The sequence below is a fragment of the Myxocyprinus asiaticus genome, chromosome 49 (assembly GCF_019703515.2).
Source record: "Myxocyprinus asiaticus isolate MX2 ecotype Aquarium Trade chromosome 49, UBuf_Myxa_2, whole genome shotgun sequence".
NCBI classification, from domain to species: Eukaryota; Metazoa; Chordata; class Actinopteri; order Cypriniformes; family Catostomidae; genus Myxocyprinus; species Myxocyprinus asiaticus.
In genome coordinates, this window is record NC_059392.1 from 8,701,927 (window position 1) to 8,834,194 (window position 132,268).

At 37.8% G+C, this 132,268-nt stretch overlaps 7 protein-coding genes across 12 annotated transcripts; 4 read left to right on the forward strand and 3 right to left on the reverse strand.

Annotated features, from left to right (window-relative positions):
• Positions 1-3,212: 3,212 nt before the first annotated feature.
• On the reverse strand, positions 3,213-9,722 carry cts12 (cathepsin 12). Its single transcript, XM_051693352.1, has 8 exons — positions 9,716-9,722; positions 9,246-9,484; positions 7,383-7,505; positions 7,055-7,219; positions 6,644-6,865; positions 4,322-4,490; positions 3,466-3,571; positions 3,213-3,348 (listed from the first exon to the last, which is right to left on the reverse strand). The coding sequence occupies exons 1-8, from the start codon at positions 9,720-9,722 to the stop codon at positions 3,249-3,251; spliced, it is 1,131 nt and encodes a 376-aa protein (XP_051549312.1). The 3' UTR covers positions 3,213-3,248.
• Positions 9,723-13,129: 3,407 nt separating this feature from the next.
• Positions 13,130-26,019, forward strand: ankrd29 (ankyrin repeat domain 29). Of its 3 annotated transcripts, none has more exons than XM_051694279.1 (10): positions 13,130-13,325; positions 15,505-15,615; positions 15,866-15,964; positions 18,530-18,628; positions 18,801-18,899; positions 20,852-20,950; positions 21,975-22,073; positions 22,353-22,448; positions 24,921-25,019; positions 25,245-26,019. In XM_051694279.1, exons 1-10 carry the CDS (start codon positions 13,314-13,316, stop codon positions 25,326-25,328), a joined length of 897 nt encoding a protein of 298 aa, XP_051550239.1. In that variant the 5' UTR covers positions 13,130-13,313; the 3' UTR covers positions 25,329-26,019. The 3 variants fall into 3 exon arrangements, with proteins under 3 accessions (XP_051550239.1, XP_051550241.1, XP_051550240.1); XM_051694281.1 differs by lacking the exon at positions 13,130-13,325 and adding an exon at positions 16,067-16,115 and having other exon boundaries at positions 15,506-15,615; XM_051694280.1 differs by lacking the exons at positions 13,130-13,325; positions 15,505-15,615 and adding an exon at positions 15,701-15,721 and having other exon boundaries at positions 15,863-15,964.
• Positions 26,020-27,768: 1,749 nt separating this feature from the next.
• LOC127438487 (vacuolar protein sorting-associated protein 4B-like) lies at positions 27,769-36,134 on the forward strand. Its single transcript, XM_051694112.1, has 11 exons — positions 27,769-27,983; positions 28,562-28,673; positions 29,511-29,661; positions 29,760-29,815; positions 29,934-30,053; positions 30,149-30,305; positions 31,526-31,674; positions 32,193-32,274; positions 32,366-32,585; positions 33,951-34,091; positions 35,442-36,134. Exons 1-11 carry the CDS (start codon positions 27,963-27,965, stop codon positions 35,541-35,543), a joined length of 1,311 nt encoding a protein of 436 aa, XP_051550072.1. The 5' UTR covers positions 27,769-27,962; the 3' UTR covers positions 35,544-36,134.
• A 3,790-nt stretch (positions 36,135-39,924) lies between these two features.
• plekhb2 (pleckstrin homology domain containing, family B (evectins) member 2) lies at positions 39,925-45,896 on the reverse strand. Of its 2 annotated transcripts, none has more exons than XM_051693646.1 (7): positions 45,308-45,896; positions 44,947-45,003; positions 43,355-43,507; positions 42,872-42,974; positions 42,748-42,787; positions 40,512-40,612; positions 39,925-40,352 (listed from the first exon to the last, which is right to left on the reverse strand). In XM_051693646.1, the coding sequence occupies exons 2-7, from the start codon at positions 44,981-44,983 to the stop codon at positions 40,331-40,333; spliced, it is 456 nt and encodes a 151-aa protein (XP_051549606.1). In that variant the 5' UTR covers positions 44,984-45,003; positions 45,308-45,896; the 3' UTR covers positions 39,925-40,330. The 2 variants fall into 2 exon arrangements, with proteins under 2 accessions (XP_051549606.1, XP_051549605.1); XM_051693645.1 differs by having other exon boundaries at positions 40,512-40,629; positions 45,308-45,888.
• Positions 45,897-47,893: 1,997 nt separating this feature from the next.
• si:dkey-121a11.3 (uncharacterized protein KIAA1614) lies at positions 47,894-73,936 on the forward strand. Of its 2 annotated transcripts, none has more exons than XM_051694230.1 (10): positions 47,894-48,083; positions 54,450-55,442; positions 56,529-56,598; positions 57,245-57,385; positions 59,972-61,221; positions 62,841-62,988; positions 64,474-64,720; positions 65,547-65,668; positions 72,010-72,182; positions 72,591-73,936. In XM_051694230.1, exons 2-10 carry the CDS (start codon positions 54,482-54,484, stop codon positions 72,782-72,784), a joined length of 3,306 nt encoding a protein of 1,101 aa, XP_051550190.1. In that variant the 5' UTR covers positions 47,894-48,083; positions 54,450-54,481; the 3' UTR covers positions 72,785-73,936. The 2 variants fall into 2 exon arrangements, with proteins under 2 accessions (XP_051550190.1, XP_051550189.1); XM_051694229.1 differs by lacking the exon at positions 47,894-48,083 and adding an exon at positions 51,017-51,380.
• Positions 73,937-79,153: 5,217 nt separating this feature from the next.
• Positions 79,154-88,422, reverse strand: stx6 (syntaxin 6). 2 transcript variants are annotated; one of them, XM_051694030.1, is made up of 8 exons: positions 88,223-88,422; positions 87,493-87,662; positions 85,796-85,890; positions 85,643-85,705; positions 85,407-85,535; positions 85,092-85,198; positions 84,889-84,983; positions 79,154-83,543 (listed from the first exon to the last, which is right to left on the reverse strand). In XM_051694030.1, the coding sequence occupies exons 1-8, from the start codon at positions 88,255-88,257 to the stop codon at positions 83,467-83,469; spliced, it is 771 nt and encodes a 256-aa protein (XP_051549990.1). In that variant the 5' UTR covers positions 88,258-88,422; the 3' UTR covers positions 79,154-83,466. The 2 variants fall into 2 exon arrangements, with proteins under 2 accessions (XP_051549990.1, XP_051549991.1); XM_051694031.1 differs by lacking the exon at positions 84,889-84,983.
• A 4,261-nt stretch (positions 88,423-92,683) lies between these two features.
• ier5 (immediate early response 5) lies at positions 92,684-94,496 on the forward strand. The gene is made up of 2 exons (XM_051694105.1): positions 92,684-92,719; positions 92,992-94,496. Exon 2 carries the CDS (start codon positions 93,093-93,095, stop codon positions 93,933-93,935), a length of 843 nt encoding a protein of 280 aa, XP_051550065.1. The 5' UTR covers positions 92,684-92,719; positions 92,992-93,092; the 3' UTR covers positions 93,936-94,496.
• Positions 94,497-132,268: the final 37,772 nt, after the last annotated feature.

A 132,268-nucleotide genomic window follows, 5' to 3' on the forward strand; every position in this document is an offset into this window, starting at 1 on the left:
CTCAGTGTCTTGGCCTGGATCTAGGTCTCGTTACTCAGTGTCTTGATCTGGATCTAGGACTCGTTACTCAGTGTCTTGGTCTGGATCTAGGTCTCGTTACTCAGTGTCTTGGTATGGATCTAGGTCTCATTACTCAGTGTTTTGGTCTGGATCTAGGTCTCGTTACTCAGTGTCTTGGTCTGGATCTAGGACTCGTTACTCAGTGTCTTGGTCTGGATCTGGGTCTCATTACTCAGTGTCTTGGTCTGGATCTAGGTCTCGTTACTCAGTGTCTTGGTCTGGATCTGGGTCTCATTACTCAGAGTCTTGGTCTGGATCTGGGTCTCGTTACTCAGTGTCTTGGTCTGGATCTAGGTCTCATTACTCAGTGTCTTGGTCTGGATCTAGGTCTCGTTACTCAGTGTCTTGGTCTGGATCTAGGTCTCGCTACTCATTGTCTTGTCTGGATCTAGGTCTTGGCTTATGGTCTTAGTCAAGACTGCAGTGTATTACCAGAGCACTAAATGTGATAATTATTTCAACCACTAGTTGGCGTGGCATCTTCGCCATTACTGAGAATTTGCAAGGACTTCTGCCTCTGTGTCATCATGCATGCTTTGACAAGCACTGTCTCACTCATCATGTAGATGTAAGTGCAAGAACTATGGTCTAACAACACAAAGCAATCATTAGTGATGTATGATTATATAGGGACTAAAAACGGTTCAAGGAACGAAAACGAAATTTTTTTTTGGCAGAACGTAACCAAAAATGGGAACAAAGTGATTTTCAATTGTTCCGGAGTGAAAATTTTAGTTTTAAATGCTGATGACTGGTAATAACAGGTTAATTTTGTTCCGATAATTTTTTTCATGCCAAAGGGTTTATCACAGTTATTTTTTGGAACTACACCACTTCATGTTGCCTGAAAAAATTAAACGTGCTTTGATCCAGAAGGAAAGTTCTGCATCACATATTCCTTTGTATAACTGCCCGTTGTGGATGTCGCATTCTGTGGATGAAGACCTTTTTTAACAACTATGTATAATTACCACATATACTGTACATGTACGGCTAATCCAGATACATAGGAAAACATTAAAAGTACATAAAAAGTAAATTTCTCAGTTGTTTCCAAGTATTCACTGAATTATTGTTAGATATGATGCATTAATACAGATTTGATGCTGCTGGGTTTTGACTGAGAAGCAGATCTGTAATTAAAAGTATACTTAAATGATAATTAACTGTGTGGTTGTTATGATTTCTATGCTGATAATCCACCACACAGGAAAAAAATGTATTGCTTATTTTCACTTATTTTGTTGAGGCAAGTGGCTTATTTTGAGCTTGTTTTTCCATACCAGGTTGCTTGTTTCTTCTGCGAAATCTGGTATTTCACCCACCACTTAGCGCAGAGTACTGTCATTTTAAAAAGAACGTTATTAACCGTTCTTTTATTACGTTCTAACTAGTTACCATTAGGAAGTGAGGTTGTGGAACTTCTGAACTGGAACAAAAAAGTACTGTTTTTGCTCAGAACGAACTGAAATGAGAAACATTTCGTTTTTAGTCCATGGTTATAATTGCTGTGTAGAGGCCATGAAGACTTTACTCGTGGTAGCTGCCGGACCCAATAAGCTTGTTACATTGCGGGAGTTGTAAACGGGAGTGACTGGTATTCTTATGAGTTGTTGGCGGGAGTAAGTCTGCACGATTATGACTAAAATCATAATTGAAGATTATTTCTCTTGATATTGTAATCGCTATTAATAATATTGATAAATATAAATGTATTTCATGCCATATTATTTATGTTGCTACACATCCCAAACAAGCTGAGAACTGTGTTCCTGAATTAGTTCATTGCTGTGCATCAGTAAATAAAGACGGTGACTAAATGGTCAACTTCACATTGTTCCTCTTAGCAGCATGAAAAACAACTGTGATTCAAGTTGTGATTATATTATATACAGAAAGTGGGCAAAGAACATTCCCTTTCTAATCACTGAAGCTGTCAATCACTTCAGTTCAGCATGAACTCACTGTCTGAGTTCTGCACTCTTGCAAAAACTCACGATATAATCAATGAGGCTGTCTACACTGCACAATAAATTTAAATTGTTTCTACACCTTGCTGTTTATAATGAGATCATTCGCGAAAGTGCAGCAGCAGAACTCAGAACCGGTGCATCTGCAGTTTAAACTTAAACGCCTCTGATTGGCTGTTGCATTCATGCGCTCAACAGACATGTCTGTGATTTTGAAATATAAACATTGTTATTTTGTTATATTAATAATGCATATGAAACACAATTCTCAGTTACCCATGGTTTTAGGAAGTCCGGTGAATCAGTTCTTTCAAACTGTTCTTTTCAGTTATTGCCAATTTTTTACATCAACATTTGTCTTTCTTTATTTCGATCAGAGATGGTCAGTGTTATTGTCAGTGAAGAACATTCTGTTTATGCATAGTTGTTTTAATAGTTTAATTTTCCAACAATAGATTTCAATTAAGTTTCCATCTCTCGGTTTAACTTTGATTAGCAAAGATTAATTTGACTTTTAATGTTAACATGTGAAGCAGCCATCTGTGTTTTGAGTGTTCATTTATGATTGGGCAGTGGTGGCTCAGTGGTTAAGACTCTGGGTTACTGGTCAGGAGTTCAAGCCCCAGTACTGCCAAGATGCCACTGTTGGGCCTTTGAGCAAGGCCCTTGACCCTATCTGCACCAGGGGTGCTGTATCATGCACTCTGACCCCAATTTAGCTGGGATATGTGAAAAAAAAAGTATTTCACTGTATATGTGCAAAATGTATAATGTGTGATAAATAAATAAAATTATTATGATGCATAAAAATCTTGAAGGAATATTTCATAAATTTGAACAAATCCTAAAGGAATCAAATAAGTATTCACTAAGAATACTTTAAGATCTTATTGGATAAACAACTGAAATTGGATTATTTCATTAACAATCTATTAGCATTCCTTTAGGATTGCCATATATGACACTTTTAGAAGAATAAACTGCTTTGTGACACCAGGGGCATTTGAGTTACGAAGGCATCTTGTAATACTGAACTGTTTTCTCTATATAGCTGTCTGGAAAATGTCAGAGCCTGCGGTGGTCAAATTTGCATTTGAAAACTTTAAGGAAGATTCTTCAGATATTAATTCAGCATGCAATGCTCTGTAATACTAAATGAAAGGATTTTTGACAAAGTTGTGGCTTCATTTGTCTTTATTGGTAAATTTCTAGTTCTTCTCATACAATGGGATAGAGAGCATAGCTGGCTATCCCGCAGGTGTTTTTGCCATTTCGGATCATTCGCATGTAGCCTCCTTCACCCCATCCTGTTCCCCAACTGAGGAAAGAAAGGGGGGGGAAAAAAGGGTAAAAATGTGATACATCAAACGAGAACAATACCTTTATATGAGGTGTTAATGTTTTCATAAACTCTTTATGATGAGTGTTTTCTCACCTGTTTTTGATTATCCAGTAATCTTTGCCACCCTCTGAACCATAACCAACCAAAAGCACAGCATGGTTGAGGTTGTTAGGGTTACAGCTAGACTCCTTGTAGATCCCTGTTGGAATGATTAGTTATGTTCATCTAAATTCTAACATATGTTATTCAATTCACAATTATTATTTTAGAGTGGAGATTAAAATATCTTATATACTATATTCTCTCACTGAGCACTATACCGACGTGTTCTTCTGCTGTTGTAGCCCATCCGCCTCAAGGTTCGACATGTTGTGCATTCTGAGATGCTATTCTGCTCACTACAATTGTACAGAGTGGTTACCTGAGTTACTGTAGCCTTTCTGTCAACTCAAACCAGTCTGGCCATTCTCTGTTGACCTCTCTCATCAACAAGATGTTTCCCTCCGCAGAACTGCCGCTCACTGGATGTTTTTTTTTGTTTTTTGGCACCATTCTGAGTAATCTCTAGAGACTGTTGTGTGTGAAAATCCCAGGAAGTCAGCAGTTACAGAAATACTCAAACCAGTTCGTCTGGCAACAACAATCATGCCACGGTCAAAATCACTGAGGTCACATTTTTTCCCTATTCTGATGGTTGATGTGAACATTAACTGAAGCTCCATACCCACATCTGCATGATTTTATGCATTGCACTGCTGCCACACGATTGGCTGATTAGATAATCGCATGAATAAGTAGGTGTACAGGTGTTCCTAATAAAGTGCTCAGTGAGAGTATATTATATATGATTTATATTGTGAGATTATACAGTATATAAATCAAAATAATAGATTTGCCACCATATGAATTACTGTAGATTCTATGATATTCGAAAGAAATAAAATCTTACCCGAGCTGTAAAAGAGGAAACTTGGGTTGTCAGCATCTATGGCAACAGTGATTGGACCGACAGTTGCCACGGCATCAGCCAGTGCCTGTTCATCTCCAGCTGGGATGAATCTGTAGTCACTGATTCTGGCGACAACCAGGCTGCTGTCATAAAAACAGGGCTGAGTATCCTGACAAACCAATAAACATAAAGAAGTTAAACAGTGCAACCTTCCATATATGGAATAGGAAAGTCTGAACAATACTAAGAAATCAATAGTAATCCATAATAAAATCAATACAGAAAAGAAATACACTACCAGTCAAATGTTTGGACACACCTACTCATTTTTTATTACTACTATTTTTACTTACTATTTTCCACATATTAGAATAATAGTGAAGTCATCAAAATGGTTAAATAACACAAATGGAATTAATTAGCTGCTCTTCCTTAGCTAGATATTTCAACTAATCCATTTTAAAATAGTAAAAAATAATTGTTAACAAAAGAACTTCAAGCATTTAACCATGAGCAAAGATAGTGAAAAACACGATGTTAGGGATTAGGCCAACTAAATTAATGTTGATTAATTTTTTTGTTTAATTAGTCTACAAAAGGACTCTCAAGTGCCAATTTACTCATGTGCCTTCTGCACCCAAAAGCCATTCACAAATCTGCCCAAAATAAAATATGCCTCTCTTATCTTTTGTCTGTATTCTGCCCACTAACACTCTTTTATACACCAGTATTTGCAGTAGTATCAGTGTCATCATAAATTACAATAACAGAGTGTAACCGGTGCATATTATGGCCGTGTATAGCATGTCAGCGCATAAGTGCCACGAATGCAGAATATAAACAAGACAAATTACACATTATCTACTGCATATATATTACTTTAAATCACTGAATGGTTAAAACCGCTTCTCTTACTGATCTAGTGTGAATTCTACTCTTAAGGCCAATTCACACTGCCCCAACACACTCTAACAAACACCAACATTATAAAGTTGGCAGTTGGATTTTGAATGTTGAGAAGCATAAACGTCATTGTCAAACTGCCCCAACAAACACCAACAGAGTGAACACACTGATCCAACAAAACCCAACAGAGTGAACACACTGATCCAACAAAACCCAACAGAGTGAACACACTGACCCAACAAAACCCAACAGAGTGAACACACTGATCCAACAAAACCCAACAGAGTGAACACACTGACCCAACAAAACCCAACAGAGTGAACACACTGACCCAACAAAACCCAACAGAGTGAACACACTGATCCAACAAAACCCAACAGAGTGAACACACTGACCCAACAAAACCCAACAGAGTGAACACACTGACCCAACAAAACCCAACAAACGTGTTTGTTTGAGTTTGTTGGGGCAGTGTGAATTGGCCTTTAAAATTAGGCATGAAGTCATTGATAAATAATTTTAATGTCACATTAGTTGATGTTTTACATGTAGTCTTTAGCATCCGCATACTGAAATGCACCTTCAAATGCCTCCCACAGTGGTGTAGGTGTCTGAATGTTCTCAAACAGTATACCGTTGCTCAGCTGTTTCAAACTTCTTTTTGGCTTTGAGCAAAGAATGAAGAAGAACTTTGTTGTGAGTATACTGGGGCTTTAATAATAAACTGTATAGTCACATTCCTGAGAATGAGAGCTTTCATTTGATATATGACTTGTTAATTTAAGTGCTATGGAAAAGACTTTTATATTCATATTTCTACCACATTACCTCTAGGTGGTGCTTATTTGCAACGCGGATGTTTTCAGCTCTTATTTTATTATTTTATGTAATATAAATGCAAAAGTAATTGTTTTCTATGAAAATTCTAAGCTTCCAAATGATACCACATATGCCTGACTTATGTATCCAGGGACTTGAACATTTTAAGCGTAAACTTATTTTGTGATATAGTGCCCCCTATTGGACCATAGAGTTTAAAGGGTTAAAGGGACTTTGCTATAATCCCAATTTGTAGTGTAGCAAACTACTTTTTTTTTAAATGTTGCTTGACTGTAGTTTAACTACTTTAAGTAATGAGTAGCAAGTTTCAAAGTAGCTTCCCCAACACTGGAGGAATATAAATTCTGTCAAGTGTACAAACTTTTGACTGGAAGTGTTTGACTGGAACAGTCATTCAAAGAACTCTTTCAGTTCAGTGTGGCAGAAGTGTTGTTTTTAAGCCATCTCGCACAATAACACATCATTTTGACAAAGAACATTTTATTTTGACACCAAACTAACTAAAGTGATAAGTTTAAAACAAAAGGCACTGATTTAAGGTTTACTTCTCTAATTCATATGACCATAATCACTCACCACTGATGTATAGGGGTAGGTGTCGGAGCTCTCCAACCCTCTGTTGACCACATAATCATAGGCATTTGCCATCCAGGCTCCACTGCAGCCATATGTGCCATAAGACCTGGAGCAGTCCACCAGATTCTGCTCGCTCAGGGACACCAACCGCCCCGTCCTCTTGAACATTTGTCCCTCAATGGCACCTGTAGTACTGAAAGCCCAACACGACCCACAGAATCCCTGGACAAAGACAACGAATCAGTTCATTTTGCAACTTAAATTATGCTTAATTTAACATTTAACATCTGGCAACTTTGCTTTTATTGGTATTAATGACATAAAACCAACACTTCAATAAGGAAACTTGTGGAATAATGGAAACGGGTAATAAAAGGGAAAAGGCAACGTGAAAATGAAGAAAAGACTCACCTGGTCTTTAACTTCAGTAACATATCCCATCGCTCTGTAGTCCACAGTGGTTAATCCCAGTCTCTTGGCACTGGAACGGAGCACCTGAGCAGATGCAATCTTTCCTCTTCTATTTATCCGACCATTAATTGTGGCGCCCAGTAAACTTTTATACTCCAACTGGGTCTGCAGTTTCCAAAAAAAAAAAAAAAAAAGAAGATACAAACAAAGATAAGACATCCCTGATAGCACAAGTGCATCAGCCAGATGTCCATTTGATGTGTGTGTAGAGTGAGTTCAGAGAAACTGGCTCCTAGAAAGAGAAATGTGTGTGACCTGTTTTACTTACAAGGTCACCATATTTGTTCATTGCCATGGTAAACGATGAAATTCCAAAACGAAAGTTTTCGTTGTTTTTGTCAATCATCCTCATGTTGCTCTCCCAGATGACCCTCCTCTGAGCATCATCACTCTACAGTTATAAAGACAAAAAGGACAGAATGAATAAACAGATTAGAACTCAGAAGAATTCATTACATATTAACATCTGAAGAACCCAAAATTGCAAAATTAAAATTCTAAGCTATGCAGTAGTAGCCTATTTTATTTTAAATAGTAGCCTTTTTTTCATCATATGAAAATTCCTCATTCCTCATATCCTCATTCAGATATCCAAAGTGACTTTTAGGGGCCGTTCTGACCGAACGCATTCTTGCGCAAGACAATAGAAGCTACACACAATGCAGGTGTCTGGAGACGCATTTTTAAAAGTTCTTTTGAGGGGCCGTTCACAACGTGCACATTTGTTTTGTGTCCGTCCGTGCTGTTTTTTTAATTGTTCTCTCATGTAAACATGAGCTAGACAGACATCTTTGACCGTTGCGCCCCGTCTTGGGTAGGAATGCTGCGTTTTTTAATCATCGCGTTAAGTTCAAATAGAACCTTAAATGCATACATCGGGTCTTTAGAGACCCGGGACATCATTCCACCCTCTGTACCTCATCCATTTTTTGGAGTTATGCCCACACCTCTTTAGTAATCCTCAACCTTTGTCTTCTGAAAAGTGTAACAACAACAACAAAAATGGCAAAATTGCAACAAAAAAAAAAATATATATATATATATAATTAAATCTAAAAAACTGCTTGATTACCAAAAAAGACCCCAGATATGTAATAGTGTTGTTGTTGTTTTTTTTTGTTTGTTTTTTTTTGCCACTTTCATAAATCATATTTTTATGATGATTTTATATCTATATAAGTTTACTATCACATGACATATATTTCTTTGTTTATCACAAGACAAATGAGTACTATATTCATACAAATGACGTTGATTTTCTGTGAGACAGTGGTGAATTATCAATATTCCATATGTTGTTTGCTATCTATTTGATGAAGAAACAATGGGGAAGTAAACTATAGCAAGTGTAACACATGAACAGTATGATATGACTATTGTCATTTGGGTGTACTACTGAAATTACGTAACTTGTGCGTCAATTTAGACTCAAAAAGTGCCTGAGAAAATACATATGTGTAGCTTATATGAATCTTGTGTTATGTGTAGCTCAATATGTGTTTGACAGCCAGTCGCATCTCAAGAAATTTCATTGTGGAAGTAATGAATCCTGTTCTATATCTGTTGCATTATCTCTTTGATATATGTAAAATAGAACATCAACATATATCAGAATATATTCTATTCTAATATTTTCTAATTGTTTTGAAAATATTTTGAAGATTTTACACTATCTGGGCATTTCGTAGATCCCTCTGTGATAGATATAAATGCCGGGTCTCTAAAGACCCGGGTGTGTAATAATGTTTGGCAAAACACCCTTGCATTTAAAGGTTAATAACACGTCTCGAGACACATGCGTTCGGCTCTATTCGCGGCACTGCTTCTAGCTTATTTTAGTGCAAGAACACATTCTGTGTAAACGGCCTCTAACTTGAAATGGTGAAAATGCTGAAACATCACAGCGGTCAAAGATGTCCATCTAGCGCATGCTCACATAGAAAAATGATTGAAAAACAGTGCAGACGGATGTGAAAACGGATTTGGTGTGAACGGCCCCTTACTTTTTTCCTTTACTTTATGTGCCATGCTCAAAGACACAATGTGAGTAAGTTCACAAACTCAACTCACAACCTGCCTAGCTTTTAATAAATAAGCCACACAAATGACCATAACTGTGCCTCCAACCAACCTCTTCATCATAAGACACTTCATTGCGCTTTTTCCACAGCTTCCACTCTGAGACAACCTCTTCTTCTGAATCTGATGCCACTTGCAGAGGTGCCCACACCAGGAGGGCAAACAGTGCTGCTCTATCAAACAGTGCCACCCTGTGTGCTTGATACAGATTTCGAAAAAAAGATAAAGGAAAGAAGACAAAAAATGTGACCTGAAAATATCTTTTTTTTTTCTTATTCTTAGAATGACTGACTTTTACACCAAAAACAAAATAAGCACAATTCACAGAAGGTCAAAATATTTCGACTTTGTAAACAGACAGTATTTAAAGTTTTCATACTTTCAGCTTTTTAAATTTTACATGTATTATAAAGTAACCTCTCATCAATCCACATTGCAAAAAAATAGCACTTTAAAAATTTTTATTTGTTTATTATATTTATACAAAGTCCACAGCAAACTTATGGTTCTTTCTGAACTTACCAAACATGTTGATGCAAAAACTCTGCAGAAAGTTGATGGCTGGTTAGTTTCAGTGTCTTTTGCATTATATACTGTGCCATAATTTGGAAGGTGTGTCCATATGTTATGACTTCATATACCACATTATCACAAAAGAGGAAGGCACTAATTAACAAGACTTAAATAATCCTAACCCCAATCAACAACTCCACCAAAAACACAGACATACGTTGCTGTCATACATAAAACATTTCCAAAAGATCCTAAACTGTTATCCCTGGAAAACAAGTCTGATTAAAGGTTTGTGATTCAAATTATTTATTTTCTTTTGTTGTTAAATATTTCACACTAGACTGAGTCAGCAATGTTCAGAAGTCTGATGTATGTGTTTTTGTGTGATGGCCTCATGTTTTGAATATAATGAACGTGAAGTAGTGAAGACACCATATCCACAAAGTATAGTTCATTCACACCAAGGCCTTTATTATGAGGGTGACTGCTGAGTAATCTGTCTCTCTTTTTCTGCATACAATCAAACTGTGTGTTCTTCAATGGTGTCATAATTTACCCCCGTTATTACATTTCATCCCATGATTGCCTGTGCAGGCCTGTGTTAAAGGGGAGGTAATACAGGCTAAAATGTTTCTTTTCCTTTATCAAAATACATAACATAATTTTTTGTATTGTGACTTTACCATATGAAACTTTTAAAATATGCAAATTAGGCATCTTATTATTAAATATGCACAATTTGCTTATTAGGCATATATTAAAAGTGATATACAGGTGCATCTCAATAAATTAGAATGTCGTGGAAAAGTTTCATTTATTTCAGTAATTCAACTCAAATTGTGAAACTCGTGTATTAAATAAATTCAATGCACACAGACTGAAGTAGTTTAAGTCTTTGGTTCTTTTAATTGTGATGATTTTGGCTCACATGTAACAAAAACCCACCAATTCACTATCTCAAAAAATTAGAATACATCATAAGACCAATAAAAAAAAAACATTTTTAGTGAATTGTTGGCCTTCTGGAAAGTATGTTCATTTACTGTATATGTACTCAATACTTGGTAGGGGCTCCTTTTGCTTTAATTACTGCCTCAATTCGGCGTGGCATGGAGATGATCAGTTTGTGGCACTGCTGAGGTGGTATGGAAGCCCAGGTTTCTTTGACAGTGGCCTTCAGCTCATCTGCATTTTTTGGTCTCTTGTTTCTCATTTTCCTCTTGACAATACCCCATAGATTCTCTATGGGGTTCAGGTCTGGTGAGTTTGCTGGCCAGTCAAGCACACCAACACCATGGTCATTTAACCAACTTTTGGTGCTTTTGGCAGTGTGGGCAGGTGCCAAATCCTGCTGGAAAATGAAATCAGCATCTTTAAAAAGCTGGTCAGCAGAAGGAAGCCTGAAGTGCTCCAAAATTTCTTGGTAAACGGGTGCAGTGACGTTGGTTTTCAAAAAACACAATGGACCAACACCAGCAGATGACATTGCACCTCAAATCATCACAGACTGTGGAAACTTAACACTGGACTTCAAGCAACTTGGGCTATGAGCTTTTCCACCCTTCCTCCAGACTCTAGGACCTTGGTTTCCAAATGAAATACAAAACTTGCTCTCATCTGAAAAGAGGACTTTGGACCACTGGGCAATAGTCCAGTTCTTCTTCTCCTTAGCCCAGGTAAGACGCCTCTGACGTTGTCTGTGATTCAGGAGTGGCTTAACAAGAGGAATACGACAACTGTAGCCAAATTCCTTGACACGTCTGTGTGTGGTGGCTCTTGATGCCTTGACCCCAGCCTCAGTCCATTCCTTGTGAAGTTCACCCAAATTCTTGAATCGATTTTGCTTGACAATCATAAGGCTGCGGTTCTCTCGGTTGGTTGTGCATCTTTTTCTTCCACACTTTTTCCTTCCACTCAACTTTCTGTTAACATGCTTGGATACAGCACTCTGTGAACAGTCAGCTTCTTTGGCAATGAATGTTTGTGGCTTACCCTCCTTGTGAAGGGTGTCAATGATTGTCTTCTGGACAACTGTCAGATCAGCAGTCTTCCCCATGATTGTGTAGCCTAGTGAACCAAACTGAGAGACCATTTTGAAGGCTCAGGAAACCTTTGCAGGTGTTTTGAGTTGATTAGCTGATTGGCATGTCACCATATTCTAATTTTTTGAGATAGTGAATTGGTGGGTTTTTGTTAAATGTGGCCAAAATCATCACAATTAAAAGAACCAAAGACTTAAACTACTTCAGTCTGTGTGTATTGAATTTATTTAATACACGAGTTTCACAATTTGAGTTGAATTACTGAAATAAATGAACTTTCCCATGACATTCTAATTTATTGAGATGCACCTGTAGACCACACAGAAAATTAAAAATATATATATTTTTGTTTCATACTCAACTCATTGGTTGGTAATTTTTAGACCATTTTGTTACAATTTTTGTTATTAAAGGGTTATTAAAGGGATAGTTCACCCAAAAAATGAAAATTCTCTCATCATTTACACACTTTCATGCCATCCCAGATGTGTATGTCTTTCTTTCTTCTGCAGAACACAAACGAAGATTTTTAGAATAATATTTCAGCTCTGTAGGTCCTCACAATGCAAGTGAATGGTGACCAAAATTGTGAACGTTTCAAAAAGCACAGAAAGGCAGCATAAAACTAATCCATACGACTCTAATGGTTAAATTCATGTCCCCAGAATTGATCTGATAGGTGTAGATGAGAAACAGATAAATATTAAGTCCTTTTTTTTTACTATAAATCTCCACTTTCACTTTCACATTCTTCTTCTTTTGTTTTTGGCGATTCACATTCTGCGTGCATATCGCCACCTACTGTGCAGGGAGGAGAATTTATAGTAAAAAAGCACTTAAATATTTATCTGTTTCTCACCCACACCTATCATATTACTTCTGAAGACATGGACTTAACCACTGGAGTCGAATGGATTACTTTTATGCTGCCTTCATGTGCTTTTTAGAGCTTCAAAGTTCTCGCCAACATTCACTTGCATTGTGAGGACCTACAGAGTTGAAATATTCTTCTAAAAATCTTAACTGTATGTTGAGCGAGTAACTGATGAGAGAATTTTCATTTTTGGGTTAACTATCCCTTCAGTTTTCTTTCTTGTTTATTAAAGAAGCACAAAACAAATCGTATTAATATTTCCAGTATACCCTTCCATGGTTATAAAGGATATCAGAATATAGAGGATAGCAGAACGTTAGGGGAACGTTCTATTTCTGTAAAAAAAAAAAAAAAAAAAAACATTCCTAAACAAAAAACGAATGTTCGTGGAACGTTCTAGGAACAAAAAAGCTTGTTATCTGGGAGCCTACTGATATCTCTTTCCCTCTCTCCCTGTGTGAGAGATTGAAACAGAGAGAGGCGGGGGGATCAAAAGGAATTCGCTATTGATGCAAAAGCTCGTTCATGCTCGTGAGTTCAACACTCACTGCGGTAAACAGGGCAGTAAAACATTTCATTCACATCTTCAGACCGGCAGAAAGAAACCTGCATTGTGAATGAATGGGCGCTGGCGACAATGCAAAAGAGACTGCACGAACAAGCAACATAAAGCTCGAATGAAGATCCTAGGATGTCTTTCAAGGTAAACACATGCATATTGGAAACCATAAAACATATAATTAAATCTAAATATGCGTTAAAAAGACTGGACATCAGCGTGCCACCAAATGATGAATTGTGAGGTTATTGAAAAGCATTTCCAGCATATGTAATGGACATGTGCGCGTCTTTATGGCCTTATAACGGTGTGTCCGCCCTCCCCGCCCTTCCACAAAATTACCATGCTGACCACACTTTAATAGCCTTTAGTTAGGGGCCGTTCACACCGAACGTGTCCTTGCGCTAAAAACAAGCTTGTCGCAACGCCTCGATGGCATGTGTTTCGATACACGTTTTAACAGTTGAAGTTCTTTTAAACTTGATGCGGCGTCTAAAAAACGCGGCGCTATTGCGCGAGAAGCTGAAAAATAGCGAGACGCAGCGCAAATGTCAAATACGTCCGTCTCGCGCATCTTTACTAATAAAAACAATCGCAAAACATCGCCACCTTTGACGGTAATGACAACGAGGCTATGGGTGGGACAGTTGTTTTTGTATCGTTCCACACTGAAAATATATTTTCCCAAGAAATTTCAGTAGACAAAAAACTCCAGACATTAGATGTGATCTAGGAGCAAGACATACATCTTACAGCAAACAACGTAAAATAGAAGTCTTTCAGATGTAAACACACACATCAAATAGACGTCTGGGCCTTGTGTGTGCTATCAGGGAATTGAGTATTACCCAAGTCTTTCTAGCAAGTCAGTCCACTGTCGTCCATATTTGGAATGCTCCCTGGAGGCTATTTCCAGTCATGCCTGGAAGCTCCTATCTACTTGAATGGGGGAAGACCAAAATCTCAAAAATGGTTGGTCAAAATTACGATCAAAGAACATATTTCAAATCAGCAGTAAAATCTTAAATGGTGCTTCTTTACCTGATTACACTAAAAAACTTGGGGGTCCTGGGTAGCTCAGCAAGCAAAGATGCTGACTACCACCCCTGGAGTCACAAGTTCAAATCCAGGGCGTGCTGAGTGACTCCAGCCAGGTCTCTTAAGCAACCAAATTGGCCCTGTGGCTAGGGAGGGTAGAGTCATGTTGGGTTAACCTCCTCATGGTCGCTATAATGTGGTTCTTTTTCTCCCCAATTTGGAATGCCCAATTCCCACAACTTAGTAGGACCTCACCTCAATCCGGGTGGCGGAGGACAATTCTCAGTTGCCTCCGCTTCTGAGACCGTCAATCTGCGCATCTTATCACGTGGCTCATTGAGAGCGAGAACCACTAATCGTGACCACGAGGAGGTTACCCCATGTGACTCTACCCTCCCTAGCAACTGGGCCAATTTGGTTGCTTAGGAGACCTGGCTGGAGTCACTCAGCACACCCTGGATTCGAACTCATGACTCTAGGGGTGGTAGTCAGCATCAATACTAGCTGAGCTACCCAGGTCCCCACCCCCTAGACATTCTTTATTCCTTGTATACTGTCTTTACGTTAATAAATTCATATAATTGAAATTACCTTTCATGTGTGACTCCCCTTGTGTATGGAGGCTTCATGCTATTCTCCGTGGCATCCATCCACAACTCACCATGCGCCCCACCGAGGGCGAACCGCATTGTTGCGGTTGGGAATGAGCTATCCCACTTCTGACACCATGTTACGGCCAGCTTGTTCCCGACCGCAACATAACTGCAAACTTAGCTTCACAGTTAAAATCCTCAACTAAAACTGAATTATTACCAATAGCAATTTGCTTGATCCTTGATTCGACACAGTAGGGGTTAGAAGAAAATCCAGAGTTTACCACTCGCAATAACGACATTGTAGTGCCGTTCATGTGCGTTCAACTCGTAAATACGATAATTCTGACATGACTTGAACGCACCAGCTCTATTGCTATTACTGGAAAAATCATATCGGATCACTTTTCAACAGTCTATCTGTGACTGTTTAAAAGAGAAGTATTCAGCCAAGGTTATTGGCCTTCAGTGTGTTGACTAAGAGCTAAAAAGAGAATGTATGCTGCTGTTGATTCAGCGGTTCTTTTAAATAAATAAACTCTTCCTGTATGTGCAGCCCTCTTACATCTTTCACATTGGGCTGTTATTGTACACATACAGTTTCATGGATCTTCCATATGTGTTTGTCCTTTTTGGTTAGCCTATGTGTGATTGTACGCCACCGACCATGTGCTTGTTTATGTGCCTGACAGAAGGAGACGCCTCTTGCCAACGCTGTGTTTTGGGCAGCAAGGAAAGGAAATTTGGCCTTGCTTCAGCTGTTGTTGAACAGCGGCCGAGTGGATGTAGACTGCAAAGATGGTGTAAGCAAACCTCTTCTCTCATGCATGCTTCACTCACAGTGGGCTAGCCTTTCAGTATGTGAAAATCTCAATCAATAGGAAAAAATAATGGAGCCAAATAATGCATGTAAGTATATGCACTTCTATCCAAAGCGATTTCCAGTGCATTCATGATATTTCCTCCTGCCATGACCTTGTACAATGTTCCACCAGTTGAGCTGCAATCACTGTTGCTTGTGAAGTAATAATAATTTATGATGTGTTCAAGCAGTACGGCACCTCAGCGTTAATGGTGGCATCCTACAGTGGTCATTATGATTGTGTCCGGGAGCTCATTATGCAAGGTGCAGATATCAACCTGCAGAGAGAGGTATGAATGCTCTGTGTTTGTGTGTGTATATCTAAAATATTATTATTATTATTAAAAGAACAGATTTCAATTTCTTTTTCTTTTTTTTTTTTTTATATGAAGGTCATTAAAACCGACATGTGAACTTTTTACCAGGACTTCATCATTTTTGGTACTGTTTAAATGCTTTTTATGTACAAATTTTTAATTTTAGCCTTGTCCCAGACTGAGACTTTCTATATTCACCTATGAAAATCTTATAAAAATTGTAATTATTACATGTTCAAAACTATGATAATCTAAACAAAGAGTGAAATAAACATAAACCATTTCAATATTTATTGTGTTCAAATTATTTCTATAATTTTTTTTTTAAATTACGACCACCACACCAAATAATTTCGCACCCTAAAAAAGTTTTCAAAAGTTAGTGTACTTGTTTACCAAAGTTGGCAAAATTGTCACTGAAGAGCATGCTTGAGATGAAATATGAGACGTGTTATGTGTGAAGAAAACAAAGAAAGATCAAGGTAAATATTACTTATGAGCAGAATATTTTTATTGGCCTTCATTTCCAATCAAGATTTTATTTTGCGAAATTATGCAAAAAGTGTGAAAATATTATTTAATATTTTATTTCAGAAACGTTAACAATGTTATTTCCATCACTGTCATTTCTACCACAGAATACATAGATTTGCTGGAAATGACACTTTGGTGGGAATTTTCATGACTTTCAGAAAATATTATGTTCAAAATGACACAATATCCTGTGGTCTTAGATAGCACCTATATTTCCGACTTAAACTGGTACCTTATTATTAAGGTGCACATCTCCACAATGCTTCTTTATCTACAGATAAATCTTTCCAAAAATCATACATAAAATTTAACACATTAATTCGGTGCAATTGATTATACAAAACATTATCCCAATTAATCATGTCCCTGGACCGTAATAAGGAATATTTCTTATTTCTGAGCAATTTAAGCATGGAGTACCACCTCACCTGCTTTCTCCAGGAGGCAGTAAGCAAAACTCGCTGTAAAGGCAACGTGCAGCTTATACAGAGAACAAACCACACTTACTGAGAGCAGACAACACAAGATGAGAACACGTTCTTGTGGACAAACACAGCTTGATGGAGTGCAAATCAAAAGGCAGGGATCTCAAGACGTGTTTTTCTAAGTTTCAAACTTCGTTTAACTTGACACAGCAACCTAAAAACAGTATGTTTATGACACAACGTAACCGAGACGCTCCAAAAGTGTCCGTCTTTAAACAAGCCTTTATAATAAATCTTGAACTGATTGACGAATTCAATTGCAAAATGGATTGCAGACCAATGATAGGCTTATGTTCATTAATATGGAAATAACGATATATTGCATTCTAAAGCCAATTTTTATATTAGTCTTTTTTTAATGCTTTACTTGTGTGCCAAAATAATGTAATGCATTTTAATTATCTGTATTATAATTTTTTTTTATAATTTATTTTATTTATAATTTAAATATAACTATTTATAATTATTTAATCATTATATATTGAATTATTGTTTTTTTACTGGCTTTTCAAGCAAATTTTTATGTGTGTGGTTAATTGTGATTAATTCAATTAAAATTTGTAATCAACTGACAGCCCTAATTATATTATATTATATTATACTATATTACATTTAGGCTGTGAATCGATTAAAAATTTAAACACAGTTTTCGGTGTTTATGTTTATTTATTTTTAATAATAGGATCAAATGGTCAGATTAAATTAATATCAAGCTTTATTGGCAAGATAAAATGAAGCGTACAATGCCAATGCATTATTAGATACTATACATACAGATATAAAACAAATTGAATGTTGAAGTTTAATTTGCTGAAATTTAAATCTGAAAACTATTATTTTCTCTTGCTGCTAAGTCTCTGTCGCGCACACGCTGGGTCTCTCTTGTGCAGTTTCGCTTTTGACACTGGTTCAAATGACAGCGAATGAGCATTTTCGGGCGATGTGAAGAGATACAGCAGCTTGCCCGTATCTCTCCCACACCTGGCTCTCCTCTTGCGGGTGAAGTCTCCATTCTCTGTACAGTAAATCCACTCCCATGTTTATTAGACCTGGGAGATGCGTTGCGAGTAATAAATAAGCGTGCATTGCTCCACACAATCAATTTCTGTGCTAGGATGTGCAGTCGAGTCGAGCGTGTACCTCCTGGAAATTTATATATGCCAATTTTAGCCACAGGAAGTGGGGGAAAACATTAGAGAAGTTTCAGGTGGTGAAAAAGACGGATATTGAATTGTGTTCAATCGTCAACTCTTAATCTCAGAAAATAACGTGTTATATTTCCCAGCCCTAATTATATTCAGTATAATATACTACACAACATTTTACTTACTGACATTTCTGTTGACACAGCTTTGCTCATCTCCTGTTTTGCTATAGGCTGCACTGAAGGTTGTTTCTGTCTGTCCTAAATATATAAAGAGTGAAAGGATGCTAATCAAACAGGTTGTGGTATTAGTACTCCTCGTATTGGTGTGTATGTATAAGTAATAATATCTTTAGTGTTTGTGTGTTTGTCCAGACAGGTTCCACTGCCCTCTTCTTTGCTTCACAACAGGGACATAATGAAATTGTCAAGCTGCTGTTTGAATTTGGAGCATCTACTGAATTTCAGACAAAGGTATGCTGTGTTACAGCCTCTAAAGAGGACATTCATAATGATAAAAAAAACAACTAAAATATCTTTTAATAAACATAATTATTGACCCATTTATTTCTAGTGAATCTTCCCTAGATCATTGTGTTTTTGTCACATAGGTATAATGTCAATACCTCTTGTTTTCATGCCATAGGATGGTGGCACGGCACTTTCTGCGTCCTGTCAGTATGGTCACTCTAAAGTGGTCGACACCCTGCTGAAGAACGGAGCAAACGTCCACGACCAGCTCAATGTTAGTCAACACCACACAGAAATGTTACTCTTTAACCCTTGTGTTCTGTTCGTTTCGGGTGCATTCTCATACTGTTTGGGGTCAAATTTGACCCCAGACATTAATGTGTAATTTTGTACCCTACTCATATAATTTTTTCAAACAAATGCAATATCACTCACTTTATTAATTTATTAACTATGAAGTTGTGCAGTTTTGGGGGGGAATTTATGGTATTTCTGACCTTATTTGCCTAAAAATTACTAAACTACACCATTCATTTTCATATAAAATAAGAACATTTTTATGTTACATTCACTTCAGGGAAGATCTACATTACTCAATTTCATTCATGTAGAAAATGTTTTATATTTGTCATGCTTTAGGGCTAGATTGCTGCCATCTGCTGGAAAACATTTTTTTTTTTTTTTTAGTAAAATTACATGAAATTACAACTATAACCAGTAGATGGCTGCAGAGGTCCACTCATTTGCCTGGTTGTAGCAAACTGATTTTTTTAGACTTTATCACAAGTTATGCATTTGGATATATATTTGGACATTCAAAAATCACTATTTTTGTCAGTTTAGCTTTTTTTAAATTTTTTTTAGGTTTTTTGAAGTGTCAATTTTTGCAATGATACCATATTATGATTACTGACCATGGTGTTACATAGAGAAGACTTAGAATATGATTTTTGTTACCTATCATTTTTTTCAAACATCCCAATTCAACTCAATAACTCAAAAAGAGTAAATTACTAAAAAAATGTCAATAAAACCAACAGCAATGAACAGGAGTGAACAGTGATAATTCGTTTTGTGTACAAACGATTCTTTTTGCAATGGCAAACTTGGCATTTTTTCAAGCATGAAAATTCTGAAAATTCAATGAACTGAACAGCAATAACGAGCAGCAACAATTAAATTATTCATAAAAACAACCAATAAAGGGTAAAGAACAGTATAAAACAGTGAAGAATAATACTAAGTATCATCATAAACTTGTTTATGAATCCATGCACACATGGCAGAAGGTTGTGAAAATGCGTGTGTGTGTGTGTGTCTGTTCTCCATTGTGGATGTGTTGTGGTCTCACCACTTCATTTCTGAGTGTGTTCTGCATTGTGGCTGATTTTATTTGACAAACTCTATAAAAAAGTCTCTCTGTTATAGTGTCACCTATTCATTCCTGCGTGTGATTGTGTGTGTGTGTGTGAGTGTGAGAGAGCATGTGCGTTCTGCATTGTGGATGTGTTATAGTATCACCGCTTCATTTATATGTGTGTGTGTGTTCTGCATTGTGGCTGATTTATTGAGGTTTTATCATCTCCCCCATTCATTTCCTTTGTGGGGTCAAAGTTGACCCCGAACATGAAGAGTGTAAGTATTTTTGTCACACCACCAGATTCCAGCACAATTTTTTTTTTTTTTGTGTGTGTGTGTGTGTGTTTATAGAGAGCAAATGTAGGAAAAGTCACCAAATTTCATGCCACTGAGTTGAAAGAAACCATGTTTTTTAAAGCAGCAAAGTTCAAAAGGGGTCAAAATTGACCCCAACTGTACATAAGGGTTAAAAGCCGCAGCTGCCAGTGTGATGCATGTTTGTGCCAGCTCATCTAAGGTTTCAGCTGATTCAGTGTTTAGTGTGTGCTCTTAGGAATGGGACCTGTTCATTTCTAGATCATAGCCCAAACACTTCCCTGAGAGGAGTTGACATGGAAATAATTTGCCCAGTAAGTTATTATGTCATAAAGCTGATGTAAGCTGTTTTCTATGTAATAAAATATTAAGGGCACAATATTTCATTCAAATGCTATTTTATTAAGCATATTTTAGAAGATTTAGTCCTAGTAACTCATCATAGCTGTTACCATGTATTTTAGCACAGATGTGATGCTCTATTGACCAATGAGCATCCAGGACCGGAACTATGTGTTTTATTAGGCATTTTCTTGGATTACATTGTTTCAGGATGGTGCAACACCTTTATTCTTGGCTTCCCAGGAGGGTCATGTGACCGTCATACGTCAGCTTTTGTCATCTGGGGCTAAAGTCAATCAACCTCGTGAGGTGACTGAGCAGCCTTTAGTTTTTAATTTTTTTTTTTTTTATCTTTAAAGGTGCTGTAGGCGATTTTAGCCATTCTAGAATTTCCATAAAATGAGCCGTTGGATTAGCCACGCCCCCTTTTTCCAAAACCCCGCACTCCAAAGATACCAAACGAGCTTTATCAAAGTCTTTCTAGCAAGTCATTCCACTTTCAGCCATCTTTGGAACGCTCTCGTGAAAGTGCATCTTCTATCTACTTGAATGGGGAAACACTGAAATCTCATAAACGGTTGGTCAAGATTACGATCAAAGAACATATTTAAAATCAGCAATAAAATCTGACAACACTGGAATCATAATATGTGCTTCATCACCTCAGATAATGTTAAAAAACAAATTTTTCCTGGTTTGAATAGCTAATGCACATGCGCGTTCTCAAGTTGATTGACAGGCGATATCTGTATCTAAAAGGTGATTGGCTCTTTTACCTGTAAGGCGGGACTTCCTTTCTACATCTGTTGACCATTGGGTGTTCCAGTTTCTCCCATTCATTTGAATAGAAGTGGCCAGTTTTCTGCTAAATTGTCTCTGGCTTTATTGAGACCAACACGAGCAAAAACGGTTGTCAAAAACAACAGCAGCAAAATAGCGCCCTCAACTGACAACTTTTATGAACAACATGGCATAAAAATGGCAGTAAGCCTCAATAATTTGCTGCAACTACAATACTAGGTGAATGCACAAAATGATTGACAGGCAGAAAGTGTCATTGTCCGCAGTCACATTTTTGTTTGCTGTCACAGAGTCCGGTGAGATATCACAGGACGCTTATTTCATAAATATCTTTCAGGGAGAAGTAAAATGTTTTACATAACTTTCCATGTCGCTTACAGCACCTTTAACGTTATGTGTCAGGTATTGCTACCAAATTGGCATCTACATTGTTTTGTCATTAAAAGTTGTCAACTTCTTGACAAGAGATTATCTGGGAGATTTCTCATTTTTGTATTCCATGTTGATTTTTTTATTTTTGGCTCGGAGTCAGGATGGTACGGCTCCACTCTGGATGGCAGCCCAGATGGGACATTTTGAGGTGGTGAAAGTTCTGCTTCTACGAGGTGCAGACCGCGATGCAGATAGGAAAGTATGTTTACAACTCTGGCTCATCTATTCTTTTTTTTTAATTTTTTCTACCTTTGTCCAAATGCATGTAGCAGAGCGGTATTTTTCCTACAGTATGTTTTTACGTAGATTTCCTGAAAATTTGCTCTGTTTCTCTACTCAGCTTTGAATCAAACTGTCCAGCCAGGTGGAAAAAAAGCTAATTAAAAATGCATGAAATGTTTGGCAAATTAGTAACTGAGTCTATTATCTCCCTGCTTGAGTCTTTTATGGCTGTGTTGGATTGTGTTTCTGTTTGAAGGACGGCTCCACAGCTCTGTTCAAGGCTGCACATAAAGGACACTGTAATGTTATTGAGGAACTCCTCAAGTTCTCACCTTCTCTCGGTCTTCTGAAGGTATTTTTACAGTCGTTCACAGAAATCTGAAAGAATACTGTAATGTTTTGGGATGCACCGCCATCGACATTTATTGGCCAATTATTGAACAATTAATCGGTCAGATACATGAAAACGCAGATATGAAAAACCGCTGTTTTCTAATTGCGTAAATGTATTGCATTTATTGTGTTTAACTTTTTTCTATGTGTGTAATATAAAGATATGCCTACCAAAATAAATAAAGCATGTCGAATACATAATATGAATTTGTAACGTTCTATTATAATATGTAAAATGTGAGAACTGCAAAAAATTTAAAAATAAAAAATTATGCAAGTGAATCGATAATTAATTGTATTAATCGCACAGTTTTCTGTGATTAATCGCGATTAATCATGGTACATGGTACATATAACATTTTAAATCATAATTATATTTACTTTATACTTTGTCTTAAACAACTTGCAAAAAAGTGGTTAGTCATCATTTATTTTAATTGTTTCAATATGTTCATGTTAAAATATTCTATTTTTTAGAATGGAGTTCATTAGTAGGGCTATCGATCAAAATTTTAATCAAATGAATTGCATATTATTCCAGTTAATTAATTTATTGTAATTAATCGTGTATACAAATATTTTCTGAGAAAGCCCCTCATATAAAAATGATTCAATATATAATGATGTCCGGGAACATGATTAATTGCGTTAATTTTTTAACGCGTTATTTTTTAATATAATTAATCGTTCAGAATTAACGTATTAAGTTGTCATCTCTATAAATTAGACATATTTGTACTGGTATAAATAATATTTCGGTTTCAGGGGCGGCCATTGCCACGGTTTCAATCAACAAGAACTCTTGAATTATTTTTATTCCATCCTGTTTATATAGTTTATATAGTAGTTAAATAAAATCAATAGTTGTTCAGTTAAGTCATAATCAGTTGAGAACATGAAACATGAGGTAAAACATGAGATAAACGAATGATAAAGTAAAAATGGCATTTGTGTTTGTTGATTTGTGTATGTCTGTGATCTGCTTACAAGAGAACCTGAGAACCTACTTACCATAATCATGTATTATTTGTTGTTATTTATTATTTCATTAGAATTGAGTAAAATACTTTGTGTATGTTTTATGACTAGCATAGAATTCATGACACCCACTGAGTTTTTTTTTTTGTTAATTTCATTTTGCACTTTATTTTGCCTGGCAAACCAACTCGTGCACTCACAAGCTCCCAAGCGCTGGCTTTTTAAAAATCTCTACGATCATTTTTAGGCATAATATAACCTGGGAAATTCATTTTCCATGTTTTCAGCAGTCTGCTATGAGCTCAGTAAAGTGTTGTATGATTGGTTGGGAATAAAGCATTTTAATTATTGGCTAAGCCAGACATAGCTGCCGCAGCCACTCACGGCGCCTGCCGCGAAGGGCTGTGCACACGAAAGCGGCAGGATTTTGGGTGTACGAGTACCGCTTGCGCACCACCTGTGCACCGCTAGCAAAACCACCTGCGATTTGCGGCTTTCCGCATGCCTCTCATTGAAAATAAACTAGACACTTGCGCTTGCCACATCCTGTGTGTAAAGTCCTTAAATCTTGGATGAAAGTACATGTTTACGTGCCATAAATGTTGGACAAAATTTTTATTTTAATAATAGGATCAAATGGGCAGATTTAATTCATATCAAGCTTTATTGGCAAGATAAAATGAAGTGTAAATTGCCAATGCATTATTAGATACTATACGTACAGATAAAACAAACTGAATGCTGAAGTTTAATTTGCTGAAGGTTAAAATCTCAAAACTAGTATTTTCTCTTGCTGCTAAGTCTCTATCAAGCACCCGCTGGGTCTCTCACGTGCGGTTTCGTTTTTGACACTGGTTCAGATGACAGTGAATGAGCATTTTCAGGCGATGCGATACGGCAGCTTTCCCATATCTTTCCCACACCTGGCTCGCCACTTGCAGGTGAAGTCTCCATTCTCTGTACAGTAAATTCACTCCCGTGTTTATTATGCCTGGGACATGCGTTGCGCGTAATGAATAAGCACACGCTGCAATCAGTTTCTGTGCTAGGATGTGCAGTCGAGTCGAGCTTGTACTTCCTGGAAGTGAAAAAAACTGATTCTTCATTAATTGCGTACATTTTTTTTTACGCGTTAAACAGCCAACTATTGATTACAGATATTAACATGTTAAATTTCCCAGCCGCAATTTTTTATCTTTTTTATCTTTCATTGTGGTTTTCCTAATATTTCAACAGATCCAATACATGTTCAATGGAAATTATTTATCGTCTGAAAAGAGAAAAATAGCTTTTTTTAAAGCAAAACGGTGATCAGTGACAGAAATGTTCATATCGGTTCATCCCTAGTAATGTTCTTTTTCTTTGTTGGCTCATTCTCGGTTATATTGCAGTAAAAGTCGCATATTTCCACATATTCCTACATATCTGTGTTGTATTTTAATGTGACATCTAGAATGGTTCTACTGCTCTTCATGCAGCCGTCATGGGCGGGAATCCAAAAACAGTTGCACTTTTGCTGAAGGCAAATGCTGATCCAGCTCTACCCAACAAGGTCTGTTAATGTTTTTTAGGAAATGAGACTATAAGTGCCTGTTGTTATAACGGTTCATAGCTAGCACTGCCATCTACTGGCTTGTATGTTACAGTATGTAGTTGCATGAATGCAAAGACTGTTTAAAGACTAGTAGATAATAAAATACATCCGCAAAGGTTTTGTGTTGTGTTTCAATGGCTCTGTTGTCCCAGATGTAGTCGTTATATCACTTTTTCTCTACAGAATAACGAACTGCCAGAAGATCTTACAAAGAATGAGCGCATCCTTAGAATCCTGCGACAGCCCATTCTGAATGGAAGGAGTTGATGACTGCTGTGTTTGGTCGTAGCTCTTTGCAATGTTTGTTTTTAGGTCCATGAAAAATAAATGCACTACATCCTCCCAAGAGAGGTGAATGTTACAGCTTTCCAGTCTCATAACAGCAGTTTTAATGGTGCTTGCTTGCAGCTTCTGAATTCAGATCAACAATACAAATGCACTGACAGTATTCAGCTTATTCTGTATCCTGGAAATGTTACTTTTTTCTTTTCTTTTTTTCTTTTAATTAAAAATACAGTCTATAAAATTGGCAGGTGTAGGATGCTGCTGCTTATGTTTAGTTCATTTATTGTGTTTTAAACTTGATAATGATACAGTGTCTTTTTGTCATGTCAATATATTTTAATTAAACTGTCCAAAATTGTGCTATATAATTATGGTCCTGAATCAGCTTTTGTGTCAAACGTTCTCCTAGGACAAAGAAAAACAATATCCAGCTGCATTTAAATCCCAAAAGTTCAATACATGCTGGTTAATTGTTGAGGTTTTTTTTTTTTTGCCGTATTTATTTTCAACTGAAATGCAGTTTAGACTTTATACATATTTGTTTTCACACCCAAACTTGAATTAGGTGTTTCAATATATTTGCTTCTTAACATTGATTTTGTTTATCATTTTGTCTTTGTGTAAAGTGTGGTGAACTGTATGTTTGTAAACAATAAATGTACAAAATAATGCAGATTTTTTCCCCCAGATTTATTATTGCATATTAACAAGAAACGACAAGAGATTACTCCATTCATTGTCTATGGTGAACAATGTTATCAGGTTTACACGGTTAAAATTATGCAAACAACAAAAAGCTAAAATGTGAAAAAGGTGCCAGAAAATAAAACAAAGGTGTCGCTTATCTTAATGTAATACTATTACAGGCTCTAATACTTTTACATTTATACAAGATACCACAATATTGCTTGATATTTATAGATTATAAAAAATATTTTTGGTTATTTAAAAAAAAATTACATAAAAAAATGTATCCCCTTTTCTCCCCAATTTTGGAATGCCCAATTCCCACTACTTACTAGGTCCTCGTGGTGGCGCGGTTACTCACCTCAATCCGGGTGGCGGAGGACAAGTCTCAGTTGCTTCCGCTTCTGAAACAATCAATCCACGCATCTTATCACGTGGCTCGTTGTGCATGACCGTGGAGACTCACAGCATGTGGAGGCTCATGCTACTCTCTGCGATCCATGTACAACTTACCACGCTTCCCAATGAGAGCAAGAACCAGTAATTGAGACCATGAGGAGGTTACCCCATGTGACTCTACCCTCCCTAGCAACCAGGCCAATTTGGTTGCTTAGGAGACCTGGCTGGAGTCACTCAGCACACCCTGGATTCGAACTCGCGACTCCAGGGGTGGTAGTCAGCGTTGATACTTGCTGAGCTACCCAGGTCCATTTTTGGTTATTTTTAATGAATATTTCTATATCAGTCCAAAACATCTTTGCATAGAGCCTGTTTACAATGAAAAGTATACTTTTTTTTGCTACATATTTTAGTACTGTACTGTCTTATATAAAAACTATATAAACAAAAAACAGTGAGCACTTTATTTATTAAATACAGGAAAAGGAACAAATGAAAGAAAAAAATATTTATAATATGTAAAAAATAAATAAATCAAATAAAAGTATTTTAAAAAAAAAACAATTATTACAAAAATGCGCAATCAGAAAGAAAAATGCCATATTTTACAATTAATTTTATTTGATTTGATTATTATTTATTGCAAAACAGATATCCACAAATGGGTTACAGTGAAAAAAAAAGACAGTAATTAAAATACTTATCCTTCAATTATATTAAACTCTTTTGCCAATTAAATAGGATATTTAGATGTGTTATTATTATTACATTTAAGAGACTCAATAAACAAAAGGATATCAGTTAAAAAAAATTAAAACATTGTTTAAATTAACTAATTTTGCTATAGTTTTTAGTTATTATGGTACTGTACTGTTTTAAATAAAAACTATATAAACAAAGAACTGTGAGTGATGCATTAAATAAATACAGGAAAGTAAGAAATAAAAAGGCCAAAGTATAAAAAAAGAAAAAAAGAAAATCATTTATAATATGTCAAAACATTTATAAATAAAATAAAACCATTAAACAAAATTAAAAAAAAGCGCAATCAGAAAGAAAAATAAGGTCATATTTTACTTTTTTGAAATTTTTATTATTGTTTTATTATTTTTTATTTTTGCTGAACACCACATAAAGAGTAAGGGTTACGGTGGGAGGGGGGTGGGGGGGGGACAGCAATTCAAATAATTATCCTTCAATTATATTCAACTCTTTTACAAATTAAATAGTATATTTAGATTTGTTATTATTATTACATTTAAGAAACTCAATAAACAAAAGGAAATCAGTTTTAAAAAAAAAATGCGCGAGAGAGGTGTGGCCAAACGTCGTGTCATCCGTGACGTCACGGTAAACATTCAACGCGGAAATGCGCGAGGACGCACAGATTGAACTATATAAACATTGCGATTTGTGCGATTCGCTAATTCAGTTTACCGAGGAAAAAAATGTGGAAAGTCTGTCCGACACTCAGTAACCAAACATCAGTTCAGTTTTAAAGAACAGTTATATTAACAAATATTTGAAACAATGACTAATGCCAATTTACAGGTAAGAGATGTTTGACACTAATTTGACTTTTTCTCAAAGTATTATTGATATTGTGTGTATTGTTTATAATGTGTATTCAGTTCTATACTCTAGTTAAATGTGTACAATATAAAGTATATTCTGAACGCAAGAGGTTTGGGGCTGTATGTTGGCTTGACAGGTACAATATGAACTGTTTATTATATTTATAAGGGGGTTTTACTTGTGTTACACAAGTGTCATAATAACTTAATATCCCTGAACTTTCTGGTACATGTTAAAACCTTTTAGCTGTTATCAGGTGTGCATTCAGACTGGTCTCAAACTGGTCAAACCAGTTATCCGCACATTACACCACACTATAGCATAGTTTTATGTAACTTCAACATTCAGCAGATAAGTCTGCCTGTCTAACAGAGTTTTTAATATGAATTCAAGACTTTAATGATATTTATACTGACCTTTTAGTTTAAAAGACTTGTAAAAAAAAAAAGTAGATCTGACCACGTATAGGAGACATACCTGTTTCGGATTGTATTTGTGATGCAGGTGTCTTATCTGTTGTCTCATCTATCTTTTTCTTTTTGTCTTCACAATAGAAAGCCATTGACTTGGCCAGCAGAGCCTCAGATGAAGACAAGGCGAAAAACTACAAGGAAGCTCTGCGCCTCTATCAACATGCAATCCAGTATTTTCTACATGTGGTGAAGTGTAAGCATCCAAACAGGTTGTACTTACCAGATGCAACTGCACAGTGTAAACACAAATTTACATAGTCTAAATACATCAACACCTGTTAAAGGAATATTCCGGGTTCAATACAAGTTAAGCTCAGTTGACAGCATTTGTGGCATAATGTTGATTACCAACATCCCTCCTTTTCTTTAAAAGAAGCAAAAATCAAAGTTACTGTGAGTCAAAATAAATTTTTGTTGTAATCAGTATTATGCCACAAATGTTGCAGACTGAGTTTAACTTGTATTGAGCCCCAAATATTCCTTTAAAATATCAGCCAATTACACCAGCTACCTATTTTAATGTTAAACTGTATGCACTATATGTACTCTACATAGTGTAATCTACATACTGGCACATGAAATCCAATTTGATATGAAATTAATCGATGTAATTGTCCATGCTCAAAGTAGTGACTCAACCTAAATATTAATAGATCATTTTAATAGATGTTCGAACTATTTTAACCAGTATTTCAACTAATGGTTGCACCATTAACTAGCAGTGGACTGATGCTGATACTGATTTGTAGAAAGCAAAGTAATATAATATAATATAAAGTAATATAATGGTGAAAAAATTATATATATATATATATATATATATATATATATATATATATATATATATATATTCTGCCTTTAGGTTTTGGAGCTGACACTAGTCTTAACGATCACTTCGGTTAATCTGCTAATTGACTGGTTAATGGGCCTGGAAACAACCATATCTTATACTAAGCAGTTTAACAAATACAACAACATATACATGAACTAGTGATGAAACATGTTTCATCTTGGATGTGTTGTGGTGCAGATGAAGCTCAGGGAGAAAAAGCCAAGCAGAGCATCAGAGCAAAGTGTGCTGACTATCTGGACAGAGCAGAGCAGCTAAAGCAGTATCTGAAGATGAAAGAGAACACACCACCATCCAAACCTGTGAAAGTTCCCCAGTCTGATGATAAAGGGTGAGAGACAGATTCCTATTGTGTCAGCTAATAAACATTCTGTAAGATCACAAAGTCTGAATACACAACCAATTACTGTAACATTTTGTTTTTTACAGGAATGACAGTGATAATGGCGATTCAGAGAAAAAGAAATTCCAAAATCAACTCCAAGGTTTCTGTTTTGTTGTTTGTGTGGTTTTTTGGTCTCTTACCCCAAAGCACCTGATGGATATAACTTTAAGTTATAGTATGAACTACAAGTGAGAAACTTGGATTTTCATATTTAATAGGTGCCATTGTCATGGAGAAACCCAACATTAAATGGGATGATGTTGCTGGTTTAGAGGGAGCGAAAGAGGCCCTTAAAGAAGCTGTCATCCTGCCAATTAAATTCCCCCATCTTTTCACAGGTATGATTGGACTTTTCAAGCTTGTCTTCCTGTTACATCTAGGCTTGTGTAGTTCTCCTCTGAGGGTGCCTTGTCTTGATTATTTTTCCCAATAGGGAAACGGACTCCATGGAGGGGGATTTTACTCTTTGGCCCTCCAGGTACAGGAAAGTCCTATCTGGCTAAAGCAGTGGCTACTGAGGCCAACAACTCCACCTTCTTCTCCATTTCTTCATCAGACCTGGTGTCCAAGTGGCTGGGAGAGAGCGAGAAGTAAGATATGGCTTAAAGGGATAGTTCTCCCAAAAATGAAAATTCTCTCATCATTTAGTCACCTTCATGCCATCCTTGATGTGTATGACTTTCTTTCTTATGCTGAACACAAACGAAGATTTTTAGAAGAATATCACCAGGGTCCAAAACTTTGAAGCTCAAAAAGCACATAAAGGCAGCATAAAAGTAAGCCATATGACTCCAGTGGTAAAATCCATGTCTTCAGAAGTGATATGATAGGTGTGGGTGAGGAACAGATCAATAATAAAATGTTTTTTTTTTACTAAGAATCTACTTTCAAATTGCCATCCTATGTGCGTTCACGAGACGGATGAGTTCTTCTGTTTTTTGCCGATTCTCATTCTTCATGCATATCGCCAGCTAATGGGCAGGGAGGAGAAAGAAAAAAAGGGAGGGTAAAGGAAAGGAAAATAATAAATAAAATGTATTTGCACAACAGCCCAGAAAGTGGCGATATGCACGAAGAATGCCAATCGCTAAAAACAAAAGAAGAACGCGCATAGGAGGGCTAATTGAAAGTATATTTTATAGTAAAAAAAATAAAAGGGCTTAAATATTGATCTGTTTCTCACCCACACCTATCATATCGCTTCTGAAGTCATGGATTAAACCACTGGAGTTCTATGGATTACTTTTATGATTCCTTTAGGGGCTTTTTTGAGCTTCAGAGTTCTAGCCACCATTCATTTGCATTTGTGTGGACCTACAGAGCAGAAATATTATATAAAACATCTTTGTTTGTGTTCAGCAGAAGAAAGAAAGTCATACACATCTGGGATGGAATGAGGGTGAGTAAATGATGAAAGAATTTTCATTTTTGGGTGAACTATCCCTTTAAGGGGCTGTTGAAACTGAATGTGTTCTTGCGTTAAAAAAAAGCTAGATGCAACGCAACAAATATAACGAGAGGTGCTTTTAAAAGTTGACATTCTAATTTGACATGACCTCTTCGTGAGACGCTAAAAACTGTGAGATGTGGCACAACTGTCAAAGACATTTGTTTAGCGCGTTTACATAGGAAAACCAATGCAAAAACGTGTTTGCTGTAAACAGCCCCTCATGCTAACATTCTAGTGGAGTTAAAATGCACCTGCTTTGTGGGAATGTGTTCTATGTTAATCAAGGGTGGTTAAGTTGGTAAGATGTTGGATGTTCATGATTCCATAAATCCAGATTACTAATGATATTGTCATCTTTAGGTTGGTGAAGAATCTGTTCAGCTTGGCTCGGGAGAATAAGCCGTCCATTATATTCATTGACGAGATTGACTCAATGTGCGGCTCGAGAAACGAGAACGAGAGTGAAGCAGCCCGCAGGATCAAGACGGAGTTTCTGGTCCAGATGCAAGGTAAACAGCACAGAAATAGAACAATAAGGTAAAATGGCAATTATAATGAAACATGGCGCCTGGAAAATGGGCGGGGCTTAGTAGCCCAAGTGTTGTCTCTGATTGGTCAGATATGATGGTTATTAAAGTCTCTCAGTGTCATTAATCAGGTGTAAATTATTGTCCAGACTGCTGCTGAGATTACTGCTGATCAACTTTTTACTTTTCTCAGCGCTCGTCAGGATGAACCAATTTGTGATTACTGGAAAAGGATCCTCGTTTTTACTTCTTGAGTGTACAGATATCTCCAATAAGACAAAAACGTCCTAAGAGTTGAGGATTTTGCTTTCTGGAGCATACTTCCGCTCCATAAAAAACATATTTTGGCCCGAAGGAAATAGTTATCAGCTTACATTTGCTGCCCAATGGTAAATAATGAGCCAGATGCTAGCATTAGCTTAGCGCTTAGCAAAGTAGCAAGGCAAAAGTTTAGTGTTTTGTGTACTGAGTTGTCAGAATCTCATTCATCGTTCTCACAGGCGTTGGGAATGACAACGAAGGAATTCTGGTTCTTGGAGCAACCAACATACCCTGGACACTTGATTCTGCCATTAGAAGAAGGTATGTGAGTTTTCATGCTAACTGACTTGAAGTTCAGAGTGATGTCTTTAGATTTCTTGATTGGCATTTGTTTATTATTTTTATCATTTAGGTTCGAGAAACGCATCTACATCCCTCTTCCTGAGCAGCACGCTCGCACCTCTATGTTTAAGCTCCACCTTGGCTCCACTCCCAGTAGTCTTAACGAAGCTGATTTCATCACACTCGGGAAGAAGACCGATGGCTACTCGGGTGCTGACATTAGCATCATAGTTCGGGACGCCCTCATGCAGCCCATTCGCAAAGTTCAGTCTGCTACTCACTTTAAAAAGGTACGAAATCTATCAGTGTGGTTAAATACGGGAATTTTACGGTATTACTGTAAATAACTGTTATACAGTGATTTGTTTGGTTTTTACTTTAAATCAGAATTAAAGGCTGTAAAACAAATACAACCATGGAGCATAAATTCATTTTCATATTTTTACTATTTCTACAGTACATTAGAGGTAGACCGATATATCGGTTTTAAACATTAATCGGTGCCGATAGTTGCTTTTTGGAAATAAATCTATGCCAATAGTTGCCGATAGTTTTTAAATATTTTTTATTATTCCTCTGTGTTTCTCTGTGACCGGCACTATTTTGATTAGATAATCAAGTTATCTAAATTGAAGGCATACAAAGAAAAATGAGACCATATGAAAGCGTGCCCCGTCAGCACACTGTGAATAATAATAAACCTTATTTCTCATTATAAAACGATTAGTTCCGGTCCTGGATGCTGATTGGTCAACAGCCGTGCTTTATTCATGATAAAGCACAGCTCTGACCTCTTCACGAAACTTCTATTTGTATCACTCCACAGCACCTATAGCTGACAGTTATTATTGTTGCCTAGCAACATTCTGTTTACTGTTTACTGTCAGGGACTATATTTTCTAGCGGAGAGATGTTATTTAACGATTTAACTTACTAAACAGAATGTTTTAATGAACATTTGTGTCCTTAATATTTTTATTATGTGGTAACCGTTTTATAAAAGCAGTAATGCACTGGAGGCCGAGCCATATTGTGAATATAGTCACGACATTCATAATATAGCACAGCCTGTCATGCCTTATTGCTTAAATAGAGCATTGTAACAGAGACAAGTCTCTGTCATTTCAAAATGAGAGCCCTTTATGTGTTTCATGCTTGTTTGTAGTTAAAAGTCCCATATTATGCACCAAAACGTCATTTTTTTGGTCGAATAATAAACTGCATTTGGGATTTTATTCATTTTGGAATATTTTAGTCTCTATATCTGTGTCCGTTATAGAAAGACTAAGAAAATGTTTTAACATTCTTTCAATCAAATTTAAAAACTATCGGCCAATTAATCGGTTATCGGCATTTTCCACCACCTTAGTAATCCACTATCGGTTGACCTATAATATACAGTATTTTACAGTAATAAGAAAGAGATTTTTTGCATTACATTAATGAGATTTTGGAGGGAAAATGAGAATGGGAAAATTCTGAGAATAATGTAAAAAAAAAATGCAAAAACTCTCTCTGGTCTTATAAATAGGCTTCATTTTTTTTTAATACAAAATATAATTTAATGTTTCTTTCTTTTGATTTTTGGGTGAAGTTTGACCCAGATTTGTTCTTGACAGTTTTCAAAAGATTCACCCTTATATCCATTTTAACAGGTCAAAGGAAAAGCATGGAACAACCCTGATGTCATTGTAGATGACCTCTTGACCCCCTGCTCTCCGAACGACCCCAATGCGATACAGATAACCTGGGTAAATGTGGCGAGCGACAAACTCCTAGAGCCAATAGTTAGCTTGGTAAGTATGCAATAGGAAAAGCAGTGCTTGATTGAAATGGGGTTCCCATGGTCATGAAAAAATAAATAAATATCAGGACAGTTTTGAAATTGTGATTTCCAGGCCTGGAAAAGTCATGGAAATTAATGAAATCTCTTAAAAGTCATGGAAATTTCTATAGTGAATATAATTTTTTTTTTTAAGACTGCTTGATATATTGGTACCACATTGGTTATAAACCGATATAAATTTTTTTTTTTTTCGGTATCGGTCGATATTGGATATTTATCGGCCTTTAATGGATATTAAATTATAGACAGTCTGTATAATATTATAAATTCTGAATCTGAGGACTGAATATCATTGTCCCATGTCTGCCAAACATGTTGAGTGGTCCAAACATTATCTGCTGCCTGAAACAGAACTTTTGAGGATTTTAGAATTTAATACACTTGGCTACATAGAAAGCTATAGGATGCTCCCTGCTTAGTGAATAACTTAACCTCCAGTGTGCTGTCTGTCTGCACTGGTCTCAGAACAGTTTGAAATGCACCTTATTTTCATAAAGCCTCTGCAAGTAATATTTTTCATTTTTTGGATGAACCCATTGATTCTCAGTGTGAAAATGCACAGTAAAAATATAGGAATGCATTAACTAATGTTAATGAATAGAATCGTATTGCACAGTGATAACAAAATATAACAAAATGTATATTGTCGCAAGTTCGAATCCAGGAGTGACTCTAGTCAGGCTTCCTGAGCAACCAATTGGCCCAGTTGCTAGGGTGGGTAGAGTCACATGAGGTAACCTCCTCGTGGTCGCTATAATGTGGTTCTTGCTCTCGGTCGGGTGCGTGGTGAGTTGTGCGTGGATGCCACGGAGAATAGCGTGAGCCTCCACACGCGCTAGGTCTCCACGGTAAAACGCTCAACAAGCCACGCAATAAGATGTGCGGATTGATGGTCTCAGACGCAGAGGCAACTGAGATTCATCCTCCGCCACCCAGACTGAGGCAAGTCAATTGGAAATGGGCATTCCAAATTGGGGAGAAAAGGGGAGAACCCCCCCCCCCCTCCAAAAAAAACATTTATATTAAAATTAAGCTAAATGACCCACAGATGTGTTAGAGTTGAAAGTTATTGAAAATAACTAACATATTTTTTCTACTCTTGAGGAAATCCAGTACCAGTTCATACTCTATGAAATAGTCCTCTATTCCTCAAATCATGAATGACTGGAAAATTAATGAAAATTAATCGCTATAAAGGGACCCAAATTTAAAGCCAAAACTTTTAGAGCTAAGTAACAGCCGCTGCTGATTTAATACATTTGCTTTAATTGATCCCTGTTGTATGTTTGTGTGCTCTCAGGAGGACATGTTAAGGTCGCTTGAGAAAACCAAGCCCACCGTTAATGAGGAGGATCTGGAGAAACTGAAGAAGTTCACAGAGGACTTTGGCCAGGAGGGCTAAACCAAGAGAATTGATTTTAAGTAATTGGAAATTATATTAATTCCTCATAACTGTGGCATTTATTTATATTTTGTCAATTAATGTGTTTACTATGCCACAAAACAGGGGTGTTGCTTAGTTTTTGTTTGTTTTCCCAGATTATTCAACCAAGCTGCGTCTGCATCTTTTGTTTGTGTTTTGTTTTTAAATCACACTGGTCGATCTTTGACCCTGTATTAATATCCTGAACATAAGCGATTTAATGGTTATGATTTCAGGAATGATTTGGCATCAGATATTTTTAACAAGACTTTTGAAAAGGCTGTCAATGCAACTTTTTGTATTTGTATGTTTGTTAGTTACTTAAATGCTTGTGCCTTAATAGCTGGTCTGTTTTTACATTGTTAAATAAAAAGACCAACTATTAAATAAATGCATAAATAAATAAAGTTTAGGACCAAAATGAAAGATGTTCGGTGGGCAGCGATAAAGTGTTTACAAACTATATGTGCGTTTGGTAATGGATCTTTTCTTTGTAAACTCTTTGAAGAGTGTTTATTTTTCTACTTTGATGTTTTCCTACTTTCATCTGTAAATACAATTTACAAACTCTCTCTGGATGTTTTTTGTTGTCGTTGTTTTTTTACATTGTTTTTATTTCTTTTTCTGTTTTTCACGTAATGGCTGCGAACTTTGATCAAACAGCAGTTTGACAGGTGTTTAAGCTGACATCTAATATATGGTTTATTCGGAGCCTGGGTAGCTCAGCGAGTACAGACCCTGACTACCACCCCTGGAGTCACGAGTTCGAATGCAGGGCATGCTGAGTGACTCCAGTCAGGTCTCCTAAGCAACCAAATTGGCCTGGTTGCTAGGGAGGGTAGAGTCACATTGGGTTAACCTCCTCGTGGTTGCTATAATGTGGTTCTCACTCTCGGTGGGGCGTGTGGTGAGTTGTGCGTGGATGCCGCGGAGAATAGCGTGAAGCCTCCACACGCACTACGTCTCCACGGTAATGCAGTCAACAAGCCACGTGATAAGATGCACGGGTTGACAGTCTCAGATGTGGAGGCAACTGAGATTCGTCCTCCGCCACCCAGATTGAGGCGAGTCACTACACCACCACAAGGACTTAGAGCGCATTGGGAATTGGGCATGCCAAATTGGGGAGAAAAAAAAATAGTTTATTTATGTCTATACTTGTCATAGAGCTGTTCAGCTTGTAGTCCAAAAACCCGGAAGAGAATTTTCCGTGGGTTCCCTCTGGATTTTCCTATGGGGTTTTATAATGGGGTTTTTGAATTTATCAGAAATGTAAGGTCTTTGGTAAACATTACTTGACGATACGTGGACGTTTTTTTTTTACAACATAAATTACACACATTCATACCTCAAACGTGAATTTTTAAGCCATATTGAATTACATACTTTAAAAAAATAATAATAATTTAACGCGGCATCTTCAAAATTCACGTTTGAGGTATGACTGTGTAATTTATGTTGTAGAACAAAACGTCCACGTATCGTCAAGTAATATTTACCACGGACCTTATATTTCTCATAAGTTCAAAAACTCCATTATAAAAACCCATAGGAAAATTCCGAGGGAACCCATGGCAAATTAACTTATGGGTTTGCCCACAAATTGACGTCACGGGCTGCTGAAAAGCTACATTCAAGTCACGATCGGTAACGAGACGTGAAAACAAATGGCGGGTAGTGCTGATGCGCTGCTTGAATATGCGAAAGCGCGAATGAGATTTGAGAGCTATGGCGGAAAGGAAGATTTTCTGTGAATAAAAACTTAAATATCAGTCTCTTGCTCACATAAACCAATTGTTTTGCTTCACAAGATTTGGAATATTGCGCACTAATCATAGTTTGCACAACTACTTTTGTGTCCCACAGAAGAAAGTTAATCATACAGGTTTGGAACAACATGAAGGTGAGTAAATGATTACAGAATTTTCCTTTTTGAGTTAACTATCCCTTTAAATATTCATTCTGTGTGTCCTTTTGCCCTCTAAATTTTCTTCATGCAGATCCAAGTACATAAAATGTTGTATGTTTGTGTCTTGACAACACACGCCATTGGCCAGCACATAGTCAAGGTATGTGTTAAGGCTCTAATATTGGTATAAATGTGTAACTGTTAGCAAAAGACACGACTGTTATTTAAAGATACTTGGAGCTTGAATTTTCTACTGAGGTCTGGTAACCTACAGTAGTTTGCGACAATGTCTTTACAAAGTACCGTCACCCACATTAAACTTGATAACAACTGGCATGTTGCTGAAAGTTATTATTTGGTTCTGAATTCTGACACTGATGGTACAACCAATTATGACCCGAGAAGATCTAAAAAAACTGAATAATAAAGCCTTCTAAAAGATTCGGTGCGCTTGAGAATTTTGAGCGCGATGCACTCAAACGTTTTGCCGCTAAAATACGAGACGTCCGTATCAATGTCTTTTAAAGGGATAGTTCACCCAAAAATGAAAATGCTCTCATCAATTACTCACCCTCATGAAATTCCAGATGTGTATGACTTGCTTTCTTCTGCTGAACACAAACAAAGATTTATAGACGAATATCTCAGCTCTGAAGGTCCATACAATGCAAGTGAATGGTGACCAGAAATTTAAAGCTTTAAAAAGCACATAAAGGCAGCATAAAAGTAATCCATATGACTCCAGTGGTTATTACACATCCTAGTGCTTGACGCATGCACATGGTGCTAGATGGCACTATGAGGTATAATCGAGCTTGAAATGATTGTGCCTAAATACTGCAACAGCTAAATGTACAGTGAAAAAAGGGGTTACGTTTTGGTCTGTTCGCACCCAAAACCGATTAGATCGCTTCAGAAGACATAGATTTAACCACTGTAGTCATATAGATTACTTTTATGCTGACTTTACAGTATGTGCAAAGTTCTGGTCACCATTTACTTGCATTGTATGGACCTACAGAGCTGAAATATTCTTCTAAAAATCTTCATTTGTGTTCAGCAGATGAAAGAAAGTCATAAACATCTGGGATGGCATGAGGGTGAGTAAATGATGAGAGAAATTTCATTTTTGGATGAACTATCCCTTTAAGGTGCAAAATTTTCACCCTGGATTTGATTTTCAGGGGCTTTTTATTTTTTTTTTTCTAACCATAAACATTAATTGTGTCTCATCTGTTTGTCAAATACTTGAGTTCAATAATTTTATTAATACAAATTCTCAAGATTAAGAATCAATTACCTGTTACCCTTAAATATATACTCATATTTAATGCAATAATACATTTAAATAGGACTATAATAGAAAGTTAACACCTATATCAAATGTTACAAATAAACAAGACTAATTCAGATTTTTTGCACCCACATTGTGCATTTCGGGGGCATTTCTGACCCTGTCCCGGCTAATGCAGGGCATTTGGCCACCCTAATTTCTACATCATATTGAACATACTGGCATTTTAAAAAGACTTGAATAAAAGATGCTCACTTTGTTCATCAAATCTTATCATGGATCAATTGCCCAAACGGACCACACAACATCTTCTTTTAATAGTTGTAAATGAATAACACACAGTAATGACTTATTTAGTATATTTTAACTCATAAGATTCAAACATTATAATTGATTTTGAAAGTTCAAGCATAATACAAACACAGCTTTAGAAAGCATATGATATTTTAAGCATCAGGTATGATCTCTGATGAAAAATTTAATTTTTCAGAATCACTGGTCCATTAAACTCAAGGAGTCACAAATGTTTAATGCAAAGGTCCCGAGTTAAACTAAACCATGATTCAAAATCCATTCTAATACAAAAATCCTGCATAAATTAGCTTATATACTCACAACCTGTTTTATAGTCGTTTTAAGTGAGTTTAAAGCATCGTAAACACATCAGCAGTCAAATTAAAGAACAAATTCAATCACACAATTGAGTGTAAATGTTACAGTAAATTAACTGATCACATGAGTATGTCTCAACCAGAAAATACAGTTCATCTGTATCCCTATAGTGACTTTTCCCTGTAACTTCCCTTATCTCTCCTGAAGCATTCAATCACAAATATTGTGAATAATTTGTGCTAGTTCATTTGAGATATTTTACATTTTTATATTAACTCTTTAAAGTGAAATAAATAAATGTCAAATGTCCATGCACAAATATGAGTCAAGACAAATCACAGCAATTAAACAGCAGACATTTTCAAACAAATGAAATAAATAATCTCGCAAAGGGAGTGTAAAGTCTCAACAAAAGGGAAAAAATGGTATTGATAAAATAAGGCATAAATTCACACTAGCACGTCAATGAAACAAGGGTTAGGTGAAGGCCATCCACAAAAAACAAGGCAAAGAAAAGAAAGTATCACTGGAAATGACTGACACACTTTGCCTTTTTCAACCAAGAGAGCTGGCAAAACTGGGTGATCTTTAAACTTTAATGATTATCATGATACATTTAGGCAGATTAAATATTTAAGTGTACATCTCCATATATGGATTTTTCTTTTTTTTTTCTGTGCCTAATCAGAAAGTACAATTAAGCTTTGGTACAAAGACTAATTTGAGTAATAAACATTTCCAGCCTGGCTACATTATCAGACGTAATAGGTTGCAGAGGCGTAAAGATACAGTTAAAATGGCATATGAACAGTTTCCCGAGGTGGGGTTGGGATGAGATATTAAAATACAGAAAATAGAGAGCCGAGAGCCAATCCCGTCGCAGCGCCAGCAAACATCCCGAGAGCGACATCGCCTGCATCATCACGACGACGCTCCTGCACTATAACGTGGTTAACACCGGAAGTGTAAGGCCCTGAGAACAGAGTAGACAAATATAGTTAATGAAGACAAATAAACAACTGGATCCTTATTTGGCAGCAAATATTGACGATTCTGCAGGTTTTAACCTGGAAGGAAATGTCAAAAAAGATAATATAGGGCATGCTGTGTAAAGTAGGCCACTTCCTGTTACCTTGATAATGATAAGTGTAGGCAACTGCATACTGCTGTCCATCTGCCGAGTAGACCATCTGTGCTGCATAAGGTGGAGGATGTTGTACATTCCCTCCATATCTGTCAGGATAGAAAACCTGGTTGGATAAAATAACAAACGTTTTCATTAATTTCAACATTCCAGGTTCAGTACAAGTTAAGCTAAATAGACAGCATTTGTGGCATAATAGTTGATGAAATAAAAACAATTTTTTTAACTTGTCCCTCATTTATTTAAAAAAGAAAGAGCAAAAATTGGGGTTACTGTAAAGAATTTTTAATGAAAGTGAATGGGGCCAGTCCAAAAACGTTAAAATACACACTCTATTTCAAGACATAAACATTATACATACTGTCATGATTTTAGTGTTAAAGAAATAACTAACTAACCTTTTCTGTGCGTGTAAAGTTATTTTTAATATTACAACGCCAATAAATCCCTGATTTTATCACACTAAAAATATGTTAACACGTATAATCAGTGTTGGGTGTAAACGGATTATGAAGTAATTAGTTACTGTAATCTAATTACTTGTAGGCACAAAAAGTAGTGTAACATTACATTTTAAATTCTTGTAATCAGATTACAGTTACTGATTTTCAAGGAAAGTAACTACTTTTAAGGACATTACTTGGGCTACAAGTATTTCTAAAAACATTATGTGTAGTACAGTTAAAATGTGAATTCATATGTACGTCTGTTTGCGTTTCTGAGACAGCTGAAGGGTGTACGACAATGAACAAGAGGAAATATAGACATTATTTTGAATTTGTTGTGCAGAAAAATATTTTGTAATAAGTAAGTAATTAGTCATGTGATTACTTTCCCAAATATGTAATCAGTAAAGTAATCTGATTATAATTTTTAGAATAATAGTTAGTAATTTGTAGTGGATTACTTTTTTATCCAACACTGTGTATAATGTTTACATCTTGAGGCTATACTTTTGAAACAGTTTGTATTTTTATGTTTTTGACTGGCTCCATTCATTTCCATTATAAGTGCCTTACCGTCACTGCGATGTTTGCTTTTTTTTTTTTTAATAGATGAGGGACGACTCAAAATTATTTTTTAAATCATGCCATAAATGCTGTTGACTGATCTTAACTTGTATTGAACCTGGAACATTGCTTTTAAGCATAAACGTGCAGCTTGTATTTTTGTTTAAGCACTAATTCTTCTGTAAAGGGTCTACCAGCATTGCATGGTCATGACATGAGTTGAAAGACATGATATAAATTTGCAAAGACAAGGTTTGCTAAGCAATTTTATTACACTAGTCTAACGGCAACATAATGGTGTGGTAATGGTGTGTATTTTTATTTTTTTTAATCCCCTTTTCTCCCAATTTGGAATGCCCAATTCCCACTACTTAGTAGGTCCTCATGGTGGCGTGGTTACTCACCTCAATCTGGGTGGCGGAGGACAAGTCTCAGTTGCCTCCGCTTCTGAGACGGTCAATCCACGCATCTTATCACGTGGCTCATTGTGCATGACAACGTAGAGACTCACAGCATGTGGAGGCTCATGCTACTCACTGCGATCCACGTGCCCCATTGAGAGCGAGAACCCCTAATCGCGACCACAAGGAGGTTACCCCATGTGACTCTACCCTCCCTAGCAACCGGGCCATTTTGGTTGCTAAGGAGACCTGGCTGGAGTCACTCAGCATGCCCTGGATTCGAACTCGCGACTCCAGGGGTAATAGTCAGTGTCAGTACTTGCTGAGCTACCCAGGCCCTGGTAACGGTTTGTATTTTAATGTTTATCCTGGTATTATGCCTTGTCCCCGTAGACTTCCATTGTAAGTTAATTGCTGAAAATGTGATTTTTGACAGACAAATTGAAATTATAGCCTGATAATCGACATACAGCTTAACTCGTATTGAACCTGGAAACTTTCTTTAAAAACAGAAAAACTGAGAGGACTAACTGACATATGATGACATATTACCTGTGGAGTCGGATTTAATTCAGAATAAGGGGGAGGGGCTGACGCTATGACTTCCTCAGCAAAACCAATCTGAGGGGCTGCCACAACCAGAAATAACACAGGGTTCACATTGATTCATGTCAGCTAAAGCACCCATTATTTAAACTCTTCCGAGATACCTGCATAGGTATAAACACAACCCCAGAAGCTGTGCTATTGGAAAGTTAAACATGTGCTTGCTTTCCCCACCCATATTGTGTGTTTAAGTGCACAGTAACTCACAGTATTCACTCTGGCATCCTGGAGAGCCATGGACCAAGCCCTTTGAGAAAAAAAGACAATTAAATTGCAACATTTTTGTGAACCTAATTTTCAACATGCACACACTATGTGTTGAATGACTCACAAAGCATCATCTGCACTATCTGCGCAGATGCTAATGACACGACCGTCCCGGCAAACGATCTGCAGAAGAGAATCTTTGCTTTTGCCATCAGGTGGGGTGAGATCTGGGAATATATAATGACCAACAAGGACCATGAGATACAGAAGGGTACTGAATCAGTGTATTCCATTTAAAAAATGTAATGAAAAATACCCAAACACTTGATCCGACCTTTATTGGTCAAAAACTTACATTTACATCATATTAATGAGAATAATTTTATAAATAAAAAAAAAAAATATTTAAATGTCAAATGTAAAAATAAGTTATAATATTTTGACTTTCATTATCTGTTGTTCTTTGTACAAACACTACACAACAATTAGAAGGCCACTCAGATATTTCTTGGTTTCTCAAAATGTTTCTGACCTCATACAGATCAAAAGCAAAAGAGAGGACATTAAATAAAGACACAATGTCAACTTAATTATGGATCACACCCACCTCTACAGGCGTTGGCGTTGCGAATGTTGATGCAGTCCACCCTCATGTGGATCTCGTCTTCCATGTCTCGCCGCTGCTGGTCATTGTAGAACACCAGACGTCCATTTGACCAGAGGTCAAACCAATTCTTCTTCCAGCGACGCAAGATGGTGCCTTTGAGGACAGCAGTCACAAAATAAGCTTTCACAAAACCTAATAAGCTGCCAACCCACACAGAATTTTGTTTTTTAATGTAGGCAACTCAGTAGAATTTTATGTAGGTAACTTCCAAGTTTTTGATGTCCAAAAAATGCTGTCTAGGTAGGCAGCTCACCAGTTTTTGAGATTATGATGCCTAAAAGGATGTCTAGGTTTGCAATACACTAGGTTTTGAGACTGTGATGTGCAAACATGTTGTCTAGGTAGGCAGCTCAGTATGTTTGGAGACTATAATACCCAAAATGCCATCTAGGTAGACGGCTCCCTAGGTTTTTAAGACTGTATTGCCCATCAATGATGTCTCAGTAGTCAGTTTACCATGATTTGAGATTATGACAAAAATGCTGTCTATGTAGGCAGCACACTAGGTTGAGACTATAATGTCCAAAAATGCTGTCTATGTAGGCAGCACACTAAGTTTGATACTGCAATGCCCACAAATGCCATCTAGGAAGGCAGCTCACTAGGTTTTGAGATTATGATGCCCAAAAATGCCATCTAGGAAGGCAGCTCACTAGGTTTTGAGATTATGATGCCCAAAAATGCCATCTAGGAAGGCAGCTCACTAGGTTTTGAGATTATGATACCCAAAAATGCCATCTAGGAAGGCAGCTCACTAGGTTTTGAGATTATGATGCCCAAAATGCTGTCTAGATAGACAGCTATGTAGGTTTTGAGATTATGATGGCAATAGTGCTGTCTATGTAGGCAGCACACTAGGTTTTGAGACTATGTTGCCTAAAAATACTGTCTAGGTAGACAGCTAGGTAGGTTTGGAAACTTTAATGCCCAAAATGCCATCTAGGTAGGCAGATCATAAGGTTTTGAGACAATGATGGCCAAAAATGGCATCTAGGTAGGCACCTAACTAGGTTTTGAGATTATGATGCCAAAAGTGCTGTTTGTGTAGGCAGCACATTAGGTTTTGAGACTATGATCCCTAAAAAGGTGTCTACATTTGCAACTCAATAGGCTTTGAGACAGCATTGCCTAAAATGCTGTCTAGATAAGTTCAAACCCTAAAAAACTGCCTATGATGATGTACAAAAAACGTTGTCTAATTAGACAGCTCACTAAATTAAATGAGACACAGCCATAGACAAAGTTCAGTTCTTTTATTCCAACTCCATTAATCTCTTCTAAACTCTTAACTTGTCCCAAGATAACTTTTCAAGAAGACAACTGAACAAAATTTAAACTAAAACGTACTTTTAGATTACATTTAGAAACACTAAATATTTCACATAATTCATTGATAGTTCCCAGAAGAGGCTGTAAACTATACAGGTGCAATTTAATCTGTATATATGAATGAAAACACAATGATCCAAAACACTGTCCAATTCTAAATTAAATTGATCAAACTTTTTCCATTGAAATAAACACTCACTCACTCTGTCTGTGCAGCCATCCGCTTTTCACAATCGCCATCCTCCAACAAACTGAAGTTCCTGTGAACAATTAAATACAATCAATCTACATACCCACCTAAAAGACATTTCTAAGTATGTACTACTAAACAGAGCCCATGCACGTGTAGATGCTGTCCCTATTTTACAGTAAATTAAGTTTACAGTTCAACTTCTGCGCCAGTTGGCACAGCTGGCCTGAAAGCTTGCTGCTGTGCTAAATGACAAACCAACTAAATAAACCACCTAACACTTTTGAAAACAGTCCTAAACATGTTTAAACTTTTCAGATGTCATATTTAAGATGTAAAACAGCCAAACAAATGATTAAAGGAAGTAATATAACCTTTTTGTGTTGACGTTTAAGCTATGTCCGACAAGCAGAGTTACATCAGCATGCAGCATCCTCCTCTCAGCTCAGCTGATATCTGATGTCACCATATCAGATGATCAAACAAGATTTTTATTAACCCTTGTGCAACCTTCGGGACATTTTTGTCTTTTTCATTTTTTTGTTTTGTTGATCATTTTGTCTATGTTAATGCCAGTGGCATAAATTTGGCCAAAGGTCTGTATTTTGGGGGGAATTTTGATATTTCAACCTCAGTTCCTATAATGTCCCCATTGAAACCCATTAAAACTGCAATATTTGATCCCAGTGCCATTAAAGCATAAAATCATGAATTCTATGATATTATGCTTTCATTCCGGAGCCCTGGCTTAAAATGTAAATTTTTTATATTTTCGACCAGATGGCACCATTTTTCTCATGTTTAGCCTATGGAGCAAATACATGCTTTTTTCCTATTTTCTATTTGCTGTATTATAGAGCACTGCAGGCCAACTGAATAAATGATGCAGCTAAAATTTTGTGGGTGTGTTGGTATGGATGTCAGAGTGTGTTTTGTGTGTGTGTATTGAGAAATTTTTGTGTATGTGTATGTGTAAAAAACAACAGTGGCATTATGTAAACAAACTGGCATTTAAAGGGTTAAAATCCTGAAAATGAATGAATATTTGGTAGTTATGATCAGGACTGATGTTGGTTAAAAAATCTAAGTCAGTGAAAGTGGAAAATAATATTAATATATAATATTTTTATGGCAGTTTTTTGACACAGACATTTTTGTCCTCTAAGGTCCTGAGTGTGTTTTTGTTGTTTTTTTTTTTTTTATCTGACAGTGCACAAAAAATAATGTTGTTGCTAATCATTGACATCCCAGCCCCCACCCACCCCCCTCCCAAATAATAACAGATATTAGGACATACATTTTGTAGGACAAATAATTAATGTATTCGCGATGTAGGTGTGTTAAAAGAGACAAAAACGTTAAAAGGGAGAATGTTCACTGAAATCAATCATCATTAAAATTTTAGTTCATTTTTGGTACTGTTATAAAAGTATTATTTAGTGTTTACAAACTAAATAATGTTTTATCAAGTTAGTGGTGGGCTAAATAATGTTTTATAAAGTTAGTAGTGGGCTAAAGCACATAACAGGTAATCAGACGCACATAACTGGTAATCAGAAGGCTGGTTCAGTCCCCACAGCCACACCACCAGTGTGCGCTTGAGCAAGGCATTTAACTCCAGGTTGCTCTGGGGGGATTTTCCCTGTAATAAGTGCATTGTAAGTCGCTTTGGATAAAAGCATCTGCCAAATGCGTAAATGTAAATAAAGTTATATGAGTAATGTAACAGTGTAAACACAGTGCTGCTACAACTAGCCTAAGCTAGCTTGGTTTTAATTATTGTTTTATTAACATATAGGTTACTTTTTGGGTAATTCAAAGCCACAGCACTCAGCATATATGAATAACGACTTTTACATTTCGAGTTCATGTACAAGGAATTTTATTTAGTATAAATGGATATTACAAGCGGTCAGTGATATTAATGTTTAAAAAAAAATTCCTGTCAACACATTGTATTAGCACTTATGCAAAACAATCTCCACTCACACTGCTGTAAATTACTTGGAAAAAGTCTAAGTATTACTCTCATCACTAGATGGAGCAGTTTTACTATAAACTGGGTAAATATTTTGTAGCTGGTCTTTAACATTTTTGCATAAACCCATGCAAACAATGGTCTTGTCTCAAAACTTGATCGGCTCACCTAGACATAATTTTAGGCGTGTCTAAATTACAACCCAGATAGCATAGGTACATCACCGAGATGTCTGTTTTAGATCTTTTCATCTGGAACGTCATCTTAAAAAGATCAGATTTACAAACATTCTCAATCATAAACATCTCAAAGACATCTGCTGAATGTCTTATTGACATCTGAGAGGAAACGTCTGGGTGATGTACGTGTGCTACCAGGGAAGTAACTCAACTAATTTCAAGGTCTGCTTTCAGTCTTCATATTATACCATCATAACTGCATTTGCCTAAGCCTTATCCAGCTCATTGACCTCTCCCACCAACATCTTAGTGAAAGTGGAGGGTCAAAATAAAATAATCCAAAATGACTGAAAACCATGAAACCTCTAAAACCCTGAGTTTATTTACACCAACTCAGATCAGAAGATTAGCATTGCATCTGAAGATCAAACACAATACAAACTATAGTATTTTTTTCATTCAAAGGCTCATTATAGTTCAAAGATTTAAAATTATGGTAATATTTGAATATTTGGTAATATAAAACTGATGTTACAGTTCTGATAACAGATAAACTAATCCAACTTCAACTTGTGGGCAAGTGTCCACTTCAACAGCTGGGATCAGAGTAGGTGACGTCACAAGTCGGTACAGCTGAGCTCTTGGATGAAATAATCTCATCTGAGCTTAATTCAAACTGGGGAGGCAAGAGGGGCCAGATTGAAGTGATTTATGCAACAATGTCTTGCCAGTGGTTGGCTATTGCGGATTTTGTTTTGTCTTAATCTTTGGGCAGATTAACTGACCAAACCAATTGTGTGCCTCCATTGGAATCGTGTGTGTGGAGAATTTGTGAACTCCTAGTTGGTCTGTTAAATCAGAGTTCTCCCTGCAAACTCCAGCTAGAGAGGGATATATTGCTCTGGGGAAGTACAGTGAATGTATTTGCTCTTTTGGAGATCTTTTCTGGATCCTTTGATAGCCAACTGTGAATATGGCACCAGTGTCTGACAGGTAAGTGCCATTGAAATTTTATAGTGTTTAGAGGGTCATTGCATTGGTGCTTGTGCTGTTACTTAAAATGAATGCTTTGTTAATGGTTTCAGAGCAGAGTAAGATTTGTCTTTTTTATACAATTTAATGGATAAATGCAAGTAACACCTTACTAGTAACCAAATGTTGCCTTTATGGAGTGTTTTGGAGACCTGCATATATGAGAGTCTGATAAAGTTGTATTAGCAAATGTAAGCTTATATAAAAAGTTTCATTAATATGAAGCCATGTAGTTATAAGCACATTATCCAAAAATAATCAGTGGACTAATTGTCAAAACCATAACAAAATCAAAATTAGCTTTTTTGTATTTTCTATGCATAAATATACACTTACTTAGCACTTTATTAAGAACACCATGGTCCTAATAACGTTCCTGATGTGGTCTTCTGCTGTTGTAGCCCATCCGCCATGAGGTTCAACGTATTGTGCATTCTTAGATGCTATTTTGCTCACTACAATTGTACAGAGTGGTTATCTGAGTTACTGTAGCCTTTCTGTCAGCTCGAACCAGTCTGGCCATTCTCCATTGACCTCTCTCATCAACAAGGCGTTTCTTTTCACAGAACTGCCGCTCACTGGATGTTTTTTGTTTTTGGCACCATTCTGAGTAAACTCTAGAGACTATTGTGTGTGAAAATCCCAGGAGGTCAGCAGTTACAGAAATACTCAAACCAGCCCTTCTGGTACCAACAATCATGCCACGGTCCAAATCACTGAGATCACATTTTTTTCCCATTCTTATGGTTGATGTGAACATTAACTGAAGCTCTTGACCTGTACCTGCATGACTGTATGTATTGCACTGCTGCCACACAATTGGCTGATTAGATAATCGCATGAATAAGTAGGTGTACAGGTGTTCCTAATAAAGTGCTCAATGAGTGTGTGTATCTCTCTCTCTCTCTCTCTCTCTCTCTCTCTCTCTCTCTATATATACACACACACACACACACACACACACACTACTGGTCAAAATTTTAGGGTCACTTACTCTTTCTTTATTATTATTATTTTTCATATTTAAGGATAATAGTAAAGTCATCAAAACTATGGAAGAACAGAAATAGAACTATAGGAATTGTGTGTTACTATAGGAAAAAATTCTATGTTATATTTTAGCATCTTCAAAGTAGCCACTCTATGCATAGAATTTGCAGAAATGTACTCTTGGCATTTTCTCAACCAGCTTCTTGAGGTATCACCCTGGGATGCTTTTTGAACAGTATTGAAGGAGTTCCCATCTATGTTGGGCACTTATTGGCTGCTTTTCTTTATTATTTGGTCCAAGTCATCAATTTCAAGAATGTTTTTTTGTTTTGTTTTTTGTTTTTGAATAAAATTTTAGTTATATTTTTGTCTACAAAACTAATTTCAAACATTTAAGCATACGCCTTCAGATCAAAAGGTTTTTAAGATCATGAGAAACATTTCAGTCAAGTGACCCCAAACTTTTGAATGGCAGTGTACATATACATATACATATATATATATATATATATATATATATATATACATACATACATATATATGTATATATATATGTATATATATATACACAGTATATGTATTATGAAATTTAAGCTAGTAATGAAAAGCTCCATTATTTTGAAGTCATGGAATTATTATCTAATAGTCCACAAAAAAAGCACTCAAACCAAAAGACAAAACCCTAACTAAATCAAAAGCAAAAAACGTTTTGTATTTTCTATGCAGAAATATACAGTATTATATTGCAAAATAATTTATACATTTTATTATTTAATGTAAGCTTGTAATAAAAAGCGTAATTATTTGTAAGCCATGCTGTTAATAACTAACAAGCCAGAAAAAAGCAGTCAACTATAGAACAAAACGATAAAAGTTAAAAGCAAAAATAGCTTTTTGTATTTTGTAATCATAATTATATTAAATCATGTTGAAATGTATTATTTTGAAAGAAATATTTATATTTGATAGGCATAAAGGTTGCCATGTGGGTGTACTTTAAGGTGCTACAGTACAGTTTTGCATTGAAAATAAAAATAATATCTGACAATGGCAATAAATCAGTTATTGCATTAAGTTAGGTTTACTGCATGTAATAAGTTGGTGTTCATACGTCATCAACTGGTCCTGGAAAACCTTCAGGCTCTCTAAAAGTAGCGTGTGAATGTTATAGGAAGACTAAAAACTCAGATAATCAATTTCGCTTAGAGCAAGTTTTTATTTTTATTTTCAAAAGTCGGTTGTAGCAAGTGTTTTTTTTTTTTGCTCAGATTTCTGGGCTACTTGCCGCTTTAACTGGAACAAGGTTAGGTATGGCTGGGTCTGTGTCAGTTTCAGTGGAATGCACAAATAAGAAGGTCTTTTCATTTTTTTGTCCAGCAGTTTATGCATCCTTGGACCCAACTGTGTATGAGTTTAAGACCCAGGCCAACTTTCACTATTACATCTGGCTTTGCTTCAAAACTGGCCTCAGATTAGGGATTTTTGTCCTTACTGCAAGAAAAATGATCAAGTATAAGTTTGTAAGTATGAGTTTAAGTGACTAGTAATGGGTTTAAACAATCAAACCAGATGCCATATTAAGATTTGTTTTAGATAGTATTCTCTTAATTTAAAGGTCACAGAGACATCTAGGTCATTAAATATATAGACGGTCCACATTCACAATCAACAAAGGAAATTCCTTGGCAGCTGGAATATGTGCCTGGAGATTCACAAACTTCCTCTCCACAGCATTTAAGAATCTCCTTTCCTCCCAAATTCAAGGGTAGGATTACACTCCTCCCACCAGGGGCAGAGCTACTGTGGTGGCTCCACCAATAGAAACTTTCTACAGGTCAATCTGTATCTAAGGTGGTCATGGCTGTCTCTATAGTAACCCAGGGATCTTTAGACATGTAGTCCAGTTTTACAGTTAGTCCCTTGGCATGTAACACGAGAGGAGTGTTTGGAGTGGTGGGTAGTGAATGATTGTTCGTGCCTGTAGACGACGAGTCAACTGCTTAGAGGCCAAGTTTGCATCCTTAAGAAGTGGGAGTGTGCTGAGCAGACTTTTTCCACACACTTGCGCTGCCCCAAAACAGCTGGCGCAAGAGAGAGAGAAATGGGCGAAGATTTGAGAAGATCAGAACTGAAAGCAAAGCAGAAACTAGTCCAAGATGGGATTGGACTGGTGGCCTGTGTTTTGCTGACGCCTTGTAGCTAATACGATAAAATTAGTTTTTATTGGATACAAATGGCTGTTATGGGACTCAGACCTCAGGACATGAGGTAAGATGCTAGAAGAAGATTAATTAGTTTTTCTATCACTCAATGTGTTCTCCAAGTCTTGTGTAGTCACAAAATCAAAGTTCTTTGTCTAGCTTTCAGGGCCACCTGTGTCTGAGTCATTGCATTCGGGTTGAATGGTATGTGCTTTTGAGATTTTTTTTTAGTTTTTGTTGACCTGTGCTTCTGTTATCCCAAGTGTTAAATAAATGTCAGATGAGAGAAGTGGTCCCATGTGAGACCCCTATTTCCCGCACGGATGATTGTTTTCATTCCTGGTCTAACACAGTGACCCCCATGTGCATTGGGGGTCAGCACCAGCAGGCTTATAAACAGAAGCCAATGTGATCAAATTAAATGTGCCATTTTGTTTTTTACAGAAACCTGGTTGAAACAATTTTGATTTGAGGTCTGTGTAATATGCTGATAGTCAACATGGAGAATGTCTCATATAATGTATGTTGTTTACTTATTCATTCCTTTGATATAGTCCCATTTCCTTGAAGTTTCCCAGTCGTCAGCAGATAAAAAATACTTTTCTTATTTCAGAAGCACTATTATGAAGTATTTGAATTTTTTATGATATGGAATGGGAGTCATTCTGTGCCTTGAGACTGTATATTTGTCCTCTCATTTAGCTGGTTTTCCAGAACTGTTCATTTCCTCTCTCTGTACTTTTGTATATTACATAGCCGTGTGTCAGTTTCTTGACATCTCTGGTCATTGAACACTTAGATTTTGTTGTAACTAGCAGCTTCAACATTTTGTTCATATTTGTGAAGGATTATGTACTGTATGAACTATGAAGTATAGTCACTGGCAACTGGCAAAGAATGAATCTCTTAATCTCTCTTAAAATAATCTCTGAAATGGCATGTTGATGTTTAAAAAAGTTTGATGGTCCTGGAACAACATTCTTGTAAATTACTTTGAAGAGAAGAGTCTCTCTCTCTCTTCTTCTTTCTTACCCTGTTTATGTGTATTAAAACACAATAACCAACTCTGTCATGAAAAGCCATAATAAAAGTACAAGGTGGTGAAATCATAGCTGGCTTGCAAAAATTCACTACTTTTACTCCCATAGAGAAAAATAAACAAACCAACAAACAATGTTATGATGATTTTTTTCTAAGTTTAACCCCTATCCCAAACCTAAACATAAAGTCTAACCCCTTACCTAAACCCTAAAAAAAGTTAAGTTTTGATTTGTAACTGGAGAAAAAGAATAGAGTACTGGTAGGGAGTCCTAATTAAGAGTCCAATTAAATCAAATTAATCTCCCAGAAAACTCAGTCATTTGTGAACTTACCTCAGAGAATACTTGCCTTTTAATGTTTGCTTTTCCATTCTTTGTTCCAGTGGTCACATTTAATGGCTGTCAAACGTCAAGTGCATGTTCCAAACACTGAACACCTTCAGTTTATTAATTCAAATCTGTCAAGGGCTGTTTAGAGGGTTCAGATGTTAGTTTGATGACAGTGTATTGTGTTTGATGATGGTTAGAGGTTTTAAAAGCAGTTCAGTGCTGTTAAACTGGACACTAAAATTAGGATAATGTGTCGACAAGACTTGCATTATTCTCAGAACAGGTTAGCATGAAGAACTGGTAACTGGTCACAGCGAAAATATTTGTTCAGCACCAGAGTGGATCACACAGAAAATTTGTATGTGATATACCAAAATATTCATTCTTATTCTCCCTCAGGCTTGGAAAAACAATGAATCTAAAGTTGTTTTACATTCCAATGCTATGATGACATATTATCTTTTTTGTTTTTGTTTTTTGTGACTTTAAAGACATATTTTAGATGCTGTGGTCAACATTTAAACAAGCCCTGACCAAAGTTGTTTGGAAATACTGAAAGAAACAAAACTGTCAACAGAAATTAATTACTACAGTTGGTTGAAGAATGTGGGCTGCTGGCCCAACTTTCCACTGGTCTAAAGGCATTTAAACCCTTTGTGGCCACTAATGGAGCCTCAAAGAGACCGTTTAAAATGCTAAACGTATCATGCAGTAACAGATATTGATGAATTAAGGCCTGTTTGCACATAATTATTCGGTTTTCCCTTCATTCATGCAAAATGTCACTTAAAAATGCAAATGCTTGCACTAAATTCTTTGTACTGCGGGTATGTTTCTTTCAGATTTTGGTCAGATTTAAAACTGGAGTTTGGCCAGCATCAAAGGCAGTAATTAAGTATTTAACATGTATACACACTCACTGAGCACTTTATTAGAAACACTGTGGTCCTAATAAAGTGCCCGACATTGTCTACTGCTGTTGTAGCCTACTCGCCTCAAGGTTCGACGTGTTGTGCATTCTGAGATGCTATTCTCCTCACTACAATTGTACAGAGTGGTTATCTGAGTTACCGTAGCCTTTCTGACAGCTCGAACCAGTCTGGCCATTCTCCGTTGACCTCTCTCATCAACAAAGCATTTCCGAACGCATAACTGCCACTCACTGGATGTTTTTTGTTTTTGGCACCATTCTGAGTAAACTCTAGAGACGGTTGTTCTTGAAAATCCCAGGAGATCAGCAGTTACAGAAATACTCAAATCAGCCCATCTGACAACAACAATCATGCCACAGTTAAATTCACTGAGTTCAAATTTTTTTCCCCATTCTGATGATTGATGTGAACATTAACTGAAGCTCCTGACCTATATCTGTATTATTTTATGCATTGCATTGCTGCCACATGATTGGGTGATTAGATAATCATATGGATAAGTGGTGTACAGGTGTTCCTAATAAAGTGCTCAGTGAGTGTATAAAGACTGGTGATTAAAGACAATTCATTATTTATTCAATCTTTTAGCCTTTTTTTTCCATGAACTCCACTGAGATCCACACAGGAGGGGAGACCTGGTTGACAGGGAACCTGGTTGAACTGTTATTGTTTTATATTATATAAACTTAAATTAAAAACATTTAGTTTAGGACTGAATGTATTTGAGGGAATATTGAAGGAACTGGTAAAGGGCTTTTATTTAATAAAGAATGCTCACTTGAAAACATGAAAACATTGACTTTCTTGCTCTTGTTTCCTTCATTCGCTCCTCAGACACCATGCTCCACTGACTCTCTGATTTAACGATGGAGGGCATAGTCATATCTGAGGATGCTGAAGCCCTGCCTGCTGCCTCCAAAAACACTATTGCCCACCATGAGGAGAGACTGGAACTCCAGCTGCCAGAAGATGGGCATCCTTCCAGCACCAGCCCAGAACTTGGCTCCCCTTCCTCCCCCTCACTGCCTCATAATCAGCAAGCCCAATGCTCTGCAGTATCACCAATCCAATCCAAGGTGAAGGCTCTTTCTGAGCGCAAAGTTGTCTGGAAAGAACCCGGAAAAAAGAGCCAGGACAAGAGGGTATTTCCGGGGACCTTCATGTTGGAATACGCTCTCACTGATGCTTGGGGCTCCAGCAGCAGCGATGAGGATACAGAACCTCACAAGCCTCTGATGTTCCTATCAGGAGATCCTGAGCCTCAGGTAGATCTTAAAGAGAGAGGAGATCTTGTAGACTATGATACCATCTCTTCTGCAGCCATGCTGGCAATTCCCCGTGGCCTTGGAGAAGGAGCAAGCTTGGAAAACCTTTCAAATGATGTATGTAGTACGCAAGATGAGGCTTCCCCATCCGATAAATCATGGATGCCACCTAAGTGCTACTGGAGATCCGTAAGGCCAGAGATGCCGCTTCCAAATGGGGATGATACTATGGTGAAAGACGGACCACCTTGGTCCACTGGCTCCAAACTGGGCTACCAGTTTCCAAGGGAGCTGCAAAGGTCTGACAGCCTGGAGAGCCACCTACGCAAGTACAATCAAAGTGAGGTAGGACTAGCCATGCTGCAAAGTGGACTTTGGCGGGCCGACAGCTTGGAAAGTGTGTGCAGTAGTGGAAGCTCATTGTCCTTGGCTGAGAGGGTTGAGATGAACCGCAGCCTTCTCAAACAGATGCTGCAAAAATCCCAGAACAAAGACGACGAGGGTGGTCAGATGCCGAACTCGGAACAACGGATAGATGACCCAACGCACATTGGACGAAGAGGTAAAGAGATTGGAAACCAAGATTTTGCCAAGTAAGGGACTGTTTACAGCAAACACTTTTTTTTATCCTTCTGTGCTTTTTAAAAATTGTTTTCCTATGTAAACATGCGCTAGACGGAAGTCTTCAACCATCGCTGTGTTTTCCAGAGGCTCAGATGTAATCTGTTTATCTGATGTAACGCAAGGTACAAAAGTGTTACAGCATTAATCCGAGGTTATCAGACAGGTGTAAAATGCCATTAGCACATGCCTGATGAGATGGCATTGTCTCCTCTAACACGTTTCCATATTACTCATAAGGATTACATGCAATGGACGTACATGACATCCCTAATGAAGCAGAGGTCATACTGTATAGACACAAGAGCTGGATAATCCAGATATGAGAGGACAGAAGGATAAGAATAAGAATTACATAGATTAAAAAGAACTCAGATAAAAGTGTAGAGAGAAAAAAACAGATGCAATGTTTGTTCTCTTTCTTTTTTTTTACTTTCACTTTTGCAGCACCAGATGTTGAAAGAAACAAGATGACCTTGTAAGGACAAGCGAGATAAACAATTGGCTTTTGGCTGTAGGGCTAGTACAGTAGGGGAATTGTGGCATAGTGGAGGGCATAGAGAACCGAATTGTGCTGCCATCTTATTTTTCGACAACATTGTAATTATATGAATTTAATGGTCACTTTGTAACTTGCATTCAAAAATCTATGCTGGTATTTGAGGAGAGTATTAGAGTATTCGTTTTTTGGTGATTTATTTCTGATATGTAAACCTATTATAGAGTAATAAATAATGAAAATACTATTATTTTGTCTAAGTACAGTCCGATACTGATGTTAACCTGATTTTGCTATCTTTAACTCCTCCGGCAAATGCAACTTCTGTTCACGAGTGTCTATTTTGTGTCAGGTGAAAATACACACTCTTATTTTCTTGAAACATTACATATGTAAAATGTAACAATTTACTGTTCTGTATATACTTTTTGAGACCCCCATTTTGTTTTGCCTACCTTTGGACAGGTTTATGTCTTAATTAGGGGGCTCAGAACCCATGTAATTTGTCATTTCTATCCGTTTCCACAGGTATCTGTGGCCTGAATGACATTGATTGGGATTCTGGGATATCCCTCCAAGGTAGTGAACACAGCCAAAGGTGGGCACCCAGATTGATGCTCTCACATTACTGTCATTCACATACTATGTAGGTTTAGCACTAAACTTCTCATAGCACTAATTGGTGATCAGTGCTTTCCTTTTTTATTCTTTAAACTTTCTATGACTCTCAAAAGTAGCGTTCTCTCATTACTCTTAAAAAATACAGCACCACATGTTAAAATGCCAAATGCAGTGCTGACAGCACATAAGAAGAAATTTGAGCTCTGGAGAAAACAGTTGCTGATGCTTTTCATAAGCAGAGAACCAAGATCATATCATTGACTTTTCCTGCCCCTCCTTCAAATATAACTCCAACAAAGAGTTGTATAACAAAGGAAATAGCTTGGCTGTCTTTAAACTAATATATTGCCACAATTTTTATTTTTTAAATATTTCATTTTTAAAGGTTACCTTATATTTTTATAGCTATTTACTGAAAGACTAGTAATATTTAAAAAAAAATTTGATCATGTAAACAGACATAAGCCCATTTAGTGCATCATAATAAGGTACAAACCACAAGCACACACTCAACCTCCGTCAGCCTAATTAGTGGTGACGGCCTGCTCCACTTAATCCCCCCCACTCTGCACAGGAGCTGACGTGTATCTTTCTGTCTGTCTCTCTCTCTGGCCGGCCCACAGGGCCTTTGTGTTGGGCGACAACCTTCCGCTGAGCCCTCGCCACGAGCAGGCCAAACGACTGCTGGAGAGAGCGCGTATGAAGGCCCGGTCCAACCCTCTCAAAGCCGACCACACCATCCTACCCGTCCAGAGGGACAACCCGTAAGTTTTTGTTGTCTTTTTCTCTCTCCTCTTTGGCTTGTTGGGGTTTGAGGTGGGGGGGTTGAGGTTTAGAGGCTTATGCATCATGGGAAGGGAGGGTGTCTACATACGTCTTTCTTCAGATCAAAACAAGGAAACCCTTGATTGCTCACACTTGAAAGCTTGGATGGGGAATATAAGTCTTGAACTGTATTATGTGGTGCTGGACTGAATTGTCTTTTGCTTGGGGTGGAGAGGGGCAGCTGATAAAGGGGAAAGGGAAATGATCGTTAAATTTTTTGGTACCCTTTTAGAAGCAACAGGTGCTGCTTTCTCTCACACAAGTGGTGTTGTGGACAAAACACTGCATTATAAAGATACTTTTTAAGGTTGTATTTTCTGTGTAATTGTGTGAAGCCGATACTTCTAGAAGCACAGATACAGGGCGTAAGTATTTTCATTACTGGGTGAACTATCCCTTTAAGGTGAAGGATCTTTGTTGTTGATCTTTGTTTCTATTTCACCATAAAACAGATGCAGTACGATTTTTGAGTTGTCTCAACAACTGTCTTAATAACTGTCCTCCGTAACATTGTTAATTATGTCAATTCAAATTTGTCTGTTTACTAAATGCAAAAATTCTTGTTGAGAATTACCAATTTTTTGTTCTGCTAACTATCAATTCTCAAACTTTCATTTTGTCACCATTAAAATCTTATATACGGTTTTCAATTAATTTTACATGAAGTTAACTGAAAACTTTGCCTCTGAAGAAAGGCATGAAAGACAAGACAGTATGTACAATTGTTTGATATAGACACACAATAGACCTCAACCCTTAACATACAAAACTCAAAGGTAACAATCAACAAACCTCATTAAGTTTAAAAATGAGCTCTTAACATCACCTCACAATTAACTAACAGTGGCAACAAAAAGCAACAATAACAGTATAAATAGTCAACAAACAGCAAAAAATAAGCCTATAACACTAACCACATAATTTATTCATGTTGAAATGCATGCCAGGAACTTGCAAATCAGCAACATTATTCAATATAAAAATGAAATTGTTCAACTCATTTAGGCTAGTTGGGACAACATTTGGGGAATATTGTTGGTATAATGTGTTTTTATATAGATGCAAAATAATTCACATTTCGTAGTGACTCAACAACACCCATAAGCTGGAAAAAATGTAATTTCATTTTTCATCCAATCAGTGTTAACAGTGAAACAGCAGTATTAGCTACATCTGTAATCAAAAAGATAACAGCAGTCTGAATTTAAAACTAATAAACTAAGCAAGCAGATGTCCTCCGTATTTCCAAGATCATCTTCTATGCTCCATTTCTGCCTGTCACGTGTTAAATAAGACAACTTGAAATATACAACATGTACACATGGCTGGTGCCTCTAAAGCCCACTTCCCCATCCAGCACTCTGTTCTCTACCTCAGCACTTTCACACAAAGACAGTTGGGCGAGCAGCCCCAAACGCCTGTCTCCTTGTTTGGTATGAAGACAAGCGGCGTGCATTGCATGACAGCATCCGGAACAGATTAGGGCAATTTTAAATGTCCCAACAGAACATGACACGCACAGAGAAAAATAATATTCATGGATTTGTGTAGATGCTATTAGTTTTGTTTGCCCACAAATTAGCATTTTTTTCAAAAAGCAATTCCATAAAAAAAAAAACAATAAATAAATAAATAAAAAGTTAAAAAGTAAAAATAAATAAATAATGAAAAACCAAACCAAATGAAAGGATAAACAACCCCCCCCCCCCCCCCAAAAAATGTTTTCTTTTATTATTATAAATAAATTCAAATTATATTTGCACATCCACATTTTGGTTTGAATAAAAACATTATTTAATAGGCAACAGAGAGATTAAAATGCCCTAAATGCCAGCTCATGATTTAAATAGGGGCTCTGATGAAACTAGTTTGCGTTCTTGCTCCACTACACCTGTCATGTCTGCCAGCTGTTACTTTCCCCTCTCCCCATTTCCCTCTCCACTTTTCCCTTACAGAGAAACAGCTCAGTGATGTTGGGTACACTGCTGTCAGCTTGCTCATTGTAAACTTAAAATATAACTGTGTCTCACGGGATTGATTGTTTAACACACACCCACTGCTAAGCCCCCGCTCTATAAAGTCCCATAGGTTTCACAAAACAGTGCACAAAGCTTAATGGGCCAAATAATTCCTACTACACAGCAATATTTTCATTTGCATATAGGCTGCCTGTAGATTAGTGTTCTGCGCTTTACCAAAGATGAAATTTTAAAAGAGGCTAGCTTTGTTTCCGCATTTGCTTTTTTACGTGGCACAAAGGTTTTTGTCTCGTAACAGAGTTGATTATATTGAAATGCCTTGGGTACTTAGAATGACCTTCTTTAAATGAGTAAAAAAAAAAAGAATGTCAGGAATGTTAAGGCCACATATGGAGAAGCAAAAGCAGAGAGATGAATTCCACAAGCATTTGCCCAAGCTGAGAGATAGATTGCAGCCACTTTGGCATGCATCTGTTTCTTTGTGTATTCTTTGTATCCAAGTGCACAAGAATGTAACTAATTTCTTATTTATGTATGTGTGTACAGGGAGTTGCTCTCCTGGGTTGGTGCTCCCTTACACCAGGCTCCTTTTGCGGGGAAGGAAGGCGTGGCGGTAGTCTCGGGAAACCTCAGCGACTCATCTAGTGGCGACTCTGTGGGCCCAACCCGGCATAGACGTGGTCAATCCCCCACGCGTGTGAGATTCGAAGACGAATCAGAGAAGGACGCTGAAGTGCGCTACCTGGAACGACTACGTCAGCGACGCAGGGCTGGAGAAAGAGCACAAGGCCTGTTGGTGTCTAAACCCACATTGTCCTCGTACATCAGTGGACATACAGAGACAGGACATAGCTCAAATGATTCGAAATTCTGGAAGGCAAAAGCCAAGAAGAGTTTAGCAAATGGCAATGGCCACTACAAAGGTCTGGTACCAGAGACAGCAAGCAGACAGTGCAACTCTTGTGGGACTTTCCTCAATGAGGCCCACGGGCCTAGTTTGAACTCTAGCTCTCTGTCTTTACCGCAAGCAAACAGTGATGTTGAAGGTAAGAAAATACCATGCTGGGTGGCTCCCACGCTTCCCAATCGCCTTGTCCGCATTGAACAGATTAAGGAGACTTATATTGGGACAGCGAGTCCTGTCATTGTCCAGAGCGATGGAACACATTGCAGCCCTGTGATCAATTCAGATAATGCGAGTGGAAGAGGAACGTTCCAGAAGCTGAAAAAGAAGGTCAGGAAACTAGAAAGCAAGCAGGAACCCTTGTATGTCAATGGCGTCAGAGCTCCAACATCTCCAGATTGCAACAAACTCACACCCAACGGAACTCAGATGTGTCTATCAAACGGAAGAGCAACACTGCCACTCAACCCCTATGCCACAGATCCACCTGGACCGATGAGGATAACGGGCACATGCAGCCCCGCATCCAGCAGCAAAGGCCCTGTGGCCCCTCCCTTGCCTCCCAAAGGAGAGACACTCAGTTCCTGCCTTCCCCAGCCTCCTCCACCTCTCCAGCCAAAAAAATCAGCTCTGAAATCCAGCTCCAAGAACCGTTCCAGTGGTCAGCGAACGGTCACGCTAATGTCCTCACCAGAGTACCATGTTGTACATCAGGACTCCTCAGAGGCTACGGGTACTGCAGAGAGTTGTTCGCAGGAACAGCCTTCCGCTGAGTTGGGTTACTGGGAGAACAAATCTATGATGGCAACCCCTGGGCCCTTATCTAGAATGAGCCCAGTTATGTATGCTCGAAACATACACATTCAGGGGGATGAAAGGTCTCAAACAGCAGGTTTGTTCATTTTATTGGCCTAATTGCTTATAAAATTAAGTAACAACATTTTTACACTTACTAAAGAGACAATCCCCCTACAATAACAACTGGTTAAGGGTCATGTCTAGATGTTAACTTTACCATCTATTTATTTGGAGTCCTACTGGAACCCTAACACCTTGTCTACTCCAAACACAAGTGTCCTGTCATGTAAAAAGCAACAGAACTTATTATAATCAATGATGCTGTCTACACTGGAAGCACCTGTTAACGGTGTGTCACACTGTGCCGACAGTAAAAGGGTGTCTCGTTCCATTTCGCGCTGCACGCACTGGCGCTACTACTACCAACAACACAAATAAATGGTTTAGAACGTCTGTGCCTGGTGTAGACAGGGTGTAACCCTAACCTAGATAGTAGCAAATGCGAATTTCACAAGACTTATTAAGAACAAGTTTTACCATCGAAACATGACCAGGGTAAATTGCTTTGCTCAAGGTCACAATGATGATAACTCATGCATCACACCTTGTAGGACTCAAACCAGCAACCTTTAAGATAATAGCTCTAAAATTAAGCTACTCTGTCTCAAATTATCTTTTTTTAGACATTACCACATCTTTCCCTTTGTTTGCTTTTCTGTTGTTAAGGCCAAAACATACTCTACACAAGTATGTGAACAAAGGGTTTTCTAGCTACACAAGCTTGAGTTTGTACGTTATTGCATTCCAGAATGTATCAGACCAATTCAAAACACAGTACAAGCTGAATAACATGCACATTGCAGTCTCAACATTGCCGCAAGGGATGCTATAGCAGACATTAGGGTAAACGGTCTGCTTCTAATGAGTTTTCTCTTTCAAGCCATGTCATGGCAGAGCAGCAGTTTAAAGAGAATATTGCTGAGCAAGTATATTTAAGTCAGTATTCTGTATAGTTATAGCAACTTACCTGAATAAGAAGACATCCATTTTAATGTCACAGACTTTTGAAATTAAATCTATCGACCCCTTGAGTAAGCTACAGAGTTTGTTACCACCACATAATACATACCTTGATGCCGCAAAGGACGAAGCTAATATTTATTATAGTGACTGATAGATTATAAATACATGCTAGCACAATATAATCTAAAGATTAATTAGCTTTTCCTGGAGCCAAACTGAAATTCATGGTAGACCTGTGCGCACGGCTTTAGTCAGCAAGGTGTCACCTTTGGGAGTTCACATATGTGTTTCCTCTTCACTGTGTTCCTGCTGCTGTGGGATTTTCCAGATCAGCAGATCCATACTGTCCTAGTGGAGTAATCCCACAGTGGGCCAGTCACTAGTGCAATCAGCAACTACTCTCTCCCTGTCTTTCTCGCTCCCTCCACCTTCAGCAATTTTTCCATCTTATGTGAGGCCACTTTGACAAGTATGTTTCAGTTATACCAGATGCTTCACAATGATATATTCAGGGTTCCCACATATTTTGACTTATGAATTTCCACAATTGACACATAATAATAATAATACTATTATATGAAATTAAAACCCATTGTTAATGTGGATTTGTTGTACATTATGAGAAGGAAACCATTTTGTTCCATCCATCATCCTTTGGTATGCACAGCTACATTTTCTGTTTCTACTCAGACATGGAACAGCATCAGGCTACAGGACAGCTGGGATCTGATGCAATATCCAGCAGTGCTGATACAACCCAAACTTGTCTGAATGATGGGCACATCAGAGGGCCAATCAGACCAGTGCATCAAAGGGAGAACAGCCCAAACTTTCCACAGTGAGTACAGAGGGAAAGAAATAGAGGCAGGAACAGATGAATGATCTAGTTCACAGAAACCGCTGGTAAAACCGACCCTTGCCCAGTGCAACCTCCCTCTCTGTAATCCCCTTTTTCGGTTTTGACTTTAACAAACCAGATCCTTTGCAAAGTTGTTCAATCCCAATTTAATTTCCGTGCCTCACAATCATACAGATTGCTCTGGCACTTAAGGCTCAAAGTAGGTCAGGAGCCAGACTTCCCTTTGCCATGTTTGTCTATCACCATGCTGCACCCTAGTGGTTAAGAACCACAATTATGCCAACATTATTACTGAATACAGCTTATTTTATAGTTTATTCATTATATTTAAATTATAGTTTATTCATTTCAGCTGAAAGGGCAAAAAAGAAAAAAACATGGACAGTCAAAGTGATTTGCTTCTTTAATTCAAACCATATGGCAATAAAAAGACTCAGTAGCCACATTTCCACTATTGGGATAAATGAGGACATGCTAGTGCATGCCAGGGCCAGTTGCATTCCCACTGTCACTTCCGGGGCTTCATTGTGCCTTCTCGGGGCTTTCTCTAGCCAACGGCCAATGGCCTTTGGCCTGCCAATTACCCTTGGGCCAAACAAGGCCAACCGAGGATTGAGGCGGGTTCAAAGGCGGAGTTTCACTGAACTTCCCAGTTTGTGTATCCAGCGCACAACAGTACAGGTTCTGGAAAAAAATTAATTAAAAAAAAATGCGGGCACAGTACAAATCCGTTAAAACATACGGTGGACAAAGCGGTGCCCAAAGAAATTAATTTCCATGGTTCGGTGAACTTTCATAGACGGTGTGCTGGGACATCGTCCCACTGTTAGTGGAGAGACCACATGGGACACCATCAGTTACAGTTGGTGAGTTGTCGACAGTAACTTATCTTGCTGTTTACATTTGATATAAACTCGATATTCTAGATAACTAGATAAAATGATCCCTCAGCTTGAGCTTTCCTCTTGCTTGAGAAATGGGTGGGGTGCATGATGTTGGCACCGCAGTGGCGTATTAAGGGCGGGTTTTTGGGCAACGCTGCAGAGTTATTGGCCAGATGTGGCTTGAGGTCTGAGGCTATTGGCCCTGGCTGGCCAGTTGATAGCTCTGGCCCAATTGTGGAAAAGTGTCTACTGATGTTAGATTATGCACTGAATTTGATTTATGCACAATAGCACTCATTTACAAAAGCACTGGTGTGTTTTGTGTTATAAACAGAGCATATTAAACTTATTGTATGAAAAGATTGATATTCATGTTACATTATCAAAATTGTGGTTTATTGAATGGAAAAATGTATTTTGGTCAATGTGATGTTTCCCTTATTCAAACCATTAAGAATTAATTTCATTGCAGTATGTCAACAACAAATGTAGTCAATCTGCCAACCTAAAGAGCAAAAAGTACAATGAAATAGGTGAACGTAATTATGACTTAATAAAAGCTTACTGTCCTGTTTTTCAGACTGAGGACAGACGCAGAGCAGCGAGAGGGACGACCAAAACTCTCCCTAAGGCGGTTCTTCTCCGCCATGGGACTGAACAGTACTGGTCTGCTCGGGAAGGGACGATCCAGCAGTATGGATCAGCTCAGCCTTCACCCCAAACCCAACTCAAACCCAATCCCAATCTCACCCTCAACATCCCCCAACCCCACACACAAACACCACCACCAGCTGAAGAAAGCTCCCTCACTGCAGACTATCCGTCTGGTTAGCATCACTATTATTATGTCACCTATTTGTTAAGTCTCTCAAGTCTCAAAAACTTTAATAGATTTTTTAAGATATTAATTAGTTTCAGTTCAGATGATGTGAGTAGATACAGACATCAAAGTCAAATTTTACAATCTTACTTTCACAGACATTCTATTTTAATATTTGAACAGTCATTCCCAAACTTTTCAGATTATCTCACTAGATTCAAATTGTAAACTTTGTGATTCCAAAACATATGTAGACATATTAGAGTTTTAAATGAGAGCATATTGTTGCTTACCTTTCCTCATCACACTGTCCAATTTTGTAAGTGATGGCTACTGTACAAATTAACTGGAAGTTCGCGCCAATTATTAAAATGGCGACGTTATTTGACGTCACGGTCATACACGTGCATTTAATAGCGAGATACGATTATGTGGTGTTTGAACAGCTGATACTATCTGTAATGCCTGCAAAGTAAATGTTTTTATGTCAGTAAAACAATGAATTACATCAGGCAGCCTATGCCAAACGGCTAAAATTATAACTAGGCACATTTTCTGCCCTTATAAATATTTTCATGCGCACCACATATGGGAACTACTGCATTACAAAATATTTAAATTGGAACTGTGTTTATTAATAGGGCTAACTATGTTTTATTGAGTAGATCAACATTTTGAAGGGATAAAATAATGACTCTTAAAATATATTACATAAACTATCTTCGTTATCGTTTTGTTTATACATTTGTTTGGTTGCAGTGTGCAATAGCAGGACTAATGTGTAATTAATTTGGCTAGGAAGGGGCTCTGATTATATCATTTCTCACCACTAGGGGTCTCCATTTCTCCAACTGAGGAGATCATCGTCGGCTCAAAACCTTCAAATCCCCAGAAAGAAAGACCGTTCATCTGCGTACACACCAGGAGAACAGCCCTGCAGTCCTGTACTGTCCAGGTACAGCATTTAAATACAAAATACAAACTAATACTGTATTATCATAGAACAACCCAAACAATGACAAATGTTCATTTAGAGATTTCTGATTCATAATACAATGTTTTAAAAAGGAGCCACATTATATTATATTATATTAGATTATATTAGATTAGATTAGATTAGATACAGTGTTTTACATACGGTAGTAAAACTATAGTATTCTTTGACATACCTTTGAGTAGGCTACTATGTAAATATCATGGTATATGAATATGGTAACTAAATAGTACCATGTTAACATGTACAAATAGCAAATAAAGTATTACTATGTGATACCATCCCTGTAGTACAGTACTGCTACTGTAATTCTCTGTATTATTTCATACTTCTGAAAATAACTTCACTTGATCCTAATAAATCTGCCTATTAACCCTTTTTAACCTTCGAGCAGTATGAATGAAGGCTATTTAAAGCATGGCAAGTTCTATGGAGCATGCAATGTGTTCCTGCAATGTTCAGACAGCTGTCGTGTTGTGCAACGGGATAAGTATTTTCCATTGACTAGGTCAGCAGCAGCAACTGAAACTAGAGTGAAAGAGAGAGAGAGGTAGGCGGAGGATAAAAATAGAGGTATGTGGGTTTGCCAAAGAAAGAAATGGAATGCAGGGAATGATTACCAGTTTACAAGCTGTTGCTAAATTTAGCCTCTTGTGCATATTACCAGACCCTGTCCTTAAGATTATATGTGTTTGGGTTGTTCACAGTGCCAGATAGTGTGTTTGTCACTGCTATCATGACTTGATGGCACATCTGAGCATGTACAGTGTCGTGTTTATGAGTGTGCTAATGTGTGTGTGTATTTAAGAGAGAAAGAGAGATAGGCAGATAGGAAATTCCAGCCCTGGTGACTGGAGCAAGACTACAGCTTACATCATCATCCTCGAGAACCAGTAAGAAAGCAGAGAGCTGTTACAGAGAGATGCTATAATTGGCTGCTCGCTCGGATCTTAGAGAGTGAGACGGAAAGAGAGAAAGGAAGATAGAAAGACAAGCTGATACACAAGGAGCCAACACAATGATACATCTGAGCATTGCTGTTGTTTTAAAAAAAAAAAAAAAAAACTGTCATTTGCACACTCCCCATAACTGAACTAGGAGGACAATATGTCAAAGAATTCAAAATCCTCGGGCTCTGGAGACACTAAAAGACACTTACGTGCTCAAGCTGATGCCCCCGAGCAGGCCGCAAGCCTGGGAGTCGACTTAGTCGGAGAGGTGCGGGAAATGCGGCGAGAGATGCTGAACATTTCGGCAATGCTGACGAAGTTCGTTGCTAACATGGAGGATCTTCCTGTGATACCTTGATCAATCACTGCCATAGAGCTGAAGTTCTCTGATGTGGATACAGTAAAACGAATCGATTACCTGGACTCATCGAAGAGGGAATTATCTGCTAATCCGCTAGCGACCAAGGTAGATTTGGAGCATGTCTGGGAGAAGTTGGAGGACACAGAGAACCGTAGCTGGCGGAAAAACGTCCGTATTGTCAGAGTCCCTGAGGGAGGGAGAGAAAAAGAAAGAGCAGCCATTCTAAGAACTCTATATAATTATCAAAGATTAAACCAAAAAAGTGAGACAGAGAGTAAAATTATAACAGCAAATAAGAAAAAAACAATAGAGGAACAATTTGAAGACAGATTTTTGCTTAGAAAAATATATTTAAGATAAAAAAGACTAAAGAAGATAAAAACCTCTGGATTAGCATCTGGCTACTGGACCATCACTACATGTGCTACCTGCATTTTCCCTCCAAAACACTAAAGGAATAATTAAATGGTCTACAGTTAAAAAAAAATCATCCTAACTACCACCCCTGGAGTCGCGAGTTCGAATCCAAGGCATGTTGAGTGACTCCAGCCAGGTCTCCTAAGCAACCAAATTGGCCCGGTCACTAGGGAGGGTAGAGTCACATGGGGTAACCTCCTCGTGGTCGCTATAATGTGTGGTTCTCGCTCTTGGTGGGGCACGTGGTGAGTTGTGCATGGATGCCGTGGAGAATAGCGTGGGCCTCCACACGCTATGTCTCCACGGTAACACGCTCAACAAGCCACGTGATAAGATGTGAAGACTGACGGTCTCAGATGCGGAGGCAACTGAGACTCGTCCTCCACCACCCGGATTGAGGCGAGTCACTACGCCACCACGAGGACCTAGAGCACATTGGGAATTGGGCATTCCAAATTGGGAAGAAAAGGGGAGAAAAAAAATAATCATCCTACAACAGTGATCTCCAAATTCTAAACAGACAGGTGAGCTTTAACTGGCATACAATGGCAACAAAACTGTAAATGTGATTTATACCCATCAATATTTCATCATTGCAAGCTAAAGCTAAAAGCTAAAGTTAACTGCAGTTTTGGCAGTTCTGGCATAGTTCCCAGATTGATCACCATGATGACCAAAGGCCAATCAGAGTGCAGGGAGGTGATCTATCCATAGAAGTGTAAAAGTGTGCAGGCAAGGAAAAAACACAAAGAGAAAACCCTGAGAGACAATCCTGATATTCTTTATGCCGACTACATTTAACTGAATGGAAAAAGAATAAAAAATAATCAATTTTTTTTTTTTATACTGCACTGATAACTGCATGGAAATCAGCCATCTGAGATTAATTTAAGCATGTTTTTAAAGAAAGAATTGGCAGAGGTGGGAGATTAACTGTGTGTGAAGATGAAATGCTGGACACAGACAACCCCGTTCTCACCATAACTTACAACACTAAAGGCACCATCCTTCTGCAAAGCAATGAGGCAAGCCTGAACTCATTTGAGGAAATCTTTCCTATGCTGAAAGCCAGAGTAGAAAAGGAGAGAGACAAGACCCCTGCAAACTGCTCCGACTCTGAGGAGGAGAGTCTAGAAAACCCCCCACCCCACCCTCACCGTCTGAGTGTCAGCTGAGAGACAGTCTGGCCTTGCTGGAACTGGACTTTCTTGAGTTCAGAGAACACACTCAATACAGACTGTCAGACACAAACAACACAAACATCTGTATTCAGTAGCTCAAAGATGAACTCACAGCAGCTCTAAAAGAACTGAAAGAAGAAAATCATGCTCTCTATGTACAGATTGCCAAATTAAAGGAAGACACAGAGAGTAAAGAAAAAAACCTCTCCAGAAAGTTTCAAGAGCTAAGAGCTCTACAGGAGAATACCAGAGACAGTACACCTCACTGCAGCTCTACAATGCCTGCAACCCCAACAAATGACACATACACAGACACACAGTCTGCATCTAACACACAGACACCTGTGAAAACACAGGCCTCATCACTCCAGCCTCCTCACTCATCAGACCCTGGTCCAGATGTTTTCCTTCTGATGGACTCTAATGGGAAGTTCATGGACTCACAGAAGCTCTTCCCACATCACAAAGTTACAGCGAAACGATGCAGCACAACAGGCCACGCCCACCAGCTCTTTAGAGACTTCTCAGGAAACCCCTCATGTGTGATTATTCACACTGGGACTAATGGCTTTCACTCACTGTGCAACAGTACTGCCGATGCTGTGAAGAAAGTTGCAGAAATCACCAACAAAAAGTTCCCAGAAACCCGTATTGTGATCTCCACACTTCTACTGAGGCACGGCACACCACCTCATATCATCAACAGCATCAATGCTGAAATCTCACGAGGATGTTCTACACTCCCCAACATGCACCTGGCCCACCACCTCCACATAGGCCTCCACCATCTCTATGATGGACTTCACTTACACAAAGACGGAGTGCACGTTTTTGCAAAGAACCTAAAGGATGCTGCCCTGGGCCGCAATCCAACATCACTGAGCCCCTTTCCAAAGACACCAGGACACTACCGGCCCATCCACCCCTACATGCCCAGATATGCTCCTTTGACCCCGGTGAGGAAAGACAACAGCTGGACAAGCATCTTACGTCATCCAGTCCCCCCAACACACCTGCCTTAGGCTCCTTACACACCTGTAACCCACACATATCTGCTCCACATCCACCTGCTGGCCATCAACCCCCCACAAGGAAAAAGAAACAAAAAACTGCCCAAAACCAGGAGAGACCCCACAGCAGAGAGCACAGGGCTATGCTGAAGCTGTGGCCCGGCCCCCTGCCACACCTACATTCATGGCAACCAGTGAGCTGGGGCACATTAAAGAGATGCTACAAACACTGTGCAACCAGTTATTACAGAGATAAGAACACTATTCACACACTCACACTGCACAATTTAAAAAAAAGGAAGAAAAAAGTAATAATAATTCACTAATGTAAATTGTTTGCAATGCATATGTTTACATGTACAATATATTTTACATGTTTCTCTGTGTCTTACCAAATACGTTTATCTTTAAAAATATCAATGCGTTCATTACTTATAGGTTGTTGGAACATTCAGGGTCTTCATTCTTTGACATTTGGCTTTAAAAGCACAGACCCAGAATTTTTTTAAATATCAAAGATGTCGACATTATCATTCTCACTGAAACCTGGTGTTGACAGGATGTGCTTACCCACTGTCCCTCTGGCTACTATGAAGTAATTGTGCCTTCACTTAAATTAAGTACAGTCCATCGCGGATGAGTCTCAGCAGGGATTTTGGTGTGGTACAGGGAGGATCTGGCCAAACACATTTCTACTATTACACTTGGAAAATTCCACTGTTGGTTAAAACTAAACAATGAAATTGGAATTTCTACCACTGACACATATCTCTGTGCCATCTACATTCCTCCAGCAGAATCCCCTTACCAAGTACAGGCTCAGTGAGCACAGTCTAGACATCGAGAGAGGCAGACACAGAAAAACACGGTTACCCAGAGAAGAAAGAGTGTGTGCTCACTGTACGACAGGTTAGGTCGAGACAGAGGTGCACTTTCTCCTTCACTGTCCAAAATTTAAAGAAACAAGGGACATTTATATGGATACATTTACAAACAGCATAAACAACTTTACAACCATGACAGAACAAGAAAAAATCAAAAAAATACTTGGAGAGGGACACGCAGCACTGGCTGCAAAATACATTTTAACTTACCACATCCTGAGAGACAGTAGGTGAATATGTTTTATGTATATTACCCCATTTTGTCACCCAATTGTTCACCACAGTGATCCTCAGTACATGTATGTGTGTGAATATAATGTGTGTATACAGTATGTAAACATGTTGATTAATGTTTTATTTGTATTTATTTTTTACATACAACCTCTGCTTTGACAATATTGTATTATTCACAGTCATACCAATAAAGCCATTTTGAATTGAATTGATAGATAGATAGATAGATAGATAGATAGAAAGAGAGATTAGATAGACAGACAGACAGACAGACAGACACACAGGCAGACAGATAGAAAAGAAAGAGAGATTAGATAGATAGATAGACTGGCAGGCAGATAGATAGATAGAAAAGAGAGATTAGATAGATAGATAGATAGAAAAGATAGACAGACAGACAGACAGATAGAAAAGAAAGAGATTAGATAGACAGACAGACAGATAGATAGATAGAAAAGAGAGATTAGAAAGAAAAGATAGACAGAGAGATAGAAAAGAAGAGATTAAATAAAAAGAAAGGATAGATAGATAGAAAAGAAGAGATTAAATAAAAAGAAAGGCTAGATAGATAGATAGATAGATTACATAGACAGACAGATAAGATAGACAGACAGACAGATAGAAAAGAAGAAATTAAATAAAAAGAAAGGATAGATAGATAGATAGAAAAGAGATTAGATAGAAAGAAAGGATAGACAGACAGACAGACAGAAAAGAAAGAGATTACACAGACAGACAGACAGATAGATAGATAGAAAAGAAGAGATTAAATAAAAAGGATAGATAGATAGATAGATAGATAGATAGATAGATAGAAAAGAGAGATTAGATAGAAAGGACAGACAGACAGACAGACAGACAGACAGAAAAGAAAGAGATTCGAGAGATAGATAGATAGATAGATAGATAGACAGATAGATAGAAAAGAGAGATTACATATAAAGGATAGACAGACAGACAGACAGACAGACAGACAGACAGATAGATAGATAGATAGATAGAGACACACAGACAGACAGATAGAAAAGAGATTAGATAAATAGATAGATAGATAGATAGATAGATAGATAGACCGACAGATAGATAGAAAAGAGAGATTAGATAGAGAGATAAAATAGACAGACAGACAGATAGAAAAGAAAGAGAGATTAGATAGAAAGAAAAGACAGACAGACAGACAGACAGACAGACAGATAGATAGATAGATAGATAGATAGATAGATAGATAGATAGATAATTTAATCTGTCTGTGTGTGTGTGTTTAGGAGTCTCCAGCGTGCCTTGAGTGTGGAGGATGTGGGGCGGCCAAGTGCAGTGCGCCCGGTGGGACGTGTAGCTCAGGCTTTCCCAGATGGGACCATCTTGCTGGAGCTCTCCAGACCTCCCAACGGCCCCTTCGGCTTTCTCATCTCACGAGGCAAAGGCAGGCCAGACTCAGGTAAGAGGCCGCAAATGGTACGAGTCCAAAAATGGGGACTCCTAGATAACCCTGTATCTCAGGGATTTAAACAGTTGTTCATTTGGTGATATTTCTCACATTCACAAACATCCCTGATATTCTTGACCTATGAGATTCCACTAGTCAGAGCGTTGATGATTGGTTAACACTAATTACAGGTGTGGCGTGGACGTGACATTCTTTCCTCAACAAACTACTTTTAGAAACGACTGCGTGCATGGTATATAAACGCAGGATTTGTTCGCTTAGGTTCATTCAGGAGAAAAAAGTTTGGCTTCCATTGTATAGATTAGGCTTAAGAGACCTGATTCTGGTCATAACTCAATTTTGACAAAATGTTTAGTTACTGCGTTATTTACTTCTTTAACGTAACTGCTCTGTCTGTAGGGGTGTATGTTGAAGAAATGGGCGACAGCAATACTGAAAAGCTCTACACGGGTTTACTTGGAGTTGGGGACGAGATTCTGGAGGTGAACGGCGAGAAGGTTGCAGGACTCAGTATGGACCTGGTGACCCGTTTAATGACTCAAAACAGCACTGCTTCTATCCGTGTACTCCGCCACCAACGACTCCAGCGCTAACTACAAAGACCGCAAACTTTGCGAGAGCGACCTGTACTACTGAGTTTGAACTGACTTGACAATGTTCTGTTTGGTTTATATCTAATTGATATCTAACTGATAACTGTCAAGACCATCAGATGTGAGGTCAGGGATGAGGTTTGTATAACTGGCAGTGTTACGTTTTGCTGCTCTTTTGAGTTAAGAAGAAGGTCAGGAGAACATAGTTTAGTGCTCAGTTAAGCAATAATGGTGTGACTTTCCTTTACGCTATTCCTTTACAGCACTTCGCAATAATGCATTAAAGCTAAATCGAGTTAAGCTAAATCGACAGCATTTATGGCATAATGTTGATTACCACAACAAAAAAATTTGACTCATACCTCATTTATTAAAAAAAGAAGTGTCGACAAATGCCGTCGATTGAACTTAACCTGTATTGAACCCAGAAAATTCCTTTAAGCCTCCATTATTATGACAAATATACAGTGTATTTTCTATGGTACCTCAAAAAAGGCCCTATTTAACTACATTCATTGGCTCTCATTTTTTCCTACCAAAATGGTACTATGACTTTATATTACGACAACTGAATATTATATTACTGTGGTACAGTAAAATTTATGACGGACAAGTGTAATTCAAGTACTGAAGATACATTTATTATGAAAAGATAATAAAGTATTATTGTAATTAAGGACAATGTCCATGCCTCTAGGCTTAAATGTGTATGCCAAAAAGACCAGTGAAAGATCAATATTTGTTTTTTCTTCATTTATTCATAATCTTTTTAAACATTTTGCTTTTCCATTTCATTCAAAGCCTCGGTTGCTTTTGCATTCAGACTGCTTAGAACAAAATGTTCTCCATGCTGCTGACAAATACGCAGAACTATATTGTGCTCAATGCAAAATGGTTTATATACTCTCTTCTCCAGTACTCGCGCTGCAATCGCATTGATCATGAACTCCAGATGCTCTTTAGTACATTGATTCGAGATTTCTCTATGAGCCAGCATATTGTAACGCCTCTGCAGTGCAATCCAACACCATTAGTTTGCTATCCTTAAGGATATCAGTATTACAGTACATGCAACACGAAAAGCTACCAACCTAATGTGTTTTGTTACATTTATTTATATGTGTTCCTATAAAATAAAACAACTGGCTTTTGTGGGACAGCTTTTGTTTATTTAATTGTGAAATATATGTGCTGAAAGATATACATTTTGATATCATACAAACTTGTAAGTTGTATGTTTCGCAATTAAGCAATATGAGATGCCATGCTATGTTGTAAAATTTGGTCCTGGCTAAGGGCATTTTTATACCACATCCACTAAAAAACGTTTTCATTTGAAAACGCATTGATTTTGCTGCAATTACGCCCCTCAGCCACACTGGAATGGGGTTTTCCTCCACCGAAAACACTCTCCGTTACCACATACCTTGGTAAACTTTGACATTAGTAACTAGAAAAGTAGTTCCCAAATGAAAATGGATGTGTGTGGATGAGGCCTCAGGCAAAACGTAGTTACTACATAATAAAAATATTAAGGACACAATTGTTCATTAAAACATTATCAAGCAAACTCAAAAAGTGCCATTCCTCCGCTAGAAGATATAGTCCCTAAGATGTAAACTAAGGCCACATCCACACTTATACGTTTTCATTCGAAAACACATCTTTTTATCTATGTTTAAGCCTTTGGTTCACACTGCGACAAACTTTTTGGCAGCGAAAACAAAGCTTTTCAAAAACGACATGTTTAAGTTGTAGTGTGGACAGGGAAAACTGAGATATCTGAAACGATGATGTATTTGTTGTCATGTGACGCAGTCATGTGATCCATTTAACCCACAATAATCAAGATGGTGGCCAACGTTGTAGCGGCGTCTGCTATTCACTTTGATAGCGTTGTGAAAGATAAATGTTACTTTGTACAACCTTCACATTGCATTCCTTCAAAGGCGACAGGAAGTTTACTTGGAATTGCTGTCCTTCGACGGAACACGTGGACAATTGTGTTTCAGACCATACATGGAACAGCGATTTTTAGCATGTGCAGTGAGGGGATTTAAGAGTTTTTATATGTTTCAGTGTGGACGAACCACTTTAGTAAAACGCTTGAAAATGGCAGTGTGGACGGAGAGCGTTTCGAAAATGAAAATGCAATTTTCAAATGTAACTGGATTAATGTGGATGTAGCCTTAGGCCATATCCACACTAATCCGTTTTTGTTTAAAAACTCGTCCGCACTAAAGGCCAAAAACATACTCTACACAAGTACGTGAATGCAGATGTGAGTGTTTGGCCACCGTGTGGCCATGTGTAGCTAGAAGCGTCTGCGTTCATGTACTTATGTAGAGTATGTTTCACCCTTAATAATTTTTCATTGAAAATGCATTGATTTTGCTACATTTACACCTCTCATCCACACTGGAATGGTCTTTCCCTTCATCGAAAACAATGTATTTAGAGCACGCTCTCCATTACCACATACTTTGGAAAATGATGACGTTAGGAAACGAGAAAACGGAGTTTGTAAACAAAAACAGATTAATGTGGATGTGGCCTAATGCCGAAACGTTTCTAAATGCTCAATTTTCGGTATGGAAAATGCAGTTTTAGCACAATCTAAGAACTGTATCTCTATTGATTGCTACTAAACATATATTCATTAAGTCCTAGACCTTTTGTTTTAATACAAATCATGTCGAATGGCCTTTAATAGCTCTGGGTTGGGGTTTTCAATAGTAGCAAGTGAAGAAACAAGGATTGAAGACCTCACAGATGTTGAAGAGGGTCTTGGTTCCTCTAGCTGCCAGGGTGTAGGGGTCTGTGTGCAGATTAATATCTTGCCTGTCCTCCCCTATTGATTAGACCAAGATTGATCCCAACCTGACCACCATCATTCACAATGCACCCACCGAAGATTCAAATACTTACCTAGAATATGCATTTAGAATTTCAAAAGCAACGATATTTGATAGCAGGTGATTATTTTTTATTGGTGGCTCTCTACGAGAAGCATACATCAGTCGTCCAAAATATATGAAAATGGGAGACAGTGTATCCTAAATAGATTATCACGCTTTCTTGCCACAACAATTCTTGGGTGTTATGGATGGATGGTTGGCGAGCGGTGCGCCGCGATGTCACACTGGAAGCGTCCATTGCGGCATGTCATGCCAACAGTAAACGGGTGTCCCTTTCTATTTTGCACTGCACATGCTGGCGCAACTGCTGCCAACAACACAAATTAACGGTTTAGAACCGTTAACAACCTCAAGCCATTGTGTTGCATTACGTTGTGTCAACGGACGTGCCCGGTGTAGACAGGGTGTAATACTTAAGGCCGAAATATACACTACGCAAGCATGTAAATCCAGATGCTTTTAGCTACGCAAGCTCGATTCCGTGTGTCATTCCAAAATGTGTCAAACCACAATTCATAACATAATGCAAGTACGAGTTGCATTCTCAAAGTTGCCACATGGGGTGCTATAGCAGACATTAGTTTGAGCTGTCTGCTTCTATGGCGAGTTTTCTCTATCTAGCTAGCTACTGTCATGACAGAGCAACAGTTTGATATAAAGTCAATATATTTATTGCAACTTACCTTAAAAAAAAATCCAGTTTAATGCCACAGACTTTTGAAGGTAACTCGATTGCCCCCTTGAGGTTTGTTACCGCCACATTAGCGCAAGAATGCACGTTTAGCATGTTCAACCGGACCACTTATTGGCAATGTGCTGGCCAGGCACATGCATTTGCAAATGTGTACTTGCATGAACTATGTTTCTGGCTTTAGGGTTTGTTCAAATCCCTAACCTACCATATAAGCAATAGTAATAGTGATGCTTTAAGACCAAAGTATACTTCGGTTGTTTGCGTGCCGCTACGTCTCACCTAAGTACACGTGATGAAAATTCTGTCGTGTGCACGGAGACACACTACTCCCTTACAAAAATCGAGAGTTCATGGTAAATTTTCAGCAAACTTGATACAAATTCACCACTGATTATTTTCACATGCAAATGAGCTTTGCGGCAAACTTGCGGCAAATTGTCCATTGTTGCCAAAGGTATGCTGCAGGTTCAAAACTACAGGTGAAGAGCTGCACATTTCTGGAAAACATTTGCGGCAAATCACAAGCTCATTTGCATGTGAAAATAATGAATGCCAAGTTTGCGGCTAGTTTGCCAGAACTCTAGATTTTTTGTAAGGGCTATCCACCCTGTCTGCACATGCGCCGGGCGTTGTCCTAAAAAGTAGCGCAAAGCAGTCGTGGTGCACATGCGTCAAACGCATCTGTATAGGGGCACTTGAGCACTTGACCGTGTGTGAGATCAGCATGCGAATAAACAAAGTATGCCCTAGCCTTAAAGACCAGATACGTTAATTTTTGCATTAGCGTGACCGTGTCTATGTCTTTGCGCCTCATCAGCGCATGCTCCTGGTGTTGACTGTGCTAAAAGAGTATCACAAAGAAATCATAGGGCACATGCTGTCAAAAATTATATTTTTAAAGGTGCTCGACCATGTGCGAGATGTGATGGCACACGGGGAAACTAAGTATACCCTAACTTTTAGCAAACACCACTAATTAGATCATAGGACAGTGAGGTTTACTGGATTTTTCATGAAAAACGTTGGTTTTGGAAGGCTAATTGTGCCTTTAACTAGCTTTACCCTTCATTACCCAATATTCATAGCTACTGATCACTAAAAGAGATGCTCGCAGTTGTCCATGAATGCTTTTTTTAATGGACTAATGTATAGACATACAAGTGCACCCTTATAAATCTGATCGGTGCTCTCAAGCGGCGGTTTATGTTGTGTATGTGTTGTGTGATTGTGTGTTGTGTGTAGCGATGCTAATGAGCTCAGCTGGCTGAGGAGTGCGTCTGCAGCCCTGCCCCCACCTCCCCACGGGTGCGAGAGCTCAGCTGGCCCTCCACTTACCGCTGGATAAAGGAGCCACACACAGAACCTGCAACTGCACCTGCCACACACAGTCTCTCTCTATAAATCCATAATTAGAACCACTCCAGCTATGTAAAACCAGTTTTAGCCACAAATGTCACCACTATTTCGAGCCATAATTTAGTTTATGTACTACAGCTCTCCTTTGATGAATAATAATCTTCTTTCTGAAAATAAAATTTGCAATAAAATATATTATTACATTGCATATGCAAAACCTATTCTAATATACAATAAAATGTAATATTTAATTTAAATAATAAATGGAATGAATTATTTTACATTTATATATTTAATAATTTAAATAATTTAAATAATAAATTAACCAATTCAAATAATAATTAAATATTAATATTACTTAAAAGTTAATGCTATAATATTATTTGATTATGGCTATAATAATACTATATAAACTATATAGTATATAAACATTTATATATTTTTAAATGACAAATATTCTATTAATACTATTATTTATTAGTGATATAAAAATGTTCAACTTGTCTTCTACTTTCTACCTGAAAATAAAATCTGCAAATGCAAGAATTATAATATGCAAGCAATTGTAATACTGTAATGCTCTACTATACACATTAATGTACTATATAATATACTAATAGAATATAATATTAATAAATATTAAATAGTGATCCAAAAGATTTTTACTTTTACTTCCTGAAAAAATAAACATAAATATAATATTAGTATAAAATATATAATTTATAAAAATATATATTTTAAGTAGAAATCATTTTATACAAATAGTATAATAAAATAGCAGTACTATAAATATAATTTCTCAGTTTGGTCCACAAATTGTGTTTCTGTACAAGCATTACCTCTATAATACCACATAAAAGAACACTGAATACCTGTATAGGTTTCAATCAAGATGGTTAAGCTCTTGGAGAGCAATCAATGCTGGGGGACTCAGGTGTTGACTTCTAATCATTACTGGCCCAGACAAAGGGAGGAGGGGAAGTAGAGGAGAAAGACGCCACCTGTCATAAAATCAGAGTTGAAAGGCCCCTTTTGGTCTCTATGGAACGGCCCCTTTTGCCTGCTGGATTATTGGATCAATAGATCACTACTAATAAATGGTTACAATCAACACAATAATCAATAGTAATTTTCTGATAGACAATGCATTGATCTAAGACTAGATACCTTGATCAAATTATAAAATTATAAACCTAACAAGTAGAAAAGCACAACATAAATATTCCTTAAAGGAATAAACTGAGTTCAATACAAATGAAGCTCTATTGACAGTATCTGTAACACACTGTCAGTTACCACAGACAATAATTTCGACTCAACCCTCAGTTTGTAAAAACGTTTTTATTTTATTTGTTTATTTATTTTACAATAATGCAATAATAAAAAAAAAAGTCTGGTCTACTTTGAGGCTTATTCTGGCCAAGAACCGCCCACTTAGGCAGGAAGAGACTGTATTATTGACAGGTTAAGCGATGTTTTGGCGTGGGTAATCGAAATTAAACTTACAATGGACTTACTAAGACAAACGTTAACATACACAATGTTTCTAAAACATAGTCTTAACATTCTATATGTTAACATGAGACTAGTGTTGGCTATGTCCACATCGTTTGAAAATGCATTAATTTTGCTACGTTTAGGCCTCTCATCCACACTTTTTCCTCCACCGAAAATTAAGCGTTTTGAAAACACTCCATACTTGGGAAAAAAGGATTAGTGTGGATGTGGCCTTTGTCTGTGTAAAGTTCTAATCTTTCACCTCCTGTCATGACCATGTAATGATGAAAAACCTGGAAACGTTTGCACAATGTGCGCAAGGATAGAAGTAAGGTATTGTTGACATGGAAGAAAAATCCACCCACAGGAATATGTCGCAGTAACACAAAACCAGAAGTATATCAACCTATAACATTACACCCAATGCTGAAAGGAAGAGGTTTAGATATCTTTACAACTCAAATTAAGTGAATTTTTGTAAGGACGAATATTAGCACTCTAACAAAAACACAAGAATCACATTTTTGCTTTTAAACCCTCCATAATCTCTCACCCCGTTGACTTTCATTTAAACCTCCCGAGGCACGAGCATGACTGCTTTGTGCATTTCAATTCCCCTTTTAGATTTTTAACTAGAAGACCTTAAGAAACATACAAATAATAATAATAATAATAATAATTTTTAGACCAAATTGTTTTCTTAAAAATATATGTCCACATATGTTGACAGTGGGACTAAGTTGTGAAATTATAAAAAAATACCAAGCTATATAAAGTTTATGTTTCCAGGAGTGTTGGTTATTCATGTTTTTGAGACGTTCCAGTAATTACATCAGAAATTAGCATCATTAATTCTGTTTCAAAGTAATGGCCAGCATCATCCAATTACTGCCAACCATTTTAAAATAAAAGTATACATTATAAATTATGAATCTAAGATTACCATTATTCCATGTCTGCCAATGTTGAGTGGTCCAAACATAATTTGCAGTCTGAAACTGAACTTTTGGTTGGATTTAGGAGTGAATGCACTTGGCTGCATAGAGAGCTATAGGATGCTCCCTATCTCCCTAATTAGGGAATGACTTAACCTCCAGTGTACTGTCTGTTTGCACTGGTCTCAGTACAGTTTGAAATGCACCTTATTTTCATCCTAATTCCATATAAAGCCTGTGAAAGAAACATTTTCCAGCTTTTGGATGAACCCACTGATTCTCAATGTGATAATGCACAGCAAATATAGGATATTTTAAGGAAAATGAGCCTATAGTCCACGTACGTGGTCATTGTTTTTAAGAGCATGCTGTTTCGTGATAAATCAATTAAATTTTTTAAATAGCATATCAGATGAAACTAGAGACTCTATTCTTTTGACTCAAACAGGTTTTAATGTAAAAACATAATGAGGTTTCTTACCAGATGTCATTTTGTTGGTGTTTCTCCCAAAGACAAACTCCGCTGTGATCAGCACCATGTTGTTTTGTCACATGACTCGATGCGTTGAAAGTTTAACCCTTTAATGACAGCCTAGAGTCTCCTGAACTGAGATCAGTCAGTTTAAATTAAATTAAATTATGCATAGCCTATAGCGAAGCCAAAACATAATGTCCATGCATGTGGAAGTTGGGTCTCAGGAGGTAAATGTGTTTTTTTCTGTGTTAATCAACAGACTACAGATGCTTTCCATTACTTGTTTTGGACCTGGAATATTCCTTTACTATCCATTTAGGTTGTCATTCACACACATCTATAGGAACTCATATCTATGAAAAATATAATTAGCAATGAATTTTTTTTAATAGGGCTCAGAATTACACACAGTGACAAACAAATGAGGGGTGTGGGACACATGGGGTGGTTTTTACAAACAGAATTTTCTGAGAGACAAGGAGAAACTAATGTGGGGTAAAAATACTTGCATTCTCTTCAGGAGCATAGATCAAACAAACACCGCAAAAACAAACACGTACAATTAAAATTCACACGATCAGGAAGAACAGAATTTGATCCCGTTCACCACCTTGATCTCTCCACACCATCACTGCTCAAGAACAGTGACATAATTGTGCAATTATTTTGTATTATTTGTATCGTAAATTTGCATAATTCTCTGAGCAATCAATTCACACTTCAAACCAATCAGGACTGACTTACTACTGCATCATGTGACCAAGGGCAGTCAGTATGAGCTATAACACTAGTTTATAGGCCAATATAACTTGAGAGTTTAAAAGAAAATACTGTAAATTCACTGTATTTTCCTTCTGTATTTTTTAAATACATTGTAAAGTTGTATGATTGCTTGACAACAGACAGTTGAAGAAATGTACAAGAGTGCATCTCACGAAGCTCGTCAAAAACATGTCAGGGTCATATTTCGCCCAAAATCAAAACAAAAGAAATTATATTTGGGAGACAGAACATACAGCCTATTTTCATCACGTTTTTTTTTGCATTGTGACATTTTTTGCGACAGGCTTAATATTCTTTTGATTTTCGCATGAAATATGGCTATTTCATGAAATAGAAAATTTCTTCGTGAGATTCACAAGAGATCATTTAAACATAAAATACAGCCAGCAAAAACAATCCAAATATCCTATAAGATAAATGTACTCCATGTTTTACACACAGAATTTGTGTAGTGTCATACTGTCAAAAGAAAACATAATACAATGGTTTTTCATATTAGTGGCTGCTGCTTCGATTTGAGTTAGTGTAAATATAATGCAAATCCACAGTTTGCAAAACATGAATGATCAAAGCTTAATACTGAGTGGTCGACGTCCAAAAATGAAATGCGACTTTCCCCTCTTCTGTGCTTAGGCACTGACTAGATAGTGACCTTCCATTGTCACAGGACCTAACCACTGCTAAATTTTACTTTTATACAAGAAAACATTTTGGCCCAAAATTGGACAATTCTTTAAGGCAAGTATACTTCGGTTTTCCGCGTGCCGCTACGTCTTGCGCAGTACGCGTGACGCAAATTTTGTCATCAGTACAGTACGTGCGGATGGTCCACATGCAGCCCAGTTTTCCATATGGGCTTGCGGTCTAAATGCAAGACTTACCAGCGTGCCAAAAATCAAAGTATAACCTAGACTTAAAGCATCTTAGAACATTTAACATCTTCAAAAATTCCATTAAATATGAGTCCCTCCAGATTCGCAAATTGTAGTGCCTGCTCTTACAAAAATGGCCACTGATTATTTTCACATGAAAATATGCTTTGCAGCAAACTTGCAAATTGTCCATTGTTGCCAAAGGTTTGAACAAAAATTTGAACTAGCTGCAAATTTGCCGCTCGTTACTTTCACATGAAAATTAGCTTTTGATTCGCTGCAAATGTTTTGCACTTGCAAAAAGTTTGCAGCTCTTCTCCGGTAGTGGTGAACCTCCGGCAAACCTATGGCAACAATGGACAATTTGCAAGTTTGCGGCAAATTTGCCACGAACTCTCGATTTTCGTAAGAGAGCTCATTTGCTTGTGAAAATAATGAGTAGCAAATTTGCTGCTAGCTCGCTAGAACTCTAGATTTTTGTACGGGTGTGAATAAATCTCACTAATAACTGATTATTGATAACTTGTTAAAAAAAAGTAAACAGAGCACACAGAAATAAAAATACTTAGTAACATTAGTAACATACCCGCTTAAACTGTATCAGGCTCGTTAAACTCTAGTGATTAGTTGTTAGAACTTCACAGTTAGTGTTGAATATTTACAGTGTACTAAACCTACTGTTACAGCAGTGCATAAGCAAAGATAATAAGCTAAATAAAGATCTGGTTTAGTAGCCCTAGATTGCTTTACAAAATAGTATACTGGTATTAGCTCTTTTCTTATCTTTGATGTTCTAAAAGCTGTGGTCCATTTGCAATAAAACACTAAAAGTACAAAACAAAACAGTCACATTTCTACAAAACTCTCATATCTTTTTCCATTCATTCATTCATACGAAATTATGCAGACCGCATTATCGTCAAACCCAGAGGGTATTTTTACCCCGTTCGTGACGGTGTCATGAGTATAGGCTCAGTTTATAAGGAAGCAAAGAAAGAATAAAAAACAAAGCAGCAGCATTCTACAGTATAATGGAATAGAGATGGAGTGGAAAGTGTTTTTGTTGTTTGTTCTCTTCCTTTTCAGCACCTTCGTTTTAATGGATATTTGCAGGTAAGAGATGAGCTGTAGTGGCAAAGGACGGAGTTTTGTTCACAGAACAATGAAGAGTAAGATCACAACGAACAGGATGGCCAGCAGAATGCCGATAGCACACCATTGTCGTCGATCTGTCGAGGTGAAACAAGAATATAATGAGTTATAGGGATAGTTCATCCAAAAAATGCTCAAATCCTTATGGCGTTCCAAAACCTTTGGATTTTCTTTCTTCCGCCAAACACAAAAGAAATTGAGTCACAGGGGTTTCGTACAACATGAACTAATCCTTTAAATGATCAATATTTAGGTTAAACAGTCCATTATCAACAGCTAAATCATATAGCTAAGAGGTTTTATAGTGTAACTTTATGACAAGAGTGGTGAAACAAAAAGGAATATTCCAGGTTCAATTCGAGTTAAGCTCAATTGACAGCATTTGTGGCACAATGTTGCTTACTAAAAAAAAATTATTCGACTTGTCCCTCCTTTTCTTTAAAAAAAGAAGCAAAAATCAATAGTGAGACACTTACAATGGGACCAATTTTGGAGGGTTTAAAAGGCAGAAATGTGAAGCTTATAGTTTTTTAAAAGCACTTCTTTAACTTAATTCTTCTGTTAAAACTTGTGTATTCTTTGAGTGGTGAAGTTGTTTAAATCATCGTTTTTATGGTCGTTTTAGGGTTTACATGGTTACGTCATCATGGCAACTACATAAGTTGTAAAATTGGTTATAACTTTACACAGAAAAGCTTTGTAAGCTAAAATCATTTTAACACGAATATTGTTTATGTCTTGTGGCTATGCTTTTGAAACAGTTAGTATTTATAACGTTTACGAATTGGCCACATTCACTTCCATTGTAAGGGCCTCACTGGAAACCAGATTTTTGCTTTTGAGGGATGAGTCAAAAATCACTTTTGTGGTAATCAACATTATGCCACAAATGCTGTTGATTGAACTTAACTTGTATTGAACCCGGAATATTCCTTTAAAAATTCCATGTGGTTTGGTAGAAGTTCAGATTTAATTCTTGGTCTTTCAACCAAAAATTTCCTGTGAGATGGCCCGGAAGTTTAACTTGCTGTTCTGATCATGCTTTGCCATAAAAGTACCGTTGCTTTCAGTAAGCTTCTGCTAAGCTTCCAGCCAATCACCTTTAACTACAGTAGGATGTCAGGGTGTCTTTTTCAGGAAACGCATGAAGGATTTCTCTCTCTAGAGTGTACAATTTTCTCCTTCATGCATCATGCCTTCAACTACGTAAACGATATACGAAACGATATTTTTCAGAATTCTATTTCAGAAAGACACAAAAAAATACACAAAAACTTTAAAGGTGTCAGATATTAAAATGTTTCAGTTTAATGCCAAGTGAAACTACTTTGAGAATAATTTAACCACATGATTATATCATGTGAGAAAGTAAACCAAGCATGTCTTCTCTACTATAAGCAAGGCTTCAGTTTTAGCACTCACCACTGGTCATGTGAGAAACTTTAGCCAGTTTCTTCATGACATTATCAAGTCTGGACTGAGTGCTGTCCATCTCATGTGAAAAGTCATCCAGCATTCTGAAAACATACCCGTACAGATCCACAAGGTTCGATTATAATGACCCCAAAATGTAAACAAAGGAAAAGACATAAGGATTTCCTAGCGAACTTCTATAAGTGACTTACACAGCTTGCTCATCCAGCTCTTGGCCGATCCTTTGCGACATATTCTTCAAGACGCCGATGGTTCCCGACACCAACTCCAACTGCTCATCTTGCTGTTCTGCTATGACCTACAGTACAATGTACCCAAATATAAAACATATTGTTCTACTTAATGCTTACATACTGTATGCTGCATATTCTAATCAACTGTTAACTGCCAACTTTAAAAATTTGATTAAATTAAATTAATGATCTTAGATGAAGGCTAGTAATAAAAGCATTGGAAAATAATGTAAATAAAACCAAATTGTTTTCTGAATATATTTATTGAAGTACCTGCTGTTGGGTCTGTTGGTCCTCAATGAACTGGGAGTTTGCAGAATGCAGCTCCTTGTCAAGTCTAGTGTACTTATCACCGCTGGGTTGCCAGATTGGTCCACGAGACCCACCATCACCAATCAAAGTCTTAAAAATGGACATAATGGTTACTTTCATATGATAAAAGCTGTGAAAAAAAATCAAGAGGATTCCCCACTTTAAAGGCATTTGTAAAAAGTCACCAATATCCTAACCTGTCGATTTTTCCTCTCTGACACTGAAATTGACATTGGACTAGCCATGAGTTCTTTCATATCCTGTCAAATGAAATAATAATAATTAATTTAAATAAGAGATATTCACATAACACTTGTACAGAGCTGTGCAAATCACTGAAGTTCACACACCTTGACCGTTTGTCTTGTGCTAGTGATGAAAGCTTTTCTCTTGGCCAGCTCCATCGCAACAAGATTGAACTTCTTTGGATTGGCCTCCACAATACTTGCAGTAAAAGTTAAGGCAACATCCATGTGTGCAGCGTGGGCTTATCTATCTGTTGGCATGGCTTCACGAGAGACTGAGACAATTTAAAAACATGGACAGGGTTTTTATGGCATTAACTTTTTTCAGGTGCCGCCCAAGCAAATTCAGTGAAAACAATCTCACATTAATGACCCCGTCTCCACCTGGTATAAAGATGGGTTTCGAGTGATCTGATCACATGTGGTAAGTGCTAAACACAGGTCTAAATGGGGTCTAAAATGTTTTGTGATCAAATCACAAAAACCACATCCGAATGTGGTCAAAAACGCATGTGACCACATCACATTTGAGTGTAAATGCTAATCCGTCCTGTATGCGTCTAGGCCTGTATGCATACTTTTTGGAGAAATGTCCTCTGGTCTAATGAAACAAAAATGGAACTCTTTGGCCATAATGACTATCGTTATGTTTGGAGGAAAAAGGGTGAGGCTTGCAAGCCAAAGAACACATCCCAACCATGAAGCGTGGGGGTGGGAGCATCATGTTGTGAGGGTGCTTTGCTGCAGGAGGGACTGGTGCACTTCACAAAATAGATGGCATCATGAGGAAGGAAAATTATGTGGATATATTGAAGCAACATCTCAAGATATCAGCTAGGAAGTTAGAGCTCATCGCAAATGGGTCTTCCAAATGGACAATGACCCCAAGCATACCTCCAAAGTTGTGGCAAAATGGCTTAAGGACAACAAAGTCAAGGTATTGGAGTGGCCATCACAAAGCCCTGGCCTCAAGCATGTGTGAGCAAGGAGGCCTACAAACCAGACTCAGTTACACCAGTTCTGTCTGGAGGAATGGGCCAAAATTCTAGCAACTTATTGTGAGAAGCTTGTGGAAGGATACCCAAAACGTTTGACCCAAGATAAACAATTTAAAGGCAATGCTACCAAATACTAACAAAGTATATGTATACTTCTGACCCACTGGGAATGTGATGAAAGAAATAAAAGCTGAAATAAATAATTCTCCCTACTATTATTCTGGCATTTCACATTCTTAAAACAGTAATCCTAACTGACCTAAGACAGGGAATGTTTTCTATGATTAAATGTCAGGAATTGTGAAAAACTGAGTTTAAATGTATTTGGCTAAGGTGTATGTAAATGTCTGACTTCAACTGTATATACAAAAACCTTCATTTGGTGAATATATAGGCTATAAAATACTTAAATGGGTAAATACAAAATACAGAGCATTGTAACGGAGCCAAGTCTCTGTCATTTCAAAATAAATCCCCAGTATGTTTCTGGCTTGTTTATAGTTAAAAGTCCCACATTATGCACCAAATCTTCATTTTTTTCTGGCTATTATTGGGATTTTAGTTGAACAATAAACTACATCTGGGATTTGATTAATTTAGCACTATTGTAGCCTCTATGTCTGTGTCCATCATAGTAAGGAAGGAATGACTAATAATAATAAAAATAAAAATAAATACTATCGGCCGATTAATCGGTTATCAGCCTTTTCCACCACCTTTGTTATCGTATCTGCAAAAAACACTATTGATCAACCTCTAATCTAAAATGCCTTAATATCAGCAATATCGGAACAGAAAGGATATTGATGGTCTCATCCAAGTCCTCCAAGTCCCATTCAATGGACCTCAAGCTGTTCCGCAGTTCATTGGTGGTCCAGTCCACCTCCTCCTTACTGGCACCACCTGGTTCTTGTAGCAGTTCTATCCATCTTTGATGCAGCGCTTGAGCGCTGTTCACAGCCTTCTGCACCTCTCTGAGAAAAAAACAACCAAAGATAATTCACACCTATTTATTAAAGTCATTCCAAAACAGTTTATAGAGGAAGGACACCGGTTTTGTTTTTTGTACACGATACCGTAATAATATTGTTTCTGGACATTTATCATAGTTGCACCATGGTATACTTTGAAATACCTTGGAGTACCATGTAAATACCATGGTATATGAATATGGTAATCATTCAATACTATGTTATATATCAAAGTACCATTGTATTACCATGTGATACTACCACAGTAATTTTTGTGAGGGGATCCAGTACTAATATTACAAATGGCATGTGTCTGATATCACACAGCAATACCCCTTCAAAGGAATATCGATATAGTGACATAACACAATGGGAAGAATCGATCATTTCGGTTGCCATGGTAACACGAGAACGATCACACTGAAACGGCATGAAATGCTCAAATCAGTGATTTGTTCATCAAGAACAAAATTATTTATCCTAAATAGGCAGATCTAGCAGTAAGCAATCTACTATCGCTGATATACTCCCTAAAAAGTATCCAAACAAAACTATAAACTCACCCTTTCACCACAAAAAACGGATCTTCCATCGACATTTTTATTGCTCAGATGAGTCGACCCTTGTAAAATAATCTCATTCTCCTAATCGCCGCTGGTTTTGCTTGTCTCAAACAAAGGAGTGCACTTATCTGGTTGTTTACATGACACACAGACCCCAGAACAGCTCAGCCGCCATTGCTCGGCGGAATAACATCCGGGTCATTGAGAGTCTAGACACATACGCATGCTATGTTCCCCGATAAATAAAACACTAACGTGCTGTGTGGGGTGTTTTGGTTTATTGTAGTAGAAGTAGAAGGACAAAATAATATTGTAATAAAAGCAGGATCTGAATTAAACATGCATATGTTTTATTTAGGTCTTTGCTTTATAAATATGTACTTACAGTTCAACTTCTAGTTCATATCGCGCTATATTGCAAATTTACATTGGATTGGATTAAATATAGTCACCTTGATATATTGTTCTTTGCGCATACTGTTTATTGTTTTTCTAAGAGAGCTGCCAGTTTAGCTTTCTGGTTCTTCATAGAATGAATGTCAAAGCTTACCACAATGTACCAGCAATGATTACTCTGTCTTTGGACATTTGTAGCTTGGCAATGCCACGGTAAAGATTAAATATGATACCATCACATAAGTGTAGAGTAAAGATGTGCCAGGGTGGTCGACTAATCGACTAGTCGTCCAACAACTGACAAGTCGATTAGCGGGGTCGACTACCAACATTAATGATAATGGGAGACACATTTCTCAAAATAATTAAGAGATGCAACTTCTTGGAGAGCGTTTTTGCGTGATGATAACTTGTGCTTAACAGTGAATAACAGTCAGCACATTAAAACCCTCTGCAGGAAGTTTTGTCTCTTTAATTCTTAAGGTTTATTTCTTTTACACTGCCTGGCCCAAATAAAAGTCGGCGTTTGGATTTAAATAAGCAGATACTTAAAAGCCTATGATTGGATCATTATTGCAGTGATTAATATGTTTCAGCAGGCAACAATTCTTTTAACCCTAATGGATGCAGTGTGTAGCTTCTCATTTCTTAATCAACCATGTCGTTAGACGTATCCTGTGGTCGTGGAAAAGATGTTACTGTGTTTCAGAAGGGGCAAATTATTGGCTTGCATCAAGCAAAGCAAACAACTAAGGAGATTGCTGAAATCACTGGAATTGGGTGAAGAACTGTCCACCGCATTTTTAAAACCTGGAAGGATAGTGGTTAACCGTAAGCTTCGTGGAAGAAATGTGGTCGGATAAAAATCTTGAATGATCATGATCGGAGATCACTAAAATGTTTGGTGAAGTCACACAGTAAAAAAAATCGACAGTACAACTCACGGCTATGTTTAATAGTGAAAGTAAGAGCATTTCCACATGCACAATGTGACGAGAACTACAAGATTGGGACTAAACAGCTGTGTGGCCACAAGAAAGCCACTTGTTAATGATGCTTATAGGGAAAAATTACTTCAATTTGCTAGGGAGCATAAAGATTGGACTGTGGAGTAATGGAAAAAGGTCATGTGGTCTGATGAGTCCAGATTTACCCTATTCCAAAGCGATGGGCGCATCAGGGTAGGAACGAAAGTGCATGACGCACTGCAACCATCATGCATAGTGCCCACTGTACAAGCCTCTGGAGGCAGTGTTATGATCTGGGGTTGCTTCAATTTGTCAGGTCTAGGCTCAGAAACGTTATGCTGCAATAAAATGAAGTCAGCTGATTACCTGAATGTACTGAATGACCAGGTTATCTCATCAATGGATTTTTTCTTCCCTGACGGCACTGGCATATTCCAGGATGACAATGCCCAGATTCATCGGGCTCAAATCGTGAAAGAGTGGTTCAGGGAGCATGAGCAATCATTTTCACACATGAATTGACCACCACAGTGTCCTGACCTTAACTCCACTGAAAGTCTTTGGGATGTGCTGGAGAAGACTTTACGGAGTGGTTTGACTCTCCCATCATCAATACAAGATCTCGGCCAAAAATTAATGCAATCCTGGGCAGAAATAAATGTTGTGATGTTGCATAAGGTTGTGGAAACAATGCCATGATGAATGTGCGCCATAATCAAACCTAAAGGCGGTCAAACGAAATATTAGAGTGTGCAACTTTTTTTGGGGCCAGGCAGTGTATGTGCTGCTATTACAGCAGTTAAAGCGCTGCATCAACAATACATTTCAAGGCGATCACTGTCGGACGTTAAATATGGTATTCCTGTATTTGTAAGGTGCTTTGGAGAGATTAAAGTTGTTTGCTGATCCTGTCTGACATTGCTTAATTAAATAGTTGCAGTGAAAGAGGTTTAAACTGCTTAATATTGTGAACTAGATGTGTACCCGCAATATTATAATGCAGTTCTGCGCTTTTCAATGTGCAGCAAGGATCGCTCTGAAGCATTCCGGTCACATTAAAGCGTGTCATTCTGCGTTCAGGATGTGCATAAGCGGTTTTGTGCCACTCTGTATTGGAGTCTTTCTTATTTCTTACTTTTGTTGTTTTATAGTTTTGTGCAGTCAGATATTATAGTTATTTAGCCAAATTATTTGCTGAATATTTGCTAGTTCCCATGTTGAAATGCTGTGTTTAGCGTCCGTGTATCCCTCTGAAACACATCTGATATGGGTCAGGTCAACATAACGAAGCCTAATTATACATTATCCTTAACACAAACTTGTCGACTATCATTCAAACAACTGACCGACTAATCGATAATGAAAATTGTTCGTCTTGCACATCCCTAATTTAGAGTCTAGATTCCTCTTTACTCTAGACTGAGTCTACTTGACTTTACTACATGACACAACAGATCTCATCTCACAAAAATGAAATAGCTCCAAACCAAGCTAAATTATTAAAAATGGTTTCTCTCTTCATGAATGTTGCAATGCACCGTGCCTGCCTACTAAAACACCGTGCTTCATACATTATTCATCATAGCCTATTGCCTTCTCATTAGCTGACTATCTACCCACGCGTGCTGTGGTGTACTCAGGATGTTGTGTATGATGTAACACCAGCAAACCAGCTGGAAACACTTTATCTCAAGTTAGTCACTAAAGCTGCATAAATTATTAATAACTTTGAGCCTGGTCATTTACAGTATCAGTTCCCAGATGTACATATCTCTGAAATATCTGTTTTAGATCTTTTCATCTGGAAAGCATCACAATCTAATTAATATCTGCTAAACAGCTTAAAAAGATCAGATTTACAAACATTATAAATCATAAACGTCTCAAAAGACATCTGCTGAATGACTTATTGACATCCGTGGCATAGGCATGTACTTCACATTCTTTTTAGGGATATTGAATTGTGTCCCTTTACTAAATCCAAAGATCTGCCATTTACAGCCAAAACGAAACTATGTTTTAAATTATGGTTTTAGGTTCAGGATGGAATTATTTAAATATGTTGCAATCAAGGACTTGCATAGAGATTGTGAGGTAGCCATGGTCGTGATAATTTATATTTAGGTAAACAATCTCTGAAAGCGCCTTACGTCATACCGCGCTCTTCGTGTCAGGTTTGTTTATGACCCACATCTTCATGCAGGCATGCTCACGAACCAACGCAACAATGACTGATGAAAAAATAAGTAGATAATAATAATGAAAGTGCCACCATTTCTAAGCACTGTCGTCAGTTCAGCGTGAAATCTCTCCACTCTTCATTTTAATAGTAGTAACTAACTGTTTCTTCAAACAAAACACTGTCCTTCCCCCCAATAACAGCTCCATTCACATGTGCCCATACACTGCAATGGATTTGCACAATAGAGTCACGTGACACGACTGTAGCAGACAAACCATTACATCAGTGGAGAAAGTCGGTTGAAAAAAATTAAAGGGGAAGTAAAAAAAAAAAAAAAGAAAAAAGAAAAAAAAAAAAATCCCTAACGGTAAAAGCAAGATATTGCATGCGGAAATTGTGTAACAATAATAACACAGGAATGTATACGTCAAAAAATATTTTATAAAATATCATTTGAAAAATAACACCACTGATTTTGCTATTTATTTGTTTATATTCCTTTATCAAACTGATCATGTTTTAAATGTCATTCTTAATCTAATAAATCAGAATCGCCAGACACGCTAGAATCGCTGGGAATCAAACGCGGAAAAATATACATATATATTGGCTTTATATATATATATATATATATATATATATATATATATATATATATATATATATATATATATATATATATATATATATATATATATATTAATACTGAAAACAACTCTTTCCCTTTAAGCAATTCTCCCACGTTAGTATTTAAATATGACTCATCGCCATAGCGCTCAACCATTGGCCATTACGGGTTTGGCGGGGTGTGATTCACAACTGAGGCAGAACTCAACTCGAGATGTGATTGGCTAGTGTAGTCGCTGACGCTGAAGTATAAAACCGAGTTAAAAATAGAAACGGTCTCATTCCTCCCCAGACTGTTGTTGGGTGCAGAAGAGAATGCGTAAGGTAGCGAAATCTCGTGCTCTCACCCAATAACACCAATATTCAATTTTGTGAATGACAATGAGGCTTTCGTATTTATTGAACGCCCCCCATTTTTAATACAACAACAACAACAACGTCATCCCAACACTAAATACGGGACAGTTTGATATAAATTACTCGTCTACAGGAGGGAAAAAGTACTTGTTTATTTTATTTGGCACTTGGACCTTGTTAACTTTTTTTTTTTCTCTCTCTCTCTCTCTCTCTCTCTCGCGCTGTTCGCGAATTTACAGTCACATTTTGGGAAGAATCCTGCGAGGAAATCACGCGAACGGACCCAAACGCCCGTCGAACTTTGTACGTAACTGTGACCTTTAGTGGAACGATTCCAGCCATGGAATACAAAGTGGAAGCTCACCGGATTATGAGTATTTCCTTAGGGAAAATCTACAACTCTCGCGTCCAACGAGGGGGCATTAAATTGCATAAAAATCTCCTGGTATCTCTGGTCCTTCGGAGCGCTCGTCAGGTGTACCTGAGCGACTATTATAGCGGCTCTTGCCTGAACGCTCAGAACGAACGCGAAGGAAAGGAATGGGAAGCTATAGACTCAGAGCGGGAGAAATTCCCGCCCTCCGCAACGGAATGTGACCAAGTAGAGAGCCCTGCGGAACCCCAACCAACTGAACGGCGCCAAATGGACGACGCTTTTGAGAAAGACCACGATGAAGAGATTAAACCAGACCCAGGGCATTGTACTTCCACTTTACAACAAGAGCAAAACCGAAACTCCTCTTTGGACTCTACTGACAACGTTTCATCTGAAACAGTACCGGTGTCTGAAACCATTAGCGAACCCAAGCAAAACCAGGAGAGTCCATCGGACAGTACTGTAGTAGAGAGGAAAGCAAACGGTGACCAATGCCAACAACCCAAAACGCATGTTTGTTCAAACAGGAAAAGGAGCGCTGACAAGTCACGCGGTGACTCGCCTCAAAAAAGGACCAAAGTTACTTCCTCAAACACGCCCGAAAACGAGGAAAGCGAGGAAATGGACACGAGCAATGTGTCCAACCTCATAACAATTTTCGGTTCGAGTTTCTCAGGACTTCTGAGCAAGGATGGCGCCAAACCCGAGGCTGAGGCGGAGGATAGTGACTCTGGGTCAGGGCAAATTTGCTGCGACCAAATGTTGAAAAACCTAAACCCGTGGACTACGGCAATAGTGGCTTTCTGACTGTAAAAACGTCGCATATGGCGTTCTGTACTGTACTTCTTATCCGGGTTGGCCTAAATGCTTTGGTAGCACGGGAAGGCGTGGGCTCAACGATGTAGTGGGACTTCCCAGCAGACACGAGTGTTGCTACCAAAGTACAAGCTCAGTTTGCCCTGGAAGATGTCTGGGTATACCTTTCTAGGGAAGGAAATATCTGAATGCTGGTGCTACTTCATGGGATTACACATTTTGAAACTTAAGTGTTCACTAACCTCTGGTTCAGTTTGAAAGCCATGGTGGTATTAAATTATATGCAAAAGTGTTATGCTGACTAATGAAGGTCAATTGTCTCATTGTCACAACTGAACCGATTCACAGCCGGTCACACCAAACTTGAGACTGTACGAGGCTTAAGCCACTCTTTTAATGTCTTTGTTTTATAAAGACCTGAACATTTTGTAAAATCAAGTGTTTGTATGTGTGTATATTGTTGCCTCATGTTGCATCCTGAATCTATGTATTTTGGTATTTGCTAATATGACCATTTACGTGGTGCTCACGTATTAAACAATTATGAAATGATTACTGATTCTTTCTCTTCTTTTTATGAGTGTAAAAGTTAATAACTGAAGGCCAGTGTTTCATGGTCAATCTATATGACACCCCATCTATTTGTTCAAATAATGTCAACATGAGTAGCTATTTTCAGACCTTTAGGACTCATTAAAATACACAAGTTATACAGTTGTAAGTGTTCCCCAGGGTTCAAAAAAATCTTGAAATATCATGGAATTTTAAACTGATGGAAATTTCTATTGTGAATATACATATTTATAGTTATACTCATTCTAAACTATTTCATCTAGAAATATTTATCATGAATGGAAAAGTCGTGGAAATTCTTTGATCAAAAGATGTGGGAACCCTATGTTTTAAACTCGTAATTTTGAATTTTAGAGTCCATGATATAAATTCCCTGATACCAGACGGACATCACCCAGACGTCTTTTTGATATGTGTTTACATCTGGAAGTCATATATTTTTTGGTTGTTTGCTCATCTCCAATACATCTATAAGACATTTCCTATCAATTAAACATATAGCAGATGTCTGTGAGACATTTATGATTTAGAATGTTTGTAAATCTGATCTTTTTAAGATGTTTAGCAGATGTTAATTAGAATCCCAGATACAGTCGCACACGTACATCTCAGAGATGTCTGTTTTACATCTTTTCATCTGGAAAGCATCACAATCTAATTAACATCTGCTAAACATCTTAAAAAGATCAGATTTACAAATATTCTAAATCATAAATGTCTCAAAGACATCTGCGGAACGTCTTATTGACATCCGAGACATACTGACTGACATACGTCTTGTAGACGTATTGCAGATGAGCAAGCAACGTTAAAAAATACATCTTCCAGATGTAAACACATCAAATAGACATCCGGGTTATGTATGTGTGCTATCTGGGTTGTAACTAGTATTTAAAACACTTTTCCCAAATGGCTAAGCATATTTAACAAGACTATTATAAAAGCTATTAAACCAGCCAAAGTGATCCAACAAGTTTGATGAGAACAAGAATGCTTAGGCTGATTGATCAGCTGCTATTCCAAATACTTTCTGGCCATTTTTACTGCGTGTTGTAAAGAGCTATTGTGCCCCTGAAGCATGTGTGGTATGCAGGGTTTAGTTTCAGCACAGTCTCTCAGGGCCTGTCTTTGGTCTCGGCTATTCAACACGAGATGCTGTTTCTTACAAGAGTGACCAGTCATAACAGAATCATTGACTTATAAACTTTTCATGCATAGATGTTTCATTTGAGCAGTCTTACTGTATTGCTAGTGGAGTCATGATTCATAGTTTAGAATAAGTCTGGCTTTCAGCTGAATCATGACATTTATTTAATTTAGTTGGGCAAGAATACATTCACTGAGAGAGATAAGTGGAAAATTAGTGAGTCAAACTTGAATTGGCCCCATTCACTTCTATTGTAAGTGACTCACTAACCTTGATTTTGCTTTTTTTATTTTTATTTTTTTAAAGAAAAGGAGGGACAAGTTTAATTAAATTTTTATGGTCATCAACATTATTCCACAAATGTTGTCAACTGAGCTTAACTTGTATTGAACCTGGAATAATCCTATATAGAGAGTTCCCACGGTCATGTGATACCCAGAAATATCAGAGAATTTTAAAATTGTGATTTCAAGGCCTGGAAAAGTCTTGGAAATCTATACAATTTCTAAAAAGTCATGGTGTATAACATAAGTGAATATACATTAGTTAAATCCCTCTCACAGACCCAGCTAGAAGAATTGCAACATTTGCTTCAAGCAATCAAATACCTTTTTTTAAATAAATAAATAATAATAATAATAAAAAAGCTACACAAAACAGTAGCAGACACTCTGAAATGTATTTAACAGTGTTGGTGGGAAACAAATAGCATATTGAATGCCACAACTAAAATTCATCTATAGAAAATTGGGCTTATTTTTATAATCAGTTATAATCAAAATTCATCCCAAAGGTGTTAACCAATGGCTTCCTAAAAACACTTTTAATGAGGAAAAAAGAAAATACATCATTAATGTCAGTGCTTGGGTATCTGAGGAATATTCACTAAAGTTTTATGCAGTTATGCTTAGCTCTCAAATATTTATTTGAGTATAAATTGTTCTTTGTGAGTGCAGTCTCTATAAAAAATATTGAAAAACCTTATCCAATAACCACAGATGCTTTAAAACCTCATGGAAATTCATTGGTCAAAAGGTGTTGGAACCCTCAAGTAATTTTTTAAAAGGTCAGATCAGGTAACAACAGCACATTCACTTTTGAAAGTGTGAGTAATATAAAAGAGTTACATTTAATTGCCTTTTTCTGTCAAACACTGACGTTAGCTTCAGCAGAAGCAGCTTTGTACCTGACAGCCACATTCTTTCACACAGACATGGTCAGCTATTGATAGACTCATTCCCCAGAGAAAGACCAGAAGGCATGATGACTAAAGCTGCTCTCTCACACTGCTTGTTTTAGAAATGTGGGTCATTCAAATCCCAGCCAGAACTAGTCAGCTGACCACACCAGCACGTAGCAGCACCAGGCGAAGGGGGTGTGGCCTGACGTGTAATGCCCATGATCCTTTGGGCTGACCTTAAACTTTTGATTCAATTTTTGCAGTTCCTTCTAAAACTTTTCTCTGAAATAGAGAAAAATGGCATTTGTGTTGTAGTTACTGCACTTTTCACACTCTAATTCTAAGCATTGTAGAGCCAAACACGTCTGTCACAGGACATATTACAGTCTAAGAAAACTGATTTCAGTCATAACTCAATTCTGACAAAATGTGTACAGTAGTCGGAAGTATATTTTATCAACCAAACTTAAATAAAACTAGGGTAATCTGATCTATATTAAGATCAATTTTGAGAGCATGCTGGCATGTTCGAAATGTTTATGGTACTTTTTATGGACTGTGTGTGATTGCATGCTTGGATGCAGTTAAACACATGCAGCTGTCCTCTTTAGCCTTGTTCCCGACTGGCTCTTTCTCCTGCATTCTTTTGTCCTGGAAGGAGGGGGGTTGGAGGAAAAGAGAAAAGTTGTGAAAACGTTTCCTGCTGATCTGCAGTATGAGAGCATTTGTGTTTGGAATGTTGAGTCAAAAGTGGAGAAATTTGGAGGGAAATGTTGGTCTAATGAAAGATTTGATGAATGCTTTGATACCAGCTCAAGAATAAAAACTTGATTGTTAGTGTGTTTTTATGAAGTCGCTAATTTGTTCTAAATGGTTGTAAGTGTATTTCAGTTTTCTGTGTGCCAGTTTGTCTCGCACACGGTGTACAGTACATCCATGTCTTCAGAAGTGATATGATAGGTGTTGGTGAGAAACAGATTCATATTTAAGTCCTTTGTTACTGTAAATTCTCCTCTCTGCCCAGTAGGTGGCGATATGCACTAGAGGTAGATCGATATATCGGTTTTACCGATTAATCAGTGCTGATAGTTGCCAAATGTTTATTATTATTATTATTATTTGTATTATTATTATTATTAATTAAAAATCACATAGGGATTTGTTGTATCTTAATCTTTCATCATTGACAACATTCTTCCAAATTTTTATCCTCACTTCAATGCATTTTTTGTTATTTTGATTAATCAAGTGTTCTAAATTGAAGCAAGGGCATGCAAAGAAAAATGAGACTATATGAAAATGTGCCCCATTGGCACAAAATTATTATATTTTTTGTTGATAAAAAGTTTAATTTGGTAAATACTTAAATATAGAGCACTGTAACATAGCCAAGTCTCTGTAATTTCAAAGTAAGTGTCCCTTGTGTGTTTTGGGCTTGTTTATAGTTAAAAGTCCCACGTTTTGCACTAAATCTGATTTTTTTCTGGTTATTATTGGGATTTTGGTTGAAGAATAAACTGCATCTTGGATTTTATTCATTTTGGACTCTTATAGCTACTTTGTCTGTGCCCATCTTTGTAGGGAAGTACTTAGATATTTTTTTAACATTTAATAAATGGATTTTGAAAACTACCGGCTGATTAATCAGTTATCGGTCTTTTCCGCCACCTTAGTTATCGTATCAGAAAAATCCACTATCGGTCAACCTCTAATATGCACGAAGAATGTGAATCACCAAAAACAAAAGAATGTGAAAGTGGAGATTAATAGTAAAAAAAAAATATTTTTTAAATATTGATATATTTTTTTACCCACACCTCTCAGATCGCTTCTGAAGACATGGATTTAATCACTGGAGTCGTATGGATTACTTTTATGCTGCCTTTATATGCTTTTTGGACCTTACAATTTCTGGCCACCATTTACTTGCATTGTTTGTTTTTTTTCTCTCTCCTTTTCTCCCCAAATTGGAATACCCAATTCCCAATGCACTCTAAGTCTTCATGGTGGTGTAGTGACTCGCCTCAATCCGGGTGGCGGAGGACAAATCTCAGTTGCCTCCGCGTCTGAGACTGTCAATCTGCGCATCTTCTCACGTCGCTTGTTGTGCACGTTACCGCAGAGACATAGTGCGTGTAGAGGCTTCACGCTATTCCCCACAGCATCCACACACAACTCACCACGTGCCCCACCGAGAGCGAGAACCACATTATGGCGACCACGAGGAGGTTACCCCATGTGACTCTACCCTCCCTAGCAACCGGGCCAATTTGGTTGCCTGGGAGACCTGGCTGGAGTCACTCAGCATGCCCTAGATTTGAACTCGTGACTCCAGGGGTGGTAGTCAGCGTCTTTACTTGCTGAGCTACCCAGGACCCCCCACCATTCACTTGCAAGAGCTGAGATATTTTTATAAAAATCTTTGTTTTTGTTCAGCAGAAGAAAGAAGGTTATACACATCTAAGATGGCCTGAGGGTAAATAAATGATGAGAGAATTCACAATTTCTTCAATACTAATACTAATGCTTGCCATAGTAAGCACCACTAAATAGAACAGATACTTTCAAGAAATGGACATAAGATGTGTGAGTTATTGGATTCTAAGTGACATGCATTGATCCTGTTTAATATGGTCAGTCCTTCCCTTCACCATAGAGTGGGGTGGAAAGCCAGCTGAACAAAACACCAGTCTAGATACATGTAAAGACAAGATCTTCCCCAGCAGTTCTTTTGTTCTGAGCAAACAGAAAGTCATGAAAACTTTTGCCACACATTCAGTAAGATGGATATCACCACACTGAGACATCAACTGGAGTGACCTATAAGCCAATTAATCAATGATCTCATCAATCTTCTTAATGTATAACTAGCCTCCAGCAAGTTAAACAGGACATGAAACAGTAGGACTGGGCTTGACAAAGCCTTTTAAGTAGTTTAAAGGCCTTTTGTGGGTTTGTTTACATTTGAATGTTTTTACAGTTTAATGTAGCTTGAAAGCTCTAGGAGTAAGTGCTAGAAAATTTGGTCTTGGTTTAGGGATTTTGAAAAAATTGATTAGGAGAATATATTTTAACATTTAACAAAAAATTACATACTTCACCTTAAGGCGTCTTGACCTAATAAACACTTAAGTATTTAACCAATATGTGAACTCTCCCATATTCATGTCATGGCTTAAAGGAGTCATCGTCCATTTAAATCAGCTTTGTGGGAACAGGCATTACCGAACCAAAACAGAAGCTTTAAAAACGCAAGCGAACAAACCATCTGCCATCCGCCAAAATATCAGACAAGCTTCCTGTCACAAGCTGCTCACTCGTGGAAAATAACCCCCCCCCCCCAAAAAAAAATCTGTACCAGCCAAGTCCATATAACATGCAAATCATTTTTTGTTTATGAAGACATCCAATATGAATCGCTTGGCAAGGAGTGACAAAATATGCCTTTACGTAATACAGATTATCTATGAGATTATGTCGTTTGGCAATTTATGAGAGATCATAAAATAAACAGGGAAACTACAGCAATACAATTGAATGGGGAACTGAAATCATAACCACAAAGCAGTTGGAACTTTGAAACTGGTCTACAATGACTTGATGCCCTCCCCCCCACCAAAGCAGAATCACGAAGACAATTCAGCAGTGATCTTTTAAAGGAGCAGAGAGAAAGAACCCTTGCTGTGGGGTGTGGGGTTGCTTTGGCCCCACTATTCATTCCATTTGACCCCTCCTGGAGCCCAGACAATCTGAAGTCTTTGTTTATCTTGGGAAACTGGCAGAGGACAGGAGGGAAAGGATTGGTGGGGGAGGGTGCGGTCGGGGGAGGGGTATCCTGGGAAAAATGCCAGCATGGGATCAGTGACAGGGCTGGGCTTCCTGAAACAGGAGCAGCCTGGGATGGCGAAGGAAGGGGTGAGGGGTGTATTTGTAGAGTTGTGTTTGGAGGGGGGGAGGGTCCACTTTTTAGGATCAGGCCAAAGCACTCAAAGAAGAGAGAGACACCACATGCGCAAACACTACAGACACTCATGTGAAAATGTCATATCGATATGTGTTTCCTGTTGGCCGTGGGGTCATGTTTCATTACATTACATTACAGAGAAACCCAGTGTCATCCAAAAGCTTTATAAAGCTTTACACACTAAGGCTAGAAACATGCTTTATGTAAATGCGAGCACCTGGCAATCGCATCGCCAATGTATGTTCTTGCGTTGCTGTGGCGGTAACAAACCTCAGTCCTCAAGGGGGCAATAGAGTTACCCTCAAAAGTCTGCGCCATTAAACTGGATTTGTTATTATTATGGTAATTTGTTATAAATATGTTGACTTGAACTTTCTTGCTCAGTAATATTCTCTTCAAACTGTTGCTCCGCCATGACAGTAGTTGGCTTAGAAAGAAAAAACTCACCATAGAAGCAGACATATAGCAATCCACTATAGCGCCCCTTTTGGGAACATTGAAAATCTATCTATCTACCGTATGTCTTAACAATATTGTAGACTTTTTCCAATTATATGCCTCAAAAGATTCTTGCAGGGCTATAGCCACTGTAGACACTAAAGAGCACACATCACCCTCCAATACTCAGCATAGTCGTCAATCAATGTGGGTTTTCAATGAGTCTTAAACTTCTTACAGGTTGTCCCCCCAATCTGGAATATTCGGTGACATCTTTGGATTTTGTGCGATTAAATGTTTAGGTGTCTTCTTAAACGCTACAAGCAAGGACATGTTGAGAACAAAGGAAGCTTTGGGGCAATTAGAGTAGACAGATGGTCGCTATGAGAAAAAAGGGCCAGTGTACCTTTCTCATGTTTTGTTGGTACAGGAGGGTCATCTGCTCCAACAGGAGCCATGCTTTGGATAGATGTGAGAATGGTGAGAAATTTTGTTTTACACCAGGCAGTTTACTGTTTAGACATAAACATACACACTAATACCTCTAAGATGGTCATATGTCTTGCTGGAACATGCCACTTGTTCCTGAAGTTGACGTCAGAGAGTCCTTTAGAGTCATTAGAGAGAATTTATATTTTGATTTTTAAATTTTCAAACCAAACGGAACAAAACAACAAAAAACAAGTGAGATGTTGGGGGGAAAAAAGATTGAGAAGCTCTTTGCACTTCTTTCTCAAATCATTCATTCATAATTAATGATTTGATAAATTCATAAATTCATTCAATTCATAACTTTATTTTCATAATTTTGACTTTATTCTCAAAATATTATGACTTTAATCTCAAAATGCTATGACTTTATTGCCATAATTTTGATTATATTCTTAAAATATTACGACTTTAATCTCATAATGCTACAACTTTTTTCTTGTAATTTTGACTACTCAAAATATTACGATTTTAATCTCATAATGCTACGACTTTATTCTTGTAATTTTGACTATTCTCAAAATATTACAACTTTAATGTCATAATTTAGACTTTATTCTCAAAATATTGCAAGTTTAATCTCATAATGCTATGACTTTATCCTCATAATTTTGACTTTATTCTCGTAATGCTATGACTTTTCTCGAAATAGTAGATTTTTATTTTGATGTGGCACTAAAATGCTGTTGTACAAAAAATAAACACCAAAAACAATATAAAGTGGTGCTTTCTCATGCAAAAATCTTTGCCATAATGCTAGGGTGTTGTGGGTGGTAACCAGGGCATTGCTATGTGGTTGCTAAGGGGCTCTGGATTATTGCTACGTGTTTGCTAGGGTGTTTGGGGCTATTGCTTACTGGCCCGAGTCAAAAGAGCTGACATTTTTCATCCATTTTATCATCAGGTACCAAGCAAAAATTGCAAGTCCGATTGCTTATAAAAGTAATAGCATACCTCTTCTCAAAAAGCTGATATCATTTATGTAGCACAAATAAAGTTGGAAAATTGTAATACTTAAGAGTTTGATGGTTGAAACAAATCCAAATTAGAACAATTTGTCTTAAAAAATTAATTGAGAAGTTATTTCATTGGTACTGCCCACATTTCTTTTAATTTGGTCAGATATAATTTGTGTGTTTAATTACTTTAAAAGCTGTTTATGACTCCTGATCATTTAATTTGTGTCAGAAAAGAGGAAGTATATACAGTTTTGCATGGGCAAAATACCTCTATCTAATAAAATCTTCCCTGGAATGGTCAAAGTTTAGAGGTTGGGGAAAATTTTCAGAGGAGCTTTTGTTTGCTCACCATGACTCACTTACACTCAAAAGTTCACTAAACATGACACATCCAACCTCTGCAATACGAGGCAGAGGTGACATCCTTGTTATTAACAAAAACTAAATCTCACACTTCCATTATCCATATCCATTTAATTTCTTTAAAGTCATGAAAATCATAAATATTCCTTGATGGGACCTTTGCCTTCAGCTGGAATGACAGAAGAGCATCATTTGTGTCTAAATGGGTTCAAAAATCAAGGTCAGCATTGCTGGCTTTCTGATTTTTGACGCAAGTGTGAGTGTTTTGGTGTGGCAATGTTTCTAGGGAGACAAAACAAGCCTCGCGCTGGAGAGTCGAAGTGGCTTGGTAACGAACAGCAGCTGCCATAACAAAAAACACAACTGTACTTGTTAGAATGCTATGCATACTTTTACAGTAATTCCTTTCACTCATGTGTTTGTGAAAATTAAAACATAGCCTACTTCCTATCTGAATTTCATAAATAAAATGTGCTGATCATCATATTCCATCCACTCTGATAAAACTTTGGTTGTTAGTGTGGAGTAATGTTGAGTTAAAACACATGGGTTGAGGTAGTAATGACTTCAGTAAGTCCTTTAAACTCAAGCCATCTATACCCTTTGTCAAAACACAAAGAAAACATTGTACTGTAGTGCTTAGCAACAATACAGGAAAAGTGATCTCCATCCAGGCAGTGAGCAGCTCCACCTATCCTAAGATCATATGCTTAATGGAAATAGTGAGAATGAAAGAATTTCATTCTCTTTCTTTTTCTCTATGGCCTGCCACTAAAGAAACAGCAAAAAATTGGCCTTGTTTTTGCACAGTATTTGCAACTGACTTGTCAATTGTTTAAAAAGTGTAAGCAATTACATGAGTAACATACAGTTTTTTGAGGAACAATCTATGTTTAATGAGTTACGTGCCAAATTGTAATATGGTTAAGGGTTTTGATCAACTTTTCATTCTCTGGTTCTTTAGAAAATCGATGTACTGGTGCTGTAAAAGGCCTTGAAACCAGGGACTAAAAACTAAATGTTTTTAATTTCGGTTCGTTCTGAGCAAGAATCTGTTTTTTTTTTTTTTGTTTCGGTTCCAGCGTTCTGCTGCCTGTGCCTGTGTGATTCCTTCATAATCAAAGCACATGCTTATCATGGTTCAACTAAAAAGAGAGAAGCCTAATTTTTTGGGCAAAAGGAATTGGTGTAATTCCGAAAATGTACTGTAATAAACAATTTAGACTTTGGTTTTATGAGAAAAATCATCAAAACAAAATTAACCTGCTATTAATCAGTTACCAACCCTTACAAAAAAATCTAGAGTTCTGACAAACTTGCCGCAAATTTTCTACTCATTATTTTCACATACAAATGAGCATGCGATTCCAAGCAAATATTTGCCCAAAGTTTATAGTTCTTCACTGGTAGTGATGCACCTGCAGTAAACCTTTGGCGGCAATGAAGTATGAAATGAAGTATGAAAATAATGAGTGGCGAATTTGCAGCAAGTTTTCCAGAATTCTTGATTTTTGTAAGGGAATGTTTAAAAATACCGCTTTCACTCTGGAACAATTGAAAGGGATTTTGTTCCTGTTTTAGGTTACATTCTGCATAAAAAATATTTTCTTTTCAGTTTTCGTTTTCCCTTCGAACATTTTCAGCCCCTGTTAGAAACCAATATGCTGATGTGAAGAAACTGGAATGTAACATCAAAAAGTTTTTTTAATTTTTAAAGAACCATATAGCCAACTCAAGAGCCTTATACAGTGCAAAATGTATCCATAAAATTGACAAATACTGTAATTTCAAGAGGGGACACTACGTCTTCTCTCTCTTATGTCGTAGACAAGAGATCTTCTTAGCTCATTCAACACCTGCTGAGAGCAAGCACCACCCTTTCAGCTGTCCCATCCAAACTGTCAAAGAACAGTCGAAGAGATATTGTAAATTTAATATGTTCATACATTCAACATCACTACTTGTGTATCACTACTTGGGCCGTTCAGAACAAATACTTTCTTGCACTAGACAGTACAACGCATATACTGTTATTGAACGCAGGTGTCTTGAGATATGCTTTTAAAAGCTGATATTCTTTTTTAGCCTCCTGCTTTAGTGACCTCCAGGAGCCTATCAGATTACGGCTTTACTGTCCCACTCACTGCGATTTCCTGCTATATGCCAAGTCAACAGATGCCTAAGGAGCCTAGAGGATTTTACAGGCAAGACGCAGACTGAGCCAGAAAGCAGAACCTTCCAGTAAGAGATCAGACTCAAAGTTGATGACAATTAGGAAATCCTGGGCCACACACAGAGCCTGCTAGTTAGGTGCTGCTTTAAAAATAGTGACCTGTTCTGGGAACAAAGAACAGTTGCTCAGTACAACAGAAATACAGAAGGGGCACTGAGTGGTCGCTTTTCCTTTGGAATGTGACATCATACACTTAAAACTAATTCACTAGACGAACAGGCTTCTTTTAATTTGGCTAAAATCTAAAATCTAATTCACTGACATGTTTGTTTGGTTAATGTTTTCTTTGGTGATATTTCTCCTTTTCGTGCACAACCCTAAAATTACAGTCGAAGTGCAAGGATGACTGGTTAAAACTAATCATGGATATGGTTTGGACGTGACGTTCTTTATTTGTTTTCCTCAACAAACTAATTTCAAAATGATGCCGCAAGTAGTGTAAACGCAGTTTAGTGGTGTTTCGCAGTCTGTCTATTAGTTTTGCAGTCATCTATATGCTAGTGTATTTCTAAAAGTTGACAAAATTTACTTTTAGCTAGGCATGTCATAAAATTACAATATATTATTTGGCACATTATTTTATCGACACATTTTTGAGGCATCGATATATTAACATTAGCTGACATTTCTATTAGAAGCCTAAGAGGTGTGCTTTCCAATTCACTGTCAATTGGTCTTCCATTTATGTAGTCTGCCGTAATAGCGTTGGGAGACCACAAGGGGGTGATATAACATTTACTGAAGCCGGTTGCAGGTAGGACAAGACATAGGGATCACTGTCTCACGGGACGCTTCGATGCGGCAGGTGAGAGTTATGAATCTAGTCACCATACACGCAGAATTTACAAAGGTTTTCTTCGAAAATGAATGAAGTGACATTTATGAGTTTGCAGGTTAGTGTATGAAAATGGTGTCACTGCGCAAACTGAATGATTCGAAATTATTATACAATTTCACTGTATGTAGCATTGAAGAGGTTTCATTTTAGCTGTCAAACCACAAAAAGACATACTTCTAACTGACAATACATTGTGTAGGCTAAATGAAAGATACTTATACACAATATATTATCCACTGACAGCTAGAGTAAATAATCTACGTCCTTTAATAATGTTTTGGATCGAATTTAATGGAAAACTATGTGAGTTGAGCTCCATGGCACTGCAGAATTTTCAGCAACCTTCCAAGTAGCTGGGAGATGTGTTGTATGTGTGCATACCTTTATAGAAAATAATTGTTTTGAATTTTAGAACGCACCATATCGTCCACCAGATGCGCCCGGTGTGTGATTTTCTGATTATCGATACGAGAAAACGGTTAGCAGAGCCTAGTTTTAGCAGATACACACATTTAAAATTTACAGTTATTCTCTTCTGGGAAAATGGACTAGAAACATTGATGACTCATCTTGGACTACACAGATTTTTGTCCAAAATGTGTCTTGGACATGATACCTTGATAATACCATGTTTTTTGTACATTGTACCACAGTACTACCATGTTTTTGGGTCACTATCACAATGGTCTTCTCTGAAGTAGTATGCAAATAACAAGATTTACAGTACTATGGTGTACATCAAAACACCATGGTCATACCAATTGACACTTCACTGTACTATAGTACCAGTACAGTAAGTTTTTTAAGGGTATGCAGCAGTTAATAAGTATGTTTTCAAACCGAATTGACAGTCTGTGTATAGAGGACAAATTGGGCAATAAATGGGCAGATAACTTTTGTGTGTTGGGCGGAAACAAAAGGTGATGGAGGGGGGATCTCAGAGCAGAAGGGGACATTTGGAAGGAATGGGGGGGGGGGGGGGGTGGAGGTATTGGTGGCGGCAGATGCTGTCCCAGCGTGACTTCAGTGAATCTGTGGTGGGGGTTGTTGTTTGGGGGAGGGTGACTGGCCTTGTTTGACGTTAGCTGGCGTGAGTGTGTATTCATTTGTTTGTTTGTTTAGGGATGCATCTTCGCGCATGTGCGAAAGGGTGTTGGAAACGTGTGTTTTTGTTTGTGTCTCTGTGTGTGAGATGGAGGAGGGGGGTGGTGCTACTGTATGTCTTGAAAACATCCTTGGGTGCCAGTTTTAATTTTGTCTGCCAGAACAGTGGCAGACTGTATGTTTTGGTCAGACAGACAGACAGATAGATACTTGGACAGACAGATGAAGACTGTAGCTTGACAATGCAAAAACCTGATTACAACTGCACATGTAAATGTACCAAGTGACTGATTTTATACATTCAAAGACAGCAGCTCTGTATGCAACACAAACTGCACTCCTCGTGAGCTGCATATGTAAGGAGCCCCTTAGAGTATAGGGAGAGAATATTTTCCTGAAATATGCCCTCACAATACGTTTTGTGTTCTCTCGCAATTTTGCGTTCCCTCATAATAAATTAACCATGATTTTACTGTAATAATATTGTAACCATGATTGTAGTAACTGTGTTTTGTTGGCGGAAACCATGGTTTACTAGTAATATTGTAAAAACCATGATAGTAGTTACCGCATTGTGTTTTGGCAGAAACCATGGTTTTACTATGGTAATATTGTAGTAACCATGACTGTAGTAACCATGTTTTTTTGGCAGAAACCATGGTTTTACTAAGGTAATATTGCAGTAACCATGACTGTAGTAACCACGTGTTTTTGGCAGAAACCATGGTTTTATTATAGTAATATTGTAGTAACCATGACTGTAGTAACCACATTTTTTGGTGGAAACCATGGTTTACAATAGTAATATTGTAGTAATCATAACTGTAGTAACCACATTTTATTTTGGCAGAAATCATGGTTTTACTATGGTAATATTGTAGTCACCATGACTGTAGTAACCATGACTGTAGTAACCATGTTTTTTGTATTGGCGGAAACCATGGTTTTAATAAAGTAATATTGTAGTAACCATGACTGTAGTAACCATGTTTTTTTTGGCAGAAACCATGGTTTTACTACGGTAATATTGTAGTCACCATGGCTGTAGTAACCACGTTTTTTTTTGGCAGAAACCATGGTTTTACTAAAGTAATATTGTAGTAACCATGACTGTAGTATCCACGTTTTTTTTGGCGGAAACCATGGTAATATTGTAGTAACCAAGACTGTAGTAACCATGTTTTTTTGGCAGAAACCATGGTTTTACTAAAGTAATAATGTAGTAACCACGTTTTTTGTATTGGTGGAAACCATGGTTTTAATAAAGTAATATTGTAGTAACCATGTTTTTTTTGGCAGAAACCATGGTTTTACTATGGTAATATTGTAGTCACCATGGCTGTAGTAACCACGTTTTTTTTTTGGCAGAAACCATGGTTTTACTAAAGTAATATTGTAGTAACCATGACTGTAGTATCCACGTTTTTTTTGGCGGAAACCATGGTAATATTGTAGTAACCAAGACTGTAGTAACCACGTTTTTTTGGCAGAAACCATGGTTTTACTAAAGTAATATTGTAGTAACCACGTTTTTTGTATTGGTGGAAACCATGGTTTTAATAAAGTAATATTGTAGTAACCATGACTGTAGTAACCATGTTTTTTTTTGGCAGAAACCATGGTTTTACTATGGTAATATTGTAGTCACCATGGCTGTAGTAACCACGTTTTTTTTTTTGGCAGAAACCATGGTTTTACTAAAGTAATATTGTAGTAACCATGACTGTAGTATCCACGTTTTTTTTGGCGGAAACCATGGTTTTACTATGGTAATATTGTAGTAACCAAGACTGTAGTAACCATGTATTGTTCATCACAGGATGTTTTTGAGATTCACGTTCGGGGGAACAGTGTATCAGTTCAAAGTCCTGCCCTTCGGACTGTCTCTGGCTGTTCGCACATTCACGAAGTGCATCGATGTGGATCTCGCCCCTCTGAGACTGAGCGGCGTACGCACCTTGAACTTCCTCAACGATTGGCTGTTACTGGCGCAATCAGAGGCTCTGTTATGCCAGCACAGAGACTTACTGCTTCAGCAACTAAACAGCTTGGGCCTCAATGTAAACTGGGCGAAGAGCGCACTCTCCCCCATCCAAAAAATCTCCTTTTTGGGAGTCCGTCTCGACTTCAACAGCGGGCGCGCGCACCTCACGAACGTGCGCATTCAGGCCATTCTACAGTGTCTGTCTCAGTTCAAACCGGGGAGAACACTTCCTCTGAAGCTGTTTCAGAAAGCATTGGGACTTATGGCAGCGGCATCAGCTGTCATCCCATTAGGTCTCTTACACATGAGACCTCTTCAGTGCTCGCTGAAGCGCCGTGTACCACAACATGCTTGGCGCCAAGGGCTCATGCGCATCACTATATCCCACCGCCGAATAGCTGCTTTAGTACCATGGACAGCTCCTGGTTTTACCAGCGAGGTGTCATGCTGGGGCAAGTTGTCAGGCGGAAAGTGGTGACTACAGATGCTTCCAACACAGGTTGGGTGGCAGTGTGCGATGGACGCCCGACTTTCGGCACCTGGACAGGTGCGAGGAGGGCGTGGCATATTAACCGCCTAGATCTGTCGGCTGTAATTCTAGCCTTAAAGGCTTTTCAGTCAAAAATAGTGAACTGTCATGTCCTGGTTTGCTCAGACAACATGACAGTTGTGGCGTATATAAACTGCCAAGGTGGAATTCATTCACCACCACTACTAAGACTGACGCGTCACCGCCTCCTTTGGAGCAAGCATCATCTCCTCTCCCTGAGAGCGACATATATCACAGGCCACCTGTATTATGGTGCGGACCTACTGTCATGCCAAGGGGTGATACCGGGTGAATGTAGACTTCACCCTCGAACTGTGTTGAGGATTTAGGAAATATTCGGCAAAGCAGAAATCAATCTATTTGCCTCAGTGGAGAATGCCCACTGTCCCCTCTGGTATTCGAAGTCCCAAGCCCCACTGGGAATGGATGCAATGGCACACAAATGGCCGGCGAAACGCAAATTTGCGTTTCCCCCGGTATGCCTTATTCACTCTATCATATGCAAAGTCCGAGAGGACAAGGAAATGGTTCTATTAGTTGCGCCGAAATGGCCCAACCAGCCATGGTTTCCGGAAATAATGGAGATGCTGTACAGCTCACCGTGGAAAATACCACTGAGGAGGGATCTCCTCTCTCAGGCGCAAGGCACAATCTGGCATCCCCAGCCCCAGCTATGGAACCTGAACGGTGCGCACTACATGCGCCAGAACTGACGCATTCAGCCATGAACACCATTTTACAGGCCAGAGCACAGTTCACGTGACGCCTCTACGCAATAAAATGGAAGGTGTTCACAGATTGGTGTCTCTCACATAGCAAGGATCCAGTAAACTGCCCCATACATGAAATTCTAAAATTTCTTCAAGAGCGATTAGATGCAGGACTCACTCCGTCAACGCTCAACGTGTATGTGGCAACTATATATGCGTATCACGCACATGAAGCCGGCGCCCCTATAGGCAAGCATGATTTAATCATAAAGTTCCTTAAAGGAGCAAGACAATTAAACCCACCTCGGCCGGTTACAGTCCCAACTTGGGACTTAACCCTAGTCCTAAAAGCTCTCGCAGGGCCCCCCTTCGAGCCTTGGACTCTGTCGATTTGCGCATGCTCTCCGTTAAGACCGCACTACTGCTGGCTCTGGCCTCAGTAAAGCGGGTCGTGACCTGCATGCACTATCAGTCGACAATTCATGTCTGGAGTTTGACCCCGGTCTTTCAAGAGCCACTGTCAAACCCAGGAAAGGCTATGTGCCCAAGGTCCTGACCACACCCTTCATAGCGCAAGTGGTTCACCTTCAGGCCTCCTCCATTTAATTCTGATGAGGAACAATCATTGCATTTTTTTATGCCCTGTGCAGGCGCTACAAGCATACGTTGACCGTACCCCCAGTTCAAACTGTCTGATCAGCTCTTTATATGCTATGGAGGACACACAAAAGGAATGTCTGTCTCCAAGCAAAGACTTTCTCACTGGATTGTCGATGCAATTACCCTGGCTTATGAGTCGAAGGGTCAGACTTGCCCAGTTGGTGTTAAAGCACACTCAACGAGAGGCATGGCCTCCTCATGGGCATGGATGAATTGTGTGTCCTTACAAGACATATGTTTTGCAGCAGGATGGTCCTCTCAAAACACATTCGCAAGGTTTTACAACCTAGACGTAACGTCTCTTTCTTCACAAGTCCTCTCTGTTTAGAGCACTTGCCATTCATTGGCCATATATATATATATATATATATATATATATATATATATATATATATATATATATATATATATATATATATATATACTTATGCCCTTCCCATCACGAGGATCACTCACTGCAGCATGCTCATGTCGGTCGCCATCCCACAAGACTGCGCCGCCATGTTTCCTCTCTGGGAGGTTATGTCATGTAGTGCGGCGTGATGGGATTCTGTTCCCCATATGCATAACTACGCAATGTAAAGTGGACTGAGTCGTAAAGGAACGTCTCGGTTACGTACATAACCTCGGTTCCCTGAGACGAAGGGAACAAGACATTGTGAATGCTAGCCGCACTACAAGACTCAGAGTTCTTGAGGCATGAGTGATGCGCTCCTTGTTCTCAGTCAGAAATTGAGGAAATGGTGTCTGTGCACCCGTTTTTATAGCGGTCAGTTTCACGCCAAAACAGGTGGGGCTCAAACACCATAGCCAATATTAGAATATTGCCGTTATTGTAGAGAGGTTTCAAATAGGTCGTGTATGAAAGCATTCCCCATATGCGTAACTACGCAATGTCTCGTTCCCTTCGTCTCAGGGAACCGAGGTTACATACGTAACCGAAACGTTTTACTACAGCAATATTGTAGTAGCCATGACTGTATTAATGTTTTTTGTGTGTGTGTGTGTGTGTGTGTGTGTGTGTGTGTGGCAGAAACCATGGTTTGGTTACAATTAGCCATGGTTTTACTACAGTAATCCCTTACAAAAATCGTAAGCGTTTCTTACTTGCAAGAAACTTGCAGCATATTCGCCATTCATTATTTACACGTGCAAATTAGCTCTGCTGCAAACTCTTCATTTTCGCCAAAGGTTTTGCTGCAGATTCACCAATACTGGTGAAGAGCTGCAAACTTCTGGCGAACATTTGCGGCAAATCGCAAGCTCATTTGCAATAATGAGTGGGAAATTTGCAGCAAGTTTGTCAGAACTCTAGCATTTTTGTAAGGGAATATGGTAGTATCCATATAGTACTATAATAATATTGTAGTAACCAATACGATAACCATGGTTAATCATGTTTTTACTATGGTTTTACTACAAATACGATGATTAAACTATGGTTCCTGTGGTAAAACCATGGTTAATTTTCATAAAGGTAAATCATTGTTTTACTACAGTAACCATAGTTGACTTACTGTATGGTGTTTGTTGTAAAACCATAATAACCACATAAATTATGATTTTTATTACCATAGTTTTTGCTTTCCTGTATTATTACTATGGTTTTACTAAAAATACCATAGTCGTGCTATGGTTACTGCAACTATTTCAGAAAAAAAAAATCCCTCCCTGTTTGTACACAAGACATCTCACAACTGATTCCACCATACTCTAAAAAAAACATAGCACACACAAATATTGGGTAAAATAGTTTTTAATTAGATATTTATTGTTTTATCAGTACTTTTGAATTTTGAATAAAATGTAAGTAGCCTGTTTTTATAATCAACAGTTTCTCGAATTAGTCCACTAGCTTGGATGTAAATTTTCACTGAGTTCGTACACAGTGCGTACCTGTGAAGGACACATGTGATGCTGCTTTAGATTTTAGCCAAAACGAGGTATCTAAGAAGGCAGCAAGATGTTGTTGTCTACATTTTAGAAGGTCGGGAGTGTCTACGATGCCTTAAAATGCAGTCTAGCTAGGCAACTCACTTTATCTCTGTTCAGTGCATATTGAGGTGGTCTCACATGACTGTCCTCTCTGTGCCTTTGTATGGGTGCTGCTACCATCACGTCTGAGTATAATCATGCACTTCCTGTGAACACTGCCGGCCATTCATCATCTAAACGTACACACCTCTTTTTCCTCTCTGCAGGCCCCTTATATACCCACCCTCTCTTTTTCTCTCCCTTCTTCACATTCTCACACTTATCTTCTTTCTCCTGTCTTCCAATAGATAGATAGATATGTAGATAGATAGACAGATAGACAGACAGACAGATAGACCCTTCTCTTCTTTTCTCTGTCCCCCTCACCCCTCCTATCTGTTTTTGCATAAGTCCAGATCCGAGCAGCGAGGACACTCTGTCCTATATTATTACCCTTGAAATTACATAACCAGGACAAAAGTGGGGCAATGTTTGGAAGGGAGTGACACGAAACTCCTCACACTGGGAAGTCAGATGAACAGCTGAGTGTGTTTATTTTGCTTTATTCATATCTCAGTGTGTGAGTGTGGAGCTGTTGGCCCTGTATGGTGGCTGCTATTTTCGTAAACAGAGCGAAGAGAGAGAAAACAGCATTAGGATGTTTTAATGTTGCTGCTGTGTGGCACAATCATGTCGCATGACATCAGCATGACGCATGACAATCAATCAAGCCCCCTGAATTACACCCCTTCTAACCAATATATTTCTCCCAGACATGTAGTACATACCTAGTGGATTATAAACATCAGCAATTATATAAGAGTTCTCCTCCCACTACTAGCGGTCAATAAAAAGTCTGTATTCTATCGTCAAATCAATCGCCACTCCTTCACAGCCATCAATGTAACATGGCTTACGAGGGAAGGACAAGTTTGTTTACAACTGGTTGTGAAGACAGACACAGCCCGAGGCAAAGGTGTGTATCTATGAATTGTCACACTCCAAACTGGTTGAACAAGCACTAAGCACATAAGGAACACAAAAGCGCTAAATTGTCTCAGGTGAGCTCACTTTACAGTCATGTGGTGTGACATGTTCTATGGGCACTGCCCATATACTGTTCATCACAAACAACTCATGTTATGTTTTTAAGTGACTTATTTAGAAGTTATTTAGGTCCACCACAAGATTCACTACTTTTGAATTCTCTCCCTACCCGTTTTGTATGCGCTACTTGAAATAAACACTCTCAGCTCTAAATTAGTTTCATGTCACAACATTTTTTATTTTATTCAGAGACTAGTGGTATTTGAAAGCTCTTCAGATGTAGTAGATAAATGTAGATTTATGTAATTAGGTTAAATTCAACTGCTTTAAGACTTGACTTTTTAAGACACTTGAAATTTTTAGGTTGTCTTGTTAAAAATGTTAGCAAAACACGAATTGTAGCATTAGAGCAGTGTTGGGAGAAACTAACTGAGGCTACATCCACATTAATCCAGATACATTCGAAAATGGCGTTTTCAAAAAGCACTCTGTCCACAATTTGTTTTCAAGTGTTTTCCAGAAATTGCTCGTTCACACTAAAACATCTGAAAACGCTTAAATTCCCTTACTGCACATGAGAAAAATCACTGTTCCATGTTCAGACTGAAACGCAACTGTCCTCGTGTTCCGTCACCGGACAGCAATTCAAATAGAGTAAACTTCCCGTCGCCTTTGAAGGTATGCAATGTGAAGACTGTATAAAGTAACATTTATTTTTAAAAACGCTATCAAAGTTAATAACAGGATCAACAACGCAGCTACAATATGGGCTGCCATCTTGATTGTTTTGGGTTGAATGGATAACATGACTAGGGTTGGGAGGGTTACTTTTGAAATGTATTCCACTACAGATTACAGAATACATGCTGTAAAATGTCATTTGTAACGTATTCCGTTAGATTACTCAAGATCAGTAACGTATTCTAAATACTTTGGATTACTTCTTCAGCACTGGTAGATTTTTTCACTTGTTTTGTCTATAAAAACTCTGCCAGTACAGTAAGACAAAATACACATGTTAAAAATACATTCTCTGAGAAACCTAAATATCTTACGCAGTGTTGTTTCTAAAACAAGATAAATCTAATTGATCTTGTTTTAAGGATTTTTAGATATTTTACAGGAAAACAATACAAAAATTATTATCAAGAATACGATTTTTGCCCTAATATCAAAGGTCTTACTAGAAAAAACGAAATTATGATCCAACGTGAATTTTCTTGATAAAAAATATGATCGTGCCTGGTAACGTGCATGTAAAATGGCTAGAAATAGCATTTTAGCTTAGCATAAAGCTGACAATTTACACAAGGTTTATTTCTATTTCTTCTGCTCCAAACATACTTCTCTGTCTGCTCGTATGATTGTAACACATCATAAGAAAGTGTTTCACCGCTGTTCAAATGCACTTTGGATTGCATCATTTATATGGATAAATGTTTTCCATCTGAAAGGACTAAATATTAAATGAAACAAATGACAATAAAATGCAAACTAATCTCTTCAGTAATAAAAATACTTTTTGAATGTATCTGTATTCTAATTACCAATGATAATTACCAATGATTTAAATTGTAACTGTAGTGGAATACAGTTACTTATATTTTGAATTTTAAATAATTAATCCCGTTACATGTATTTTGTTACTCCCCAACCCTGAACATGACTGCGTCACATTTCAGATACCTCTGTTTTGTCTGTCCACATTACAGCACAAAGACACCATTTTCAAATGTATCCACTTGGGTGATACAGCTCAGTTTTCGCTGTCAAAAACGTTGTTTCAGTGTTGGACGGAAGGCCAAAATGCAGAGAAAACATGCGTTATCAATCTAAATCGTGGATTGACGATTTGTGTAGACGTGGCCTAAACGAGACTAATTACATTTTTCAATAATTATTAAAGTCATTTAAGTACAGAAGCTGTTTTTCAACTGTTCTTAAAATAGTGTAGTTATTCAAGTAACAAGCTACTTTTCCCAACAAGTTGCAGTGTAACAAAACGGTCTATCGCTGTTGTGATTCATTTGAGCAAATCAGTTCATTCGGATGGTTCATCTGAACTTCATTTTAGTCCTACTTAAGTGTAAATTTAAGATGTTTAAATTAAATTTGATGCAGTTTGATGCTAAATGAGATCCTCATTGTTTTTGTGCCAGAAACATTCTACTCTGATTGCAAAAAAAAAAAAAAAAAAAAGTTAATCATGTTTTCTGATTTCTATTTTTTTAGGAAGATATTGTCCCCCTTTGATAGCTTCACTTTAGTTAGCTACTTTTTGTTGCTAGCTTGTAGTGCAGCTAACTTTGTTAAAAAAATAAATTAAAAAAACGAGCTTAATTGTAGTTTAGCTAAACACTGTATTAGAGAATGATTAGTAATGTTATTTCAAGAGGAAATCTTAGCCCGGCTTCCATTTTGCAGTCCCCAGTGAGGAGTCATTGTATCTCTGTGGTCAGTTGGAGTTATTTAGCTGATAAGAACACTACATGTTCCCCTGGGTGTGGAAGGGAACACAGTCGTCAAGCTGCAGAACAACAACAAACAAGGGTAGTGAGGCGGGCTGACGCATTACTGTTTGTAGTTGTGCACAGTGAAAGTGGCATTAGCAACCCAAACAGTGTAATCACTCCAAGTGCTCCAGGCAGCACGCATTATTATTTTGATTACTCTGAGGGTTAGTAGAGAGCCCTGAGGTAAGCCAGATATTAGCCCACTGACTGGTCTTCCTCTCTGAGGGAAAACTACAGGATTGAGCTGAAAATGTATCCCAAGAGGAAACAGAGGTGTCACTTGGGTGCATCAGAGATGTGAGACAAGCTAATAACACATCTCAACGGATGTCAAAAATCCAATAGAGGAGGGGGAAAAGTTATAAATGTGTGAAATTTATGTCAAACAGTTCAATGTCCTCAGATGCCATTTTCTACGTGGATCACTGGCTGGAAGAGTCATAGGTAGCTTGCTTAGGTGCAACCAGACTTTAACTCCCTGTGCTGTGCAACCCCCCAAGGAGTCAAATGGTAATGAGAGTGCCAAAAACCCGAAGACAAAGGTGGCCATCTTACGACACCTCCCCCAAATCAGGACCCCATCCTGGGAACTGCGATGGGGGTTGTGGATAAGTGTGGGGGCAGGGGGTGTGTAGAAGTGTGAGGTAAACACATTCCTGACGGAGGCTCTTTGGCAACCCCCTCTGCCCTCGTAAGCCTTCTATGGCTCTCTTTTTTCCCCCTTCATGTCACACACCACCTCCGTCACGACACAATACACAAACAGCATGGTCCTCCCCCCTCCACCCACCATCTCCTCCTTTCTTTTTATACTTCCAACAGCATTTCCCAACCCCCACATACACCCCAGGGGCAAAGGGGGCCAACCTCCTGCCAGCAAGCTGCCTTATTGTTCAAAGGCAGTCACATTTATGGCAGGGATAAAACATATATTATATATAATCACTTTACACCTAGCGCTGCCTAGAATGCTTTGTCTGAATATGATAGCTCAAAGATTATACCCAGTCAGCAAATTTCCTTTGGAACAGCTTTGGCCCAATACACAACTGAAATGCGGCCCAGCTCAGAAAGTGAATGACGGCCCAAATCTGGTGCAGATATTTTTTTGCCAGAACTGAACCAAAACTGTGCCATAACTCCACCAGTAGAAAGCCAAATTAGTAAAGCTTGTGTGGCCCATACATGAACCTTGTATGTAATTCTTGTTTGGCTGAGTTCTGTTAAGGCCTGATGGCCCTTATGTGGCCCATATGTGGCTGATAGTCTAAATGCCAGTACTCTTCCAGAATTTAACCAGAAGAACACCAAGTCTACTCAATACTTTAATTCTCTGCACAATAAATCAAACATAAACCACACAATTAAATCACAATCTTTTTTATTTGAAGTAAAATAAACATGTTAAACATCACAGATGTTGGTAGTAACATTGGAAGTTAGAATTGTCTAATGCAGGATGTGAGTGTACTTACAATCATTTTTATTTTTCATTTAAGATAATGTTAAACATAACACATGAAAAGTGTATTAAAGTTGGTAGTCATATTAGAAAAATCTCCCCCAACTACCACCCCTGGAGTCGCGAGTTCGAATCCAGGGTGTGCTGAGTGACTCCAGCCAGGTCTCCTAAGCAACCAAATTGGCCCGGTTGCTAGGGAGGGTAGAGTCACATGGGGTAACCTCCTCGTGGTCGCGATTAGTGGTTCTCGCTCTCAATGGGGCGTGTGGTGAGTTGTGCGTGGATCGCAGAGAGTAGCATGAGTCTCCACATGCTGTGAGTCTCTGCGGTGTCATGCACAATGAGCCACGTGATAAGATGGGCGGATTGACTATCTCAGAAGCGGAGGCAACTGAGACTTGTCCTCCACCACTCAGATTAAGGGTGAGTAACCGTGCCACAATGAGGACCTACTTAGTAGTGGGAATTGGGCATTCCAAATTGGGAGAAAGGGGATAAAAACAAAAGTACATCCTGTTAGGAAGGAAATAGAATTAGAAAGAATTAGTCACATATCAGACACTTTTTGTAACCTGAAAAACACTACACACATCATCTACACCGAACACTTTTGGTCCTAAGTTAAACAAAAAAATTTAACTTAAATTTTCTGAATATATCAGTAATAAGATTTTAAAATGCCAAAACTTCACTTACTTGAAGCTACTTTAGGGTGTGTCAGGATACGGGAGGAGAGAAAAGAGTGGGAAAAATGGCCACTGTCCAGTATAAGTTGCTGCTACAATGTCAGTTTCACTCTTCTGCCAATAGGAATTGAAAGAAGATGCTACAACAACAAGACCAACCAATGGCATTGTTGAACAGGCTGAGGTGTGGACTCCCACACCTGCCTACATGTGTTTTTCCAAGTATAAACCAAATGTTAACCACAATTTAATGTTTTCCATGGCTTGCCATAGCCAAGCCACACATGGCTCTCAGCTATTCTAGAAAAAATTCCCTGCAATTCTAAAGCTTTGGCAAAACATAAATGGTGAAAGTTTGGCCCACTTGTCAGATCTAGGCCAGATGTGACAGCTTAATTCCACATTTGGCCCAAAGGTTCTTGCTATCTGGGTAAGCACGGGCCCTTAGTACCGACACACCTCTCATGTATAAAGATCATCAAATGTCACAGCAAGAGTCAGGAATGAAACAATAAGAAAGGCTTATATTTATGAATTTGGCAGACAGTTTTATCCACAGTGACTTTTGCATTTAAGGTTAGAACTCATGACTTTGCCGATGTTAGCACCATGTCTTTTCAACTGAGCTACAGGAACATAAAAACCTTTAAGCACTTTAACTTAATCAATTTAGTGAATGAATGTTATCAATATTTGTTCCCTGGGATTCGAACCCATGACCTTAACGTTGTTTACACCATGTCCCACCAGTTGAATTACAGGAACATAAAACCCTTTAAAAGACTTACAGTGCGTTCAATGTATACATTTTATAAGTATGTGTTCCATAGGATTTGAAAGCAATACTTTAATGGTGTTTACACCATGTCCTTCCTATTGAGCTACAGGAACATTAAACTCTTTAAGCAACCTAAAGTGTGTTCAACATATACACTATCACTATGTGTTCCCTGGGATTTGAACCCAATACCTTAACATTGTTTGCGCAATGCCCTTTCAATTGAGCTACAAGTACATAAAACCCTTTAAACTACTTACAGTGTGTGATCAACTGTACATTTTATCACTATGTGTTCCCTGGGATTAAAACCCATGAGCTGAATGTTATTTGCATCAGGCTCTACCAATTGAGCTACAGGAACAGGAAACGCTTACGGCAATTTACAGATTATTGGAGATCAATGTATACATATTATCACTGTTTTCCCTGGGATTCAAACCCATGATCTTAACATTGTTTACACCACATCTTACCAATTGATCTACAGGAACATAAATTCCCTGGGTTTCGAACCCATAACCTATTGCATAGTTTTCGTCATGTTCTACCAATAGAGCTACAGGGAAATTAAAACCTTTAAGCGACTTACAGTGCATTCAACATATACATTTTATCACTATGTGTTCCCTCAGATCCTAACCCATGACCTTAGTGTTATTCACACCATATCCTACCAATTGAGCTAAAGGAACACAAATGCTTACCAACTTACAGTGTGCATTAAATTAATAAGTTTTATCACTATGTGTTCTCTGGTATTCAAACCCATGACCTTAACATTGTTTGTGCAATGTCTTATCAGATGAGCTACAGGAACATAAAACCCTAAAAGCAACATGTAGTGCATTCAACGTATACATTACATCACTATGTGTTTCCTGGGATTAAAACACATGACCTTAACATTTTTATTACCATGTCTTACCAACTGAGCTACAGAAACATAAAACCCTATAAGCAATTTACAGTGCATTGAATGTATAAATTTAATTACTATGTGTTTCCTGGGATTTTAACCCATGACCTTAACATTGTTAGTGCCATGTCTTACCAATTAAAGGAATAGTTCACCCAAAAAATCTTTTTAGAAGAATATCTCATCTCTGTGGCTCCACACAACGCAAGTGAATGGTGATCAAAACTTCGAAGCTTCAGAAAGCACATAAAGGCAGCATAAAAGTAATCTATATGACTTGTGTTTTAATCCATGTCTTCTGAAGCGATCAAATCGTTTTTGGCTGAGAACAGACCAAAATATAACTCCTTTTTCACTATAAATCTTGATATCAGCAGTCTCCTTGGCGATCATGATTTCAAGCTCGATAACACATTCTAGCACCATCTAGCGCTCTAGGAAGTGTAATCAAGCTTGAAATGATTAAAGACATGGACTAAAACACTGGAGTCACATAGATTAATTTTATGCTGGCTTAATGTGTTTTTGGGAGCCTCAAAGATTTGGTCACCATTCACTTGCATTGTATGGACCTACAGAGCTGAGATATTCTTCCAAAAATCTTTGTTTGTGTTCTGCAAAAGAAGGAAAGTCAAACACATCTGAGATGAGAGATGATGAGAGAATTTTTATTTTTGGTTGAGCTTTTCCTTTAAGCTACAGAAACATAAAACCCTATAAGCAACTTACAGTGCATTTGACATGTACATTTGATCACTATGTGTTCCCTGGGATTCAAATCTATTACTTCGACATTGCTTGCGCCATGCCCTAGCAATTGAGCTACAGAAACAAAGTAAATGCTTACCTGTCAGTGTTGTTTGACTTTTGTTTCATTATTAAATAAATTATTTGAAATCAGTTCATATTGCAAATGTGCTTCTGATCTGTTCTGGTCTGTGAAGTTTCAAAATCAAATCTGTTTTCAAGCAATCGCCAATGAAGTAATGAATGTTATGTGCCAATAGAAAACGCACGGACGATGACAACAGCTCCCTGCTCCCTCTGTTTTGTTCCTTTTATGGTAATGATTGGCACGATAACTAACATGATCTGCATTAGTATGTCTGCCAGGTAAAAGACATGTCCCTCATTACGTGCTCACAGAGTAGGCCTGTGTCTCTCTCTGTGTGTGTGTGTGTGTGTGTGTCTAAAACCATCACCTCCAACAGACTATGAACATGCCGGTCAAAACATCATCACTTCAGATCCATCTCTCCCCAGACAACCCCCCCCCCCCCCCAGAGCCAAAGGACCCCCCAGAGGTCAAGGTTCAACACCTGAGATGCACACACACACACACACACACACACATTTGAATGCACAGCCTAAAACACATGATTTTATCACACCATCCAGCCATAACATAATCAGGGGCTGTCTGGGTGCAAGCATGCTAATATGGAAGATCATCTATGAACATAAAGCAATGTGACACATTCGTCTCCCCCACGCTGAGCCAGTCAACCTTGTGTTTTAAATAGACTGCACACTGGTACGAGCAACAACAAAAAAAATCAGGATGTGAGGTGATAAAAAAAAAAAGAAAAAAAGAGAGATGAAAAAAAAAGAACCCAGTGACCTGGCTGGTGATTCAGAGCTTTACGTGGAAAGGTGAAATATCCACAAGAACACATGCTTGTGAGGTAATAATGCTCGGTTGAACAGCAGCGCCCCCTCTGCATCAAATATAGTGTGGGTTGAGTATTTATAGAGCCGCCTGCTGTGCTGATGGATGAATCACTCTCTCAACCTGCAGAGATGAGAGCTAGAGCGCGAGAGAGAGAGACATCACACATCTGTAAACACACTCCTCTCGCTTATGATCTCATCCTTAGCTATTTTCATCCCACGCCTTCCTTCAACACTTAAACCCCCTTCCACAAAAACGATCTGTAAAGACCCACAATATGTGGAATGTGAAGTATGCGAGGTATGGCATGTTTAAACAGGTGTAGGAAATCCCTATGCACCAAACATGCAGTTTTGTGTATTTCACTTCACTTGGTTTAACCATAACTTTTAGACATGTACCACGATTAAACCTTACCAAAATGGTATTTTTCTACAACCATGTCCAAAAAATGTTGCATTACCATGGTACGTCTAAATCACCATGGTGCTCCCATATGCTTTTGGACATGTTAATAATTTTTTTTTTTTTGGAGATGCCACCATGGTCATACTATGTTTTAATGGACATTGTGCCATGATACTACTCTGGTTTTTGGACATGTTCCAAGTTCCATAGTAATATGTTTTTTGGACATGTACCATGGTAATACCATGTTTTTGGACATACCATTGTTTTACCATGTTTTCGGACATGTACCATTGTAATACCATGTTTTCAGACATGCACCATGGTAATACCATATTATTGGACATGTACCATTGTTTTACCCTGTTTCTGGACATGTACCATGGCAAAACTATGTTTTTGGACATGTACCATGGCAATACTATCTTTTTGGACATGTACCATGGCAATACTATCTTTTTGGACATGTACCACTGCAATACCATGTTTTCGGACATGCACCATGCTAATACCATGTTTTTGGACATGCACCATGGTAATACCATGTTTCTGGACATGTACCATGGCAAAACTATATTTTTGGACATGTACCATGGCACTATGTTTTTGGACATGTACCATTGTTTTACCAAGGTTTTTTTTTTTTCTTTTTTTGTACATGAACCACGGTAAAACTATGTTTTTTTTTTTTTTTTTTGGATAATGTACCATGATAATACCATGTTTTTGGACATTTACCATGGTATTATCATGTTGCTGTTGTTGTTTTTAGACATGGTAAAACCATGATTTTTTTAGACACATCCCATGATAATACAATCTCTCATGGTATTGCCACGGTGCTTTTTGGTAAGGCATATGAGTGTAAAATCTGTGCAGCCTCATCTTGTAAATTACTGCTTAGAGCTTGAGTGAGTCAGACATCAGACAATTCCACCCTCAAAGCCAGGAACACACCCTTCACTTGTTGCCATGCAAAGCCATGAAAAAAACAGTGTTACTACACTGACGAGACTTGATGAGAAAACATCACACTGACCCCATTCACTTCTGTTTAATCATGACCTCATTTCATCTCTCTCTCTAAGCCACAACCAATACACTGTGTCAATTTTACTCACAGCCAGCTGTGGGTTACTCTAGCACAGTTTACAGAAGCCACACCAAAGTCCATATCAGATGCAACAAATTCTGCTGACTCTGTGTACAGAGCAATAGAGCAGCCGCCCTTTGGCTCAAAACATCCAGAGGTACAAAAGAACACTGTTGAAAATACTGGAAATAACCAGCAATACATTATATAACTGATATTTCCTCAGGTTTGGTCTTTGTGGTACAAGGAACCAAGAAGCATTTGCCAAAATGGCACTGTGGAATTTCTGACAAGACTTTTACATGATTAAGAAATGATGAGATTAGATAGGCATAATCTTACATGTAGGTTGCAGAAGGCAAACATGTGAGGAGGGGAGGGGTTGTGTGACCTGGTTTAAGTGGAAAGAATGTCTTCCTTGAGAAAACAACTTTCTATAAAGCTCCCTCTTCAGTGAAGTCAAACTGCATGACCTTATACGGACTAAAAACAGTGACAAAAGTGCAGGTAACACTTAGTGAATAGCGCCACTTAGAGGACATTACCGGCACCTACACAATAGAGAACAAAACATGCATAATAAATAACACTGTTACAATTTTTTTTTCTTTTTTTTCTGGGTAGTAAGTGTTATTTCCTAATTGCTTATGCCTCAAAAGTATAGAAAATGGCTATTATTCCCCACAAACTTTGCTTTTGTTACCAGGACAGTGATATTTTGAAATTTACCTATTTCCAATGAGAAAACGGACGAATGTGTGTCTTTTCATTCACATAAAGTCAGAAAAAACAACAACATATGAATCCAAATTAACATGTATTTATACTAAAGTAATATTCAAAGCCGTGCTGGTCCATAATGGTAACAAGTACCCGTCTCTTCCCCTGGCTCACTCGGTGCACCTCATAGAGGATTACAACAGCATTGAGACCTTGCTGGATGCCTTGAAGTATGATGAGTACGGCTGGGAGATCATAGGAGACTTCAAAATGGTGGCATTCCTGATGGGTCTCCAAGGCGGTTTTACCAAGCTTCCCTGCTATCTTTGCCTTTGGGACAGCAGGGACACCAAGGCACACTACCACATGTGGGACTGGCCACAGCGGACCGAGTTCTCTGTGGGGAGTAACAATGTCAACTGGGAGCCACTAGTGGACCCCGGAAGGTGCTGATGCCACCACTGCACATCAAATTGGGCCTTATGAAACAATTTGTCAGAGCTCTAGATAAGGAGTCGGCAGTCTTCAAGTACCTTCAAGACTTGTTCCCTAAGCTGTCTGAGGCAAAGGTCAAAGCCGGTGTCTTCGTCGGACCACAGATAAAGAAGGAGTTTGGATTCATATGTTGTTTTTTTTCCTGAATTTATGTGAATGAAAAGACACAAATCCGCCTGTTTTCTCATTGTAAATAGGTACATTTCAAAATACCATTGTCACAAAAGCAAAGTTTGTGGGGAATAATAGCCATTTTCTATACTTTTGAGGCATAAGCAATTAGGAAATAACACTTACTACCCTGGAACAAAAATTGTGTTACATATACATACTCTATCATGTATTACATCTAAAAACATTTATGAAAGCACAATAGATTTGGCATAACGATTGACTGAATTCTAAGTCTTAATTCTATATTCTACTTAATTCTAACAGTTCAATGATTGACTGAATTATGATTTTTAAACAAGAAAAAAAAAAGCCATAAATGGTCTTTTGTCGATTATAACACAAAATCACAGAGCAAATATGAGTTTTATGCACATTAAACACTGAAGTGGTGTTCAATTGTCAATTGTTAATAGTTTTGATTGTACTCATCTATTATCATTTTGTCTTTGGCTCCCTCTAGTGGATATTTCTTTTTCTTTTTTTTTTTACTTTTGTCAGCTGGTATTTGAGAGAACAGAGTGCACATAGCAAGTATCACGGTGAATATAAGTGGCATTCAGTTTAAAGTCACATAGCATAAGCACACTTTGCATGCAAAAGATTTTACAAAAAAGTTTGTTAGGTTATTAAATGAAAAAACAAAAACAAACAAACAAAACAAAAAAAAAAAACATTAGATATACTGTTTAAAATTTTGATAACCACAATTTTAACCTTAAAGATTAGTAAAGTAAAAAAGGACTTCCATATTGATCTGTTTCTCACCCTCATGCCATCCCTGATGTGTATGACTTTCTTTTTTCTGCTGAACACAAACGAAGATTTTTAGAAGAATATTTCAGCTCTGTAACTCCATGCAATGCAAATTAATAGTCTGCAGAACTTTGAAGCTCAAAAAGCACATAAAGGCAGCATAAAATGTATCTATTTGACCCCAATGGTTAAATCCATGTCTTCAGAAGATAAATGATAAGAGTGGGTGAGAAAAAGATCAATATTTAAGTCCTTTTAACTATAAATCTCCACTTTCACATTCTTATTTTGTTTTTGACGATTCACATTCTTTGTACATATCGCTATCTACTGGGCAGGGAGGATAATTGTTTAGTAAAAAAGGGCTTAAGTATTGATCTGTTTCTCACCCACGCCTATCAAAATGCTCCTGAAGACATGGATTTAACCACTGGAGTGGATTACTTTTATGCTGTCTTTATGTACTTTTTGGACCTTCAAAGTTCTGGCCAACATTCGTATGGACGCACAGAGCTGAGATATTCTTCTAAAAATCTTTGTGTTCAGCAGAAGAAAGAAAGTCAAACACATCTGGGATGGCATGAGGGTGAGTAAACTATGAGAGAATTTTCATTTTTGGGTGAACTATCCCTTTAAGATAGATTAGCATGGATAAAATTATCCCTTAACCATCTGAATTTTTATTTATTATTTTTTTTTATATATATTTTGACAAATCATGAGTTGATCTCAAATGATATTTTGGACAGCATATACATCGAGATGCATGAGCATAATTCAAAATTAAACGTTTAAAAATGTTTCTGACTGTTATAGGTCCTATATGGGGTGTATTATAAAGGTATATAACCTTTAGGGGGCGCTGGAATATTGGGAAAATCTGCGCAGGAATTTATTAATTGTTTACAGCAGTAACAATAACTATATTAACTGGTGTTTTGGCGCCAACTAGCCTCTAGTTATCATGGACAAAAATAGGGTGGGCGTCTTTTTGACGGGTGTGCTTTATCTACAAATGTCGCGAATTTAACTGTTATTTTGTTAGTTATACACAGGACTGGGTTATAATCATACACAATTAAAATAGTTACACCTCTAACTCACCAATCTTCATGTCAATTGACTCGATCCAGAGTAGCGCCATATTTGATTTCTGACGGGAATGAAAACGAGGCTGAGAGCGATAGACGTAGTCTGTTCCATTTAAAATGGCATTTAAAACCATATTTCAAAAAATGTTCAGTAGACAAACAACTCCAGAATACATGAGTTGTGAAAAATATATGTGTTCTATAGGACCTTTATCCAGCTTTACACAGTGCACGGCATTAAAGAGAGATTTAAGTCTATCCCTCAGAGGCCTCTTTTCATTCCCGTCGTCAAAAATGAAACGTGGCGCCACTCTGAGTAAGGTCTATTAAATGGGGAAGCTTTGCAGGAAGCTGGTCGTGACATCAGAGCGTTCAGACTACAGGACAACGTCACTGAGCGCTGAGAATCGTGACAGGTAGTGAAGCCCTCATCACGTTTAGCAGATTATATCTAGAAAGAACACTTCTGTGGAATTGACCAAACCTTTTCCTGTTATGGGGAAAAGAGAGCAAAAACTGGGCTAGAGACATGGGCATCCCATTTCAGGTGCATTTAATGTGTGTCCAGCAAACTCTATAGAAATAATTGGCAAATAAGGGTGTCCAAGGAGATACAAATGAAAACATCCAGTTTAAAACACGTGTAAAGTTCGTAAAATGTCATCTTTTTGTCCATGTTGGTTTCATTTTTGAAAAACAATTATAGCATTTTCCACCAAACAATTGTCATGTTGTAAAGGTATTAAAGGTAGCCTATAGGGGAGTTGTTTACAGGAGTTGCTTGGCAAAGAGTTAATTTCTGGTAATTTTGAAATATATGAATTTTGGTTAACTGATTGGTATCAACTATATTTAGATACAAGATTTGTAAGCCTGTGATAAGCTATGCTAGCTAGCTAACATCATTTATCAAAAGAGTGTGAGTGGGGTTGGCTGGCACATTGATTTTGGGTGGGTACAAAAAAGAATAGATCATTCACAACCTTCATACACAGTATTTACCAACTTCTCTACCAATATCTCTAAATACACAAAATAATGTATACCGGTAGTAATAATAATACTTATTATTATATTTATGCCTATTACACACAGTTCAAGCCAAGCCAATAATTACTCATATTAATGATAGAAGACAAACATGTGTTGTTCTGTTGTCCTGGATTAAAATAAACTGTTTGTTTTTCTGCATGTTGCTTCTCTCCTAAAACTATAGTGTTTTAACATGCACAACATAACTTAAACCATTAATCAACATAAATCAATAAATATTTGGTGACACTGAGTGGGTTTGTTTTTCATAAGAACGGAATCGTTCATTCACTAATAGTTCTCAAATTGTAAAAAAATAGAAAATAAAATATTATTCTCAATTTAAGCTTTTACTATTCTTACTAGTTCTATTTAAGTTACCATTACTCTCTAAACCCCATAGTTGTCATTAATAGAAACATTTAAGTGGTCCTAATAAAACAGTACTTGAAATGTCACATTTTGGAATCGTAACTAAAATATATACATTCTTTAAACATTGGCTTTCGAGTACTTCTAACTCAAAATTATCAAGTACAAAATTGCGGGTGTGTGGAATACCCATAAGCAATTGCGCTTGAATAAAATATGTATGTTTGGTCAAAACAAGGGAACTTATGTAGAAAAATAATAATAATAATTTTATCCCCTTTTGTCCCAATTTGGAATGCCTAATTCCCACTACTTAGTAGGTCTTCGTGGTGGTGCGGTTACTCACCTCAATCCGGGTGGCGGAGGACAAATCTCAGTTGTCTCCGCTTCTGAGACTGTCAATCCGTGCATCTCAACACGTGGCTCATTGTGCATGACACCGCGAATACTCACAGCATGTGGAGGCTCATGCTACTCTCTGCGATCCACGCACAACTTACCACACGCCCCACTGAGCGCGAGAACCCCTAATCATGACCACGAGGAGGTTACCCCATCTGACTATACCCTCCCTAGCAACCGGGCCAATTTGTTTGCTTAGGAGATCTGGCTGGAGTCACTCAGCACACCCTGGATTCGAACTCGTGACTCCAGGGGTGGTAGTCAGCGTCAATACTCGCTGAGCTACCCAGGCCCCCGAAAAAATAATAATTATTGAAAATTTATATAGTTTCATTCTTATGACTATTGTTGTTGTTTTGTTGTAGCTGGTTGATAGTTGTGATTTGTGTGAAGTCACCATGAGGTTAATTAGTGTTACCTCTGGTAAAGTTGGAGCCTGTCAGATTTAAGCCGTTTTTCTTTACTCAGTTTTATGTGCACTAAGAATTACTGAGGTGAATCCAATGTGCCATAACCGAGATTCCAGTTATAATTTCCCTTATACTGTATAAGACGTGCTATAACTCAGTTTAAATAAATAAAAACAATGATACTTCAATCACAGGTGAGTTAAATTTAAATGTAACTAGTTAACGTAACTTAAAAAATTAAGTTCAGTTTACTTCAGCCAAATAAGCATGTTTACTTAGAAAAAGCATGTAAACTGATCACCTTAAAAATATAAGGTCAACTAATTAGATTTTACAGTGTTTGCACCTATAGGCTACTTGGGGTCTCTTAACGTGTGTTCCAGGAGAGATATTCAACAAAGTATAAAAAGTTTGCCAGCCAACCCCGGTCTCCCCATCTTTCATTGCACCTTGACTACACGTGAGTGTACAGAACTTAATCATTCATTTCAAAAACATTTGGGCCCATCACGAGTCTAGGCTACATTTTGAAAGGGCAAATTTAATGTTCTTGGGTTGGGTGTGTATTATATTAACACCTGGAAATACTGCGAATACATTTAAACCAGATTTATATTGGATCGAGCAAATATGGGGAAGGAGAGATGGCGGGAAAATCCTGTAACGGGAGGACGCCGTCATGGTGGTAGTGTCTGCCAATCAGCAGTAGTAAGCCCAGTGGCTTTCATCCCAGTCTGATAGATGAACCCGGGGTCGTCAGCTCACTGATACCGTCTTATCGCGCTCCGCAAGGTGCTCCTTTGAGGTTTACACCAAATTCTGGCGAGTCTCGCGGGGCATCCTTCCGAAATCGCTCAAACTCCGTGGCAATGAACTAACAAAGGCGCGAGATCAAAGGCTGTCAGATGAAGAAGCTGATTTCGCTCATACTTATTTTGTGTGTAATTCATACATTCATTCATGAAGATATATTAGCGGCGTGATGTTCTCCGAGCAAACGAGGAGTGTTTTCAACTGTCTACCTGACACCCTTCTCGACTGTCGACAATTTGTTATCTACAGTGTTAATCGTGAAATAAATTTGCTGACAACGCAGATGATTTAAGATAATTTGCTTTATGTAATTACCATCCATCATCGTCTTTATGATGTGTGTTTACATCTGAAAGAGTTTATTTATTTATTTATTATTTTACATTGTTTGCTTATCTGCAATACAATAAGACGTATGTAAATAATTATGTCTCGGATCAATACAGTTGAATTTCCTGTAACATTCATTTCATGAGGAATATTCTGAAAATCTGGGTATACATTAATGTATTAATGGAATATCCGTCAGCATAAGGAAAGCTTTTATTATTAGGCCATTATTACAATAATTAATAATCATGTTTTAGAATGTATAGGCTATCCAGTACAGATGTCGACCTACTGTCGCCGAATTTCAACACACTCTCACAGCCAATCGTAAGGATTGGTACGGCTTTTCGTATGATATGACTGTATTCCTATGAATTCGTAGGACCATCACTACAGCCAATAAGGTCGCTGGACATCCTTTTAATCAAATATGTGACAATTACTTGCTTCTGTCACACTGATTGGTTAGATTTATATAAGGGGTTTGGGTAAGGGCATACTATTAATAAGCATTTTCTTGACACCTTGCAGGTGGAACTCCCATCCGGGCATTTGCACGTTTTGAAATCGTAGGAAATAGCCAACTTGTAAAATATGTACGAATTTTCGTGAGATCGGTTTGACTATAGCAGTAAAATAAATAGGATGGCCTATACACATAGCTTAAATCTTAATATTTACCAATATTTTAAATCTGTACTGTTTTGTCTGTTGTTTATAAAGTGTTTACAGTAAACTCCAATCAAAATTTGTATGTGCTTGTAAAAGTGAAATCAGGCATCAAAACATTGTAATGTAGGTACACTTGCAGGCTAAATGTAGGCTAATTGTAACTTGGCATGGAAAAAGAGATATTATATATATATATATATATATATATATATATATATATATATATATTATACACACACACACTACCGGTCAAAAGTTTTGAAACACTTATTCTTTATTATAATTTTTTTCTTCACATTTTAGAATAATAGTAAAGTCATTAAAACTATGGAATAACATAAATGGAACTATGGGAATTATGTTGTGACTAAACAAAATCCAAAATAAATCAAAACTGTGTTATATTTTAGCATCTTCAAAGCATTTTCTCAACCAACTTCTTGAGGTATCACCCTGGGATGCTTTTTGAACAGTATTGAAGGAGTTCCCATCTATGTTGGGCACTTATTGGCTGCATTTCTTTATTATTTGGTCCAAGTCATCAATTTCAAAAACTTTTTTTTAATTATCATTACATTTTATTTTTATAATGAAATAAATGAATATGGTGGCACAATTATATTTTTGTCTACAAAACTAATTTCAAACATTTTAGCATACGCCTTCAGATCAAAAGATTTTTAAGATCATGAGAAACATTTCATTCAAGTGTTTCAAAACTTTTGACCGGTAGTGTGTGTATGTATTGTGTGTATTTATATATATATATATATATATATATATATATATATATATATATATATATATATATATATATATATACATATACACACACACACACACAGCTTCCAATATCGGCCAATGCAGAACGATGCAGATTATTTAAAACGATAATGTTGGCAGATACCGATAATGTTGGTGCATCCTTCATGAACACATTTATTTTTCGTGCTCTTTAGAATTTGTCTTCAACTTACCTTGTCACTGAACTGTAGGACAATGTGCAACCAAAACAATAAAAAAATAGATAAATTAAAAGCAAAAACATATATAAATTGAATGCCCCCTGATTTTTCCAAAAGAGCAATTAATCAATCAATGTATGCATTCTTTCATTGACCAGAAATGAACCAGAATTCATGACTGTGTAATTTATGACTGTCAACCTTTATAACCTCTCTAACACATACTTGTTACACACATGTACATTATTTCCAGTTAAATCTCAATCCCTCTGTGCAAAACGCTGAAATGTGTTAAAACAAACAGCCGCTAATGATACTTTTCAACCCTACATCCTCAGCCGATATCACTAA

Coding starts and splice junctions, on each gene's coding strand:
- stx6 (XM_051694030.1), bottom strand. CDS start 88,257: ATGTCGATGGAAGATCCGTTTTTTGTGGTGAAAGG. Junction 87,663..88,222: donor CCGTTTTTTGTGGTGAAAGG/GTGAGTTTATAG, acceptor TTTTTTTCTCAG/AGAGGTGCAGAAGGCTGTGA. Junction 85,536..85,642: donor CAGAGAGGAAAAATCGACAG/GTTAGGATATTG, acceptor TCCATTTTTAAG/ACTTTGATTGGTGATGGTGG.
- cts12 (XM_051693352.1), bottom strand. Junction 6,866..7,054: donor TTACTGAAGTTAAAGACCAG/GTGAGTCTTTTC, acceptor GTCTTTGTCCAG/GGATTCTGTGGGTCGTGTTG. Junction 3,349..3,465: donor TACTGGATAATCAAAAACAG/GTGAGAAAACAC, acceptor TTCTTTCCTCAG/TTGGGGAACAGGATGGGGTG.
- ier5 (XM_051694105.1), top strand. CDS start 93,093: ATGGAATACAAAGTGGAAGCTCACCGGATTATGAGTATTTCCTTAGGG.
- LOC127438487 (XM_051694112.1), top strand. CDS start 27,963: ATGACTAATGCCAATTTACAG. Junction 30,306..31,525: donor TGGCTGGGAGAGAGCGAGAA/GTAAGATATGGC, acceptor TGTCATCTTTAG/GTTGGTGAAGAATCTGTTCA. Junction 34,092..35,441: donor TAGAGCCAATAGTTAGCTTG/GTAAGTATGCAA, acceptor GTGTGCTCTCAG/GAGGACATGTTAAGGTCGCT.
- si:dkey-121a11.3 (XM_051694230.1), top strand. CDS start 54,482: ATGGAGGGCATAGTCATATCTGAGGATGCTGAAGCCCTGCCTGCTGCC. Junction 57,386..59,971: donor CCCGTCCAGAGGGACAACCC/GTAAGTTTTTGT, acceptor ATGTGTGTACAG/GGAGTTGCTCTCCTGGGTTG. Junction 72,183..72,590: donor CAAAGGCAGGCCAGACTCAG/GTAAGAGGCCGC, acceptor CTCTGTCTGTAG/GGGTGTATGTTGAAGAAATG.
- ankrd29 (XM_051694279.1), top strand. Junction 20,951..21,974: donor AAGTCAATCAACCTCGTGAG/GTGACTGAGCAG, acceptor GCTCGGAGTCAG/GATGGTACGGCTCCACTCTG. Junction 22,449..24,920: donor CTTCTCTCGGTCTTCTGAAG/GTATTTTTACAG, acceptor TGTGACATCTAG/AATGGTTCTACTGCTCTTCA.
- plekhb2 (XM_051693645.1), bottom strand. CDS start 44,983: ATGGCGATTGTGAAAAGCGGATGGCTGCACAGACAGA. Junction 42,788..42,871: donor GATAGTGCAGATGATGCTTT/GTGAGTCATTCA, acceptor TTTTTCTCAAAG/GGCTTGGTCCATGGCTCTCC. Junction 40,353..40,511: donor CTACACTTATCATTATCAAG/GTAACAGGAAGT, acceptor CTCTGTTCTCAG/GGCCTTACACTTCCGGTGTT.